Here is a 143,504-nt window from a genome sequence, read left to right on the forward strand (position 1 = left end):
ACGAAGTTACTTTTCTGTATTTACAGAAAAAAGGTTTATTGTTTTAATCTGCAGCTTTACATTAAGCATGTTATGATTGCAAAGTACGTAAAACATATTTGCAGTACAGCTTGTCAAGACAATATTGAAAACTTTGTTTTCATCAGTTTTCAATGAATTTTATGTATTTTTAAAATTTATTTCTAAAGATGAGTAACTGTGAAAGAGGAGGTAAAAGAAGGCCATTTATTTAGACACCAGATACAAGGAAAACCACAAGTCTTCCAAGGGATCTGCCTCTAGTGTAACATTTACATGAACTCCACTCAGATTTACTGATGCTATTTTTGCAGTGGTTCTCTAAAGAATCAAGACTCATAACCAAATGTTATTGGCAGAAATCTTCAAGAAAATAGTTGCCAAAATAAAATTTTAAAATATACACGTGCCAGTGTTAGCACTAGAAATGCTTCACGCCCAGGACAGCAAACGCTATTCTGCATTTACGTCAGTCAGGCGTTCTTCAGCAAAGCAGATGCTCCTTTCAGCACACATGTAACCGCTCTAAGGAATCAGGCCTCTAATCAGAAAAAAGCAAATGTTGTGGTAACAGTAACACCTGACACAACTTGCCTACCTCAGTGACGCAGCGCAGCTTGAAGTTCAAGTACGTGCAACTTCCTGTGCACCTGAAAGTCTTCCAACAACTATTCAGAGCAATAGCAGGACATCATCCACCTCTAAGGAAAATGCTAGTAACTTGCTCATCGAGAATGATATTTTTTCTAACATCCCTATCATGATTTCTTCCAAGCATTCACATGCACTTGAAAATTGATGTCTTACAATACTATCTGCTTGACAGCTACATCATCCATGGCTAAATCACTCTCATTGTGTTAGATCAGCTACAGCTAAACAGGTATTTTCCTCCTAGTTAACAAAAGATTGGCTAATAAAACCAGAATTAATTTTTGTTACGTGTACTGCTCTTTCCATACTCTCCCTTTAGCCTCTTTGCATCTTCCTCTCTCAGCTGATTCTTCCTTTTCTCAGACTTTGCAGCTTGCTCCTTCCTTTCTTGATTTTCCTGTATTCAGAGAGAATGACAAATAAAAAAATAAGTAAGAGTTACTGAAGGAAAAGCTGGTTAAGAAACTCTCACTTTGCAATGAACTGAATATGCCCTATGCACACTTAAAACTCTCAGCTGCTGGGTTTGAGGGTGAATAGCAGAACAGAGCTTCCTGGGCAATCCCTTCGGCCTCCTCCACATGATGATGCTACCAGCAAACTCTTTCATTAGCTTTAACTGCAACATTCGACTATGAAATGCATTCTTCTTAATTAGCCCTTTGTCCACAAAACAGAACATTAGTTTAACTTAATTAGCACTCTAGAGATTTATCCCATAGCAACCTTGATTTTATATTATTTGTATTCAGGGATTTCTACCAGAAATCTCAGGAACTCTTCAACTGTGTTAAACAGCAATTCCCGGTCACTCTTCAGGCACCCGTTACATTTGCCAGCTGTATTTCTGCACCAGCGTTCAGCGGCAGGGTCCAAGCTGGATGTCTCTTGGTACCGGTCACACAACTGCCAGGATGCCATAAATCCTGCTGGGATTTACGCAGACAGGCAGGACTCTGGTTTCCACAGAGCTGCTGGTCCAGGGGTGATAGGATTAACGGAGGAAGAGAAAGAAATTGAACGATTACTTCTAGGAAGGGAAGACCGTTACTCAGGGGAAGAGTATTTCTGGGGTTTGATAAGTAGCAAAATTGTAGGAGAGGGTAGTTCTGAACAACAGGGATAACTGTAGCAGAACATCAAGATGACAAAAAACATTTCTTAAAAGCTTATGCAGTCCTTGTTCCAGGGCTGCAGTCATCATCAGAACTTTGCCATCACCACCTGGAAGCTTGTCTGCTTTTGATTGCAACAATTCAGTAGCTAATCTACATGTTGTAAGTAGATCAGTTGTTACCAGGCCTGCTGTCATAGAGACTTGTGATGTTAAGAGGCGGGAGCTGCTGTGTCGCATTACAAATTTTAATTATGTCCAGGAAGATGTTGATGATTTGGTGAGACACATCTGGTCTCCTTTGCAGGCAGTTTAGCAGCACCAAAGACATTTCCCCATTCTAGTGATAGATTTGGTAGATTGCTATGGATCATCTGCCACTATTTCCGTAAGATGGGCTGAAGAAGTCCCAGGAAACATGCACGAGTTTCTTAGAGCCTTTATAGAAAGTAGAAGCCTATGATCCTTTGGTCCAAAGAAATTTCCAGACAAATAAAGAAAACTTGTGAACATTAATAAAGTTAGTCTCTTGGAAATATAGGAGCATTATAGGCTCAAGGTTATGGGGACCTTCACTGGATACCTAAAAAAAGAGAGAAAAATGGTGTGCTCTTTGCAAAGAAAGAAAAGGATGTATTTGCTCTGAATAGAGGGTGCTTCTGAAAGAATGAGTACAGGTGGTGAAGTCTTCCAGGGAGGCTAAAAGCCTTTCATCACTATATGCCTCCTGCGTGCTTGCCTGAGAAATTCCTGCTGTGTCTTAGCATTATGTCTTTGAGATATTACAGCTGTTGAGAGACTTGCAGATCTGCGGGCCCTGGGAGAATGTCTCTATGTAACGCACCACAAGAAATAAAGGAGGTGAATTCAGGGATACGTTGTCCTGCTACTTGAGCAGCACACATGCTACTAAGAACAAACCAAACCACATGAGGAATAAATTTATGGATTGAGCAAGCCTGAACTGAGTTGTTCAGAGAAATTAAAAAGAAAATATACATAACAATTTGACACAAACACGCTGTTAACAGAGTTTCTTCAACACAAGAAAGCCCACCAAGGTAAAGTGGTAGCAAGGCAGAGGAATGAATATTCACAGTCCCTTCTCCATCTCCTGGATTACTGAAGACAGCTGTATGGATGAAATTAAATGGAAGAGGGGTGTCACTTTGGATTTGGACTTTGTGGGACGTTAGATACTTGCTTGATCTTTGAATTAAAAGATGCTCCATGACAACTGTTTATCCCCACACCATCTAAAGCATATCCTGTTCCAACACCACGTGCACCCTACTGAGGAGCAGCTGCTCCAGCACGGTTATCTTAAGGGAGCACTCAGAGGAACTATCCCTGCACAGAGCCGTCTGTATAACCTCTGTCATCAACTGAGTACTTCCTAGAGCAGATTTTGTTTAACAGTTTTTCTCCTTTTCCTGAGATTAGACAGCCTCTTTGTTGGGAGCTCCCCTCTTTGAACAGCTGCAAGTGCTATGGGAAATCAATTGTTTCTCCCAATCCCCTATAATCACACAGTGTTTCTTTTCCACGCAATTTTACAACTCAATCCTCAGTGTATATCCAATTCTGTTTGGGTTTTTTTGTTTGGTTGTTTTTTTAAAAAAATCTTTGAACTTGGAAGCTATTTTCTCCTGGTCTCCTTCCTCTTGCCATCTGCTCCTTTTATTTTTTGAGAATTGGTGAAACAGTCATCAGCCCTGGGTGATGAACCAGCTCCTTTTCACTGTGTCAGTTTTGGGGATCATTTGGGTGTTTGAAAAGCTTTTTATTTTCACCTCTTCAAGTAGATGGAGAGGAAGAGGCCAGATTCTTATTATAGAAATTTAATTTGTGTAGCTCAATTTTTGTTACCTGAAGGTTAAGAGACCAAAAAGAATTCTCAGGGAATGGAGAAGGATTTTGTTTAAACAAAGAAGTAACAAACCCAAAATCTCTCTAGGTAAGCTTAGGAGCCATGAAGGATCACTGTTTATCAAAATTATTTCCCTTCTTATTTGATATGAGAATAGAAAGATAGCACTAACAATTGTGGCAGTGCTAAGAGACCTGCTTTACACAGAAGACTCATCTCAAAATAAAAGTTACACCTGAGCCTTAAAGCTTACGTCAAATGGCACTGAAAAGAGATGATGCATGTGGCTGATTCTAGTGTAAAACTCAAAATCACAGATCAAAAAGATGCTTTAAAAATTAAAACCTTCAAATTTTCAGCATGTTGCTGTTTCAAGCACAGATAGTATCTTTACCACAGTGATAGGGAGAAAGCAAGGCAAGAAGGGAGAGGAGATTACATGACAGGTCTGCAGTGGAGGTAACCGAGATGCATACAGTGTGGCTAACAGCTGCGGTACCTTTGGGGTCAGGTGCTGCTGAGAAATGGAATCAAAAATAGGATGAAAGGGAGTTTACATGTTGGGTAGATAAAAAGAAGCTTTTTTCTAGTTGCTCCAGCCTGGCTGTGAACAAGCAGCAGCCAAAAAAGTGCTTTAAATCTTCTGCAGCTGTACTAGGACACTACATAACCTTTATTGGGACCATTTCTTAAGAACTGCAATTGCTGGATTTGCCCTTCACAGCAATTTTCCAGTACAACTCTCCACAGATGCTGAGCCATTATGTTCTTGACTCTCTTAATTCTTTCCCTCCTGCCTGGAGTTTTACGAACTCTAAGGATCAGGTGTATTGCCAAAGGATCTGTGGTTTGTAGGGTTTATTTTCCAGATTGTCTCATTTTAGAGCTGTAGGACTTGCAAAATTGAAGCCCAGCGCCTCACAGAAAAAGCAGGTAATGGGAACAGTACAGAATATATTTTTCATCTTTCATCTTCCAACCCTTCCTCAGAAGCTCTTTTGTTTTCATCTGAAACAAGGATCTGCCCTAAAGCACTCCTTCAGCCTCTCTCGCCTTGACATCGCCCAGCGTAGTTGTCTGTATCCTTGCAATCCTTCTTGTAATGTGGATGATTCCTCCACAGAAGACAAATCCAGTCTGGGACTCTCCTGGAGCCAGCACAGGAGTGGGTGATTCAACAGCAATCATTGCTGTTGAAATATATAAATGTGAAGCCACTCTCACCTGGCATTAAGAAAACCCTAGAGGAAGTACATCAGTGCAGGTGTGAAGTATGTAGTAGGGGATGCAAAATCGAGGCTTACTAATTGGAAGGTGCTCTACACAGCTTTTTATGGTGAAGTTGCTCTTTTATTACTCCTTAGTGCAAGGAGTAAAGGCTTATAAATTAATAAAGTGCCAAATATAGTCTCTTGGGAGATTGGTAGTTTTGTAGGGGATGCAAAACATACTGTTTTGAACTAACTAGTACAATAAAATACCTACGTGTAAACTTATCTTCCAATTAGGCTTTGCCCATTGGAAAATTTACCTTTTGCCTGTTGGCAAAGCCTATAAAGCATGTCAGGTTGCTCATTCTTTCACACGCCACTAAGCTCCTATTGCACTGAGGCCAGATTAATAATTTTACAGTAGGAACTACAGCTTGGAGGGTTCTTAGTTCTCCATAGCAAAAAAACCCCTCAATAACCAAAACACATTTTATATTTACCCACATGCTCTTTTCTTGCTGCAGGTTGCCAGCAAGTAAACAGTTACTTTCATTTATTTCTCCAGCCAGGGTTTAGGTAGGCCAACTTGGAGTAGAAGAAAAAGAAATTCTTGCTTGCTTTAAAAAAAAAAAAAATAGTAAAAAGTTCTCATTCTATTTCTAAACAGTCACAAATGCAAACCACCTGTAAGGCCTTGAGGAAGAGCTCTCTGAAGGTTTTCATTGTGCTAAATAAATCTTCCAAAGACAATTTTTTTCGGTCTTCACAAAGATAATCAGCAAGTTTTTCCTTCTTCTTTTCAATGGTGGCAAACTCCTTCTGCAGGTCCTTTGAAGCCTCGAGACTGCCCTGAGACACAGTTTGCAACACAATTCATGCGTATTAAGAAGTAGCATATTCTGAGCTGCCCAGAAGACTCAAGCCAGTTAACACAGAACAGTCAGTCTTTAAAAAGCTGACAATTAAGATTGGTTCACAGTGTGTGATATTTTCTTCTTAATTGAACATCTGTATTTCCCTGTATTTCCCCTGGTTTCATTTAGCCCAAAGCAGCTCATTGTTACGTTGCCCCTTTCATCATACAGTGATGTGGAAATGTGGCACAACCTGGGATGACTGATCAAGGGAGATAGAGCACCAGGATTCTGCCTTTTAGCTTTAGTTAAGTGGCCCTATTTTAAGAACATGAAAAGCTAGGCAGTTTGGAAATATGTGCAAGAAAAAAAAACATCTTGCAAATCTGTTTGCTTTTTTCCCCCCAAAGAACAGTGAGACAAAACACGTTTCTGTACTGCACTGTATGCTTTTATAGTTGCATCCTACTTTTCATTTTTAGGACCTTCCTTTCATTTTCCCACATGCAGCTGACTGGTCCTCAGCTGTTTCCTTATCACGATCGCACATTACAGAAGTGGAGGAAAATCTGGGATGCTCCTTCTACCACGGTGCAGGGGGAACATAGTTACGACCCCTTTCCCATAGAGCTCATTGGCAACCTGAATTACAGTGCCTTTGAGAAGAGATTTAAAGCGTTTAGGAAGAAGGATGGGAAGTGTGTCACACCCACATTACCTACTTGAACAGATTTTCCATGCTGTGTTTTTAAATCGTCTGTCGACAAAAATAAACGCTTCTCTATTTCCAACAGTTTCTTCAAATTGGCACCTGCCTCGGCCTGCATAACGTCAAGGTGGATTCTGAAAGGTCCACAAGAAGGACAGTACATTGAAGGGGTGAGACTTTTGTTTTCATTAAGTTAAAAGATTATTATAAACAGTATCATCTCTGCAAATGAATGTAGAATTAATCATCCAACCTGGACACTGCTTTTGCAGGTAGTTCTCCTCTATGTAAATCCTGTTCTCTGTGCTCAAACCCTCACCCTAGAAAGCAGCTGTACTTTTGCCCTCACTGCCTCCCTGGACAGACTGTGGAAGAACCTCAATGTTCTAGTATTCAAAAAACTTCTCCAAAATTTCCAGCCTATTTTTATTCATAGGCAACACAGCTCATCTTCCTTGTGCCAATACTGTCCTTACTTAGCTGGTTCTTTTCCCTCCTTGCCTTTTCTTCCTAATCTATTTATAGATTTATATTTTGTATGTCTTCTCGGAGTTCATTTAGCTCATGTGGAGACCCAAACATGTGACACTGCCGAACCAACATCTTCCATGGTTCTGACCTACTCTTTGTGTCAGACAAAAAATACCGAATCAGCAAAACCTGATGGGGTGTTTCACAGTGCATCCAGATGTGAGCAGCATTAGAAGAGTCCCTTGCAGGATTTGCATTGTTAACAGTTCTCCACAGGTTGATTAGCAAATCAGTTTTGTAAGTCTGAGAGTTTGACTAAACTAGAGGGCAATAACTTTTTTTAAAAAGAGCACATTTATATCATTGCCCAGCAAGATTTAGTTTCAAATAACAGAAGCATTTCTATTATGACACAACCCAAAAAGAAATTAATGTTTCAAAACAACATCCAACTTAAATTCTGCACAGATAACTCGCAAAAGCCCTAACATTTTCTGTTCTGTTAGAATAAAAATACTTATAAAAAAATTATTTAGCAGGTACTTAACAAATGTCAATCCATCTCCAGATTTAAAAGTTATCCCTGCTTCTAGTTACAAGGAAATGTATGAATTCATTAAAAAAATGTTAATCCTGGTGCTATAAATGTGGATTCCGATCAGTGTAATTGAACCTATCTCCATGTGATTATTCTGAGCTAAAACGAAAGAGCTGGCGTTAGACTCATGAGGTTTTCAGGCACATGGGAGAAAATCTGCAGAAACAGATTTTTTCTTTCTACCCACATATATTAGAAACTTGTACCAATACTCAACTCAGGGACTCCTGAGGTCCCCTATTTCAGATAATCACCCCAGTCATTCCCTCCTTACACCAGCTCTGCGCATGTACCTCCTGATGGGCTTGCACATGGATATGGCTCAGAAGTTTTAGTGAAGATGTGTTTCTATTGCAGTATGTGGAAGAAGAATCTGGTCCTTAAAGATGAGGGAGTTCGCTATTTACACAGTTTTACTTCTAAGGTACTACTGGACCATCCGAAAGAAAAAAATCACACTGAGCTCCACATAAAAAGTCTTAACCAGGTTGATTTGTAAATCTCAACATTGTTCGGTGTTAGAAGGGAACCTCTCTCCCCCACAGCAGAGAAGTCCTGTGACCTTAGTGCACCACCATAAAATGACTCAGCTCCTTGTTGGCTTTAAAGAGCTTGGCAATTCATACATGACAAAACCAAACAATAATGTCCTACCCTGCTGCCTTGGAAACAAAGTCAAGATCTCTGGGAAGCTGCAGCAGATCTGTGTGGGTGTTTTCAACCTCCTAAAATCGAAGTGAAAAATGGTTACCTTGCACAGTCAGTCAAAGAGTAGGAAAGTTTTACAGCTGGACAACATCGGGACTGAAAAATTAACACTTCAGTTTTCATTCTTACAAGCGTAGGAGTAAAGTTAGTCTCATTCATTCTTTTTCTCATTTGGCACCCATAGGGAATTAAAAAGAAAGCGAAAGACTCTTTTAACTGCTCAGGCTTACATCCTGTGTGCTACCACAATGTGCAAGCTGACCTGAGGTTTTGTCTTCATACCACTAAAACTAATTTCATTTGACAGATGCATTTGGGAGACACGTCAACACAGGAGAGCAGTTGGAGAATAGAAGAGAAAGAAAACAGCAAGCAGACGTCTTAAGCAAACTTGAGAAAGGAAACCTAGTGTTAACTCTCTAAACATTACTGAATGTGGATTGATCCCATCTACACAGAGAGCGACGGAAAAGTTTTCATCGTATTTCAGGCACAGAGGCTCACCCTCCAGACACCTACAGTGGGGTGCTACTTGAAGTCAAAGCCCCTTAGTTTCTGGGTGATGAATATTTGAGAATAATGCATGCGGGAATAACTTCACAGTGGTGGTGTACCTCCAAAATATGGTGAAGCAGAGTAATGTGGCTTTGGTTTGCTTTTGTTTCTGTTAGCCTGAGCAAGGCACTGATTTTAAAACCTCCAGCATCTCCAGTGTGATGCCCCTAGAAGATACAGAAAAAAGTGCCTTCCTTCAGTTTCCAAGTCTTGTATTTGTATTTTCTGATATCTTTAGAAATATAGCAATTAAAGAAATCAGTTTACTTACATAGTTCAGAAAGTTTCCAACTTTAAGAATCAATTGGCAGAAAACTGGCAGTCGGTGACTGGTAAGAAGAGCTAAAGAATAAAGACAGAGACATTTTCAATAAATTAAAAGATCTGAAATAGGATTTTCCTTAGGTTTGACAGTGGGGGTAACAAAATTCTCATCCAAGAATATGTCAAGCCATTGTTATGGATTTGGAAATATACCAGTACAGAAACAAATCAGCTGAATGGAAGTGGAATGAGTAAGTTTCTATTGTGGTCTCTTCTCTACAAATAGATGGAAAACCAGTTTTCCCATCAAGTTTGGAAGATATATGTGTCATCCCTGCAGCCGCTTATGAGGGAGAACCGCATATGAGAAAGCATATAAACTTCTGAAAAGTCCACTGCCCCCATTTCCAGCACATATTATTCTAGGCTAAGAAAAGCACAGTGGCTTTTTGCCTCATTATCGTCGTTAGTGAGAGTGATAACCAGAAGCTGTGCATTTTAGCAGGAGAACCTGGGGTAAGAAGAAAGTTTTTGGCAGAACTAGAACAGAAACGTTGATCCACGCAACAGGATGAAGGAGGGACAGGGACGACTGGGTGGACTGCAGAGAGCTGTTGATTGCAACACAGTACAGAGTAACTGTAGCACTGACATCAGCCAGGTATAGCCAAGTTTTACGTGCAAACATAAAAGTTTTGCAGTTTAATTGTTCAACAGGAGGTCAATGACTCTCTAAAACTATTGAACTGAAGCTAGAATCCAAGAGCAACTTCAAGAAGGACCTGCCTTAAAACTAAAACCAAGGCTAATTTTGCGTGGAGGGGGTTCCTGAAACACTGGTGAACATCATCTGGGATATCTGTTTTGGAAGCCAAACCAGATTCTGGTATGTCACTGTGGCCTGCTTCACCGCAGAGGTAAGCTGGACTGCAACCAGTGTGCGCTAGCGGAACAACTGGAACCGACTCATTGTTATGGACAAAAATCTCCACCGTGCACAAAAATTTAACCTGTATTCAAACAGAATCTGGCATTGACATAAGGGAAATTTCCTTCTTTGCAGAACCACCGATAGGAGAGAGGCGTGTGTTATTTGTGTCAACAGAAGCTCCGCTTCAGAGCGGGACAGCACAAATTGCAATTCTGCAGAATGAACTCTCGAAGCAGGAATCTGCAGAATCATTTTGACATTCGCCAGATTCTCAGCAATTAAAAGGTTAATTTTGATTAGATTATAGCATATGCTACCACTGTTGCTATTCAAGTAGAAGAGAAGCTTCCTGTGACTGAGCCTGGACATAGGCACAGCACTGATGTACTTACTTTCACAGGCTGTCCTGATGGCTTGTGCTTTTGGCCACAGACACTCCAGCAGAATTTTTGTTTCCTCACAAATCAGCATACATTCAATCCGCAACTGGTAGCTAAAAGAGATCAGTGGAAAAAAACACCCAACAAACACCACAAAAACAAACCCCACAGGCCTCGTTAATTGACTTGTGTTCAGCAAAAGAATCACCCATTTTAGGCAAAGCGCAGTACCAGCATTGCTATGTTCTCTTTAAATCTCTGACATGAGAACTGGATTATAAATAAATCAAACACTCAGATATTTCCAAAGATGTCCTAGAAACAATTATCATCTCCTCTTTCAGAAGGCAATGCTGCACTGACATCTGGCAGTGACTTCCTAACATAATGAGCCCATAATTTTTGACAATTCCTGGGCAGCACTAGACAGGATTTTTGTTCTTCCTTTTAACTTCCCAAACAGAAATTTGAAATACTTTTGCAGTGATGTCCTTTAATGATATTTATGCTTCGCCATGGATTAATGTTGCGGAAGAGCCATGAAAACATTTTCTGAAGTACTTTTAAAGCTAGCTATAAGTTTGAGAAAATGAAAAGCCACATTTTCACCACGACATTTTCAAAAAAAAGTGTCTCTGATTGTGGCATGACAACTGATCAGATTTATGGAGGACTATTCCTATGAATTACGACATGTCACCATGTTTTTATGAACAGTATAAAGATTTCTCTGTGTGTGTCTCATCTGACTTGCTAAAAATGAGGGAGGTGGTGAAAGCATAGGCACTGCTGTGATTCACGTAGGGGTTTGTGGGCTCTCTTTGGTAGACTGGAATCTCTAAACCAGGAGTGGAATTAATCAGAATCCTGGTGGCAAAATTCAGTCTGCAACTACATGTCATACAGATAGTAGCTGTACAACAGTCAAGAGTTTTCTCGCTAACTTATTAATACCAAGGTTAATTTAACTTTGGTTTGCCAGAGGTGTCTGAAAGCCCGTTTGGCCTTTGGGAAGGAAAAGTTTCTCAAACCAGCTCTACAAATAGCAGTCAGATGATTTATCCTGAAGGCTGAATGTCAGGAACATCCCTCTAGCACAGGAAACAGAGGCCTTAATTCTTATGGACAAATCTTATAAGAGCCACACTCATGGGTTGAAGACAAGGAAAGTTTTGCTTACCTAGGAACTTCCAAGAGATGGAGATAAAACTGATCTGCATTCGCTAGTTCTGATTTTTCTTTGCAAGATTTGAGGCTGTTTATCTAATAGGGAATAAAGCAGTAAAATACTCTCACAAACATTTCTGGTTGCAAATAACTTCACTGGCTTTTCTGAACTTGCTGTGCACGCAGGCAACGGGACTGGGGCAGATGAACAATATATTGTGTATATGAACTGGTTTGCAAGGGCAAACACCTAAGTTTTGTTTTGACTGGAAGGTCATCTGCATTTAACAGTAACTTGTATGACAAATCCCTGCTCCACAGGGATTTGCATCCAAGCCTAGCAACCCTTTTACAAAGATGGGTCCTTTCTCCTCATTGAAGCCTGCTCTGAAAGGCTCTTTATTCACCTAGGTCCACAAATGCTAATGTATCATCTCATCCATCTAATTAAAATAATGGGAACGGAGAGCAGCAGTTGGTCTACACCTGTGTTGAGTCTTCCAATGTGCTGTTGCCTAACCTTTGTGGGAAGAGGCCAGACCATTACTGGGGCAGACTTCCCACCACTCTACCTTGGAAAGTCATTGACTTTCACTGAACTCCATCAGAATAACACACTTAGATACCTCATGGTCTTCAGGCAGAAGTTTAAGTAGCTGCTTCAGTATCTCAGCATCCAACTTGGATCTATCCCCTTTCTGAATCATGGCAGCAATCTCTTCATTGGAACTGTAGGAAAGAGAGAGGTGCTCTGGAGCAACGGCGTAGGGAGAAGTAACACGACAAACAGAAGAGACCACAATCTCTCAGCTAATGCTGTAGGAGTAAATGAAGTAATTCTTACTATACTTGCCTCCCATTACATTTTGGATCTTAGTCCTCAGAAGTGCAGCGGAGATACGAAAAAAGCAAAGGCTTTTTTTAAGCCTAAGGCAATATTCCTCATGCTTTCTGGGCTTTGTTCATCTTTACACAACAAACCCTGCAGTGTCTCCTTTTACTGTGCGTGTCCAGCATCCAGTGAGAAGAGATTTACTCTTGAATTTCTCCACTGCTTGCAGCAAAGCCAAGGCTAAAACTGATGGCTGTCCTCCTGCTGAGAAGCATTTATAAAGATCCCAGAAGGTTTTACCCAAAATCCTTGCCTGAAACTCTGGCAGACAACATGCCTTTGAAACGAGTCCAGACTGCTCTGGTTTGGGCTCTGGAGAGCTCGGTTCCCTGCAGCTACCGGCATGCACAGAGGCAGCACCCGGCCGGAGAGCAGCCTCATCCCTCATGAGTGCAAGCAGGGCTCAACTCTTTGGTCCCACGGTCACTAGCTGCTCTCAGGAGAGCTTAACCGCTGCCCAGGGAATCATGCAGAGAGAGGAAATAGCAACTGGATTAGGCTATGCACAGCTCTTCCCCACCGAGAAGCAGTTTGCAATGCAAAAAGAATAGAATAAAATAAAATAAATCCCTCTGATTCTGATTTATTCTTAACACAAAGGAAGTTCTAGGCTCAATTTCTTTTTGAAGCCCTCGTAACATGGGCCGTTGCACAAAGGGCAGGGAGAGAGCAGAAAATCTGTCTTCATCCTGCAGTAGTTTCAGGGAATGTAAAAGTAAAGATATTTTGCCAAAAAGTAGTACAGATGCCTTTCTTTTGCTTTTCTTCCCCCGCCCCGACTGTGAGTTGATAAATTTCCATTTCTTTAATTATAGAAACTGTTTCCTATTTATAGAAAAACTGTGAATAAAAACTATATACGATTTTGGATCTGAATGCCTGGACATGTCTCTCTAAAATTAATTAAGTAACTTGAAACTGCCAATCAGGAATCTTCACTAACAGGTGCTGCCAGCAGTTGGTATTTACATCAGTAATACCAAAGAAAAATATATTTACACATGGGTTTGCTGTTATTGATGCATATTGTCTCTTTAGGAATTAGTGGTGTTAAGTTTTAGGTTTACCGGTTTGAGACGTGATATTAATTGCCTGAAAACAGACCGCCACATTTCATTAGTTTAAAATAAATAAATAAATAATTTGACTCCTTGCTAAAGAAAGGCAGTGGTTGTAAAGTATTTCTGCTAAATTTATTTCATGTAGTGTCTGAATAAACACATACACACATCACATAAATGATTCAGATAGTACTCTCCAAATCTTACCACTTAAATTGCTTCAGAAATATACTCAGAAGGAGGCTTTTCTTTGGACCTATGAATGTGATCTGTGAAAATAGTTAAAAAAAAAGCAGTCAGCTAGAAACACATTTACCTTGAATTTAACAGACATTTTAGAGCTTTTGTTTGTTTGTTGAGCCAGATTCGTTCTTGGATGACCAAGAACATTACATTACCAACAATCTTCATTGATCAAACTTAGAGCAATTCGCAACAGCACAGATCATTAGATCTATTTTAGAAAGAGGCAAAGACATAGAGAAGGGAATTGATTTGTCTAGAACATTCCAATTTATAAGACTTAGTACTGAAATTCCCACATCCTCCCTCTCTTGGAGTAAGACCTGCCCGTCAGCAGAGTTGCTTCAACATGTTTAATTCTAAATCTCTCCTGTGCTTTTTTAAAGGCAGTGTTAGGCAATGGGTATAAAAAAAATAATCCCAACTTTCTACCTTACTATAAACGATTAACAACAATAAAGAGTGAATAAGCTTCTCACTTCCAAGAATTTTGCCAGGCCCTACAAAAAGCAAGCAGTCCAGGTACCTGTCTTGATTTCTTTGGTTTTGGCCCCATTTTCTCCTTAGGTGCAGTTGGTGGGACAGAGAAAAGTAGCTCCAAGGTTGCGTAGTCAGGCTCTACAAGCTCCTTGCAGCTGCTTGGCATCACAGCCCACATGGAGCAGCTTTCTGGAAGAGAAACAACACTTCAAGATGGACCACAGAGGTAAAGGAGCACTTCCAAGGCAGTGTGATTTGTGGAAGGGAAAACACTTTGGAGGATGAATGAAATATGATGCTCATTAGTCCTGGACAAATGTTAATTATTTAAGAGTGGCAGCTCCCACAGACAGTATCCCAAAGGTTTGAAGGCTAATTGAACCTGGTAAACTAGCACCACATTCAATTCACTGGGCTGAAGGCAGCAGATTAACTTAATGAGCTGCTCCAAATTCTTTTTGCTACTGCTGACCAGCTACACCCCTCACAGAACTGTGGTACCCAAACAGGGGATGTTGCGTCCAATTAGGTAAACGTCTCTCTTTGCAAGGACTCCCAATCCCAGTGTTATTACCAGAATCATTAGGAACCATCTGAATAACACATGGCACTCCAAAACATGGATTTATCTATGACACTGGAAACTTCAACAAATGATCTTACCTCTTTTTTTTTTTTTTCAGGAGAGATTGCAACAGTGGCACTGAAGATACTGGGGCTTAATCTGAATTTGTATCTCTGCTCAAGAAAGCAGAATGTGGCTCAAAATGGTTTTTTTACATGCGTTTTTATGTGTTTTATCATAGCAGCAAGTTCTTACCCCCTGACGTCCCCCTTTCTTGATGATAAGCACAATGGAGAACAACTGCAAGATCTGTGTTGTGTGAACTGAGTATTAAAAGCCGCAGCATAAATGGAAACAGCCTCCTTGCTGAAGGTTGAACAGGACTTGCTAACCCCTTTGGCAGACCACACGTTAACCACAGACCTTAGCGTTATTTTGTGTGTGGGGAAAAAAACCCCACACAAATCACATGGCTGTGGTCAGTATGAAATGAAGTTGGAGGCTACATCCTACCCTGAGGGTACATGTTCCTCAGCCCTATTGACAGGAGTTTTCAGCCTGAGATCTTGGCTGATGTATCTTCTAGCTGTGCAAGGAAAAAAAAGAAAAAGTAAAAGCTTCATCTGAGAAGACGCTCACCGGTGATGTGCCAGGAGCTCATTAGGAAGAACTGCAGAGCATGACTGTTCAACAGATCTTTCCATTCAACACATTTAGAGCGTTTTGCAAACCTTAATTAGTGCAGACTCACATCATCACTTTAACAAGTAACAAATAGAGACTGAGACGTTAAGATAATTTTAGCAGCCACAGAGCCTCAGTTCAGTGCTTTTCCCAAACTACTATTTCCTCCATTTATTGGCGAAGACCTGACTTTCCATATTTATTTGTGATTACTAATTTTTTGTAGGAGTGAGAGCAAGCAATAGGATCACCTGTGTGACCTGACTTATTGAGTCAAGGCCTAGACCCCCGACATGAGCATTTTTGTTTAGACACAAAGTAAATGAACCAATCAGCCCAGCGTTACAAACAAGCACGTACGTCTCACCACATCAGAGGGGAGCTTCTGCCAGTGAAACACCTTCATCTTCAACGTCGGTGTCTTCTTAGGTTGGGGCTGCCCACCATATCCACAAGTAAGATGATTGCACCGGGGATTACTGCATGGCTGGGGAGGTGGGAGCGATGGGGCATTTATGCCAGGTATGGGAAGGGGTGGAAGAGGCACCATACGCCCAGGGGGTAGGGGTGGAGGGGCTGGCAGCAATGGTAGCAGAGCTGGCATGGCAGACTGTCCTTGGGAGGATGAAGAAACACCTTGCTGGGAAGGCAACGTCTTCCCTGGAGATTGCCACGGCTTCCCAGAAAGACCAGTTGTTGAAGAAAGACTCTGGTCTGCACTGGGCTTCTCCTCTTCCAGGTCCATGTCAACTTGAGTGTATTTGTTCACCTTTTGAACTGATCTTCTGGACACTGTTTTGTGGTCATTTGGGCACCGCACGCTTGACAGCAGGTTCTCTGTGGCTTGCCCTGGTCCCATTTTCCTGCTCTACAAAACAACGAGGAGGTGCATGAGTTAGCAGAGTTCCCCACAACTGCTGGCTACTGCTAACTCCCACAGAGAAACAGAAATAACAGTGACCTTCCTATTAAGGTAAATGGCAGAAACATTTCTCTCTGCTTTACAAGTGACGTTTCATGGTGGTTTCAGCTGTGCGAGTCAGGAGCAAAGCAGCACTGCTAGCCATAAGCCTCCTTTTTGACTTCTCTTGATCCTTCTACCTTCTTGGTGTGACACATAAAGAAAGGAAGAGCAAACGCTGTAACATTTTAAATCTCTACCTGGTTGCTTTTTTTCCCTTGTTGCTCAGCCATTCTGTGGGATTTTTCTTTTATCGGGGTAAATGGATGCCTCCTATGAAAGTTGCTACAGGTGCTCTATGCAGGGGACTTCCCAGACAGCAGGGACACACTGGCTTGTTCCTGAGAAACCATGGTACCACAACTTACCTTGAGTGCAGAAGGGTGGGGATTTTGAGAGAAACTCTCAAATATCCTATTAAATTAAACAAGCTACAGCTGAGGAGGACTCAGGCTGAGTTGCTTATGGTCCTGTGACCACACAGGGAAAAGACTGGTAAGCATTAAAATGAATAAGAAAGTTTTACTTTGCCCTTTAACTAAGTTTTCATCTAGGACAAATCTTTACATTTGCCCTGAGACTATACAGTTTCTCTTGGAGCCTCTTGCAAAAGTCTACGCAGAAGTCCCCATCTTGTACATATGCCCAGTTTTAAACATGGAATCGGGCCTACCAAAGTCAGCAGAGGTACTTGCTGGCCCAGCACTTGGTTTTGTTTGCTTGACTGAGCAAACCTTTCTTTTGCAAACACTCGTGTCTCTTGTGGATGAACAGTGTCCTGGGATGCTTAATCTCAGTAGCTGTCGTTGCTTTGTGATCTCTCTCTTTACCCAACTTCCATAGCAATGTCTATCAGCAACAGTAGAAACACCACATGCTAAATGAGGAGCAATGAGCAAACTATCAATGCTCCAGAGATGACACAGTAGGGACTGCATCTAAACAGAAAAAAAGACACCCCCCCCATCCCAGCCCTTACACAAGTCTGTAACAAAACGTACATTAGTAACACCAGAGGCTTTAATGGAGTTAACGGGATGGGTACTTTCATTTCTAGGTTTAGTGCAGGATCAGACTTATTTGGTGTATATACCATGTTTATGTTCCCAAAGGACTAGATTAATACTTATGAATGACCATTTTCCTCCTGTCACAGCAATTTAAATTAATGTTTTGCACAGACATAATTCTTTAAGGGACCTGCATTAAAACCTACAATTAATATATCTCTAGTCCATAGTACACCTCTAAAGCATCTCCTGTAATTTGAAGGAGCTTGTGTTTGAAACGTAGCAGTTCATACTGATGATAGTGTCCACCTCTTACAACAGCCTCAGTAAAATTGTGAACCAGTGGATCCAAGGCAAAAGAAAGCAGTAAAACTTTTGATTTGTGTTTTTAATCTTAATTTAGTAAGAATAACTTACATTAAAAATATTAAATGTTAAATCAACCAGAAAATAACACTCGATTTACATACAAAATAGAAACAATTAAAATAGCTAAGCAAAAGGCCTGTAATAGAAAATGAGTATTAACTGTATTTGCTTTTTCCTTGAATTAATTTGTTGGTGGTTTCCATAAGCATTTTTTTTGCACAAATAAGCACTAACACTTTCCCAAAGGTAAAGCAGGCTTACATTTAATTTATGTCAACAACTTAATGTATCCCCTTTAGGACTTTACAGTCTTTGTGCTAAACTTACACAGATGCCTGTAATTACCCTAGCAGGACAAGTCAGGGATTCAGCACTATGAAAGAGCCTAATGAGAAGTAAGCCACTTTCTGCTAGAAATATTAGGAGTAAAATGAGCTGATTAAAAAAAAAATCTTATTAGAAATAATCATGTTAAAATTCTGCTGCTTGTTTATTTTAATTAAGCTGCTGGAGGAATCACTAAAAGAGTATTAATTAGGAAGCTTTTTTTTTTTTTTTAATCAGAGTGCTCTTCTAAATTGCTACAGGGTTTGTGTAAAGTCTTGTTTTTAAAAATCCTAATAAAACAGGAATCTTACACAAGAAACATCTAATATGCTTTGAATGACAAATAGCCTTATAATAATGTACCTCCAAAGATTATACTTTTGAGACTGTGTAGAGAAATCCATGCTGCTAGGAAGATTAAAGCTTTGGTATACTTCAAGGCAGCTGTTAACTTACATTGCTGATACTGTTCAAATGAGCTTGTGGGTATATTTTAAAAAACCCAAAAACCAACAACCTCTGCATGTAATTTCTTCTTAGAAAGTGCAAAAATCTACCTCTGGTAAATATATACATATATACACCCACGTCTCAATGCAACCAGACAAGGACTAGCAGACTGCAGAAAGCTCCAAAAGCTTGATAATTGGGAACAGAGATTGATTCAATGCACCAGCCCAACTCTGATGATCCAGTTGAAATCAATTAACTTGCAATTAACTGTGAAGCTGTTTCAGTGCTCTGCTACTCTACCTTTTGTTATATTGGAAAAGCTGCTGATGTTTGAGGACTGCCAGAATACAGGCTTTTGTTTTCATCTGCTTATTGACATGCTAAAAATAGGCACACTTCTCAATAGCATAGAAAGATAAATTGCATTTTGATGGCATAGGGTTTAGGTTTTTAAGTTAGATCCAAAAAACATCTTACCTCAATGTCTTGGACCATGTAAGCACTCTCATTTTTTCATTTCTAGCGTTGCTGATGGGCTGATATGGGGCTATATTATTTTGTAAAACTTGATTTTCTTTGTAGCTGGAAGTTAATTTATTGATCATTATTATGCTGGAAACAGGGATTTCAATGAATGCTTCATAAAACCTGGTATTTCCCCCTGTGTGTTATTTCTAACAGTTTTTTTTGGAGGGGGGAAGTTGTTTAAAAACTGTGCCCCATACACTTACAAGGTAACCATCAAAAGTGTAAGCACAAGAGTCAATATCTGCAATGCGTTATTTTTGAGAGGGAGAAGATGTACTGCTTACCAAATAGCTGGAAGTGAGCTACAGGATGTATAACCCAACCAGGGAGATTGTTAGTCACTTGGTTATGCAGATAGGTGGTCCCTAACAAGTAGAAAGCTATTTTTTGTTATCTCCCAATGGGCTACACTTGGTTTGGATTCAGGGACTTGCCTACATTAAGAGGCTCCCAGAGTGATATTCTTCACTGCTGATGTTTCAACAGGTGTAATTTATTCATGAAGCTTATGATTCTTACAAGGATGAAAGTAAGAAGTAGAAGATATTAGCGATCTTAATCCTTTCTTCCACAAGCAATCTTGTTGCTATAAGGGTCACCCTCTTCCTTTCAGATACATTCCTAAGGGTTTTCTGCATTCTGGGTTCAGAGGGTTTAAGAGACCAGTAATTCTTTGAAAGTTACCCTCTTCATTTTGTTTTGACTGTAATATGGCTGCAAACATGTTATGACAGAAAAGAGAAAAAGAAGTATGTTGGGATTTTTTTTTGCTTATCATTAACAGTATTTCTTTTGTGATGTTTTTCATCACCACTTGTCAAAGGATACTATTGTCCCCATTTTACAGATGGGAGAACTGAGGCGCAGAGAAATGGCTTGTGCACAGCCACTCAGGAAGACAGTGGCAGAAAATGGGTGATCCCAGTAACCGAATTCCCTGGCACTTCATTTCAGTGTTCCAGCAGTCAAAAACCTGTTTAGTCTTTGCAATGCAGCAAGTTACCCACCTTTCCCTTATTAAGATCCAGCTACTGCTGTGCCTCCATTTTCTCCTATCAAAAAGCTGGAAGCAGTAAAAGTGTTCGCTTTTCATTCTTACTGCCTCTGCTGCTGGCTGGAGCGTGGCTGTGAAGTCTATGTCCTTAATGCCTGCAGGCTGGATCCTAGCGATGGAGTTAATGAAAAAGCCCTCTAAGGGAACTGGCTGCTGGTGGGAAGGCAGTAGCCTTGGGATCTGCTGCAGATGGAGCCTGGACCAGCAGCTGTGCGTGGCAGATGTTGGGGGAGACTGCTGCTAAGACCCTTTTGCTGGTCTTTGTGCCCTGTGGCAGAACTGTGAGGCAGTTCGACCAAGGAACCATGTGAAGATGTATGTAGAGTCTGGAGATGGAGTGTGAAAGGTAGGAGGCTGGGAGAATGGAGGGTCGTAGGACTGAGGGCTTTGTAAAGAGCAGGGATGAACTCTTCAAAATAGAAAGGAATTTTGGTACTTTAATTGGGGCTTGTATAGCTGAAGGGATTACTGGCAGTGTATAATAGCTTTAATCTTTGGATGTTTGCTAGGTTTGAGATAGGTCAGGGTTTGGAAGAGATTATCATGTTGTCTGTCGACATGCAGTTATGCTGTGGTCTGCACCCAGACCTCTGTAGGCAGTGGTATGTGTCACAGAACTTGCCTTGTGGAGGTCAAGGTCTCTCCCCTGTCCTGTAGACCTCTGCAGGTGAAGTAGAGCAGTGGAATGTACCTTGAGGGAGAAAAATCCTTCTGTCCTCCTGTTCTCCCTGGGGTCTCGCCAATTAAGGAGGTACTTTAGAGAAGGAAACTATTTGTCTGTGATTCAGGATGGGTTTGTAGACTGCTACTATGGTGAATGTAGTCACTACTCCTGGGGCATATTCTTCTGATTGTATGATACCGGTTTACCAAAGAAGATTAATGTATAGACCTGAAAGAGTTTCTGGACTCCTACTGCTCCTGTATTTTCGGAACTGTTCTGTTTCTCTTCTGTCTGGTTCTTGCTGAACAGCGAATCATAGAAATGTTGGTGGGGAGGGACCCCACAAACAGTCTTGTCCAAGCTCCCCTACAGAGGACTGTCACCACCGCTATAGATCAGATCAGCTATGGTTTTGTCTAATCGAGCTGTGAAAACCTTAAAGAATGGAGACTGCAAAACATGGCAAATTGTGTAGAAAAAGTCTGGTGGCCTCAAAGGATCACTCCTGGAAATTGTGTGCTATTGGGGCTTTCATTTAGATTACAAAGTCAAGTTGTGGGTTTTGAAGGATCATATCAGCAGACATCGTAGATCTGTTACATGTTTTGCATGTGCTAGCTCTTCTTTGGGCAAACCCTATCTCTCTGTGGTACCTCTGACTTTCTCCATCTATTCTGACTGAAGGATTCAGTAATTACTTGCCACCAATTCACAACTAAGCTCAATGCAGATTATGTTGTATGAAGCTGCTTAAGTACTAAAGAAACACATCAGGTTCTGCATGCCCAGAGCAGGGCAAACCAACCGTAGCCGTAATGTAGGTGTCATCAGCGAAGAGCATTGATCCTAGAAAAAGCCTGCTTTGACAGGCTGGGAGAGTATCTAAACTGACTTGATAGGAGCTGACTGTCACAGAGTGATTCTTCTGACGTTAGGTAATGTGAGCTGAGTCTGCTTAAAGCGTCCACTGGGGAAAAGTAGAACTCTTGCTAATTCCTACCAACACCTGGTTCTGTAGGAATTGTCACACACACTTGTTGCAAGAGCTGTTCATGCCACAGCAAAGAGAGTGTTAAAGAGTCCCTAATGTGAATTAAGTGCTAACACAGCATGGATGAAGGAGTAAGTTATACTCACAGAGCTGAATATGCTGATTAACTTGCAGTGGCCAAATTCTCTACTGGTATTTAAGGTGTGGTACCTGCTCTACAGTAATGAGTTGGAAACCTTTTTCTTTACAATGGACCTGCATTGCCATTGCAAATCCTGCAAACAACACGGTTATTCTGCAAGATTGTCACTGTGTAGTAATTGCAATCACCCAGCAAGGTCCCTTCACTGTCACTACTCCATTTTTAACCCTCTGTAGTGACGCTTCTAGACATGGCAAAGCTGTTTTCATATCCTGCCACCAGCTTGATTCTGAGGTGACAAAAAAAAAAAAAAAAAGTGGTTCATGATGGAGTTGGTTCATGATTGTATTTCCTTTCAGATGCATTAGGACATGACTAACATGTTCCTCCATATTTCATGGCTACGGCTATTACCACATAGATGATAGAGTAAGCTAGGATTGGTAGGTACAGTGCTGACTTGTGGTATTGGTAAACTTGTAGGTTGTACTCAGTTGACTACTGTGTGCAGAAGGCCAGAAATATAAAGCCATAGATCCAGGCTTTATGTTTAGACAGAATGAAAACTGGTTAATTCTGCTGGAATGGGCTCATGCATTTTTCTCTTATTTCAATTTGTCCTCTCTCTAACCAGAACAGAAGATACTTCTCAGCCCCCTCTGCCCTACGGAATGTAGGAGAGGACCAAACAGTATGTTCAACCTGAAAAGTGCTGGCATAAATTTGGATGCAGAGATTTCGGCCATGCTCTAAGTCGAGTGCAATGCTGTGGTGGTGCTCATATACTAGATGTAGCTTCATTTGCACATCTCTGTTTCGAGAGAAAAAAATGGATGATTATTCCTAAGCATATACAACAATGATATGCTTAGATGCTTTATAAACTATGTGGAAAATATAGGACTTAGATGGATATATTCTGGTGAATCATAGGCCTTCCCCATCCCCACAAGAGAAAGGAAACTTGTCAAGTACTCATTTTATTCTAAACTTGGAAATACTTTCGGTATTGAAATTAAAAAACAAAACCAAACAAAAACAAAAAAAAACACCCAAACCCTGAAAATCCATCCCATTAAACATATCTGAATTCTGATGTGAAATACTTGGAAAAGACTTCTGCTGATTTCTTCATAGCTTCATTTTATCATATAGCCAATGCTTAATTAAGGAATATGCAGTTATTTGGCAGTGAGAAACTTGTGGTGTTCACAGGCTGGCTTACATACTGGGCTCCATGTGCAGTCACTGTAATATACCACAAGAATTCTTTTTTGAGGTCCAAACTCACTGTTGGCTTAAAAGACCACAGACCTGCTAAGTAGCTGCAAGCGATGGTGTTTTTGCCAGCAATTAAATTGGCTTTGCAACCACCAAAGAATCTTCAGGATCATGAGCTTTATTTCAAGGTCACAAATGGAGCAAAACTGCACATCCCAGTTGAGCACTTTTCTTTGACCTGCTCTGATTCTGTCCCCCTTGTTCTTAAATAATCACTGTCATGGAAGCAGAGCTGCTCTGAAGTAATAAATTATAAATGCTCTGCTTCAGCCTGCTTATTGGGATGTGATTGTATAGATAATTTAATGTAGTTTTCACAGATGACTATGGAACAAAGAACAGGCTGTGGGTCAGAATAACCCATTTCTCCGTAAACTCTTGAGCACAATGGAAAGATAATGCCAAACGCCCTCTCTTTGAAAGCCAAGGTAAGAACGCAGAGCAATAAAACCTCTGGCTGTGTGAAAAGAGCTGCTCTCCAGGTGGAAATGGGGGTAGCTGAAAGACCCAGATGGAGAAGTGGGCATCTGCTGCAGCATCTGAAGAGAACAGTCTGCGGGGCACCGGCAGGTCAGGTTCCCGAGGTATCACCCAGAAAGCCTGTTTGTTCCCGAGTCCTGAATCTCAAAATGATGTTCTTATTGATACAACAGCAGGGTGGGGAGGAGGAGATTGGCTGCTGGAAGGAAGGCTTTTGCTGGAAACATGGAGGTTACAAAGCTGCTGGGAAAATGTGTTTGACACACAGATTTTTGTAGCCTGGGGTCTAATCTGAGAGCAGAGAAGCTGGATTAATGGGAGCAAAAGGACTGATGCTTTGCGTGATGCGCTCTGAAATGGGAAAAGAGGAAGAAAAAGGGGAAACCTGTACGTGTGATAGAGATGGTGCTGCAAGTCAAACCTGGGGCGGGTTACGTGGTTCTGCAGGGGATGGTGGGGCTCTGCCTGCTTCTGCCAGCCGGGAGTGGGATTTCAGCTGCAACGAGGCTGTGCCACTCTGCGGGGTCTCCTGAACTGAAGCTGCCCACGCGTCTGCTCTCCGCTGATCTCTGCTTTTGTTAACCGATTCTCAATATGCTCATAGCAGTGCTTTGGTTAAAATAAACCAGTGATTTAATTTTTGGTTTAACTTCTAACTTAGTCCAGCAAAGTCTTCAGTGTTACAAGGACATTACAAGTCCCATTAAGCAAAGCAAAATAAGCTTGAGCCTGAACATTAGTCTAGCCACGGTGAGTTACCATATAAAGGCATAATTCTTAAAAGCACCCAGCTCTTCCACTTGATTCATGTTTCAGCACAGTATCACACCATAGATTCAACAAACATAGATCATTTTAAATGGACAGCTATGTACAAAACTATGATACAATGTTATTACAAAACTTGAGAAATAAAGCTCTGAATTTTGAAAACACAATACTGCACATTCCCTGCTTTAAAGCAAAAGTAACATGAACCTACACCTTCTGCAGCTTGAACACTAAGACTTTTGAGTGCAAGCAGCTGACAATGGCATTCAAACCTAGAGATTTACTACGGGATAAGCTGAAAATGTGTCCAGTAGAGCACTCTGGAAAACCTCTTTCTGGTGCTTTAATAACAGGAACTGGGGTCCTGGTTCTCCAAAAGTTGGTGGACGCATCTGTGCTTGTGAGAAGACTACTGCAAGACTACTGACGTGCTTCAGCTTAATTGCACATAAGTGTCGTGTAGGAACCAGACACTGTTTATATAGCCATATGCTTACTAAAATCCATACTTTTTTTTTTTTACTTCTTTTTCCCCCCCTGTAACCGATTTCCCTTGCTTTAAATGATTGAGAGTAAAAATACATTTGTCTAATCTGGGTCTTGGTCCTGGTCCAATATAAATCATCTGGGCAATGAGAAGAGGGAGTAACACGCCTCCACCGGTGATGGTACAGCCACTGCTTAATTTATGCCCTTAATTTAGTTGAGGCACTGCTATTTTTAAAATTTCTCTGAGGGCTAAACACCGCGGTCCTTTCTTGGGCCACACTCAGCTTTCGCTTCAAGAGGAGTTTGGCCTAAGAGCAGGTTGAAAGGCTTGGCTTTGAGGACAGCGGGCGAGAGTTCTGACCCTTTCACACCGCCATGCACAGAACCGGCCCCCGTCCCTGCGAGCGCCTGGCGTAAGGCACGGGCCCAGGGTGCCAAAGTCTCCGGGGAGGCTCTTTGGGTCTTGGGGAGGGGACTGAAAGGCTGCGGGAGGAGAAGCGGTGTGTCCTGATGGGGCAGAGGTGACCACGGTGGTGGTTTGGCGATGCAGAACCCGGCTTCTGAGAAGCTGGCAGCGCTTCGGGGATGTGTGAATGGTTCACTGGGTCTCTGTTACTTCTTCTGCCTTGCCGTGACACCTGTAAGAGGAGGGGGAAATGCAAATTATTTGCAGCTATAAAACAAAGCGGTGTGTTTTTGCATGCGTGTGTGTCTAATGGTTGGGGTGCTACTAGGGAAACCAGTTTCAGATAACCTAAAAACAGGCAGAGCTAAATCTCTATATATTTAATAAAAAATCAAATTTTCCAGAACTGATCCTAATGTTCAAGAATTCGGGCAATTTTGCTCTTGAGCTGGGCACTAGTTCAGTCCAACAACAATGTCTTGTGTTTTCCAAGCAGAATATTGGAATATGCCTCTAGACGTTAAATTGCTGAAGTTACTAAATCTAGAGGATTTGGCAGGACTGTCAGAAGGATGGGGTGGCACACTGTCATTTTTAAGAGCCTGTCTCACTCCATAACCAAAGCAAATACCATTTCTAATGACAGACAGGAAGGCAAAGGCCAGATAGAAAGAGGAGCATTGGCTTGATTCTCGTGGTCCATTAGAAAACTGCCCACAGACAATACTGAGTCTGCAGAAGGGAAGGTTCTCTAGAATTAAAGGAATGGGGGGGGGAAAAAAAAAAAAGAAGGAAAAGCTTGACTCTCAAACCCTGTTTGCAGAGGGAGGCTGATGTCGCACTGTGTCACGTATGTGTCACAGCTGCTGGCAGGCAGCGCTGCGTCCCTCTCCTGCCCTTCCTTCCCTCCTCACCAGGCTGTGGTCTTGCAGCACTAGCCTGTGCTCCCCGCTTAGTTTGTTCTTTTATTTTCCAGGGAATAAATCAAGTAGATTTGTGAGCAGGGAAATTGCCAAAACCCGGTTGCTTATGGACTTGTGCTTTCAAGACGTTTGTTTCCCCTAACCTTTCTAAGTGACATAAAGATGGCAGGAGAGGAAAAAGGGAGTTACACGAGCAAACATGAACATTTGTCTGTAGTGATTCTCTAGGGTTTAAGACAAGGGAACTCAAACAGCATCTCCCCTGAGTCCGGTCCTCCTCTGACTGACAGCTTTTGTTAAGTGATCCTTCAAGCTCTTTTCAGATTTGGCTGGAAATGAGTTCAGATGTTACCAGCACACAAATGAACACAGTGTGACCCCCAGTGCCTTGATTCCATGCAAAAACAGGCTTAATCATTTCTTTCAGGGACATGGAGATAATGTGGGATACCACTCTTCAGGTGTAAAAGCTGACATTTAAAGAACATTAATACAAAATTGCTGCATAATAAGATATAGTCAAGGTGAGGCAAGAGCTCAGCAGCTGATTACAACAGTCTTTTACTGCTTTGAAACATTATTTCATAGAGTCACAGGCAGTTCCTGCCCTTATTCTGCTGCTGTTAGAGAAGCTCTAAAACTGGTAAGGGGATCGAGTCTTGATCCCTGCAGCTGGATCTGGACAAGAAGGAAGAAAACTTCTGTGGCTTCACTGAGACCCATCAACTTCCATAACAAGCAAATCCACCAGAGAAATGTCCTGTACCAAAAGAGAATTGGTGCTGTGACCTGAACAGACTGTGTGCTCTTGGGACAATAAATAAAAGGGGGGGAAAAAAAAAAAAAGAGGTGGAACACCCTAGGAAAAAATATTGATGGGAAGCACTCTAGGCTTGCTGAGTCTGTCCTATCAAGAGGGATGGACTTGAGCTGCTTTTGGGTGAGGAAGCACTGTGGCTGGACACAAAGAGAAGCAAATAGATGTTTGTTTCCGCTAACCTTTCCAAGTGACATAAAGATGGGAGCAGAGGAAAAAGGGAATTGCAGGTTTCAAGGTGCAGCTCCCAGCACCGAAGTACAGCTGGTGGTGCCAGTGAGATATGGCACTGCACTTCAAGGATGTGCTGAGATTCCCACCTGACTGGGTCACTTCAAAAAGGTACTGTTTGTCCATACATTCCTCTGCGTCTTCTAAGGGGAATTCAAAGCTGGCTGTGTCTCTATTTTTTTTCAAATATGACTTTTTTAAGCGTGCATGCTGGAATCCCCATGCTTAAAACATACATAATCTGAGTTACACTTAAGTCACGGTTTCAGCTGCCCTCCCTGCACAGCATGACCACTGGTCCTGACATATTTCTTACCTGTGCCTCGCTGCAACTATTTTCTGCTCTTGCTGCATATCTTCCTTAGGATTTTTAAACCAACAGAGCTACTTCCCTTTTCCACTTGATGTAATCCTGTAGTACGGCACGGGAAGGGCCAAGAGGAAGGCAGGAGTAGTCAGGACTGTAACTACCCAATTTATATCTCCTTTTCTCTTGCTAGCAATGATGCTTCACGTGCAGGAACAAAAGCTACCCTGTGTGAAAATCCCACAGAGATTTTTCTGTTCTACCACCCCAAGGGCCGGGAAGGGGCTGGGGCTGCCAGGCTGCACGGGAGCAGGGCTCCGGGCCGGGCTCCCAGCTCTGGGCACTGGGGATGCTGGAGAATAAACACATTCCGTTCAGGAAATGAGATGGTGAGAGACTTGACATTATTGATTCAGTTCATAAGAGATAATCATCAGCATGGAAAGGACAACATGTAACTATGCAATTTCAGTACAGCGGGTGTTTTGATTGTTTCTTTTTCTTGCTTTTCTTTCTACTTGCTGTAAAAACAGGCAAAGTTTTGCAAATGAAAGTCACACCCTGAAACTTTTCTTTTGAGGCACAACTGTATGTTGCCAGCATCAATGAAGGATGCAGGAAACCTGGTACGCAGTTTCACTAGAAATTGGGTTTACCTATATTTTTTTAGGGGGAGGATAAAAGCCAAATTACACCCCCCCTGCCCCCATCCCAGAAAGCTGCATGAATGCACATAAGAAGTATGCACGGTCTGTTTGCTCCAACAGACTACTTTGTGTGCTACTCTGGAATTGAATTTGGCTTTGAGTTGGAGCTGGTATCTTGCCCCAACTAGTATTTCTCCCCAGGTCCAGTGTTTTATTCCCTTTTCCAGATACTTGTATTTAAACAGTGCTGTAGGAAGTGGCTACTCACAAGCAAAGCAAACATTCTTCTTTGCAGGAGATGATAGGTACTGAAATTGCATTTGTACAGTTTTTTAGAAAATAATGGGATCAAAGCAAGGACTTTGTTTATCACATGAAGCTGGATTCACTTGGTTAGAATAAGGACTTTTAATTATCTGCAGGGAAAGGAGGTTTGGCTGCTGCTGACACAGAGGACAGACATATGGGCTGTGACCCTGTGTCGGGGGGAGATCAGCACTGACTCCACTCAACGCAAGATCAACACCCTGGAGAGTAAAAATCGGAGTAACAAATTTATTTTACATGTATTTATGATTAGACACAAAGACAAAAAGCTTAGCTGATATGCTGAACACTGATTAGGTCTGTAAAGTCCCAATGCTGTGGTTAGTTCACATAGAAACACCTTTGTAAGTTTACATACCTCATTGTACCACACAACCTTTTTTTGTTTTATTATCTCCAGTATCAGTCTCAACCTCTGCTTTTAAACAAAAGAGAGACACTAAATATAGCTGATCATCGCAAGGCAAATATAACAAAAGGGAACTTTTTACAATGAAAACATTGTCTAGTAGCAGAGAGGTTCCTAAGATGCCGTCTCTGGATGCTCAGGGAGCCCCGTGGCTCTTGGGGAGGTCAGTTCCTTAAGCCAGAAAGGCTAATTTCAGATGTCAGGAAAGCATCGCCATGGCTGGGAGCGTGGGGTGCTCCCTTGCTGCAGCTCCTCCTGCTGCGTCCTGGGAAACAAGTTTGGGAACTACTGCTCCGAAAGCAGCATGTTTAGAAATGTAAATAACTACAGCCCCATAGTATGCTGGCATTATAGGAGTAAGTAAGTCCCTCTGTGGTAGATGCTCAACCCATGCTGTCTTTCTCAGCAGTGAGAGAACCCTCCGTTCTTTTCTCTTCCACCTTCCTTGGAAGGAAAATCATTAAACATTGATAAAAAGAGACTTCCACCATTTTCCTGCTCGTTTGTTTGGCTCCAGGATCTTGCAGAGAACAGGCTTTGGACAGTATATTGCATCTTTCTAAAGGCTGACAGACCCATGTATCATCTTCCCTATGGAGGCACCTCTAATTTGGGATTAAAATACCCAGCCAAGGGTGGCTTCAGCTTGGTAGAGTCTGAGGGACTCAGATGCACTTCCCAGGTTTGGCTGTGGATGCTCGGCATCAGGCGGAGACCTAGGTAGCTCCACAACTCCGGCAGCTGAGCTCTCTCCTGGCACCAGCAGTGCGACAGCCTAGTGCGAGGGACTGATTTGGCCAGCCAAATACAATCCTTCGCAGAAGCGTCATCAAGATGCTCTTTTTTAATTGTTGACTTTTTCCCCTCACGCTGCAGTGATGGCTTGAGGGTCTGCTGTTCAGGAGCCACCTAACGTACCCCTGGGGCAGGCTGTCAAGCCACTGCAGGCAGAGTGCTCTCGCAACGAGAGGGAGAGGAAAAACCAAAGAACCCCACGGCAGCACCGATGTTGCTGCATTTATGTGTTTGTAAGTAGATGAGAGGAGGTGATCGCTGATTAAGTACCCAGTATTAACTGCTCTTAATCACTGCTCTGGAGTCTAATGGAGCTCTTGTTTGCACATAACCGTGCCCTGTAGCTGCCTATAGCACACTTGACAGATGTGCTTATTGCCATCTTTACTGTGTACGTGTAATGGGCTTTTTAATTATTGATTCATCATTACCCCTTTATAAACTGCTTATAAATGTCAAGAGCATGAACTATGCTTGTGTTTTTCTTTTTAAATCTCTTTCAGGTTTAAAAAAATAACAGGTCCATGAAACAGCATGGCTCTAGGGGCAGGGGGCACTGGACCTTGAAGTGGGGAGGAACAGATATGTACAAATATATGAGGAAACCTCCCCAGTTTAACTCAGTCCCCAAGGGCTATATAAGAAATAGGCTACCTGAGTAGCTTTTGCTGTGCCTCTTCTTCTTCCTCCGTTTCCCAGATGGCCTCTGCTTTTCCCTGTCGGTGTGAGTTTGCCCTGGGGGGAGCGTTGCTGAACAAGAGGAGTCAGTGGCTGGCTCCTCTGAGAAGGACTTCTCTTGAGAGGTGTCCAACAGCGAGTCTGTACCAGGGTCTTCATTTTCCTTCGCCACCTCTTTCAACTCTGCCTGATGAGCCTCATCGCAGGGAGCGAACTGAGCACTACCAGGGTCAACTCCGGTCTCACTTGGCTGGGATTCTGGCTCCTGCGCCAGCCTATAGCTCTCCAAGCCATCAGCTGGACATTCCTTGTCCTGGCCTTCCGAGATGGACCCGTTGAGCTCATCTCTCAGAGCAGTGCCCGAACTGCTGCTTGCAAACCTTATCCCTGTGCCTATGCTAGCAACAGAGAAGGCAATGGAGCCGCTCTTCGTGCTCGGCTGGAGGCTTGCCCAGCTGCCTGCCTGCTCAATCCCGGTGCCTGGCATGGGCTGACCGGCCCCATCAGCTTCCACCAAGCTTACTGAGGGGCTTTCCGTCCAGGACTCTGGTGGCAAATTTCCTCCAGCATTGTTTTTAGATAATGCCTGGTTTGAAGCTGAGGCATTTGTAACATCTTCACCCATCTCCATCAGGGCAGTGGTTGAGGGAGTGCTTTCTGAGGGATGAACATTGTTGTTTTGCTTGGTCTTATCATCAATCTGCTTTTCTGCTGCTTGTGGATCCTTAATGCTCTTTCCTTTAAACAAAAAACATGCAATCAGCCACAGCTGCAGAGTCGCACCTGGATCAACCAAGGTGTTTCTGCCACTGGGACAGGTTACAAGCTAGCAGCTGCCTGTGGAGGGTGCCCTGACCCTAAAGCAGCTATGCAGAGGCAGCACCACTTTATCCTCCCTATACCTCCCCTCCTTATACCCCATCTGGTCACCCCAGTTGGACTGCAAGCCTCCAGCTCAGTTAAGCCCCTGCTCTCTTTTCAGCAGGTGTTTACATGTCTGTCTTTGCTGCCAACCAGATGATTTCTATGGAAGCCCCGAGATTCCCAAGGGTGCCTGAAAGCCTATGGCAGGAAGAGGGAACCTGCCTGCAAGGTCCTGAACCCGGTGGGACTGTTTGCTTGGCTGCATGAGGACTTCAAAACTGCCCGTCAGCCAGCCTAATCCTGTCCTTGCAGAGCAGGTTAAGGAGAGCCACGCTGCACAAGTCAGGCTCTATGGCAGGCCAATGTCCTTGGACTTATCTAACATGCACTGACACAAAGGTCAAGAGACCAAAGGAAAGCAAAACCCATGGGCTATCTCCTAACAAGCACCTAAAGGACTTGGGTCCTTCTGCAAATAGGGTTTTCTAATCTTTTTTTAAGGGCTTCTTTAGATTCCCAAATGTAGACTAAGGGTGCGGCGGTCTCCAAGGCAGTGACGAGCTGTGCTACCGAGATTTGATAGCACAGAGGGGACTCATGTGGGGATGACACCATGGTTCTGTGGCTGACCTGTGGGCCATGCCTCTCAGAGGGTTTATCAGCATGGGTGCAAGGCCGTGCTGCTCCAACGTGCTGCTAATTCTGGGGCAGACCTGGCTGGCAACAGCTCAGGGCTCTCTGCTCCCCTTCTTCACGGCACTGGCTGCAAAGCCTCCTTAAATAAAGTGCCCCAAACGCGAATGCTTCTTGCTTCTGCGCTTGGCTCAGGCTCAGAGGCAGGTGGGAATGAATAGCTGCAGGGACAGTCGGGTCTGTGCCCTTACCAGCCTGGGTCTCCTCCGGGCTCTCCGCAGGCAAGGTTTTAGGAACTGCATCCGACTCGTGTCTGTTCTTTGTCTTTCTCAGCGTGAACCCTTTCCTTATGTCGGCCAGCAGCGCATCGATGACACACACCTCCTCCTGCTTCACCACCCCCTTCTTAACTGGGATAAAGAGAGATGGGTGTTAAGTCTGCCCATGAGATGGGGCAGAAGGAGACTTTGCAGCGATGCTGCTGCTTGGGGTGGGTCCCGCTGTCCCAGTACAAGCAACCACTGGGGAAAAGCGAGGCACGGATGCCAGGCCTGGGAGCAGCCCATGCTCCATGCCCCACAGCAGCGTGTCCTGGCTGAAGTCAAAGGGTTTACCCCAGAGTCTGGGTGCTGCAGGCTGCCACCAGTGGCACCAGCTCTGCCCAGACTTGTGCCTGGTGGTACCATGATCTTGAAATGCCTCCTGTTTGCTATCCTTGTTGGTGGGGACCTTTTTTTTTGGGGGGAGGGGGGGAGGGATGGAGGGAAAATAATCTTGATTTTTCTTTCCCCTCAGCTTCTTCCAATTGTACTTTTCAATTATGCCTTTTGTTTTAATCCAAAGAAAGGCAGAATTAAGTTATCTGTAAGATTTTTGGGATGTCAGTAGTCTGTAGTAAAGAGAGCCTCTTCAAGTGTATATGGGGATTTGGGGGGGGAAGTCAAAGTTTTCTTGTTAGATTTGAGATTCAAAAGTTATGTTTAGAAACTGAAAAAGTTAACTGAAATGTTTCAATCTGATTTTTTTTTTCTCTGCTGTTCAGTCAGCAAACCTAAAATTAACTTCTCCGCCCAGCTGCAACTGTGAAAAGTCAATTCATAGCTATGGCTGCAAGGCACCTAAAAGCCTTTAGTCAGCCGGGACCTGGAAACCCACAAACTAAATTACCACTACTGGCCCATTACAGCAGGCCCAGCAAAGAGCTCCTGTCAGCTCCATCTCTCTTTTTCTGAAGCCCTTTCAGATACTCACTGACTTTTCCATTTTCTCCTTTCTGTCTCTTCCCCTCCTCCTCTTCCAGCTGTTTCTTCCTCTTCTCTGCTTTGGCAGCTTGCTCCTTTCTGTCCTTGTTTTCCTGCAGTGAGGTAACAGGAGCATGAGAAGGATGGCTAAACGTCTGCTAGAAAAGCCGATGAAGAGAAAGAAGATCTACAGATGGTTGCAAAGGAGGAAGAGAAATTCTGGCTTTATGCTGTGCAATAAATAAAATGGGTATGGCGCATAAGGGCTGTCTTGCCAAGAGGGTGAGAGGGAGACCACTGGCTTTGCCAGGACTCGGCCACGTCCCAGTAGGAGGTGGCAGTGGTGATCTGCCCAACACAGCTACCTACCAGTGTGCAGATCTTCCTGCCTGACCTTTAGCTGAGGCAAAAGTGGATGGCACTGACTCCACCATTTCCTCCAAACCGGTGGCTTTTTTACTACACATCCCCTTTCTGAGTCTGTTTGTTCAGGTTGGCATGAAGAGTTAAGTTTTATAAGCCCCTTTCTCTAAAAGTTACACACTTGACCCTAAAACATCTTTGTGACTCTGCAGCTAAAGTTGCACTAAAATCACAAATCGCCAGGGTCTGGGCCAGGCCAGGAGCACCAGCACTGCATGAGGATGCAGTGGAGTAGGGATCAGACACCTCTTCACTGGGTCACCTCATGCCAAGTGCCGAAAGCAGGAGATCATAATCAGCATCTTTGCCCCACTGGATTTGGGTGCCCATCCACCCGTCTGTCGGAGCAGAGGCATGCACCAATACTAGGGATGCTCAGTATCACATGTGCAGACGCCAACCTTCAGGGCTCGGGTGAAGAGATCTCTGAAAGTCTTCATGGTGCTAAATATGTCCTCTAAGGACAACTTGCTTGGATCTTCACAGAGATAATTTGCAAGTTCCTCTCTCTTCCTTTCGATGCTTTCAAATTCTTCTTCCAGCTTTCTGGAGGCATCAATGCTGTCCTGAAATGCATTTAATACATACAGTAAAACACCATCCAGAGGACAATGAGTGAAGTGTACTTAAAGAAAAAAGGATGTCACCATAAGAGCTCGGAGCAGGACTCTGGGCCCTGACTTTTAACTACAGCAGAGCTTACAAAGTGGGAAGAAATTTAAGATTTGCAGATGATCTTTGCTCCTGGTGACAGTACTGTGTCAGTTTACAGGGGTGGCTTGAGCGAGACATGGAAAGCTCAATGCAAAGCTTAATCCCAAGAGAAGGGCTTTACTCTGGTGATCCACACAGAGGGTAAACATCTTCACTCAAAGCAAAGAGTCACACAACAGAGTTGGGGCAGGGGCCTTAAGAAATGGCCTCACCAAAGGTATCTAGGTTTGGGGTGGAGGTGGCAAATAGACATTGATGGGTTGTGTGGCATTGCAGCCTATTTCCAAATCTGAGACCATGTCTTATGGCAGAATTTTCCACCCTCAGCCTCCTCAGCTGCATATGTACCGCACGCTGCCTCTGTGTGTGTAATGGGGGAGATATAAGGGAGCTCCATTACTGACCTGGATAGGTTTCTCATACTGCTGTTTCACATTGTCATTTGATGATAAGACTTTTCGCTGAAGCTCCAGCAGCTTCTTTAGATTGGTACTGGACTCGGTGCGTATAATATCAAGATTAATTCTGAAATCACACAGAACGCCCCCATTAGTTGACATTCCAGCATCTTGCGCTGACCAAAGAGTGGACACGTCTGAGCTGGCGGTTTGGTGGTCCCTCTGCTTCCCACCACTTCACTGAACTGAAACCTAAGCTCTGAACTCTTTATACAGTCCGAGCTCATGGAAAACAGCTTCCCTCCACAGTGCTTTGCAAAGGCTGCCAGGTCTACCTACAACTTTGTGGACTAAGTAGAATAATGCCAAAAAAAGTCAACCCACTCAAAGGGCTGTTCTCCGCCCTCAGAGCTCGGCATTAGCTCACTTTCACTTCTGGTTGAAGGCACTTCAGAAATGCTTCTGGGTAGCTGGCCTTCACAAGCCTCTGCTACCACAAAGGCAGTGCAGATTTTGGAAGGGCCTGGGAGGCAGCATTAACTGAATGCTCTGCAAATTTCAGCCCTAAGTGTTGCCAGCTGTAGTAGAACTATTATATATTAAAGGGGTTTCAACACTCATCAACCAAATCTTTCGGTTAAAACTAAATAAGATGCTATCTTGTTAATGTGCTATACCAGCTGCGTGTGTCCTAATTTCTGATACATTGTTGATGTGTATAGGATTTATTTTCATTTTTTAATTCGAAGGAAGTGACACACAATTTTACCCTGCTGCTTTTGAAACATATTCAAGATCCTTTGGCAGTTCCAGTAGGTCCGTGTGGCTGTTTTCTACTTCCTGAAGCGGAAGAGAGAAAGAAGTGTTATTTGCTGTGTGGCAGGAGCTGCGAGAAGAAGCTGGGGGGCAAGAGACACGGGCAGAAGTGCCCAGGAAGGACAACCGCGCCACGTCCCGCTGCTGCCTCCCCTCCGCAGTGTGCTTTGCCTCTCAGAGCCAAGCCGCATTCAAAACAGGATGGCACGTTCAGAGAGGAAAGGCATTGCTCCTGGGCTATAAAAACACACAAGAGGGCTGAATGTTGAGAAATACTCATAGTTCAAAGCAAAGCTGACCTGCCGCTGAGCTTCTACCCTCTTCTGAGATACCTACCCTTGACCATGGGAAGAGGAAGGATTGTGGTTTGAGGCAGTCTGACACTTCCTATGGTCCCAGAAGGGTATCAAAAGGGCTTTAATCTTATTTGCATAATTTACTTTCATGGCTGTGCTTGCTGAAGCTACTGCCAGCTAAAGGAGAGCTTGAACATGCATAACTGGAATGGGGGGACATTGATGAATGATGGTGGCAGAGCAGAGCACGGAGAAAAAAAGGAAAAAAAAGCATTGCAGGGAATAAGAAAGCCATGGGGACTTGGAGAGGGGCATGAAAAGCTCGAGCATAGTCTGCTGGAAAAGGGAGAGGCCGTGGAAAAGCAGAAGGGCTGAACGGGTACAGACCAGCCAGGATAGCTTTGGTAGCCACGTGCTCTGTGGTTTGCAGCTGATGATATGAAGATTGCACAAATATGAAAAAGGAAGTTCCAGCTGTTGCATGGAAAGATGCTGGAGGAAAGCAGAACAAGCCTTAAATTAAGGAGCTTCCTCAGTAGTGCCCATGAGCACTGATTCAAATGCTCCCTACTTGTGACACTCTGAGGCTAGCCAGGGAGGATGTGAATATGAGCACGTGGCATTAACTGAAACTAGAGTAGGAGAAATGGTTCATCCGTGATAAAATCTTCCCCCTTCCCTATCACCCAGGACTTGGCAGTGGTACCTCCAGAATATGGTGGAGCAGCGTAATACGGGTTTGGTTTGCTTTGGTTTCTGTTAGTTTGAGTAAAGTGCTGATTTTAAACCCATCGGCATCGCCCGTGTGACTTCCCTAAAAGACAGAAAGAAAGCAGATGTAACTTCTGTGTCCACCCAAATCACAACCCGAAAGGAGATCATCCACATACTGTAATGGGGAAAGGACAAGAGAAAAGAAGTCCTTACATAGTTCAGAAAGTTTCCAACTTTGAGAATCAGTTGACAAAAGAGCGGCAGGCGATGACTGTTCAGAAGATCTGAAAAACATAAAGGACTTATAAACAAAAGCCTCTGTTACACCAGAACGTTTCCTAAACTGCACTGAAATTGGGATTCTGAATTTCACCAAACCAAATCTGCTATTTCAGATTTGCAGCCCAATGGCCCAACCTGCAGAGAAACTGGTTCTATATAGATTCAATTCCACGAGTTGGGCTTAATAAAAGTTTTTGTGACTTATGTTTCTTTCTTTCTTTCTTTACATCTGGTCTCTAATTCCTAGTGGAAAATATCCTGGAGTTGGACCCTCCTCACTAACAGCCATCAACTCACTGCCTTCCTTGGAAGTGCCCTGATTTACCCTGGTGTGGGCGAGGGCAACTGGGCTGTAATTTTAATCTTGCAGACTCCGTTCAGCTGTGCAGTGAAGCCACTTCTGCCAGCCCTGTGATTATCTGGCAGCTGCTAAAATCAGACAAGCTCGCCCTGTTCTTGGTCTCGCATGGTGGAGGTGGTTATCAGGGCATGAAGGGTATAGTCCCTGTCCTTGCTCTTACATCGGGGTGCTGCAGGGGTGTGCTTTCTGAAGCACTCAGCTTTGAGGCAGGAACAGCTCCAAAAGGACAACTGCGTTGCTGGGAAGGCACTTTTCGGGGGAAGCTTCAATTTATCCCAGCAGGCATCTGTAATGCCAGCTGGAGAAACCCCTGGCAGAAGTTGGGGTAACTGGCTCTGTAGGACAGGCGGCACTTAACAATGCCAAGAAGAGCATTCTTCTCTCAGTGGAGTGGGACTTGAGGTTTCCATCACAGGAAGCCAAAACCTATGGCATAATCTCTCCAGGTACTCACAAAATTGGACCATCAGCAATTTATAGCCCAGAATAACAAACTTTTTCTTCTGGTTCCATTTGTAGGCAGGGAAAAACCAAAGCATCACTACTTTCTGGGGGAAGTTTGGGGTGTGCTTTTCTGGCAGCAGAGAAAATTGCAGCGTGAAGGTCTTAACGTGACAAATAATGCTGGATGAATTATCTGCAACGGGGCCAGCACTGCTGTCTAAATTCAACTCCTTTGAAAGGGCTGATGATTTTCCAACGCTTCACCATTGAAAGTGTTTCAGAGGAACACATCTGCTGCAGAAAAAGAGGGCCAAGGGTGAGGGAAAATGACCTCTGGTCCTATTAAGGGCTTTGACCGTCAGTGGAGATACCTAAAGCTGCATCCCGTATTCTGCAGCGAACCAGTGAATGGACGGCAGGGGAGTTTTTGGGGGGCTGGGTAGTACCATTGCAGAGGTCCAGGGTAGTTTTGGGGGTTTTAAAGCTTCCTGCCATAAATAAGATCCAGAAATAAGGTCAGGCCATTTACCTTCACAGGCTCTCCGGACAGCTTCAGCTTTCGGCTGAATCATGTCCAGCACAACAGTGGTCTCCTCACAGATCAGCATACATTCAATGCGCAGCTGGTAGCTAAGGACGGAGATTGATTCAAAGCTTAAAGGCATTGTGATCGTGGCCAGCACAGCAGCCCTCTTCCCACATCACTGCTAAGCCTGGCAACCCCACAATGCGGCTGTCAACCGCATCCACATCAAACCAGTGTCTGTGGCTTGTGGAGGGAGGCGTGGGGCTGCCACTTGCCTTGGGGACCAGTGGGGAAGTAGTTTCTGCCGACACACCGTTGTCAGCAAAGACAAGACTGACCACCGTGTGAGATATGGGTTCCCCCTTCTTGTCATTGCATTTGGCACTGCCTTTCAGTAAGTTACGTGGCACCCTTGGGCAGGTCTGACCCTGGGTCTGGGCCAGCTTCTGCTACTTCAGAGAGAGAGGAGGTGCTGGAGCAGCAACAGCCCTTCATCTAAGGGTAACGGGGAAAGGGATGGCTCTAAGGTGGAAGGGGGAATCCACCAGCTATATCCATCCATCAGTGTCTGTGTGAGCCTCATATAAAGAAATTTAAACTTCCCAGAGTTTAAAGATGGGAAGAAAAAGAAAAAGATGGGGCTGAAGTTCCTGACCAACACCCTTACCTGGGAATTTGAAGGAGGAGAAGATAAAACTGATCTGCATTTGCAAGCTTTGTTTTCTCTTCTTTGAAGGCTTTCAGGTTTTCTATCTGATGAGAAATAAAGAATCAAGACTGCAGGACTGCACTGTGTGTTCAGCTCTGTGAACTAAGGGTACCATTTTTCCTCCTGACCTCATGCTTTTCAGGCAGCAGCTTCAGCAACTGCTTCAGAACCTCTACGTCAAATTTGGTCCGGTCCCCGTTCTGGACCATGGCAGCCACCTCTTCGTTGGAGCTGCAGGGAGAAGGAGCAGAGTCAGCCATCACCCAAAGACCCCTCATCCACAATCACATGCTACTGAGACATGTATCTGTGCAAATGCTCTGTGCTTTGCCTAGTGAAAGCCACAAAAATCCAAAAGGAAAGCTATGTCCCCATGATTAACCCAGAATCGGGACCTGGATCCCTGCTATGCCCCAGATTTTGTTTCTGTCCCTGGTCAAATGATGCAAGGCCAGAGATTAGTCCTGCAAGTCAGATGACTGTCTCTGGGCATTTGATTAACTTAAAAAAAAATTTATTTCTTAATTTCTCCATTGGCCCTGTTTTGAGGTGCAGTTCAACCTCCAGAGGTGTCTCACAGCCCAAGTCACCTTAAGAGTTTGTGCCACAACTTTATCTGTAACATGGAGATGTAACACCTTTTTACAACTTACAGGGATGTTGTAGGTAAAGATGCAATTAAACCCCTAAACCCAGTATTTTAAAGACAGTATAGGACAAACTGGGAAATCTTCAGATGTTTCAGTAACACAGACCACCAAAGCACATTGACTAGAATAGATTTCACAAAGACCTTTCAGATACTATGCAAAACCTGCTCAAAGTTTTGTCAACTGTCATGAAAATAGGCCATATCTTACCATTTAAATTGCTTCAAAAATATGTTCAAATTGAGACTTTTCTTGGAGTCCAAAAATGTGATCTTCATTAAAGAAAAAGAAGATATCTTGTATTAGATGAGCTGTCTGCAGTGATCTTTATTTGAAAGAACAAGAGTGTCCTCCTCACCTCCTTCGGTTCTGCCTTCACCGGTGCGGCCGTTTTCTCCTTGGGGGTTGGTTGTGGAAAGCAGAACAGCTGCTCTATGCTTGTGTAATTGGGCTCTATAGTCTCCTCGCTGCTGCTGCTTACTGAAGCCCACATTGAGTGACTTTCTGGAAAAAGAAAAGGTGTTCAGACTGGCTACGGGAGCTGAAAGCTCCTGGCTTTTGAGGCAATGTGAATTGCTGGAAGGGACACTTCTCAGAAGATGAATGAAGTAAGAAAGATATACAAGTCCTGGACAAGTGCTAATTATTGAGGAGGAGCAAGTCCCACAGGCAGGATCCAAAGGGTCTGAAGGGCAGTTAAACCTGGTGCTTCACCCCAAGATGTGCTGGTAAGGAGATGCAGCGCCCATCACACAGAGGCCATACAGCCCCATCCTTCCCTATACAACTGCATTCTCCTCCTCAGTAGGGAGACTGGATCAGCATGAAAAGGACCTCAGCTATTTCTTTTCTAGTCCCATGGCTGATGTTATTTTTGCTTCCTTGCATGCAAGCTGAGGGATTGGCCACAACGTGGAAAATTTCTGACTGTGACCTTCCTACATTTTTAATTTTATAATCAAGCCTCCTTGTATAATGCTGACTACAGGACTGCTTGAATTAATTCCCACTGCACTTTCTTAAACATCTTTTTTTTTTTTTAAATAACCCCAAACATCATCCAAACATGCCTGTAGAAGTCGCCACTGAAATAATCCCCAAGATTAACTACTCTTGTGATTGAAAACATGCCAGATTTAGACTTTACCTATGCAAACTTCCATGCAGTGGATGCTTTGCTTTTCTAGGACAAAAATGACCTTGCCTGTCCTGGCTTCTTCTCACATTTCATCCTCTTTGGATCCACTAGGAGAGGGAAATGTGACCCAAAAATCAAAAGACAAGACAATGATTCTCACAGGTCTCTAATTCTTTCAATGTCCTTTTTGAAGTGTAATGTGATCCTTACCTGCACTCTTTACTCATGACTTTAATATAACTAGATGCAAGTATAGATGACCTGGGGAATGAAAGTCTGGGGAACACAGATCAGAGCCTGTTGAAAACTCAAGCCTAAAGTATGTCATGGTGGATTAGGGAAATCTTCCCATCCCTCCCCCTTATTTTTCTTTCAAAGAATTCTAGTTATAAACAAGCTATTCCAAACTACTGATTGAGTTGGAATGCTTATTATATTATATTACATTATATTATATTAGTAGTTTCAAGTTATTTTTATTTATTTCAGCTCTGCAGGTCAGATGTAATGGAAATCAGGGAAGTTCTATATCTAAATGGAGTCAACCACATATGACAAATTCAGAGATTTTTTTTTTTTCCAGAGGGAAAAAAAAAAGCATATATAAAGCAGTGACTTTATGCCAGAAGCACCCACCTCTCACCACATTGGAGGGAAGCTTCTGCCAGTTCAGCTTCTTCATCCTCAACGTTGGCGTCTTCACCGTCTTGTGGGGAGGCCTGCTCGAGCCAAGAGGGCAGCTGAATTGGGAGGCCACCATGACTTCTATATGATCTCCTGCCATGCCAGGCAGGAGTGGTGGAGGGGGAGGGATGCCACCCATGCCAGGCAATGGGGGTGGAGGGGGAGGGATGCCACCCATGCCAGGCAATGGGGGTGGCGGTGGAGGGATACCACCCATGCCAGGCAATGGGGGTGGAGGCGGGGGGATGCCACCCATGCCAGGCAATGGAGGTGCGGGTGGAGGGATGCCACCCATGCCAGGCAATGGAGGTGCGGGTGGAGGGATGCCCCCCATACTGGGCAATGGGGGCGGAGGGGGGGGGATGCCCCCCATGCCGGGCAATAGGGGTGGGGGTGGAGGGATGCCAGGGAGCAGAGGGGCTGGAGGTGCATTCATCACAGGGGATGTGGGGGTCACAGCTGCTGTGCCAGAGGGTGGGGGTGGAGGTGGTGGGGGTGGAGGTGGTGGGGCAGGAGCAGTGTTAGGTGGAGGGTTAGATTTCTCTGGTGAAGCAGAGCAGACTGTGAGCTGGGAGCACGAGATCTTCTTTTCGTTGGCAGATGGCCCTGAGGGAGGTGCTGGTGCCTTGGAGGGGTTTGATGATCCTGCTGCGCTCTGAGCTGCATGTGCACATGGCTCTAGCTCAGCCTGGACACCTCCATTCGCACTCCCAGACAGCCGGTTTTCAGCTCGCTTTTGCTTGTTTGGATGTTTCTTGATAGATAACAACCTCTCGATGACTTCTTCAACTGTGTTCCCTTGGACTAGAGAAATGGGTCAGGGTCAGAGAAGAATGGGGCCCAAAGGTTGGTTCATGCTATTCAACCCTCACCAAGCAGCAGATCTGGAGCCACAGAGCCCACTCCCTGGTTTCACTTTACACAACTGCACTTTTAGCTTCCAGGCAATTTCCTTCCCATGGTCCCGGCCCATTAACACTGTTTTGAGCATGCCTGCCTGCAAGGCTAGCCAGCACCAGTGGTAGGATGCCAACAAGGACAGATTCCCATTGACTCCCATGACTCAAAGCTCTGGGCTTGACCATCAGAGCAAGATCATGAATCCCAAGCCCACTGCTAACTGGCATCTGCATGGCCGGGGCTTCATATCACGACCTGACCCTATGCAGCAGGTGTAGCTTTGTCCCAGCTTCTGTTCAGCTCTTAGCAAGTCCCATAGACTATTTCTTGTGCATTTGGGAAGGACTTTGTGGGCAATGGGTGGGACAAGGGAAAACAAAAGGAGAGTGCAAGGCTGGACAGATACGTCATTCTTACTGTCATTTGCGAGCAAAAGGGCTCTGTTCACTACGGCGTCCAAGGACTCCCACAGCAAGAGGCTGGAGTGATGAGATGGTTCCAAGTGCAGCAGGCTCTGGAGGATGGACAGCAGCTGGATGGAGACCGGAGAGCGGCTCACCTGGAAGGCAGGGCAGCTTTCAGTCACAACAAGGCTGGTTCCAAGCAAAGTGTGTTAACTTTGCCATTACATGACTTTGTGCCCCATGTGAGGGCCTACTTACTTTATTGAAGAGAGATGAAAAGACCTCATGATGATCATTCATGTTTATCCCATCACATATCTTTAGTAATTCCTCATCATCTTCTATCTTGAACTCCTCAAATGTATCACACTGGATAAGCAGATCCTCCTCCTCTATGTCTCTGCAATATTACAGCATTCATTTTCACTGGAGAGCTCTTCACTGATTTTCAGATGATCGCTTTTGTTTAAATGGCTTTTATCTCTTTGCCTCTCAGACTCAGCCAGTTGGTGCTGAAAGTACCCAACTATACCTTATTTATAAAGGATCAAATGCCATCAGTGCATCCTTTCTTGAACTGAATGTACCTCCTTCCACAGTCAACACATATAAATGAATGGGACTTTTCATGGCGTAACCTGGCCCAGTGTATGCTTTGTATGGACTTCTCCTTGGAGCTGTAACAACAGAGTGGCATTTCTACCTTTTTGAAACTGAGCCACCTTCTTTTTTTTTTTTTTAAAGTCAAGACAAAGTGAAAATATTCTAGTGATGTTTCTGTTTTAAAAACTTCCTTCTCTATTACTCAAAATTTGATTAAAAAACCCCCAAACTCTCTAAAGCCAACTTTTTCAGCACTCTTGAGACCACTCAGTGCAGGAACTCTACCCTTGCTAGTAGTCTGTATCAAAAGATCATCTCTTCCTTAATTTTTATGGGGTTGAATGGAGCAATTCCAGTTACATGGATAACTGCAACTCACATATAATGCATTCTAGTATTTACCATGAGTGTTTCTGACAGAACATCACTTTCAAATTAAGAAACTGCAAAGACAGGTATGTCCAGATATGCATTAGTAAAGCCTTAGCTGGATGCTCCTGGGACCACCACCAGCAGTGAAGGGGTTTGGATACAGCAAGCTCCTCAGTGAGCCCACAGCATGGCTTCAGGTTCAGTCTGAAATGCAGCCTCAACGAGCACGTCGCTGAGCCTCGCTCCATCTACGCCCAGAGCTTCTGTCAATGTGTCAAAGCCATCTGCACCAATGGCTGTCCCCGTGATGCTGTGGTTGGCGAAAGCGTCTTAACGCTGGCCTAATGCCTGTGGTCCCCGGGTAATGGGTGCAACTAGTGTGGTCCTCTCTACCCAGGTACACTTCACACAACTGAAGGCTGGTAAGTATTCAGTTTCCACAGCTATGTTACTCTGAATCTCATTTATAGAAGAAAATGTAAACAGTGATCCTTACCTTAGCTTGTCTAAAATATCCAACAGCTGAAGCCCTGGGAGAACAAAAAAAGAGATATATTGGCATTATGACCTACTTGGCACTGATCTATTATGTTTTTTATATAGTGTTATGGTCATAAACACTTTTTGCTGAGAGAAAATGCGAAAATACCTTCTGATGGATCTGTCAAAGTGGGTAGGGTCATCTGGTAAATGAAGAGACCCACGGTACACTTGTCTACAGCTGCGTGAACCACTGCAGCATCCCCCTGGAGCTACTGAGGGACACAGGCACTTCTGGGACTGAGTCACCTCATTCCGAGTTAGACATCTAAAATCAGTCAGACGAACGGTGTGGTCAAATGTCCCTTGCTCTCCACAGAAAGAAACGGAGCTCAGGTCACCAGCTCAGGTACGTGAGGTGCGTGCGTTACGTGAGGTGAATCCTAACAATGGTACCTAGGATCCTGGTATTCAAGCAGTTGGAAAGTACTTCTGAATCACAGGGCAGCTTCTGTGGCTCAACTGAATAGACACAGGGCAAAGAAACCTTATCTACTCTTATGAGGAGTTGCAACATATGGAAATGTGGCTACATAAGATGGTTGGTTATCGAAATGTATTAAAGAAGCTCAAGTGATACAGTGCTGATGGGATTCCAGAAAGTATTAAAGCTATGGGAAAGCGGCAAAGTTAAAAAAAAAAATCTAAAAATCTGGTTACAGAAAGGTTGTTGTAGAGAATAGAGACCAAAAAAAAACCCAAAAACAAGAGCCTGCCTTTAATATTTGCAGGTTTGCTCCCCAGCCCTCTTTAGTCACTTTATGGATACATCTGAAAATAAAACTGCTTGGCAAATGATTTTCCCCAAAGAAAGTTAGGTGCAACAAACATCCTTACCTATAAACTCGTTTCTGATTTGTGTCCTTGTTCTTAGCTCTTCTTTCCCCAGTATGATGGCATTGATAGCACTCAGCAGTGTCACCATGTACGGCACATTATCTGTGTTGGAGAGCTCGTTCATTATGACGCTGAATCGATACTGCTGGTTCTTCACACTCTGTTAATAACACAAGTGATATTTCTGTTCAGACTGTTCAGAAACGTCTACCATTTTGGTGCAGGCTCTCAGATGGAATTAGCATCTTAAAACCTCTCAGTATATCCCACTGTGCACAAGACAGGAAGATACAGGTAAAAGCAGCACTCCTCCATCACCGAACAGGGTCTGGTCAGCAGAGAAAGTCAGTGAAACTCCTCCTGGATCCCTTTATGCTTTCTGATAACTGATGCACCTACCTGGGCGTGTGGCCAGTGAAACCCATGGATGTGGCACCATCTATTTTGCTAAACTGGTAGTGCTTTTCCTGCCAGAAGGGACCTTGTGGTTGGTAGTCATCTGTCCAGCCAAGTTAGAGAGCAGCATCGTGGACTTCTACTGACCAGGCCAAAATTCCTATAGATTTTGCATTTTAAATCCCCGCCTCTCTTATCAAAATGATGCCAAATGACCTTCATTCTCAACCCTTTTCTGTGGTACATGGATCTACCTGCATGGATCAGAGCAGAGCAGTACCTCCTGCTGCAGCCCAACACTTGCCTTGTAATGGTCCAGGGCATCCAAAGCCAAAGCGTGGCCATCTGATGAGTAAATGCATAGTGCAGCCAGGAGCTCAAATACTTGCTTTTTGACCATGACATTAGTTGTGTCAAGTGCTGGAGGAAAAACAAAACAAAACAAAACAAAAAAGTATTTATAATGACACATTGATGGTCTGAATCTCAGTGTTTTCTGCTACATAGCTTATGACCAGTGGTAGAAAGAAGATTGCAGGAGTGGAGCCACTACATGGAAGATGGAAGAGAAAATATCTTAATTCATAGATATCCCATCTCAATAGCAATATCTGGTAGTAACTTCTAGTGGGAAGAGTATATGCTAGTTCAGGTACCCTGCTGGCATTTTGGTGCTGCTTGTATGTGTTCATCTCTTCCATGTACCAGCGGTGTGCTGCAACAGCAGCCAAGATCTCAGCACTCACAATCACATATTTTATTTCTCATTTTCACATATGGGCATTTTCTAGAACAGCAGATGAACCATTTTCCTCAATTAATGAGTCTTATTTTTAGTGCAGAAGCACCCAATATGCATATCAAGTAGGCCAATTGTTCAAACCAGTCCCCATGTATTCCCTTTTTTCCCCACTATTCTTTCTCTGTGAGCCCTGGGAGCTGGGAGGGAGACTATTAGACCATCTTATTTTTCCTTTATTAGTGCACAAAGAAGCTTGACTGCTGAAAAGCCCAGGGTGCCCCCCTGTTTTTCACAGCACAAAAATGCTGCCCTATGTTTCACACTGGTTAAGAAAATGCAGGGTGGAGAGGAAGGAAGAAGACTTCAAAACTGAAGAGGGGAGCAAGCCAGCGTTCAGACTAAATGCGTTTTAAAGAGCTATTAATAAGGGTTTCTGGGCACAGCTGTGATCTCAGCTCTGTGGAGCAACACAGAAGCTATGCTCCCAGCACCACCATCATTAAGTGCTGTACAATAAGTCCTAGGAGATGCCCTGACTAGTTTCATACCTGATGATGAGCCAAGCAAATGGCAGGAGAAAGTGAGTGGTATTACCTAGCATCTTCTAGAAGGAACAGACTGAGCAGTGCAGAGAATGGGCTCTCGCATCTAAACCATGCCACCTTCACTCTTCTTTACAGGCTACAAGTCTCCAAGCCCTTTGAATTCCTCTCTCTATCCTTGGGGCTCAGAAAGACTAAACAGCAAATGTCTGCTGACAGCTGAAGGGTTGAGGACTTCTCATGCCTGTGTACAGCTAAAGCTGGGTTTATCCCTGGCTTCTCTGTGAACTATGAAGACATTTGTGTGGAAACAAGCCCATCTAAATACCACTGGGTGGCAAAGGCAATGCCATTTCCAAGCAATATTATTTTAAAGAGGAAAACAATCTCTTTCATTAATCAGTTGCTATCAACAACTTGCAAGAAGCCTGGTGCAGGGCAGGAGGATAAGCAACAGAAAAGTCCCCCCCATGCTGCATGTGATGGGTGAAGCAGGAAGATGCCTTCTTACCTTGGAAGAGTTTTCTGACGTAGCCCTCGTTGCTCACGATGTATTCGATGCCTTTGTGGGAGTTCATGACTGCTCGCACACAGTTAATGCAGGTGAGCTGAAGCAAGGCATCAGAAATCCTGGCCACTCCTCGCCCGGACAGCCTGTCCAGGGCCTCCAGAAGGAGGTCCAGCCCACACAGCTCCAGGAACTGGACCATCCAGGCATCGTCGCTGTTCTCCAGCCGCTTCTTCAGCCCAGAGTAGTTCACCACCGATGGCATTTGCAGGAGACGGATGCACAGCTCCGGCTCTGCATTTTCCAGGTTGGCCTCAGACTGGTCGGTCTCCTGGGGTCCGAGTTTCTCCTTCAGGGCAGCCCACTTCTTGTGGGCACCTTCCTTTTTGAGTGACATCGTGGACGGTTTGTCCTGAAAGGAAAGGAAAAGAAAAGACAAAGTGAGAAGTTTGTCTGGACTGACCAACAACCCTCTGGCAGCCCTGTTTTTTCTCCTAGTGATCGGGACGTACAGCTCAACTGCAGCAGGTCCCCAGCTCTCCAGCACGCAGTGTGTGGTTCACACACTGGAACCAGTCCTCTGCTGAAGAAACTCAATATATTCCCTCCTTAATCACACACATTACATTCAGGCCCTGAAAACTCTGTAAAGAGACTCTTAGCACATATAAGCCAGCAAATACAGCTTTAAAAGTAGCCAATTTACACCAGTCAATAGCCACTACCTATTTTCATGCAGCGAAAGGATGAGGTTGGAAGTGGCATTATCAGCTCTGAACTCCTTATGCCCATTAAACCACTTTAAAATCTCACTGCGCTGGAGAGGCTGTGCAGTTTCTAAGCATTTGTAATGGGATGGAGAAGTAATTTTGAACATATCCTGTTCATAAGAGCATTCAATTACCCTGTTACTTTTTGCTTTTGTTTCTTTTGACTGATGCGGAGGTTAGTATTAAAGCGCTCACTTAATCTCTTCCTGTCTGCTGCAATAGCAAATACGTTTGCAAACGGCGGTGCTTGCGCGTGATAATGTGAGAGCCCGACAGGTTGCAGCGGGAGGCTGTGAAAATAGCAGTGCGTCTTTTCAGAGGTGGGGAGCATCTTTTCAAGGCCCATCTCCCCGGAGGACATGGCCTGTCTCAGCCATGCTGTTAGCAGCAAGGAGGGTGAGGAGCTGATTCAGCACAGAGAAACAGCAAAACCAAGTCTAACTAACCCTTGGTGCCAAATGTTTCGTTTTTAGGCAGGACCCTTATTTTTCAGATCCGCAGTGACTGAGTTATACAATGCAAGTCCTTTTCAAAGCGGAACGCAATCATTTTAAAGCTGAATTGCTCCCAGAGAGGACAGTTTGTCCCACAGAAAGGGGGTAAACCTGCTGGACCCCAAAGCCAGCTGATAACGCTACCCCCTTTCCCTGCCGTGCCACCGGGACCTCTGCTTCCCTGGCTGGTGAGCCTGCCCCAAGCTCCAAATAACCTGGGGGCCAGCTGGCCCCCAAAACCCAGCACTTGGGGGATCGAAGGGGTTATAGGAGAATCTCGCTTTCCCTTACCAGCTCCAGCACAAGGGTTTCTAGCCCTGCAGTGTATAGGGAAAAGGCTTAAAAAACCTAAACTGAAAAATCTCGGAAAGGTTTTATTTGCCAGAAAGCCAAGATAAAGGACAGACTGTTTGCCACGGTTGGAAATAATCTCGTTATTTTAAAGCCTTCCTTTTGATTTTTTCCTGGGGACTGCACTGTTGAGAGAGGTCCTGGCTGCCTCGCTCAGCCACACGCCCCGTGCCACTGGCTTCTTCTTTACCTGAAAGTCTCATTTTGGCAGTCACACCTTGGGGAATACACGTTTAGGGCATGTTATTACAGGCCTAAATGTACCTCTTGGAAAGATGGAAAGATGGAAAGTGCGGTGGGATGGGATATTTGGGAGAGGTCGAACAACTCCCCTAGGGCAAGGTGATGGTGGGACTCGCTGGCAGGGGCATTCAGCTCACAGCATAAAGGCTGTGTTGAGTAAGGATCAGAGGGATGGTGGAGTTGGTGGGATACAGTCACGAAAATCCTTTCAGAGAGCTCTGAGGAAGCCCTCTTGCAGAGTTTCCCTTTGCTTCAAAGGCTAAAGAACTGGCCAAGCACCTAGTTGTTGACTGTTCTGTTATCTGAAAAAATGATGGTCACGATCAAAAAATGTGAAGTTGCAAATATACCATCTGAGAACACACTGTACAGCTGAAAAGTAATAAAAAGGACCACACAAAAGAAAAAAACCCCAACAAAACCCAAACAACAAACCCTCCTGCCAAAGTACAGGCTTCGGTTTCTAAGATTTGTCATCGCTCTCTGCAGCCCAGAGCCCTTACTCACTCTTGGTAAAATTTTTGTTGGAGTTAGTCACCCCCAGTCGCTCCTCTGCCCCCAAGCCCAGGAATTTGGGTTAGGCTCAATGCGAAGGAGAAGAGAAATCCTCCCTCCCCGGAGGGAAAGAAGCGAAAGTATCCTGTCCCAGGGTCACAGCCCTGGCGATGGGGCAGCGTCCTACACCTCTCCCCCACAGTCACAGGGCTGGAGAGGTGCTCCCAAGGAGCTGCAACCAAATCCTGCCCCATGCTGTGCATCGAGCCCAGGGGTCCTCTTCCAGTGCCTGCGGGTGAAGACCTTCAGTGCGGGGCAGTGCTGAGGACCACCCGACCAGGGGGGAGCATGGCTCATCCTACCCAGCCCTGTTCTTTGGTGGCTTCGCCAAAGACCCAAGATCGCTCAGCCTCCTGGGAATTGACTGGGTAACTGGGAATTGACTGTCCTGGAATTTTTACTTCTGCACAGGGGATGGGCACAAACCCAAAGCCTGGCAGCGGGGCCAAGCCCTGGCTCACTGGGTGGGACTCATCCCTCCTCTTGGCTCTGCTGGTAACCCAGACTCTTTCCTCTCCCAAATCCAAAGTGGGCACCAGGCAGAGAATCAGTTTTTGGGCCCCGTGTGTGCACGGAAGAGCCCTGTGCTCCCACCGGGTGAGAAAGCCTGCAGGAGCGGCTGTTGGAGGCGGGTGGTCCTCCCGGCTGGTGCCCAGGCTCTGCCCTGCCTGGAGCTGTGCTGGCGGCTCGTGCCGTTCAGCCGCGGGGCTGCTCTCTCAGCGGGACTTCTTTTTATACTCAGCAAATCACCTTTTTTATTTGCATATGACTAAATGTTTCTCAGCGAACCAGATAACAAAGCGGGTTGGCTTTTTGCTCCCAGTTGTACAGATACTTCATTATATATCATATCAGCTACAGAAAGTCAGAGCGATTATAATAGTATTATTGACCTTAGGCTTGGCTGATTTCTGAAAATTAAGCTCGACCAGTGCAACAGGAGATAGGAAATACCAACAGAGCACCCTGTTTACTGGCAAGATTTGTTCTGAATTACACTTTCCTCCCCACATGCTCCACATAGATATGAAGACATGAGAAACAAACCCAGGCAGGTACCTCTCCAAGCAGTACCGGCTTGTGTTTTTATGCACTAAGCTGAACAACTTGGATTCATTAAACATTCTCTCCCACAGAGAGCGCACTCTTTTTGTGGGGAAGAAAAAAGACAGCTAATGTAACTAATTGTAAAAAAGGGAATAAAATAAATAGGAGCTGTATTATATAAATGGAAAGGAAATAAATATGGAGGAGACCGCAGTACGATTCTGCAGATGGTGTGATAAATCTGTTTACAAACACAGATATGAGTGATATATTATGAATGCAACATCATTCCATATTTTCCATGAAGCACAGTGTTGCAAAGCCACTCAGATACATCCTTAAAGAGATAGTAGTTTCGCCTTTTATCTCTGACCACAGGAGCTTATTAGCAGGTAAATGATCTCAGCAGAGTAAGACAGATAAGGGACTAAAATGGAACGTATCTATCTGGCTGCCTCAAAGAGGCCATTTAGACTATGTTGGCTGAGGGACGGAAAGTCCCCTGACAAAAAGAGACAAGGCGTTAGACTTACAAGGGTGAATACATCTCACCTCCTGCCAGCAGAAGGGCGTGGGGAGCTTTACTTTATTCTGCCCAGGCCATAGAGAAGGATGCGAGGGTGGAAGAAATGTCCCCAGCCTCTGTGTCTGACTGTGCCTGCAGCACCCATGGTCTGCCCTCCCCAGGAACACGCTCAGCATCGGTGCATCTGTGCTTGCTGCCGTGGGGACACCCACAGCCCACAGCATTCACCGTGATAAATGCAACCCTCTCCTCATCTTGCTTCTCGCCCTCAGAGGCTGGTTAGGTCTGACGGGGAATGACAACTAAAGAAGCATGAATGCAAAAATACCCTGAATTTGAAGGGATTCTCTTGGGAAACATAAAGGGATCATAAAGGCTTGTCCTCCTGTACCTGGCCACAGCAACATTGCGGTTCATGGTGCTTTTTGGACCATTGCGTTGGCAAAGCTGTGATGTTCCCTGCATTCATTGAACCCAGTTCATAAAATTTCCTCCTCCTTTCTTTTTGAATCAGGTGCTTCCCAGATTCAGTTTTTTGTGCCCCTCTGTCCTTCAAGTCAGCTCCTAGGGAGATGACATCTGTGGGAGATAAATCAGGGCACGTCAATACTTTCTCCATCCTGTGAAGCTGTGGAGAACAGAGCTGCACAGCACAGCCTTCAGTCTAAATTATTACATGCCTCCAGGATGACACTGATCACAGCAAGGACCTGGGAGGACATGTAAAAATGGATTTCTCAGGGCAGCTAACTATAATTGGATGAAAATGAAAGGGAGAAAAATTACAGGCCAAAACGATTCTGATTTTTTGGGACCAGACCCGCTACCCATGCTGCAGGATGGGGGAGCATGAGGGGGAACGGCAGCTCCTTGCTGCCCTTTGAAGAAGCCTGAGCACATCCCGACCTCACACGCTGCCCTCACAGCCTTCCGCAAGGCTGCTGGGACACACCGCCGGCCCTTAAGGAAAGCTCTTTTTTGCTGCTCAGCCCCTCCTCCCTTCCGTGCCCGTTCCTGGCACTCAGGAGCCTGTTCTGCCTGGCTGACTGCTAATGATAGGTTTCGCTTCTGGGTAGTTCCAGTTTTCATTCTGCTGCTGGGAATATGCCGAGCCTTTGTATTTTGCAACATGTCAGACTACTCAGTCACTAAAAAGAAACAACATCCTGGCTTTGTGCTTTCCAAAACCACTTCAAGCAGCGTGATGGGTTTGTTCCTCCTCTCCTCTTCCTTTCATTTATACTATTGTGTTTTCCCATGCAGCGTCTGAACAGCTTGCATACATACAGGCTAATGAAATCATCCTCCCGTGGACTGAAAGAAGGGAGGGGGCCCACAAATCTCTACTTTAGAAACCAGCCTGACCCCTTGGTGTGGGCACATTAGCATCGGTAGGTACCGGCAGCATACTCAGTCTCCCAGGGGAGCTGTCGGTATGGGTGCGGTGGGAAATGGAAGTGTGCAAACAAAAGGTGTGGTTTGCCCCACAGACTACAGCAAAATTAGCTGTGACCCAGGTCCAGCACTGCTTTGTCCTTTTTCTGCCATAGCCAGTAGCTTCAGTCAGCTTCAGATCTAGTTATTCTTGGTCATCAGCTTTATCAGAGGCTTCTTCTGGCAGCAAACTCCCTGAAAAGGACTTCAGTGCATAGACAAAAAGGACCATGGCCATACTTACATAGATGTGTATCTATTATGCCAGTATAGCTTATTCTTTTACAAAGAATGGAAAACCATGTTGTCCTGAGGATGCTGTGTGCCAGCACAGCTTCCCTCTCCCGGGCAAATATAAGCTATGATACTGAGTGATGTCTTACACAAGTGGTAAATGTGTCCACTCAATATGTATTGGTAGTGATGGGGGTACACCAGGATTAACTACTCCAGTAAAAATAATCACCAGTGCTTTCTTCGTCAGTAAATAAACAAGTAAATAAATCATCAGGCAGCTACAGGTACCACACACAAATCAAGCTCAAGTGCGATGCTCAAGGATGTTTATGTTAGGATCTTCAGTGGCATCTAAAGCCTTATTTATATTTAAAGGCTGTACTAGCTTAGCTTTAAATGGGTTTAAAACCACTCTTTGTTAGAAGAGTAACACTGTCTGAAGTCGCTCAATAGCCAATTTACCTTAACCCAGTAAGCCAGGTTTAAATCAGGCCGGTGCAGCTCTCAGACCTCTGCTGCAGAAACAGCCACTGCCACCGGAGAGACCTAGCCAGAAGCAAGGCGCCAGCCTTCCCTATCTGAGTGCCAAGTCAGCCACGACAATTTAAAAAGCTTTCCACGGTAGAGATGAGCCCTGCAGCAACCTCGCGTGCTACCCCAGGCCTTTGGAGGCACGGCGGATTTGGGGTTGGAGGGGTGCCAGCACTCGCCCCATGCAGAGGGTGCCGGCTCCCAGCTGAGCTGCAGCAAACGGGGCTGCAAACGCTTCACCCTGGTCTCACCAGGGCGTCCGCCCTGCTGTCGTTAGCAGACCCATGGAAGCCAGAGAGGTGTACTGACCCCAGCCAGAAAGGAACAGGACTTGAGTCTGGATCCCACAAAAATCCTGAGGGGTCTAAGGCGGGACTGGGGGCCGCCCCCGCTCCCTGCTCCAGCGCCCACATGCTTGGGCAGAGGCAGCGCCTCCATCCACCCCGCAACAGCGATTCAGGCATCATTCAGCATTTTGGGATGCAATTTATTATTATGATTTGGGGGTCATGTGAGAAGCTTGAACTGTTACCCAGCAACACGGATAGTGGGGTGGTAACTTTCCAACACTCTCACGGTTCCTGCTCAGTGGGAAGCTGTTGCACAAACAGATATGATGACAGCCAAAAACTTTTATTGCTTTTTATTTGTTTGTTTTTAACCACCTCCACAGGATGCCACAAGGACAGAGAAAATGGACACAGGAAAGAATTCCTACCTCGGAGCTGAAGCCAAATTATTCTCTTGTCTCTCTCGCGTGAAGGATCCTTCTTGACCGGCTGTGTGAGCCTTCACTTCCCCAGCCAGCTCATTTACTCCTTCTCTGCCAAGCAACCTTCAGTCAATAAAGCCTAAATCCCCAAACGAGTGTGTCTGAAACCGCATGCTCTAAGAAAGTTCAACAGGATGTCGGTGTCTAATAGTATGTAAATACCAGTCTTCGGAAAGGTGCAAGCAAGTGACTTTTCTGTAGCCGCCAGGGAAGGTATTTGCATGTCATTTGTCACCCCCCTCATTGACTCTGCGCTGGCTGCTGGGAGGGTGACACTTCCCCATGGGCTGGGAAGGAGGGAGGCTTGCACCGCGCATCCATCTGGCAGCACGGCTTTAGTCCTGGCACGGGGTGACTCAGAGCAGGGAAGTGATCAAAGCAGGGAAATGATCTGGCAAAGGAAAGGAAAAAGAAAAAAAAAAAAAAAAAGAAAAAAAAGAGGAAGGACAGCTGGGGTGGGTGGGACGGAGAGCATGGGGGTGGTGGGCGGTGGGGACAGGCCCTTGCACCTTGCATCAGCTGCACGGGGTTTTCCGGCTGTGTGGCACAGGGGCTTTAAACACTGCGAAATCTCAGAGGTCTGAAATGCTGGGAGGGCCAGGACAGCTTAAAATAAGGAGGATGTCTGACCCGAGGCTGCTCACCCCGGGAGAGGGGTGGCACAGCAAAGGCTGGCAGCTCCGGCAGCGTCCCCCGGGGCAAGGGCTCCAGGACGGGAACCCTGCTCTCACCGGGGCACCCCTACGGTCCCATCGAGCTTCGGTCCAGCCCGGCTTTTATGGCTGAGCAGGCTCCGAAGACTTTAAAAGCTCTTTTTAACAGAAAACATTGCTGTGCCTTTGTGGTCAAGATTTCACATGGAAACTAGTTTGTGAGCCACAGCTGTAAAATGCATCCATCCAGCCTCTCGGGAAGTGTTAACCAAAAGCCAGTTATTATTAAACTGTGAATATTTCAAGATGGTCCATTTTAGCAGAGGCCTCCTGCCTGGCTCAGGGTAGCAGTTAGACTTCAAATACTGTTTTTTTCTTACTCTGTAAGGCCTCTACCCTGAATTGAACCCCCTAGATCAAAAGTTGGAGCCTGCAGCAAGAGTTTTCCTGCCTTAGTAGAGAAACTCAACCCTTGTGTACACCAGCACAGCTCCACCAATATTAGAAATACACTGATCTCTCTGCCCTTTGGTTCAAATTCAGCTAGCCTTTAAGCGATGATCTTGCCCATGTGCTTTCTAATTAAGGCAGTTTCACCACAACAATTCAACATGCAGGGAAATGACCCTGCGCAGTTCCCCATCCTGCTGTAGGAAGCGCTCTGAGAGCCTATTTATACAATGCAAGACAAAGATTAATTCATGATGGGTTTTACCACAGCAAATGCACTTCCCTTTACGTTATGTGCACTCCTGAAGGGTAGTCCCCAAGTCCTCAGAAGATTAGTTGCTAATCTGGTTCTTGGGAGCAGAATGGGGCTCACAGCAGGTTTTTGGGGAAAAAAAAAAAAAATAAGAGAAAAAAATTCCTGCAAAGAAAGGATTGTTGATGTTGCCAATTCCTGTCCTCACAACCACGGAAGAAATTTAAAGGGCTATCAGCTCCCATCAGGTTTCATCTGAAGCCTGGACCTGTGAGATATGCCAGAAATATTTATGTTCTTAGAAAGGCTGTGTCGTTTCCCATGTGAAAAAATAAGCAGAACCTGAGAAATCAGGCTAAAAAGCAGAAAAAGCAGCTCTAGAGCTGCAGTGTCCCTCTGCAAGCCCCATGGCACATGAACAGCAGTGGCAATGGGCAGTAGCTGAGAAAACCGAGGGGGTTTGGATCCCACCTCCTGCTCCCAGCTCGTGCATCACTTGTGCTGCTTCCAGGTGTTTGCAGCCCTGCCTGCCTGCTGCAGGCAGCTGCCTGTGCCCTCGCCACGCTCTGATGCCAGGCTGTGTGGGGGCAGCTCGCAGACAGACGGATGCTGCTACACCCTGCTGAGCTCAGCCCCCAGCCAAGGTCTGTCGGCCCATGTATCTGCAACTACAGGCATTTGCTTTTCACGGCACGACCAGAAAAAAGTCCATGCACGGGGTTGCATCTCTGCCTGAAGGCTTTGGGCATCACCTGGGGAGCAAGTGTTTCCTCGACACTCATGGCCTCCTCTTCCTCTGGAGGAAGCAGCACCAGCCCCACGCTGATGTACCTGGAGATGATACTGGTGGGGATCCGAAGGCTTATCTCCCAGGAGAGCTGAGTGCTGCCCTGGGGAGCAAAGATTTGCACCCAAACCACAAGGATATGTAGGATGTTAAGGGCATTAAATAGTTTTAGGGATCCATCCCTTCACATCTGAGCTTCTGTCCCAGCAACTTTGCTTTCAGGTTGCTCAGAAAGGGCTAATAGTTTCACCTCAGCAAACCAGCCCAATTTTACCCCGATTTTCTAGCAGACCATTCCATGGCCATCTGAACAGTAATTATATGACAGTCAGACAGATTAAATCAAGAACTGAAAGTTTAGTCCCACATTAGGCAAAGAAGAGCTGAGACCCTCTACAGCTCCAGCATCGCTCTGCTGCCTCTGGATCGCAGCGCAGTGGCTCCCCCGCCCACATGGTGGGTCCACGAAATGCAGGAATCCACTTAAACATAACTAAATATACCCCGTTTGCCCACAGGGATTAGATTATTCCTAATCACAGCAATCGGTGTCTTCTTGCTGCTCTACATTTATGTGACAAATCAGCTCCCGTGCCAGTGGCTTTTCTTCTAAGTTCTGTCAAGGATTTTGGGAAGGAGACACCCAGCTCGTTTTTGAGCTGGCAGGGAGAGGTGCTGCGATAGCTCTTTTTAGGCAATCCTGCCTAAAATGCCTAGTATCGCCTGCTACTAAATTACTAAACATCAGCACAGCCAGTACTCAAGAATTACAGGTGTAATATTCGCCTCCGCATCTCTGGGACCGGCTCGTTGGGTACTGTGGCTCCCATGGAGCCAGCGAAGACAACCACATGTTTATAGGGGGAAAATCAGGGGACCAGAAGAAAATCTGGATAATTCAACAACACTCCTTTGTTCAACTGAGAACTGAACTCTGTGTTAAGCAACCAGAAGGACCAGCGTCAAAGCAAGTGCTGACAGGGCACTGAACGGGGGTTTGGTCAGGTGAAGACATTGAAATTTAGGGGGGGACCACATTCCCCCCCTCTGCCCACATGGAAGGGAAAGTGTCTGGCCTTTGCAGCATGACCCTGTGCCACGGGGACAGCTGGAGACGCCCAAAGAGCTGCTGGGGAGCAGATGGGGTGGGCCAGCAATGACCTTCCCAGGCACTGGGAGAGCACAGTGACAGCAGCTGGTTTGCTCCCTCCCTGGGCAGCAGACACATCCGAGCATCCTCAGGGAGTCACGCGAGGAAGATGGGGAGTTGCAAAGCTGACTGGTTGCTTTTAGAATCATAGGATCGTTTTGGTTAGAAAAGACCCTTAAGATCATCAAGTCCAACCATTACCCTAGCACTGCCAAGTGCGTCACTAAACCATGTCCCTAAGCGCCACATCTATGCGTCTTCTAAATACCTCCAGGGATGGTGACTCAAACCACTTCCCAGGGCAGCCTGTTCCAATGACTGACAACCCTCTCAGTGAAGAAATTTTTCCTAACATCCAATCTAAAATCTTCAATCTTTTGCTTCCTGAATTTCCCTACCCTCCTCGGAGACTGATGCCCCTCCAGCCCTCTTGTCACAGACCAGCTCTCTGACTGCCTTTCTGCTGAATACTTTCACTTTAGATGATGCTATAAGGAGGGGAAAAAAAAAAAAAAGCCTTCTGAAGCAGTCTTTATCTGATGGATACTTCAGCTAATGAAAATAAAGGACTCTGCTACTGCCAGCACATGCATATTTCCGGGAACTTTGTATTTAATGGGGTCGATCTGCTTTAAACATCCAAAACACAGAGCTCCACAGCTCTTTTGGTAGGAAGCTTCTGCCACAAAAAAACATCCTGTTTTGGGGAGGGTGCTTCCAGCTGGGGAGATTAAACCATTAACCATGGAGAACTCAGTGCTTTTTTTGGACAGGTGACGACAAAATTTCCTGTCAAAACTCCAAACTGCACCAGCAATTCTACCCAGAGCAAAGGGCGCAGACCCATGCATGGGTTTCTAAAGGAGCTATGTGCTCAGCTATCAGGCTGAGTAAAGAGCCTGATATTTATTCAGTTTATTTATCCTGCATACATATATTACACCCATAATAAGGCTACTGGGGAACCGCTTAGGAATTGCTAGGATGAAGGCTGCCGAGGCGGCTGAACTCTGCTCCCTCGCACACACACTGATGCTGCAGTAGTGAGCAGATGTAATTACAGAAAAAAGACCTTTTGAGCCCTGCCCCGGAGGGAGAGAGGCAGGCAGGTTCCGCGCAGGTTTTAGCTGTGCTTTTCTGGCACAGGCACAAACCCTCCTCACTTGTACAAGGATGAAGATCTTCAGGCAGCGAATAGCTCTTCCCTAAAAACCAGTCCACAGGGGAAAGGGTTGTAGGCACCACTAAGCCAAAGAACTACCTGGATCCATATTAATGTTTACGGAAGTCCCTGCTGAAAAAAAGCTACCGAGACACCAGAATGATACATAAGGAAGCAGCATTTTTCCAGCTGTTCTCCAAACAGGCTGCGAACGCAACTCCCTCGTACAGAGCTCAGCTTTTCCGTTCAACAGCTGATGAATCACAGTGGCTGGTATCTCACCTGCTGAACAGCCCACGAGCAAACATCCTGAACATTTTTGTTCAGATAAGGCTGACCACAGCCAGGATTCCTAATGGCACGGGCAAAGTACATATTGCACACCTTAAAGAGAACAGACCCAGATACTGCCAGGTATTTTACTGCGAGCTTGTCTGACTATGAACGTTACTAAGAGTAACCAGAGGATATGCTCAGCTGCTAATTCAAGAAGTTAAGCACTTGAGCCGTTTAAAATAAATTCTTGCAGAAGAGTGGCTTAGCATGATTTCAAAACTAATCCACTCCAAAGATGCCTTCAGACTATTTTCTGTACTGCTGGGTGAAAGAGTTTGAATTTTATAACGCAGCAATCCTAGAACATTGCCTGGCTTAATCCTTCACTTTCCTACAGTACTTGGTCCAACTGTTTCAAGAGGACCTAAAGTTGTCCTGCTAGATATTATCTTACCAATTCTAACTCAGTCTCGGAATTAATGTGAAGGGATTTTAATACGGCCCAAACAGCTGGAGGTTTATGATAGGAAATTCTCATGCTGGGCCAAAATGACCTTACTATACACAGGGCTAGCTTACATGCAGGGTATCTTATACCAACACTTTGATCTGTTTTAGTTCTTCCTGTGTAATAATTTAAATCACTTCAGAAACAATTAGTTGATAGTGTTTTTTTCTTTGCAAAGAAATCAGCTCTTCAGTCATATCCTCAGGTTTGCATAGTCCAAAGAGCTGCAGTGCTTTACACCAGCTGAGTATGTGGCTGTCATTGATCTTCAAGAGAAAAATCACTATATTTATCTGATAAATAAATATACAACTAATATTAGGAAATTTTATAAGTGATTCATTTCTACACATATGGCTTGCTCCAACACTTGCTTACAAGTGTTATCAGAACAGGGGTTTGGGAATTACAGGGTTGTAAATCAATTTAGCTTTGGGATAGTCCTTTCCCCTACCTTTCTTCTAGACAGAGAGAGGCCATATTTAGGGCTTGGTAGTGGTTGTGGAGGTTCAGTCCATTTCCAGTAATGGAAACAACAAACCCCAGAATTTATCCCCAGGCTTATAAAAGAAGCCTCAGGACTGGGTAAATAGAAAATAACTCATGAATATTGGACAGCTTGTTCTGAAATGTGGAACTACAGCCCATCAGTGCATAAACAAGTGAGCAGAGCCAAGCAGGCTGGAAAGCAGCCTTCCGAGGAAGAAATGGAGCAGCTCAGCCAGGCTTTGGATGCAAGCTACTCATGGAGCCGGGTGTCACATCAGCATGATGTAAACCAGAAGGGAAACAAGTAATAAAATGTATCAGGGAATAAAAATATTTGTTCCCCAGTTCACCTTCCTGGTGGGCTCAGATTTGCACCATTTGTCATGTAAGTCAAGAACAAGACATGTTCACGAATATTTCCTACATTGCAGAGCCCACTGCCAGGTAAATATCGCAACCCACAGTTTCTTTTTCCATGCAAAGTTTTTTGCTCTGGCTCAGAGCACATTTGCTTTACTGCATTGTACATGCAGCTGAAAGTTAAGCCGACCAACTCTAAAGTATTTATATTTTTTTTTTTTTTTCAAATAGCAGAAGTAATTAATCTGCTTCAGAGAATGAATCAGCCTTTTCTGAGCTAGAAACACACAAAGGAGGAGATTGTGGCTGTTTCTGGGGCGGGAGGGAGGCTTACTCACACAACCAACGCAGTGGAGGCAGCTGCCCGGGGTCCACAGCTGTGGGCAGCGAAAGGGGCAAAACCCCAAAGCCGGACCCCAGAACCCCCCAGTGCCACCCCGTGCACCTGAGGGACCCGCTGCACCGGAGGGAATGAGCTCGGCGCTGGGCAGCAGCCCTGCAGTGCGGCCGGAAGAGACGGGCCAGTGCAAAACTAATGGTACGGGGAGAGCTGTGCGGCTTTGCCTCTCCTCCCGCAGCCCCCTGGGCTGCACACCCAGCCTGCTCCTCAGAGTAAACTCTTCGGCAGCAGGGACCGTCCTTATATTTAGGTGAAGTACCTTGGTCTGGGCCAGGCGGTGGAAAGAGCTGATTTGCCACAGCTTGGTTTCTTGGCAAGCTGCGGGAAGAAAACCATCGCTCACAAAAAGCTGCTACCTTGTACTACGGGAACTTCCCTTTCCACCTGGGGCCTCTGTCAGAACACAACACTAACGCTTAGCTCACTGCTTTCAGCGAATGCCGTGCAATGACTTAACAAAAACCAGGATGGACAAGGAATAGACAGTTCCCAGATAGGGGAAACCAGCACAACAGAAGCAGCACGGAGATAGCTGCCTTATTAAAAATAATGCAATTTAACTGACAGAGCAGAGGGTAAAACAAAGTTATTCCTTAGCTACACCGACACAAACAGACCTGCTCACGAAAGTTATCAATAAATAAACAGAAATTATGCCATTCTCATTCACCGACTTGGAGAGAGGAAGGGGGCTCTGCTGCAGCCCGGGGCTGCTGCCGCTTCCCTCCCTTCATCCCCTCCGCCTGCCCGGGCAAGTTGGAAAGGGGCTGTGTGTCTCCAGCAAGGGACAAGCTCGGGGCCAGCACATGTCCCCGTGTGGCATCAGCCCTGCCAGGGGACGAGGGGAGGCAGGCGGCCCTGACTCCCCGTGGAGAGGCTCGCTGCAGAGCAGACGGGAGCTGCGCAAACCTGCAGGTCTCCAAATTCATCTGACCTCCGCAAGGGCAAAATCACCAACATTTTCCATTTTAAATTACAACTAAATTTAGAGGTTTTATGGTTGCAGAGTGCCTCCTTTCCCACACTTTCCTGGAGTGATCTCCAAATTCCTTCCCTGTTCTCGCTCATTAAAACGTGACTCAGCTGTCCCAGCTGGAAAAGTGGAGACCAATGCAGTCCCAAGGTGGCCTGCTGCCATTAGTGATGTCCACATCGGCATTAACCACCAGCTTGGGGGCATCAGAGGCAACAGAAGGCTTTGCAAGTCGCATCTGGGGAGAAATCAGTGTTACTGAACGTGTGGGTACTCTATGCAACCTATCACCTGGAGTTTCTCTCATGTCCCTTTTGGGAAAGTCCTCCCAGCGCCAAGGATTGACTGAGGACGTCCACACAACAGACTCTAATGGAGCAGCAATGCAAAGAGCAAATTCCTCCTCGGCCCTTAAACACTCCCCCAAATGAATACCATATACACCCCAGCCAAGGCAAAATAATGGTCATGGTAAGAAAAACAAATAGGAAGTCAATGTGAATTAGCACCACCTGGTGATACCTACTATAACCATGCCAAGTTCAACATTGTGCTCTACCAACTACAAAATTTGGCAGCTCTTCATTTGCCTTTACTTCTTTTTACTGGACACAGTGCTGGAGCAATGTCCATTCTGAAGTGAGCTGTTACTTTTACGGTATTTAAACATTTTGGAATCAGCGGAGTGACTCCAATGCTGGGATGAGGACATCATCCACTGGCTCTCAGTCTTCCTCCTGGTTTTGCCCAGTCTCCTTTATCAGCTCAGTAGGTTTCTCAGAGCACCTTGAAATACAGCATCAAATGTTACAGAGCTTTTTGCAAACACTATTGCATGCTTAAGGTTTTCATTGATCTGTGGCTTCAGCATTCCCAGCACTTTGAAATGTCAGCTCAGGTATCAAAATAGTAGAAACAGCTGAATCTGTGAACAATACTTGTTCATTACATTAAATAGAAAAACCATCACACTGTTAGAACCTCTCCTGAAGCTTTCTGCTGATGTGAAAGTCTAGGTTGACTAAATGTTCTCCTGCCGCACCATACAACCACTTCCTTTTAACTGCAACTACTCTTGTAGGTGCTCGGCTATGACTCAGGGGCTCATGAACCCCACACACCCTGTTCTTCTTTGTTTCCACATTCAGTTCCATAAAATTGGTTCCTCATCTATCACTGACGACATCTGGTAGCTATCATAAGGCTTGGCCATTTTTTCCTAAGAAAATGGAACCAGATGATACTTGCTCTTGATAAGGATCCTAAGTGCCACTGAGAAGTCGTATAAACATAGCGTCCCCTTTTTTGAAGCATTCCCATCTTGCGTTTCATTCCAGTTTGCACAGCACGCCTGCAGAACTGGAACAACTGGAATGCCGTGACAAACCCCACGCCTAAGCTCAGAGCAGACCTACCAGCACGATGCTGCCCACCGTTAGAAGGAGAAAGCCAAAGCCCAAAATTTGACGTAACTTTTTTCCTTCTCCCAATTTGGTCTTAGCACCTCAGCTGACAGCACAGGACCCAAGAGCTCTCTATAATTAAAATACAGATCGTTTGCCCGCTCTGCTGCAGCACTTGGCGCTCTCAGTGCTTTTCCTGGCCACTGGGAGATGAAGGCAGCCTCTGCAGCACGACACTCACAAGCACTGTATGATAAACTGCTGCACATGCAACGCTGAGAAACACTGGAATAAACTTGGGTTTGGAGGGTAATACCAAAGGGATTATAATATATTAGGTCAGAAGCGTGTAGTCATTCTTGAGCCTCCCTCCTGCACTGAACACCAGGGGTATCACGCTGCAGGGCTGTATCTAGCTTCTGCAAAATATTTAGCTATTTTTCACCTAGTTAAATAAAAAGCAATGTACAATGTTAACAAATGGAACAGGGATAACTCCTTGTGATGTGTTTGTTTGCACCTACTGACTACGGTATTTTGCACCAAGCAGAGCTGGATTTGTTCAAGTGCTACTGTGTGATCCTATGAGTTGACTTTGTTGATTCAGTGGGTGGTATTTCCTCTGAATCATTATTGGTAGACTTTATTGCAAATATTAAGAGCAAGGATATTCAACTGAGAGATAAATCTGAGCTCAGATATGAGCACGGAGTTTGTTTGAAGTTCCCCCAACTGTTTCAGCTCTATGAATATTGTTCACTGCCTAATCTACGGCATTGTGTAGCTACCCACTGCCGAATTACTCCCATCTTTTCTACTCATGGCTGGTTACGGTACAATGGTGGGATTAAAAATCCCTCATCAACAGAATAATCATTGCAGAAAAAATAATAATAATTGAAGACATGGAAGCAAATGGGGGGGGAAAGAGGGACAAAATGCAACTTAGTTTGCTTTGATAAGAACAATTTTCTACGCAGTTGCTCTGGGAAACCTATTCGGCATACCTGGCACACAAGGAATGGGTAGAGTTTGGCTTCCAACATTGGAAGTGCAGCCATTTGCTACACAGCTCGGTGAAACTGGGAGTTAAGCCACGAAAGATGAAAATTTGTAATAAATAGGGTACAGACCTAAAAGGACTGGACAGCCAGTCCCACAGAAGGGGTCAATCTGAGTTTGGCAGGAGTCACTACGAAGAGCAAGGGAGACCCCCTCCTACTTAGCATCTCCCTTCATGACAGAGCGAGTGGGAGAAAGCTGGGAGAATACTGCACCAGCACGGAGAATGGGGATATACGCTGAAAACAGGATTAATAAGAGGGCTGGAATAAGATCTGACCCGACAGCAGAAAACAAAAGTCAGATGGACACCTGGGGATGAAAATCCCAATTTCTCACTCTCATCACAGGACAGAAGGAGCCTGAGGAGGAGGTTAATTGCAATACCTACTGGGTGAGGTATTTATTTGTAGATGAGGTGTCAAAGCACAAGAGGCACTGGATGGATGTCTGAGCTTTGCAGCTCTGCTCGTCCATGGGGAAGCCAGAGAGCGAGAAGCCCAGTGCAGGACTGCTGGCGACCAGCAGAAGCAGAGCCTGCTTCACAAAAGCAGATGGCAAGTTCTATCTTGTTTGGCATTGCACAGAGAAGAGAAAAGCATGCAACTGTTACTTCTACACTGATAAGAGAGAAAAAGACTGGAAGAACTAAGCAATCATAGTGCAAATACAAAGTAAGAGAAAGCCATATACTGGGGGAAAAGATATAATACCAGTTCGGTAAAATTCTGAAACTTCCCCTTCCCGGGAGACTGGGAACAAATGAATTACAGTGGTGTGCAATAAGGCGTAATATCATTCAGTGCTTAGATGTGCTGACCTGCCAGGTCCCTTCCTGTCCTACATTTAGATTATCTTTTGCACAATGGGTCTTGTACACTGCTTGCATTTTTGAAGGAAAATTCTTGGACAACAGCCTAGAATGGGATTATTAACTTGTAACAGGACAAACAAATAATTACATATGCTCATAGGTTCCTGCAATCCCCTCCCTGCCTGCAATTTTGGCAGCTACTACTCCTGTGTGTAGTGGAAAAACAAGCTTAAGTGGATGGAAGAGAAATGAGATTAATGGCCAGACAGCCCAAATTCTGAGCAAGTTCAGTAGGACGATTGCAACCTTACTGTAACTCTGCTGATTCCAACTTTTCTTTTTAACTGACTTCTTAGGCCAGAAGTTTCCTCGCAGTCTACCAGGGAGCCTGACGTGTTTCGCAGCCTGCAGTCTTAGGAATCCAAGAAAAATGATGTACAGTTCACAATGCTGGTCTGGTATGGGGAGGGAGGACCATGAACACCGTTTTGGGGTATTTCTCCTAAGACCAGTGTGTCCAAGCACTCCTTCCCCGCCCCCAAACTCTGGAATTCAGCTCCGGGTGCTGATGTTGCAAGAAGCCACTTCATCATTTCAGAGCTATTGAGCAAAAGGGAGGATGAGGCACAAGAGAAGTATGTAAGTAAGTAAAGCTGGGCAGGACTTGGGAGACCTTGTCCAAAAACCACTGGAAAACAGAATCTTTCAAAATAAAAGCCTAAAACTGACTCAGCCCCGGGAGCAGACACAACAGCTGTACGCTGTATGCTAGCAGACACACTGTCACACCCAGGCACAGCAGGACCGCATCCCGCCTGCACATTACACTGTCACACCTGCAATCTGGACCATGTTGCACCTACACATCAACTGCAACTGCAATCAGGACCATGTCACACCTATGCACTGCGCAGTTGCACCTGCGATCCGAATCACATCCAGCCTGTACACGGTCTCTTCCCAACTGCAATCCAGCCCAACTCCCACCTGTACGCTGCATCGTCGCACTTGCGATCTGAACCTCGTCCCACCTATACATTGCACTGTTGCATCTGCAATCCGGACGGACTCCCACCTATCCGGTGTACTGTCAAACCGGCAGTCGGGACCACGTCACAGCGATGCGATGTACTGTCACACCTGCAGCCCAGACCAGGTGCCACCTACGCCTCCCTACCGTCGCACCGGCAATCCCCGCTGCCGCTCAGCCAGCACCTCTCTGCAGCGCCGAGCAACATCTCCGAGCAGCTTGCGGAGCTGCGGGCTGCAGTCTGGCCGGGGTCCTTCCTCCCTTCACACCCACCCCGTCTCATCGGCCGGGACCGGGGGAGAGCCGGGGGGGGGGGGTGGGGGTAGGATGCCCTGCATCCCCGGGAGTGGGAGGGGGGGATTCAGCCCAACTTCTCCCGACCAAGAACCCCGCTCCCGCGATCGCCCCCGGCGGGGCTCGGCCTTACCGCGGCGGGCCTCCTGCGGGCGGGGGGCGGCGAGGCGCAGCGCGGCGGGCACGGACCCTCCGCCGGCGCCCGCAGCCGCCGGGCTCTGCCCGCCCGCGGGAGCCGCGCCCGGTTCCGGGGCGGAGCGCGGGCGGTGCGGCGGGGCGGGGGGTCCGGACCGGCTCCGCCGGGGAAGTTTCTCGCCGCCCGGCGAGGGGTCCTGCGGCACCGCCCCCGCGCCCTGCCCGGGTATCCCCGACGGCAGCCCCGGCCCCCTTCCCCGGGCTCGCCCTGGCAGAGATTCGGGCAGAGCCGCCCCGGAGGAAGGGCCCTCTCCGGAGCCAACGTGCTGAGTCCCCCTCGCCGCAGAGGGATCCTGACCCCCCCCCCTCCACCACCACCCCCCCCCCCCCCCCGGAGGGATCCCCCTTCCTCCTGTCGCCCGTGGGCATCCTGGAGGCAAGAGCTGCCTCCCGCCCCGGCAAGAGGCGTCTTACAGCCCGAGCTGCTCATGGCCCCGGCGTGTGCACCCCGAGCCCGGCGTGGGGTCTCTGACCCGGGAGGGGGATTGAATCCGCGGGCCGGTGCTGGGGTGTGAGTGCGGAATCACGGCGAGGCAACCCAGGTGGTCAGGGACCCAAAGCAACTGCGCCCTCCTCTAGGGACCCTGTGCCCTGGTCTCTTTCATTTAAGTGCTTCACTTTCTGCATCTATGTAAGTGAGGGGGAGGATGGCTTTACCTTTAGCAAAATGCTTCAGCTCTACAGACGAGCAGTGAAACAGTGAAGGCAAACCTAAATATTATCAGCCAAGTGGGCAAAGTTTGGTGGAAAAGTTTGTTTCCTTTCGTGGGCCAGGAGTGCTGTCTGTTATAGGCATTAGGGGCCAGATGCCCGTCAGGCAGAGCCACTCAGCGATCCTGCTGGAGAGAAAACCTGGCAGGGAAAATCATGAGTGAGAGGGAGGGGGATAGCTGATGTAAAAATCATGATAAAATGTTTTGCGAAGGACTGCTGCAAGCTGGTGAGAGCCGAGCTTAGACCCCTGAGTGTGATTACAGAAGACTGGAGGATAGTTACAGGTAAGAACACAGTGCTGAGCATCTCTGAGACTTCAAATTGGAAAATGAGACCTGAGATTTTATTGTTTGCTCGTAAAACACTCCTCTGGTTTTAGTTGAAGAAGTGAGAAACGGAAGAAGATTGATTTTGAAAGAGCTATTTGTTATTTAGGAAATAGCAATTGTCTTTTGCTGCTGGTGGTTTTGCTTTAGACTTTTCCCCTTCTCTGCATTTTTTTTTGCTTCTTTTGTGTGTGAAGAGGAACAAGGAACCCAAATCTTTCCTACTTGAGTCTCTTTTTCTTCTCCTTTGCCTTTGTCTGTTCCCTTTTCATCTTGGGGCAGCCCTAACACGTGAGCGGGGTTGGTTTATGGAAGATAAATTATAACTGCTGGGCTATGAAGGCTCTCACCATTATGTAGGAGTGAGGAGCAAAGCTCAGCAAAGACAAGGCAAGGAGAGAAAATGAAATTATGTGGAAATGCCCCTCGTTTTCACCAAAATCCCATTTGACCGAAGCAGATATGAGTGCGGGAGTGAACAGCGAGCACAAAATGCTCCTTTGTTGGGATAAAGCCACATTGTACATGTGTGTCCAGAGCTGGAGACACATGTGATGTGGCTGAGGGGATGCAGGAGCTGATTTGCTTCCCCGGACCTGTATCCGTGGTGTGCTTTGCACCTTGAAACCTCGCATCCTCAAAAAGCATGCTGAACTCTCCCTGGGCTCTTCGTCTGCCTGCCTGGAAGGGGCTGTGGTCACTGATGGTGCTGTTCAATGTCTATTTGAATTGCCATTTCTGTTTGGTGCTATCACTGCCACTTACAACAGCTGTGTAAATACAAGTCCACCATACACACCAAATTCTCCTTTGGATGTACCATGACCCACTTTTTCTCTTCTAATCCACAGCTGGCCACTTTTTTATGCTTTAGTTCAGGCAAAAGAGCTGATGGCAAGTCTGTTTTTGTTCAACCGCATGCTCATGCTGGTCCTCGGTTGCTCAGTGCCACAATTAAAGGGATGGAAAGAAACACCACTGCAGCTGGAAGATGAGGCTTTGAAGCTCAGTGGATTGTTACCTAGGCTGGATTGAGCTTTTAAAAAGCAACTTTTTCAGTGGAACAAGGTACTTCCAAATCACTCTTAGCTTGTATTGCTCTGTGTTCTCACTACCTACACTAGTATTTGGATCAAAGTTTTTTTCTTCTGATCTCTTTTTTTCTTGCTGTCCTGGGATCCAAGTCAGATTCCTCATATTTTACCTATGGTTGTGCCCTGCCCCTCAGGAGGACTGAAACATTTATTTGGGGCTTATGACATGAAGACAGGGCTGCAGTAGAGCTCAGGAATGAGAATGTGTCTGAGAAACACAAATGTTTGTGCAGACATTCCTCTTCCTACCAATTAGCTGGGTTTTAGAGATCTGCCATGCCGAGAATGTCATCACTGCACAGCTGCAGGAATTGTTGTCCCAAGGTCTGATGACAAGAGCTGGTTTTGTGTTTGTCCCTGCTCCGATTAAAGCGGGACTCGTTTCCCGCGGTGGTGGAGGTTAAGAGCATGTACTGCACAGAAGGATTCCTGATCTTTTGTTTCTTTGCTTCAGCCGTTTGCAATGCTTACAGCGAAGGTCAGAACACAGAAGAAAAGCACTTTCGGGTTCTGAGTTGCAAAGTGGTAGCAGCAGTTGAATTTTCCAGAGGGAGGGGCCCCGGGAGAGTTAAGAGCCTCAAAGACAAAGATATTATCTGTAATATCAAGCGAATGATAATCTTTGTGTTTTAGTGTTCCCTGAACCACAGGAGATTAAGTAAGAACACTGGGGAGCAATCTAGTCTTTGTAAGTCAGTAATGGTGCATACATACACGAGGATTTAGACACACATTTTCAGTTGTTGTAATGGGAAGAAGATGAAAAAAAAAATTTATGAAGCCTTGAGACACAGAATGGGTGAAATGCCTCAGATGGTGTAATTTAGATAAAGACTCGCTGATGTCCTATTATATAATGTAGCTAAGCACAGTCAATTTTTCTAAGATGTTTTCAGTCATTCTGCTTCATATTTTGTTTTTTTAGAGACGACACTTGGAGAGCGAGAGAGTTCTTTGTTTCATAAGGGTTCATCTGCTCCTCTTGCCTGCTCCCCACTCAAGAGCTTTTTTTTCCTTCATGTGCCATCATGTTTATTGCCCCAGCAACAGCGATTGCATCTCAAACATCATTTCAAAGAGGTTAAAAGCTTCCAGAACAAACGTCCAGTGCAGTTGAAAAAAGAAGCTAAAGTCTCCATCCCCTCATGCCCAAATTTCTACCTAATACACAAGATCGCAATTTGGGATTAATGGCTGTGTTTCCCGTGTAATGGATTTTTAAAGCGCTGTAGTTCTGGTGCTGATGTATTCAGGCATACTCAAAGCATGGACTAATGGCACATAATTTTGTACTGATACAGTGCTCAAGCCTTCCTATAAATCTCTTACTCCTTGGTCTGCCTGGTACTCTTCCAGGTACACAGCAAAGCCACGTTTGCTGTCATTTGCCATGGATAAGGGAATCGGTTACAAACTCAAGAGAGAATATTCATCCAGGTATCCCGCTCGCTGGTGGGACACACATCTGTCAGCCAAACCACGGGTACACCGATGTGTGGCTCCCTGCCCCTATCTCGTATCCAGACGGCATAAAGATTTCTCAGTCTGCCAGAGCTTGGAAATGTTTCCAGCTCTGGCAGGAAAACCTTCTGCTTTTATGTCGGGCTTGCTCGAGTTCAGGTCCCCACTGCTAATAACTCAGCTAGGAGCATCCTTTGAAATGCTGTGTGTAATTCTCAATAATTCCCGGAATGGTGAATTTAAAGTGAAACAGATGCTGAGAAGGGGAACGTTAGTAGTGGCTTACAGCATGAGATTAAAAGACTTATATAGCGTAAAAGAGTGATATAGCGTAACAAAATGAGGGTTCAGAGGGGATGTGATCATCTCTAAGTATTTCAGGAAAGGTGTCAGTGCCAAGCAGGAGCAAAATCCCCCCAGCTATTTAAGTGTGTGAACTATACTGGCACAAGAACAAATGGGTGTTAATGAGAAATGAGCACATTTATACTGGCGATGGGAACAGGGTTTTTAACGGTCAGAAAAGCGGTATCTCTGTCAGGAGATGAAAGGCCAAAAATCCTAGGCTGAGTTAAAAGGGACCTTCATTGCTTTATGAAAAGTGCTTGAGAAGGGATTTGTCTGCAATAGCAGAAGCCAGTTTCAGTGACTGCAAAGGGGTTTGGTCCTAAATTCTCCTTTCCTTTCACTTAAAAATCTTTCTGTAGCCCAAAGCAATGAAGAAAGGCTGTGATATACAGTTTTGCCTTCCCATTTTGGGTAGTGATCGGGGATGGCCTCTCTCGCAACATGGGGTGGGGGGCTTTTGATAGGTCACCTCTCCTTTGATTCCCTCCTCGTTCCTCAGATACTCACGTGAGGCTCAGCCTACATCTCATGCCTTGGTTGTGGATCACTGGTGGCTCCCTTACTCCCTTTGCATCCTGTATGCCCGGTGCATTTCATACATTTTGAAACAGAAGGTAAATGTTGTTGGGCTGTGTAGGTTTGACTGTTTCTTGTAATGGAAACTCCTTCCATCAACTTTTGGATGATCCACAGCCACAGGAAGAAAGACCAGCCAGCTTAAGATGTGTGTTACAGAGACTAGTTATAGCCAAATTGCTACATTAATTACATAGTCCCTACTTTTTTGGCCTCTCCAGAATAATGGAGGTGCAGATATGGCAAAAATAATTTTAGGTTTCTGGGAAAGGATTTTTTCAAAGGCTTGGGACCTACAAGTTGTTGGGCGTTGTGGTTGGATCCAGCAAAACAGAATACAGTTATTTAGTGTCTTTTCCAGCAAAAGAGTAAAGAAACTTGGAAAAAAATAGTAGAAGAAGGGTTCATGGCAAATAACAAGAGGTGATTCCTCACACAATGTGATATTAAGCTGGGAAACTCCCTGCTGCAGGATGCTGTGGATGTTAAAAATCATTGAAGACCAATTCATGGAAGAAAAATAGACTGAGGGCTATTAAGATAATAATTCTGGCTCTTGAAGTCCCTGAGCTGCAAAATGCTGGAGGCTGAGGAGCTGTTATGGGTGGGTATCATTTATGCTGTACCTGAACAGAACTAGCAACTGCGAGGCATCTGATTTGGCCACTTACAGAGATTAAACGTGGGGCTAGTTGGATGGAGACTTTGGTGTGGTGCAGTACAGCCAGTCTTATGTTTTTGAGCTTTCTTCCAGGTTGCTTCTCATAGGTGGAGGTAGCCCTCCACCATCTGCAGAGGCTGGTTCACTATCCATTCTTTGAGACAATGTCTGCAAAAGTCTTAGCTAAGCGACTTAGCAAAAGACTGATTAAAAAGAGATGATGTCTGCAAAAGTCTGTCTCACTTCTTTCTCAGAAGGTCTGTCTTCTGGTTTTGATCAAGGCATGGGATTTTATGTTTCCAGAGACAGCTTGGTGCTAAGCTAGCACTGACTTGCCAGGTTGCTTGAGCTGGTGAAAGGATGGAAGTACCCCAGCAGGGCAAGGCACGGTGTCTTCTCCTTTAGGATCATCGCTATTCCCACCATCCTAGCTTGCCGAGAAGCAGCATGTTCTGCATGTTAAGTATCAACATGGCAACAAATTTCATGCGCAGTTTTGATAAATAAAATCTGTGTTCTCGGCAAAGGCATCCAGACAGAGCCCCTTTGTGAGAGTAAGACTTAGACCCAGTGTGTGTCTTTGGGAGAAATGCAGAATTCATTTGGGGAGGGAAACTGATACAAACAGCAGGCCATTTTCCTTTACAAAGGCTCTCTTTCAAAGCTGGTGCATGCAGCAGAACAAAGGCTGACCCCATAATCTGTGCTCAACAATAGCTTGGAATATTTGATAATTTGGCTATTGTACATGAATACATCATGCTTGGCCGTAAATAAATAGGGCCATGGTTGGATCCACTGTGAGGACATAGTCAGCCTGTTTCCCATTACCATTCTGGTTTCAAGGAAATGCTTATTTTGTGCCTCTGCCTTCTCCTGGCCAAACTAAGTCCATCTTGCCACTGAGGCCAAAGGGTCTCAATTTCAAGCCCAATAACAAAGACACAAAAGATTTTGCCACCTTTTAGAGAAAAATTCTTTATTGATGCCAAACTGGTTCATCACTTCTCTCTCCTAACTGTGCTGTGGTTTAACCTGGCAGGCAGCTAAAACCACCACTCAGCTGTTCGTTTGCTCCTCCTCGCCCAGTGGGGTGGAGGAGAGAATCGAAAAAAAGTAAAACTCATGGGTTGAGATAAAAACAGTTTAATAGGACAGAAAGGGATAATAATAATAATATACACAAAACAAGTGATGCACAGCACAATTGCTCACGACCACTGACCGATGCCCAGCTAGTTCCCAAGATGCACCCCTCCCTGGGCAACTCCTCCCCAGCTTATATACTGAGCATGCCGTCATATGGTATGGAATATCCCTTGGGCCAGTTTGCGTCAGCTGTCCTGGCTGTGCCTCCTCCCAGCTTCTTGTGCACCTCCTGTGGAAGGCTCATGCCTTCTCGTTGGCAGCGCCTGGGAAGCTGATAAGTCTTTGACTTAATTGTAAACACTGCTTAGCAACAACTAAAACATCAGTGTGTTATCAACATCATTTTCATGCTAAATCCAAAACACAGCACTACACCAGCTACTAGGAAGAAAATTAACCCTATCCTAGCTGAAACCAGGACACTCTGTAACTTCTGTTTCTTCTAAGGACTTTTTCTTGGCTGAATTCCTGACCAGCAAACAAGCAGCCCAAGAAGAGCTTGGGTCTTGCAGGTAACTTGAGGTCCATGCTATGGTAAATGTATAGACTAACTCTCTGCACTTCTGTTCCTCATGTGTAAAAGGAGAAAGATAGAACTTCAAGCCTATCCTTAGATGCCTGAGATACTCCAACACTAGAATAGCAACATTTGCTCAAGCACGTAAAGCAGTAGTAGTCTGCAGATTAATGACAGGTTTTTATAAGTTGTCCACAAAGTTCTGTGGGGGTGTAGCATATTTGGTCGGTTCATTTTGTGGTTATGGTCATAGTGCAGGGAAAATTTGGGTTGCTGCACTGGGAACATAGAAAACCACTGGCTTAAAACACAGTGTGTTTGCAAGGTAAACATTTGAGTCTTTGTTAATATAATTGGCTATAACTGGAGAACAAAGCAACCAGAGGGAGACCCTCGCAAAACCATCAGTTGTTTTACTGGGTGAAACAATTTTTACTAGGACATTTTGATCACATTCAGTTCATTCATTGATTAGCATTAGGCAAGAGTTTTTGCAGTGGCAGTTGTCAGAGCCTGGCATGAATGACTTGTCTCTTATGTACATCATATGGCATAACAACACATAAACATTTTCTAATAACGTCAGAATCTTTGTGTGTGTTTCAGTATTCAGGCCAAGAACAGAGATCTGTTCCAGCAGTAGAGCTGATGACATATATGACTCAGTACATGGCATTGCCTATAAATACATAAACACTTGACTACCATCAGCATTTACTCTGATGCTTTGTGATATTCCTATAAATTGATTTTTTTTCTTTTTTAGTATTTAGTATTTTAATTCCTCAAATATTGTGAAGACACTTGGTGATGAAGGGTCAGATTTTCTGGAGAACTCAACTGCCAGGTCCCTTAAGATGGGGGTCTAGAAAAGTATAGGAAAAATATATATGGGAAACTTCACACTGTCCTTGGAAAATTGGTAGAAAATAATAACAGAGGGTTAAATTAGTGGTCAAAGGGGTAAATATAAAAGGAACAATCAATCAACATATAAAAGGAAGCCACTTCCATGGATTAATGGCTGGTTAAAGCATATGAAGCAAAAAGTTTTCACAACTGAGAAGGAATGGACTAACAGACTGCCAAAGTGATATATCTTGGCTTGCTTTTCTGTGTATTCATAAGCGATCTGGAAGAGGAGTGAATGACAGCAGTTCCTGATGATACAGAGTTTACTGAGAATAATAAAAATTAAAACTGACGGTAAAGATTAACAGAAGGATCTCGTAATGGTTATTGGCTGAATGGTAGAATAGCAGATGCAATTCATGTACTTAAGGAAAACAAAACCTAACCATGCACAGTGGTGAGCGCTAAAATTAGCTATTGCCACTCAGAAAGAATTGCTTAAACTCATCATGTATAACCCTACAAAAATGTCAACTCAATGTTCAGCAGAGAGAAAATGGCAAATCAGATGTTAGGTATTGTTCAAACAGGAAAAGAGCACAAAAGAGAAAACATAACAAGCTACGCAAGAAATGGTTTGCACTCATGGCTGTGATGCTGCACACCCAGAGCAGCGCATGCAGTTCTTAACTCCCTTGCTGAAAAAAAAAAACCCAACTTGAAAAAGCTAAAGTAGAAAGGATGTGGAGAAAGGCAACAAGAATGGTAAAAGGAATAGGATCACTTCTCATGAGAAGACTTTAACTGACTAGAAAGAGGGTCTGTGGCTGAGGCTGCAATGTCATAAGTGCAATGGAGAAGGTGAATAGAGAACATAATTATTCTTTTTTTTTTTTTTTTTTCCCCAAATGAGAACCAGGGGTCCTAAAATGAATTCATTTATTCAGTAATGCAGTTTTTAAACAAGCAAAAGAAGGTACTTCTGTACACAGCCTGGCATTAAACTGTAGAGCTCACTGTTCCGATGTCAATGCTGAAGAATAAAGGGCTTCAAAAAGTGATTAGAGAAATTCAAGGGAGAAAAGTCCATTGAGGCTATTAATCATAAAGATCCAATACCAACTGTGGATCAGAAGGCCCACAGGTTGCACATGGATTAGAAAAGTATTGGGATTAGCATGCCATGTCCTTATTTCCTAAGTGGTCACTGCTATCCAAGACAGGATGTGGTCCCATACTGTATGGGGGGCATGCGTGGTCCACCGTAAGTGCTCTTGCCTTTTTCCCCTGAGCTGTAAAGAGCTCAGTAAGCTGGGTGCCAAGCTGCTTTTAAAAACTGACCTTCAGATTGGTGCTAGACCTTGAAACTCTGACTTTTCCGAGGTTACAGAGGAAGACAGCAACACAGTCTGCAAGAGCACTCAGATCTCCTGTGTCCCCAGGGGATTACGTACTGCGGGACGAGGCAAAACAGTCCACCTCCCTGTGTGCAGTTCTGCTTCTGTTCTTTGCAATTAAGGTACCATTTAATCATTTGGTAACATCTTCAAAACATTTATTCCCTGCCAGTGACAGGTTTTGAGCTAATTGTGATACAGAGAATCTGCCTTTTCGGAAGCATCTGAAGACGGCAGTTACAAAGCTGATGTGACGGGGAATTTCCATAGCTTGCTTTCGCTGCACAAAGGTTCACTTCTTATGACTCAGCCACTGATGCGACTAGGTTACTCATCAGAAAACTACTTGAAGAAAAGACTAATTTTGAGCTGTAATTTGATTAAGGTCTGAACGGTGGAGCAGGGGCAGAGGCTCAGAGCTGAGGTTAGTGGTAGGATGGGGTAAGGAGAACCGACAGCTTTCCGTATCTCACTGGTGCAAGCTTCTGCTTTCATAATAAACCCTTCCCTCCTTCCAGCCGCACAACAGCTGCACTGGGCCCCAGGGGTTTGCGTTCACCTCAGAAAGCAGCGTATTTAGCCCTGGAGCCTCCTCGAGGGACCTGCCTGTCTGTGTTCTCGGCTGCATAGGGACTGAGGTGTCCCCTCCTGCAGCGAGGTAGGCTGTGTGGGAAATATGCCACATCCCCACCCTGTGTTTATGGGACCAGGCAGCCAAGCCAGCAGAAGAAAGGCTGTTATTTAACATTGCCGTGGGCCAGCAGTAAATGCTTCTTTCGGTTGGACGAGGAAACCAGAAAGGGAGTGGTGATTCACGGTGAACCTCTGAGTCATAAGGCTTGCAAGGGTTATATTAGGGTAGGGCAGGATATACCCTACCCCATAGTTGATGGCAAGCCTTCGAGACGCTGTCTAGCTCTCATTTCTCTGCTATTAGCAGTCTGTGCTGCTTTGTGCTTGTTTCATTCATAATGTATTGTCTTGTCCTTCTCTTAGCTGTTTTGATAAAGAGTGAAAATCATGTTCGTGGCCTTGGTGCTGTGCAGTGAATTGCTTCAGGCTGGACAAATCAGTCCTCTCCGCACAAGGCCAGGCTCAGAATGAAGGATAGGTCGTTGCAGGGGGCTTTTGCCAGCAGCTGCAAAGCCAAAGCAGTGCTGGTGCTTGTGTACCCAGAGAAACTCATCGCAGATGCAATGAAGATTTGTGGGTCTGGCCCTCCTGATCCCTTCTTCATAAAATTTTAAGTCCTTCCTGTCTCCTGAGTGTCAACCAGACAGGGACCAGAGGGGACCTGAAGCTGGTGAAAACTGGTGGGAGAAGTGCGGCTGCAGAGGTTGGGGGAGCTTTTCCCCTTGGCTCGCCGGCAGCAGAAGGTTTCAGAGGAATCACACGTGCTGAAGGATCATAGGTGGGCTGGCAGTGCCCAGGCCTGCTTTCCCCAACAGGGAGTCTTGGTGTGGCTGGAATAAACACTAAAGGTGGCTCATTTCAGGCTGCCAAATATTAAGGATGAGCAGTCCGTGTCATGGCTCCTGGTTGCACAGCACGGATCCTACAAACCACAGCAGTACTGGCTGTTCTTGGCTTCAGACCCATAACTCTTCCCCAGAGCAGAGGTAGACCTGAATCCCAAAGACCATCCTGTAGGAAGTCAGACCAGATCCTGCCCATGCTGCTGAAAGCTGCCGTGGACTCCCTGAATATTCACGTAGCCAAGTATTGCCGTAACTGTGATGCTCTAAAGATGTAAGCAGTGTGAGACATGCAGGTAGAGACATCTTTTGTTATATTCACTTCAGTTGTCTTTTATTTATTAAGAAATCTGCGCAGGGCTTAGGAAAACTGGTCTCTGAATCTGTCATCAGCTTTGAAAAGATGAGCCCAAAAGGTTCAGCTTGGCATTATCTGACAAATTTGTAAGACAAAAGCTGGGGAGATGTGTAGGTGCTGAGCTCTATTTTCCAACTCCATGAATGGAGCTGTAAATGAATGGGGAACAAGTAGCTCACTTCTACCTGCATCAACAGCTCTGCCATAAAAGGGCCTGTTTCTTCACTGAGCTCACCCTACTAGACGTAGTTATGCTGGTGTAAGACACTACCACATCAGAACAGCAGATTTGTCCAATTTCACATGCTGGGCACATGATTTACTCAATTGACTTCTTTCCATTCTTTCCCTGCAGCTGCAGCATGTTCATGGGCAGTATCGTACCGTGGTAGTTCTTCTGCGTTGGGATCACATGTGTCTGGTGCAGCTGCTCCGATGGTCTGTGACTTCCCCATCAAATGTGTAGAGCAGATCCCAGATGGGAGGATGGAGGCAGGGTCCCTCACAAACAACACTTTGCACTCATTTTCACCCCAGAAAGTCCAGATGAGTAAACATCAGTCTTGAAGCGGTTTCTTATAGAAACAGCATGTTGTTTACCCTGAAAATGAAGAGCCTTTTCTCATTTCCAGAAGCAGTGTGATAAATATTTTCATTTCAGTATGGGTTTTTTGTTGGAAATCACTTTCATTTAGCTTTTTATCACAGTCACTTGGGGGCTAAGAATAACTAGAGTCTAGCAGCTCCTAGCTGGTGAGACATGTATTTTGAGAACTGAGTTCAAACTTGCATTATTCATAAGTAAAGAAGCAAAAGCTGCTCCTGCACTAGCACAGCTTCCTGTGGGCTTGAGAGAAAGAAGAGAACGATCAGTTTTCTTTTACCTCATCAAAATTAAAACTATTAGCAACACACAGCTACTCCAGTCTCTGTGCACTGAAGGAGCTTGATAACAAGGACAGCGATAGCTGCCTTCAGGTTTCTCGCTGCAAATAGCTGATATTTCCCAGATAGCCACTGCTGGAGATACCTATGCAAAGCTTATTAGTGGGGTACTGGCTTTTGTTCTGAAGGTTTGCAAAGATGGTCTGTGCACAAACCTCTACATGTTCAATGAGCCAGCAGTGTGCCTCCCCCTCTACTCTGCCCTAGTGACACCACATCAGGAGTTCTGTGTCCAGTTCTGGGCTCCCCAGGTCAAGAAAGACAGGGAACTACTGGAGAGAGTCCAGCAGAAGGCTATGAGGGTGATGAGGGGACTGGAGCATCTCTCGTATGAGGAAAGGCTGAGAGAGCTGGGTCTGTTTAGCCTGGAGAAGAGAAGACTGAGAGGGGATCTGATCAATGCTTATAAATATCTAAAGGGTGGGTGTCAAGAGGAAGGGGCTAGACTCAGTGGTGCCCAGCGACAGGACAAGGGGCAACAGGCACAAACTGGAACACAGGAATTTCCATCCGAACATGAGGAAAAACTTCTTCACTCTGAGGGTGACCGAGCACTGGAACAGGCTGCCCAGAGAGGTTGTGGAGTCTCCTTCTCTGGAGATATTCAAAACCCGCCTGGACATGATTCTGTGCAACCTGCTCTGGGTGATCCTGCTTTAGCAGGGGTTGGACTAGATGATCTCCGGAGGTCCCTTCCAACCCGTACCAATCTGTGATTCTGTGATTCTGTGAGTGCAGAGGAGCCCTTTGCAGCTGGCAGGTTTGCAGTTCACTGGGGGCATGGCCTGATCCACTGTTCAAGCGAGGCAGCTGGAGCCTTCCCCCTGCAAAGGAGCTGCCTTGGACCCTTGGAGAGCCACCATGCACCAACGCAACAGTGTGCTACTGTACCTGTCTATACTGGCCAGCTTTTGTCATCTAGCAATGGTCAAGTGAGCTGTGAAGACACAGCGGGGCACTGTCCACAGAACACAAGCCAGATGAAGTGTATGATCAGGTGGCTTGGCTGTGGGGTAAGCTGCTTCCTCAGATAGCTGGGTTAAAGCTGGTGCAGGTCCCTGGGTTGATGTCTCGCCTCCGTTTTACAAAGATGATCTCCAAATTGGTATACTTGATCAGCCTTGGAGGTATTTTTGGGCAATCTTCTGATGGTCAGAGGAAGGAGAAGGGAGATAAGGGAAACGCTTTTCAATTAGAGGAGCTCAGCAGTGCTCTGTGTGCTCTGGCTGCTCTGAACACCCAGCGTGGGGACAACGGGCTTTCAACCGGGCAGCGTTATGAGTGACCTGGAGCTCCACAGCTCAGAGAGTTGCAAAGCCTCAGGACCAGAGGCGGAGGCTGTGCTTTCTGAAGGGGAAAGGAGAGTCTTGCCTTTCCCCTGGGAGCAGACGAGGACAGTGCAGAAAGGTCTGGGTTGCCTGTAATGTGGGAGGTGAGCAGAAATGCCGGAGGAGTCAGGCAGTTGGAATGGGAGGGGGCAGATAAAGCCCGCGGGACTGCCCGGGAGGAGCAGGAGGCAATGTGGGAGGCTTTGCTGCCATGGCAGGGGCAGGGGAATTGTGGAGGGCTCCAGTTTTCAGCTTGGAGGTGGGATTGTGAACCTCAATCCTTTTTGCCTTCTTCAGGCCAAAAAAAGTTTCTTTTTAATCTCTTTTTTAACAAAACCCACATTTTAGTGTGAACAGGACATAGAAAAGAGATTAATTTGTATCAAATGAAAAAAAAAAAAAGAAGCAGAAGCAAAGATGGATTCTGAAGTGTCTGAGAGATGTTATGAAATGAACAGCCAGTTGCTGGAGTTACAGCTGGGTAAAGGCAGTGTGATTGCACTGAGGTTGATGAGGTTTATTAAATTTCTCTTCTGTGGATGAGATTACACCCCCAAGAAGCCAAAAAGGAAGCTGTGAATCTTGGCCACTTTTAGAATCACAAATCGGGGGGGGAGGAGGGGGGAGAGGAGGAGAAAATTTGGGCTCTGATTAAGCATAGAAAATCTCAGAGCATCTGGGAGTGAGGACTCATGCAAAGCAGCACGCAGCTACACAACGCGCTGGTGACCTGGAGGGTATGACAGGATGCGTTTGAAATGGGAGAACTGCCAGCAAGCTGTGGTGCTCTTCAAGAGGGTACAGGAAGATGCTGATAGTGATCAAAAGCAGAGAAGTCTAAGAAAGTTTTCAAGGTTTTAATCTTGTGTGGAGGAAGTGCTATCACACTCCCTCCTGTAGTAGGTATTAGTGTGGTGCAGCCACTGGGAAAATGACAGGGGCAACCAGAGAGCCAACATCTGGCCATTCTTCTGCACCTGGATGGTGGTGTGACTCTGGTTTCAGAGCCCATTAGGTGCCTGAAGGCCTTTGGAGATATGTGTCTTTGTCCCAATGTCCTTCCGTTAAACAGAGAAATCCTATTTGCCTGTGTTAAGTGCTTTGAGATCTGCTGGGCTGTTAAGCTGTGGGTTATGATCCCGGCCAGCTTCTCTGTGGGATGGGAAAGGAGCTTGTTCACAGACTGTGCGATCGCTCTGCTCAAGCCATCACGGGCCCCGGGAGGATCTGGGAGGAGCTGGGCATCCATACCTGGCAAAGCAGGCACCAGGCACTGATGTAAAGATCACAGAGGGTGATGCACTTTGTCTGGACGAATGACTGACTGTTGTTTCCAGGAAGATATAAAAGGGTTGCTAGTAGTTACAAAATAAACAGCTATGAGTTGTGTTATCAAGAAGGCTGAGAGCACAATTTTTCTCTTTTTTTTTTTTTTCATGTTTAGTAAATACTTGCTAGGGAGAGCTTAAGAAACACCTTCAGCCTCTGCACTGTACAGGTCAGATATGGGCTCGGTGGAATCAGCAGAGACTCCACTAAATTTCCCTCTTAGGACCAGTCTGAAAGCAGCAGTAACTCCAGCTGTGCTGGTTAGCCACAGGCCAGGTGGGAATTTCTTGCCACAGGTGGAAGAGTGAGCTTGGGAAGAGCTGGGCCATCCTTTCTAGCCAAGATGCAAGCACATGTGCTTATTGTGCCTGTAACTGGATGTGAACTCCTTGATTTCATGCTGATTTAGAGCAAAAAAGCCCTTTTTCCAGCTGTCCTCCATAAACAAGATGAAAACATGCCCTGCCGGCTGATGGAGCTCTTGCATGAGGTTGGAGCTGAGCATGCAGCTGTGTCCTCGCTGCTTCCAGGTCTCGCTGCTCTGCAAAGCCCTGCAAGTACCACGGGCAGCTGGGGAGCCAGGGGAACCGCAGGGCAGCCCCAGGGGTTGGGGAGCAGAGCCCAGAGCCGTGCCCGCAGGAGAGGCAGGCAGGAGGAAAATGAATAGCACTAAAATTGGGAGAGGACAGATTGTGCCAGGCTTGTCAGGAGAGCGGTGTGACTGACTGCCAGGCTCCTTCCTTCTTGTCGTGGTCACGATGCAGGAGCTAGTAATGCTGCAAATGGACACTGAAGCGGCAAGACCTGGTCTGCGGTGAGTGTGTCCAGGTGTGCAAGAAACAGGTATGGTCAAACCCTGCAGGACATTGCTGTGCCAGAGCAAAGAGGTTAAAGGAGAGACCTGAGGATCAGTAACCTGCCTCAGCTACTGAGTCATGCTGTGAAGCCAAGTAGCTCCTGTCCACGTGCACATGCATCCAGTGATGGCAAAGGCAGAACACCTTTCCTTTGAAGCATGCTATTCATGCACAGGCTTTGCTGGAAGGGGCCATGGCTGGGTGGTTCACACCAAACTGTGCCTGTCTTGGGGGTGCTCACGCTTCAGGGTTATACCTTTCCTGAGGCTGGATCCAGTGTGTGTGGGGCTGAGCTGGAGTTGAGGTCCCCGCAATGCGTGTGTAGGCTGGCATGGCACACTTGGGGCTCTTGTCCAGCACAGGTAAACCCAGATCAGGGCCTGGAAACCTCCAGGCAGAGACGTGCAGGTGCTCATTCCCCACTCTTTCACCCATCTGCGCTGTAGTAACCACACACGGAGCACGTTCTACTTTCCATTTGTGCAGCTGTGGTTTGATTTCTCATGCAGGGCTGACCTTGCTGGGGGCTGTGGCCACCCTGACAAGATCCAGCTGCCATTTAGGAAGGGCACCTGGACCAAGAGCTGCAGGAGGAGGCCGTGCTTATGGCGAGAAGGGGTTTGAGCCCTGTCTCTCACTGTTGGGTGAAAGCTCTTCCTCCCCTGAGGATGGGGTATCTTAGGACTGAATGGGAATGACTGAGCACCTGCCTGTGATGCTGGCAGTGTGACAGCCCCTTCTCCTTGGTCTGGGTAGAGCTGCGCATCGGCTTTATCATCAAAATTACATTGCATGGGGCAATTAACCTGCATGGAGAGGGAGAGGCTTAGACATTCAACTGGGTAAGAGGAAAGCCTGGGACTTCGCGACCCTCGATGTTGCTCTGTGCTCTGGGTCAGCACTGTCACCCCAGAGCAATATGAGACGAACCAGCCACAGCCCTATGTCATTTCTGCATTATCTGAGAAAGGACCGAGTGAGGTCCTTAACCCTGGGGCAACAGCCAAAAAAGCATTCCTTTTCTCTGCCTCTGGCCCACCAGGGCAGCTCTCTGCAGGGCAGGCTGGGTTTCGGTTTGACCATCTTCCCCAATGTCCGTAGCGATGCACAGGTGTGAGGAGACTGGGGCAGTGCCCAGAGGAACGAGACCCCCGACCTCCCTCACCGGCAAGCTGCCCAAGTGCCTGCACCGAGGGAGAGGAGGATGGCAGCAGTGGTCAGGATGAACGCTGGACTAAAGGGGTCATAAAATCACTGTCTAAATCCCCCCATTTGCATCCTAGGGCTCCATGAGGAAGCTGGGGCCAGGACATGGTGTGCTGCACAGAGAGACATGGCACTCGGGGGCTTTCAGGATTGTACCTTCAGCTGATTTTCTGACACCAAGAAACAGCCCCACTTCCAAAATATTCATCCAGATCCTGCAAATCGTCTAAGTCCCCTTGGGGCTCCCAAGTCAGTAAAACACATTGGCCTCAGCTTAACTTCCACCTCATGGCTAGTTGACGTACCTGTGAGTTGGAGTGGTTTGCTGAAGGTAAGCGGCAACCAGTTAAGCCTTTTGAAATATGCCAGTTTGGCACAAATTGTGACCTCTGGGAAAATCCCTTCCAGGGACTTGACTTAGTAGAGTTGTCACGTGAGGACCTGCCTATATTAAGTGTGCCTCGCTTGTCCATCTCTTCTCTGTGTCAACAGGTGAGTGCCCACAACATTTTCCATACCGCCAGTGTCCCCACTGATGCAGCTCTCTGGGTACCACACTGGAGTACATCATCCACTCTCTCTCATTTGTAAAGGAGTTATTTATTGCCCCCAGACTGCAAGATGGTGATGTGGCTTGGGGCAGCCATGTAAAATGGCTTACAGATCATTGATTGCCACAGATGAGAAGACAGCAATTACACTATTTACACCACAGTTGTTTTGTTTTACAGCCTAATTTGCATTCATTCCCCTGTAAAAAACTCACAAAGAAAAAGCACCCGTTCATTGGTGTTACTCATCTGTGTAATTAAACAGTAAGTGCCTGATCCGGCAAATAGATAGAGCCTCATTCAGGTTTTGCTTTCAATGTGTTTGCTCAGTGGAAGGGTGGAGCCCCTCAGTATTGGCACAGCTCCATTGAAATCAGCTCTGTTAAAATGATAAATGAAGGTCTAGTTACTCAGGCTGCTCTTACAATGGGCAAGAGTGCTGATTTCAGACATCTAAGGGGCTTGCTTATGTTTTTGGACTGTATTAGCATGCCAAAGCTTCCCAGGTTGAGTGGGCTGAGCATTCAAACCACTTCAGGAAAAAAAAAAAAAAAGAACCAAGTGTGTTCCCAATCTCCAAACCCTCTACCTTTCCCAGGGTACTGGAGAGCACGTGGGGGTGACCTCTTCACTTCTTAAATCATAACCTGACAGCTTCAAAATGGGGATATCTTGTAACAGCTGTTTACCATCAATATCCTTTGCACTTGGATTGTGCACAGGGAGTGAATGACACTGATCACACCAGATGGCACTGCTATTTGATTTTCTGGTTTATAATAGACTTGCATTTCCTAGTTTCCATGTGCTCTTTGCTCCTTACAGGGAAACAACACAGTGGAGCCATGAGGGCATAGCTCTGTCCCAGATCACACTGTCTGTGAAACAACCCCGTGGCAGACTGCATCGTCCTGCTCTGACTACGTTTCTGTGGCTTCATTCAAATCCCAAGGAGATGTAGCTATGAGGCTCTACCCTTTGCTAGCCTGCCTTGCAGGGGCTGGTTTATTAGTGTTGGGCAAGTTTTGCCTGCCTATGTTGCATTCCTTTAAGTGGTCTGCAAGACTCAGTGTCTGCATCCCTAACTGAGACTGAAATCCATTTTAAGCAAGGCTTGTAACTCTTTTTCTGCCTCTTCTCAGGTCATTTGGGTGCCAATGCATTCACCACAACCATGCAAGATCAGATAAACTCCTTACAATGACCAGAACCGTGCTCCTCTACACTACTTTGTCCAACCACTGCTGTCTGTACCTACCTTTTCTGCACTTCATCCTGTTGCTGGATTTCACCAGACCGAATCCCCTGAAGGGACTCAAATCAGGCTACACTGAATAAAGTTTGCACTTGCACAAGACCAAGCTTTCAGTGGAGGATGCTTCGTACGAACCTTTCAAAGGAGGCTTGCGGAACAGGCAATGTCTATCAGATGCAAAGGATGTGCCTTTTGCAGACAACCAGAGCAGGAGCTCTGAGTACTGCATTTGTCATTTTGTGTTTATTCAGAAATACTAAGTGAATATGCACTGAATGTATGGGCCTTTGGAAATAAGGTTTCCCTCCTAGAATATGAAGACAAGTATATTCCAGGTTTTCCCAAAGAGTCCTCACTTCTTGCAGCTCGAGCTTCAGACTTTTTTATGTTTAGGCATTGACAGTGCAAATGCCCTTGACATGGGTGAAGGAGAAGACTGTAGATCTCTGCCGAGTTCTGCTCTGGGACCTGTGTGAGTGGGTCTGGTGGTCAGCCTTCGCTGTGAGTTGGCGTGGTGACAATGTGCCACCTTCCTACTGCATGGTACTGGCTCCATGGGTTTAGATTTTTTTAATTTTTTCAATTTTTTTTTTTGAATCGTGTATCTAGTTCTATGTTCTTCTATAATTTTTAGAGAAGTGATACCTTCAGATTGAATGCTTTTCCTGTGCAGGCAGCACTGGGTGCAATGGGTAGTGACTTGAAATAGGTATGAATCAGATCTGCTCTGCACTCCTGTGAACTTAGAAAGAGGAAGTAACGCCATCTGAGATGGATCAGTCCTCCCTCTGTTACCCACACACATCCGCCAAACTTCTGGCACCTCGGCATATGCTGCTTACCATGGGTACTGCTGGTGAGTCAGGCAGAGAAATGCAGTGCTCTCCACCATTTAGGTGCATGTACCCTTAGTGCAACAAATTATGTACTTCAGTAAGGAGGTATTTTACATGTATATATCTCTTTATGTTTTTATCATTTCTACCAGAAAGAGTGGCAGCAACAAGGCATGCACTCAGCTTTTAGATTCCTAATAAAACATTGGCACAGGTGCCCAGCTTGGGAAAACTAGGCTTTCAGTTGCTTGGGAAGATATTTTTCTGCTCAGAAATGAGAATTAGTTGGGTAAATAAACTGTATTTTGCTGAAGGGAGAAAAGAAAAAAATCTGGTAGCTCACTGTTCTTGCGAATGGCCCCCACTTTGTAAACTTCCCTGCCTCTCTGCTTCTTTGGCACCCCAAACCTCCCAGAGCTGCTTTACGTGGGGGTGACAGCTCACCATGAGTGCTTGGGCAAGTAATTCAGATTCTCCCCTCTGCCTGCAGTAATAGCAGTTCCCCAGCTTTCTGCCGTGTCTCCTCTTTGAACAGAAATACCTCCTAAATGTATGGCGATTGCAGAAGTTTCAGGTCTTGAATCTCCTTTCTTCCAGATGCCCACTGAGCCTCCTTCCAATTTACATCTTTTTTTGCCAGGAACTTAGGTTTCATCCAACCAGCAGTGTCTGCAGCTTCAATTAGGGTTTAAGAAGCTCTAAGGGTAAGCAAAGAATGGTGCTGGGATAAGGCCAGTGACCTTGAGGCTTTCCCCAGGGAAGCAAGAAACCTGTTGAGAGACAGGGCGAGAATTCACTGGCATTGCACTGCAAGGTCAGCCGGCCGTTCCTTTTCTTGCCGATTTTCCTTTAATAACCTAGGCCACTCCATGGTCAACTTGTGAGTATGGCAGCTTAATTTAGGCTGAAATTTCCTCTGTCCTGCAGTTTCTTTGTCTCTCTTCAAGCAGCAGCAAAGTCAGGGGTAACTTGTGAACTGGCTAATCTGGACAGGTTTTCACGGGCCTGGGAAAGCCCATGTTCATGACCCAGAGGTTACCTCAGTGCTTAGTTCCACATCATTATCTCTAAACCACATGAGAAAGGAAATTTTGAGATTTGCATGAGCAAAGCAACGTTTCCCCCACCTTAGCCTTGTTGTTGGAAAGAGATAAATTCCCTTCTGTCATGTTTCTGAAATCCAGACTAACTCCCTGGATATTCAGCCTGAAATGTGTACACAGTGGATAAAACTTCAGCCCAAACAACAGGCATTTGAAAAATTATAGGGAAGAAAACCAATGTAAGCATAACCTTCCTTGAACGAGTCCTACCAAGCTGATCAGTACATAGCAAAGTGTTGTTCAATGTTCTTCTGTCTGGTGTTCTTATGGGTAGGCATCATCCACTTACGTGATTAGATAGTCTATATCTGCAAATCCTACTAAGCACGCATTGAACCAGCAGGTATCTTAAGAGGAGGAGGTTTATCTCAGTTCTCACCAATCTCTTTCTTCGGGTTCTTGTACCCTTTGATTTAAGATGTGACAGCAGGAAAATAAGCCACCAGAGCTCTTAAATTTAAATGTTAAGTATCACTTCTCTGCTGTGATTCTTGAGTAAAGGAAACCTGAAAAGATGGGTATGTCCCTAAGAAAACACCTTCTTAAAAACTAAAACTAAGGAAGTAGAAATTAGGATCTTCATTAAATAGACCATCTCTCTGATGATGTCAGTGTTTCTATTGTTGACAAAGTTTACTGAAGTTGACTCAGTTCCCACTGACATCTCCAAAAAGATTTCTGTTGACCTGAGCAAGATTTGGTCCAGGCCCCGCACATCAAAAAAAATAGCCCAAGAGTCAGGCTGCCTCACGCAGTATTCTTTGTCTCACCCTCTGAGAGGTGTCTAAGGCTGCACGTACTCCGAGTGTTTCATTGCTCCAGGGTCTCAGGCCACTTGTCCACACTTGCCCCCTCTCTTGCAGCTTGTTCTGTCCTACGCACTGGCATATTTTTCTTGTGGAAGCAGAGCATGTTGGTAAAGGGAGGGAAGGGCACACGTCCACATCCAGCTCTGATAGCAAACTGGGAAGTGGCTGCAATCTGGGAGCTCCCAGGTACCTCAGATTTATCACAAAAGTACATATACAAGTCAGTTTGGGGACCAGACTATTGCTCCTGCCCGGGAAGTAAGCTAACGCAGCCATGCTGATTTTTATGCTTTAAAAACCAGAGAAAGCAAACAGAAAACTCAACCAGAAACCTGCCTTGCAGTAGCTCTGGGAAGGGGCAGGTTATTACACTTGGTACTGCCAAACAGAAGATCTTGGAGCTGTGACAGATTGACCATCCCTTGCACTCCTTAAACCATAGGAAGAACACGCTGCTACAGCTCAGACAGCAGCGACAGATATTTTAAGGCGATGTTATCTGTAACAGTCCAGAAGTTTATATGAATAACTAAGTTGTCTTTTCTGAAGGAACTTGAGGCAGGTGTGATGTTGTTCAGACTATTCCCAAAGTGCATTTTGCAGGCACACCTGAGCAAAAGGGCTTTTTGGTGACCACATCCTTTCCCGTGACCATGCCTCAACCAAGACCCAAGCCTGGCTGTGTCACAGTGTCCGGGAGTGCCCCGTCCCGAGGAGCTAATACAAAGGGGACAGAGACTGTCAGGGGAACGTGGCGGGGGATGCCCTGCCAGAAGCAGCAGAGCAGTGCTCTGCTTTTGTGTCTCCACTTGCTGTGTCCTCCCAAGTGGACATACCTCTTGGCTTCTCCAGCAGAGAAGTGTTTCAGGGCAGGGAGCTGGTCTGGACCAGCGTGACAGCCAGGTCGCGCCGGCAATAAGGTGTGAGGAGGAGATTCACTTTTCTTCCTTAGCTGCGTGCTGTGAGTGCTAGGCTGCTGTAAAAAACTCTCCTTTGTGGCCACTCTCCAGCAGCTGTGCCCACAGGCTCGGAAGATAGGTGCCCTGCCTGGCTGGGCACACAAGCCAACGGCTCTGCTGCTCCGCCTGCTCTCGCAGAGCTGAGTGAAACGCTGGGTTGCTCAATCCTGGCAAGTCCGGGCACTGAGGCTGAGTGTTGGTGTCTTAGAAGTGCCGAAGAAGAAAGTTTGGGTGTTTCTGTGGTCAGGTAATAGCTGAACGAAGACTTTTTTGAGCTGCGACATTGGCATAGCACCAAAATTTAGCTTCAAACCTTTGTTGCATCAGTTCCTCGTTCTTGTTCACATTTCAGTTCCCTGTCCATGCTACATGTTAGTATTTTCATGCTTCTTAGAAGTGCATTATTTTTTCTTCATTATTTATCTAGTCTGACTAATTGCCTGGGCATAATTTCCGTTCCTTGTTTGGGACCTCCCCCTCTTGTCTTCTCCTATTATAGTGTGATGACAGCATGAATACTTCTGGCATGAATGTTTCTGTGAATACGAATTCTCACCAGCTTTTGCAACAGTTCATGTGTGCCAACATCCAGGGAAAGTGTAAAGCTGAGGTAGCAAATGCTGCCACACCGTCTTCCTTTGAAAGATATCTCATGAGGAAGTTTGTGGGAGATGCCTGTATCTGTCTCTATTTTATGCAAACATCTGCTAGGAGAATGCGACTCTCCAAAAGCAGACACGGTTATTAATGAAACTCAGGATTTGTATGTGTTAGCTGAATTTCACACCTCCCTCCATTGGTGGGCAAAAATATTTAGGCCCGATAATAAGTAATTAATCCTGATGTTTTTGAGAAGATGAATGCATAGCCACAGGTTGGAAATCAATCCCCCCTTTTTTTAACAAAGCATTTTAAAGAAGGGTACAAACTATTTCAGTAGTTTAGGACTACCGATCCTAAGATGCTGTCTGAAATTCCAGTTCATCTGTGCTCCAGCAAGGCTCTTGATTGGAGGAAGCAAGAAGCAGCATCCAATGTTTGTTTTTTCTCTGACCTACTGCTGAGTAATTGAATCATCCCAAGCACCAAGCTAATGTTTTTCCTCCCTAGGAGAACATAATGTTACCAGGAAAAGGAGAGGAGGAAAAAAAAAAATAAAAAAGGCAACTGCAGATGTTTACTCCAAATGCCCTACAGTGTGTATCTGAGACCAGCAAAGAGCATTTTTGTAGCTCAAGAAAATATTTAAAAAGCCAAAAGAGTACGATGCTGGGTGGTGCTGAGCCCCTGCCACCAGTGGGATCTAGGAGGGTACAGCAGACCTGGCTGATGGCATGTAAATGCAGATAGGCAAAGACAAAAATGTAGGACCTGACTTCTGGCATATTTTTCAACACTCCCAAGGTAGATATCTGAATTATAGATGCTCAGAGCTGTGGGAGCACCAGCTCAACAGACTATTTCCTTACAGCAAACAAGATGCTGAGAGAGGACAATCTGGGCTCATTTTGACTCTTAGTGAGCACCCAAACAAGTATCCATCTCCCAGTGCTTTGGGTGGGCTACTACTTTAGGCCAGGACCTGTTGTTGGTAAGTTTTTAACTCACTGTCCTGTGGGCAGGCAGAGAGATTGGGCAGAGACTCCTGCTCCACTGTTCTGGACAGAGGCTGGCAAACTCATAACAGCTATTGCTGCTATCACCTACTAGATGCCAAGGTATCAAAAAAGCATTTCTTTGTCATTCTGTGTTTTGGCCTGCCTGCCCTCAGAAGGATATGGGCACTTACTGAAAGGAAATGATTTTTTCCTAGTAGTGTTGTCACAGAAGAGGAGTAACTCTGGGGAGAAGGATGGAGAGGAAGCTGCCAAACTATGCTGGGCTGCATCAGCAAGAGCAGAGGCAGCACGGTTCCCCTTGTGCATGAGGTCCAAAGGTTTTACTGTTACACACAGACTTCAGTTGTCCAGAAGATGCTACAGTGTAGAGAGACAACACTAACAGACAGGAAGCCTGGTGACTTGCAATTCACAGATAAGGCACGTCTGTGGCTTTTGGAATCTATCACAAGCACATTCTCCCTTGGAGAATATAAAAGGAAGAGGAAATAAATGAAATTATTTAAATAAAGCAAGTGTTTCCTGCATGTCTGCTGTTTGCTGGTTCCATGGACAAGGTGCTGGGGCTGCCTGAAAACTTCCAGCATTTTTTATTTTGCAAAGAACAACTGCATTTTGCACAAAATAGGTGTTTTTTGAATGTCTGGTTTCTGTAAAAACATTCAATTCTGGTTTTTTTGGTTGATGAAATGTGTCCATGGGGTTTTATTGAAGTGCTGCCTTTAGTTTTCCTTTTTTTTTCCTCTACAAAAGCTGCTTTTTCCAGTAGAAAAAGAAATTTTATCTGCATTCAACCTGCTCTCCAGAGCACTAAGCCAGGCAGATCAATGGCTGCATTTCACCCGTCGCAATCTGTGTCTCTTTTATCAGTGGTCACATCAGTGGTGGCTGCAATATGTCCCTGTTCAAAGCCTCATCCAGGAGGAGCCACCCCAGCGGATGCTGGCTGCCAGCGGTGCCATGCTCCGGGAGGTCCCATGGCACTCAGCTCCTCCACCCCGAGCAGTGTTCGGAGGTGATCTGGGTGGGCGTGTGTTTGCCCTGCTCTGCTGTACCTGCTTCCCAAAGGGAGGATTTCAGCTCTCAGATGTATCATTTCTGCCTCGTTCGTGAGCACTCAGCGCAGCTAAAAATATTAGTGTCATCTCAGAAGTTGTATCACTGTGGCCACCTGTGATTTCAGCTCAGCTGCAGCATCCCAAGAAAGCAGACTTGTCTGGGTTTCCAATCATATTAGAGCATCAGCATAGAGTGCATATGGTAGCTGTGATGGGGGGGGCGGAGATTATTGTCTCCATTACGTGGGTGTGGAGCAGAAGCAGCTCAGCTGAGGCTGGTGCAATTATACACACACATCTTGGATCAGAATCCAACCCTTGACATTAAACAGCCCTCAATGATTTTTTTTTTTTTCCCCAAAACCCAAGATATATTTTAGAATAATGAGATCATCACTCTAAATAAGGAGTTTTAATGGAAAAACATTTTGAACGTGCAATTTCCTGCTACCAGTTTTGCAGTGCAGATACAGTTCAGAAGCATTTCTGCTTTATGGGGGTCCAGCTGTAATTTGTCCATAGAATCACAGAATGGTTTGGGTTGCAAGGGACCATAAAGGTCATCTAGTTCCAACCCCCCTGCCATGGGCAGGGACACCCTCCAGTAGACCAGGTTGCCCAAAGCCCCATCCAACCTGGCCTTGAACACTTCCAGGGATGGGGCATCCACAACTGCTCAGGGCAACCTGTTCCAGTGCCTCACCACCCTCACAGGAAAGAATTTCTGTCTAACATCTAATCTAAATCTCCCCTTCTTCAGTTTAAAGCCATTACCCCTTGTCCTGTCACTCCATGCCCTTGTAAACAGTCCCTCTCCATCTTTCCTATAGGCCCCTTCAGGTACTGGAAGGCTGCTATAAGCTCTCCCCAGAGCCTTCTCTTCTCCAGGCTGAACAACCCCAACTCTCTCAGCCTGTCCTCATAGGAGAGGTGCTCCATCCCTCTGATCATCTTCATGGCCTCCTCTGGACTCACTCCAACAGGTCCATGTCCTTCTTATGTTGGGGACCCCAGAGCTGGATGCAGTACTGCAGGTGGGGTCTCATGAGAGTGGAGTAGAGGGGGAGAATCCCCTCCCTCGACCTGCTGGCTATGCTGGTTTTGATGCAGCCCAGGACACGCTTGGCTTTCTGGGCTGCAAACGACATTGCCGGGTCACATTGTCACTGGGTTGACAACCTACAAGGGTTCCTGGCGGGCAGATGGGGACTTCCCAGTTCTTCAGACCTCTTGTATACTGTGATTTGATGATACAGTAAATCCAGCTTTAGGATTGCCGGTACCAGAACAAAAATACCAGAATCCTATGCCACAAAATGCTGATGTTGCATAAACTCCCTCTGCCCGTCCAAGCGTGCCCTGAAGGCTCTGCTGGTGTAGTGCCATACGGACAAGCTTTATGCCACATCGGCTGTCACCTGCCTTCCTGCAGCTGAAGAAACACCAGCCCAGACTCTGACTTGTGCTTTCTAGCTAGCTGGAGAGATCAGATGCCTCTGCTTGATGCAGATCCGATTGACACTGCTGAGTGCTGGGACGCAGCCCGGCTGCCTGGGGAGCTGCAGGCGGAGCTGCAAAGCTGGCCTTGGCTGTCACTTGCCTGGAAACAGGCAGCGCAGCTCCACTCTGTGGGGAAGGAGGGGAAGCAGCCGGGGAGCTGCGCGGGGGATTTCTCCGCTCACTGGCACCTCATCTTCTGCTGGGATGCTGAGGGCGAGCCCCCCAGCCCCAGGTCTCCCCTTGTCCCTTCTGCGGTGCGGGGCTGGGAGCCCCTCCCTTCCTCAGCCTGCTTTGGAAATCTTTCCTGGGGCTCCTACCACTTAACATCTTTTTTTCCGCTTACAGGCTGGGAAAACAACAGCAGGTGACTGAGGGAGGAGATTGGACACGGGACCAACAAAGCCCTGTGGAAGACTTTGCTTTCCATCTTCAAAGTTGTGATCCTGTCCACAGGGGATGTCCGTGGCAAAATTCCCTGTGCCTCCATGGGGAGTGGCCCTGAGAAGGGCTTAATCTTCAGATCTTCGCTGCTGCTAAAGCCACCTCTTCCAGGTGACCAGCCCAGCCTTTACAAGAGGGTGCCCCCTTGCCCATGTGGCGCATAGAAATCTCCAGCACCATGCTGCTGGGGCTGGCTCTCCACTGATTAGAACTCATTTGGGTGTTGATAAGGTCCTGAGCATCCCTGGTCCTGAGCATCGCCAGCCTTGGCAGAGGGTCAGCTGAGTGGGGAGTGAACCCTTAGGTGATGGCAAGGCTGGTCCATGGTGCAGCAAGAAAGGCTAGTGATGAAACCAGACTGCCTCTGTCAGGGCTGCCAGCTCCCCGTTATGGGGATGAGAGGGCTGAGTACTGCCAAAAGACCTGTCTGGTCTAATATTCCTGCTGAGCTGGGGAGCGCGGCACAGGCACACTTGTTGTGGGATCAGTAAGACTTGGCTCCAGCAGGGATAACTCGCATGGCTGATCCAAACAAGTCACTGCTCCATGTGCCCCCTCGAGTAGCAAGTGCTGAGGGTGTTTTGGGGCATCTGGCAATGGTTAGTCAATGACCATTAGCAGCTGATTTCTCCCTGAGTAGTTTTGCCCTGGGGTGAACTTCTCCCAGGCTGCATTTGGAAGATCAGCAAGTGAATAGTGCAGCAACGTACAGTTTCAGCTTGGTATTATCGAACGGGTCCAATTGCTTCCCTGTTATTTTGGCTGACAAAGCCAGTAGTACCCTTTAACTGTCACAGCTTCCAGCAAGTTGTCTGCTCATCTCTACCCCTAAATGTCATCAGCAGTGACATGGATCCCTGAGAGTCTTGTTAGTGTGTCTTGCTGGCGGCATCTCTACTTTTGATCCCAAATGACAGTCTCAGCCATCTGTACTTTGATCCTGGAGCTCAAAACAAGGTGAGGAGGCTGCTTTCCTCGCCTAGTAGCTCATGCCAATCTTCAGCATTGGCATCCAACACTGGGGACATCTTTTTCTCTTTTGCCAAGTCAGGTAAGGTTTCTTTGGTGGCAGGCACTTGGATGGAGGTATGTTCAGTGCACTATTTCGCTTGCTTGGATCTATTCAAATGCACAGCTTGTTTGCTGCCTTGATAACTCTGCCGTGGCTGGAGACTCTGCATTGAGCTACCTTTTTCGTTGTGCTGCTCTCATTATATTTTCTCTTAACACGCTGTGTAGTCAGGGAGGTACCTGCTGCCTGTTCATGTGCTTGAACACTAGAGTCTTTTAACAAAGTTTTTTAGCAGCTTGTATGTGAGGAGATTGGGAATGTCGTCTGCTTCAGTTGCATGTTTTTATTCTGCTCATGTTTTTACAATATGAATATTTCATCCCAGGTTTGGCCTCACTTGGATTAAAAAATTACACAGTTTTATTGAAGCTGCTGTATCCAACACCAATGGCAGCTCTTTTGCTTCTTCCTCCCTTCTCAGTCTTGTCATGGCCCAAACCTGGGACGTGGTCATTCAGCTTCTGCTCGGTGCCGTGTGGCGGCTGTCTCTCAGGCAGCTCTACAGCATGTTGTGACACCTCTCCAGGCTCCTCTCACCCATGGTGATATATCCAGTTGTCTCACGTGCTGCCAAAGAAGGTACTTGAGTGTCTGAACATATTGCGTGTAATTTAGAATCTCCTCAGGGGTGTTTGGATCCTGCCAAGCTTTCATTTTGCTTTGTTTAATTGCAGATTCGGTTTCTTTTCTGTGTGATACTGAGAAATGCCTGGGAACCCAACTTGCTTACCATTGGTCCCTTTGCCGGTTTACCTTCTGCTTTCTCCTTAATCTGTATCACTTCAAATCACTTCTACTTTTTTCTTCCTCTTTCCTGAAGCTTTGACATAATGCTTTCTCTTGCAGTAATTGCTGTTGATGACCTTGTGTGGCATTTGCTGATACACCCTGCCCTTCACCGCTCAGAAGTAAAGCACTTACAGTGCATTTTTGCACCAGATTTTCCTCCTCTGCTTTGCCCTTTGTCCTCCTCTGCATTTCCTTGTAAATAGCTTCTGGTGCTGTTTTTCCATGTGTTTCTGGACTTTTCCAGGTCTGCTTCACTCAGGCTGCCTTTGGAGAGGCTCTTAATTACGTCTGTTCACATCTCCAGCTCTTGGGTGGCAAATGGAGTTTCTTTGAGCATTTCTGAGCGCTGTCCTGGCATTTCAGTATTGTCTTTGCTGCCTGTGAAGGACAGGCTCTTTGCCCTCTGCTGTGAGCCCACAGACCCTCTAAGTCTCTCTGAAACCAGTGACTGAACTTGTCCTGGCTGTGGCTTGTGCCCCTGCCGTACCCAGGAGGTCCTGGGAGCATGTTTTCATGGTGCTCTTGTGCAGGTGCTGGTTGTGTGTGTGCAGCAGAGGAGCTGCAGCGTGTCCCTCTGCACGTAGCCATGCACAGCTGGCGGCTGCCCCCCCTTCTCCTAGACGTGACTCCAAGCAGAGGCTTTGGTCACTGGCCTCAGGAGAGAACAGGGCTGGCTGGATAGGGGCATGAAGCTCTTCAGAGCACCAGGATGCTGTTGGGATCAGGCGTTGCAGTGCTGAAAAGTGACCATGATGAACACGATGGTGGCTGCAGTGATCCTGAGATGTACAGATCAGAGTTATGGGTGAACTAGACCCAAATGCGACCATTTGATGGAAGGCTGCGTTATGTTGCAGGCAGAACGGTGTGATAGGACTTGGGCTCAGCTCTGCTCCCACCTTGCTGAGTGCTCTTAGTCTTGTCACTCTGCTCTCCAGACCAGGATTCCTCTGTCTGTTACACAGGGCTTTTGTGGCTTTGTGGTATATTTTAAGATATCCAAAAGATAAGCTTTTTTCTTGTATCAACATGTTTCCTTCAGCAGGGCTGACCCTGAGCTAACCGCTGATCCAGATGCTCTTTGGACTCAACTGGGGTTTTATACATCAGTTCCTTGCTGACATGGCGTCACGTCTAAATTGTGATTTATGATGCTAATGCTCTCTCAACACCTTTCTAATTTTTTAATATACTTTTGTGAAGTATTGCTCTTCAGGCCCAGCCTTATTAATACGTTTAAGCTATAAACAGTAATTGGTGGAGCAACAACTTAATTCAGTTTAATAGACTGGCAAAGCTGAGAAAGAAAACCTGCCTCCTCTGCAGCTGTCCCCAGGTGGGGGAGTCAGGAAGGCAGAACAGCAGATTAGTAACTGCTCCGCTGATGTCTTCTTACTACATCAACATTATATTGGCAAGGAAATTGCGGGCTTCCCACTTTGACATAGTTATGGTGATAAATTAGGTATACAGAAGAGCTAATGATGAAATTAAATGGAGTTATGAATATATATTAGATATCTTTCCCAAGGTCAACTCTGGATGACACAGCAAAGATATTGTAATAACAGGTAAGCCTCAGTCAGTGATGTGCAGCATGTTGCTGAAACCTGGATGCTAACATTTGTTAAGGGTGTACAAAGAGAAGGAAGACGATAGGAGCTTTCAAGTTCATGGTATCTCCCTCTGCTCTCGGTGGACCCCTGTCTTTAATAGGCAATTTTGCCTGTTTGTTACCCTGATATTAACTAACCCCAGCACCCCTTACACTAATGTGCTTAATTAGGAAGCCGCGCAGGTGCCAGACTCAAGAGCTGAGCTCTGTGTGCCAGGTGCTGCAGACCACATCCTGTGGGACATCCAGTGTCTCAAAGGATGGAGCCTTGGGCTTTTCAGATGCTGCTCAGCAATCAGGAGGCAGTTCAGTTTACTTGGCCCCATCCCAGTCTCCCCGGTATAACCCAAGGCAAGTCATTTGGGTTGACATTTCAACAGTGAATGGTGATTTTTTACTCTTTTTTTAAGCACCTTCATGTTTGATTGTTTAGCTTGGGGCAACTAAACTGGATTCAAGCCAAAGCTGCCAGCCTCACCTCTGCAGGTAGGGTTCTCTCAAGTAGTGTATCCCAAATACGGGACTTAGAATTGCCAGTTGCTTCTGAAAAGCCTCTCCTTACATCCTCTGTCCCCCAGTTCCCTGTGGTGCACGCAGAAATAACAGCGCTTCTTTTGCCTCCAGGAATGCTGAGGGCATGGATGCAGCAATAGCAGAAGGGCACTCTCAGACTCAGGGGGATCAAAAAAGTGTCTTAAATAGATTTTTTATTTTTTTATTTTTTTAGATTTGATTCCATTTCCAAAGTCTTTGCAATTACTACCACATAGAAGTCACGCAGCTCTGCAGGCTTTGCCCCAGTAGCGGCTGCTACGTCATTCCAGAGGAGCTGCACACCCTGCAGGGAAAAGCTTTGTGAAACAGCTCTTGAGAGACGTCCCTGTGCTTTCTAAGTGATATGAGAAGTTTTATTCGCATTTCACCAAGTGACCTTGCCCAGAGCTGCCGCTCTGAAGTAAAATCTCTACAACTCTGCAAGTTGTGTATATGCAGCAAATTTTTCTCTCTACTGTTTTTCAGGTGGGGATGTCCTTTTCTAAGGTGAGAGTATTAAACTGATCAGTTGTCATTCCACTTTTGTTTGCAGTTTGTAGAATAGATTGAAATGAACTGGATTTGCTTTTAAGTGGTGAGCAAGTGTGTCTGGCTTCCACTTCAACAGCAAAGAGAGGGGTTGTATTCTCCCAGGGGAGTGCCTGGGCTGTCCCAGACTGAACTAGCTCTGCAGGAGCTGGGAGCTGCTGCTTCTCAGGAAGGAAACGTATTACAAGCCAGTGCCATCTCCTGTCAGGGCGCCGAGGTCCGGCCTTGTGGGAGTCAGGGGTGGGGAGTGCTGGCAGGGGTGCAGGACAGGCCTGGGTGCGTGTCCTTGCAGACGAGTTCTGCTTCTCCGGGCTGAGACCGAGCTGGCACAACACTGTGGGCACGCGTGAGTGGGTCATGCAGCCACCCAGCAACCTGGGTGGGACGGGGACATCGCAGGTCCAGGTGCTGGACCGGACACTGACCCCTATTTTTCTCCTCCTCATCCTCCCGAGTACTTTCTGGCAAATAATCTAATGTATAGGGGTTTTATTCCCCTTAATTTCCAGCCCTTGGAAAGCCCTTCCCGGTGGGGATGCGGCTTTCCCCGTCCCCCCAGGTGCCTGAGGCTTCGTGTGCCGAAAACCTCCCGTCCCCTGGCACTAACCCCACTTGCGGCAGTAGCCGGCTTGTGACAGCAGAGGGAGACGGCAGCCCGGCGACGGGCCGGCACGGCGGGGCCGGCGCTCCGTGCCCTGCGCTCCCGGCGGCTGCGGGACCTGCTGCTGCCCGGGGGAGCCGCTCGGCAGCTCCTGCTCCAGCCCTGGCTCGGGGAAACGGTTAGGCCTGGGCATGGCAATGGTGCAGGGGTCCCCGGCTCGCCTTTGGGGAAGCTGAGGCACCGAGCGGCTGGGATTGCCCAGGGCATAGGGCAGGGCAGGTTTAGTGTCCCGCTGGGGCTTTCATGACTCGATCAGGGTGGTCTTCACTCCTTCCTGGGATACTCAGCTCTCCCAACAGCATATCACAGTTCTGGGACTCGTCTCAGGTTGTGTGAGCCCTCTTCTAGGTGCTGGCTCTACACGGGCACGGTGCATACCTGCTCAGTTCCCTATCATCTCCACTGGCCAGTCCTAGGTGGAGGTGGTCCCCAGCACTAAACTCAAGCATCGAAGTATTCACTTGTTAGGGTAGCACGTGTTGCCCTAAGAGTAATTTCTGTATTCTATCAAGCACTGGTGATGAGCCAGAGAAATAATCTGCCAGGTCAAATCTGACCCACAAACCGTCAGCTGGATGAAGTAGGGAGATGTATAAAGATGTACCTAATTTTTCAGACATGAACTGCCTTCAAGTTGTCTAGTGCCAAGCATCGTTTACCTGGAAATTTATCAGGAAGGGAAATATATTGTTTACAATATTACATACAGTATTGAAATTGCTAGCCCAGTGGGAGCCAAATTCTGAGGCAGCGCAGATTTCCAGCCTGTTGTTTCCAGGAGGCAGCACCCCCCCCCAAAATAAAAAAATAAAAAAGAAGTAGGAGCAAGAACCCAGTAGCTGCTGATTAAGGATCACACACTGAGATCCTTACTGAGAAAGGATCAGCCTTGTAGGGATGGCTTTGAACTCCAGAAGGGACGAGGCGCCTTGGTGCTCGCTGCATACTCTCCCATCCCCTAGAAAGAGTTTTGTAGTCCCTCCAAAACTCCAGCTAGTGGGTGCATGCTGCTGCCGCCGGCTGGTGCATTCACATCCATTGCCTTTGGAGCACACTGCTCGCGGGAGGTGGAGTGAAGCTAGAACCGTTGTCAGCCCACACGAAATCCCAGATGAATGTGCGCTCTCTGCAGTAATGGGGGATATTACTTTAAATGGCTCAATAATGCTACAGCTTTGCTGTCTCCTGCTCTGTAATACATAAACTCTTTTGCAGACCTAGATGGAATTTCTTTGACATCTTCTCGAATTGCATTGTTTTAAGGTACTTTTGCATTTTTATTGGCAACCCAGTTGTAATAGAGGGAATCCATATAGCATCAATGCTGCTTTCTAGGAGATGCCTGGTAGCTGTGAAATATAAACCAATAAGGTCTTGGACTATAGCTTAATCTTATCAGCAGAATTCAGGTAATGTGAGGCAGAAATTGTGCTGCTAACAAGGGTTTCCAGCCATCACTGCCTTGATGAAATGGGATGGAAAAATCAGAAAATAGAGCTGTGTTTGGATCCACACAGCTCCTGTATACAGCAGCACAGAGAGAGGATCTGGCTGTGCCAGGCAGCAGCCTCGTGATTAAAATAAACAGTTCTGCGCTCCTCATACGCTGTAATGCTAACTTTACTCTGGTGAGCCTCCCAAGGCAGGAGACATCAATCCTCTTCAACTACAGAGACAAAAGGCAAGTGATCATAAGAAAATGTGGATAGTTTGCTGATATTTCTAGGGACTCTTCTCCTTCCAGGTTAAGAAAGAAGTGAGGGCTGTCGGTGCCTTGGGGATTGCTGTGTGTGTAAGCCAGCACCTCATTTTATTTCCATTCCCTTAGGAGCAGACATATAGGTGAGGCATCATTTTAGCAGCTGGGATTTTGATCTCTGCAGGCTTTTTGAATGGCTGACTGTGGGTTCTAATATCCACTTCAGAAGATGTGCAAAATCCACCCTGAAAGCTTGCCAATACCATCTCTTAATGCCCCCCATCTCTTCTGTCTAATGTCCTACCCTGTGGTGCTGTGTAATTATTAGGCAGCTTACACAGCATAGTTTAAACTGGAAGAATCTCTGTTTCTTAACAATTTATAGCCCCCAATTATTGGGGTCTTAAGGTCACACAAACCTGTGTTCATAAGGTAGCTCTACTCAGAAATTACTGCGTTTAGCTCAGAAATTTAGCTCAGAAAGAACAGCAGAGAGATGTTTAAAGGAGCCAGTGCTTGGAGTGGGACAGCTGGAGAAATTTAGGATGTGTGTAGCCTCTTTGCTTCCTGTGATCTTGAAAGGGCTGAGACATATTCACTCCCCTTCTCTGGCTGCAAAGGGCATGGTCCATGGCCAGATATCCATCCTAAGGGAAGCCAAATCTGCTGGCTTTCAGTACCCACAGGGTTTCTCCTTCCTGCCTGACCTTGGTGCATCTCAGACCCTAAAGGCTTCCTCACATTCCAGCCCTGCAGAGCCAGGCTGCAGCAATCCTTTGACCCCAAATCCAACCAGGAGGCAGACAATGCACACACACGTGCAAACAGACTCATGGTCTTTCAGGTATCTGACCCCAGACCTCTTGTCCAAGGCTTTTTGTGCTGCATCGCTGTGAAGCAGACATCCCTGCCGTCCAGATGTACGTGCCATAGCACTGCTCCTCTCCTCCTCTGCTCCTCACATGGTCCTGGAGCTCTGAGATGATCCCTACAGTGTCACTGGGGCACCTGTACATCCCTTGCACTGCTATTTGTTCCCAAGGATTGTTCTCTAACTGTTTAATTAGTCTCTGCAGTAATTAACCATGTACCATTTATTGTTCCCTTTCAGTTGATATTTACCCTGTGGGAATCGGGGGCTCCTGAGAGCTATCACACATCAGAGCATTACGGGGATCCCAGGGGAGAGCAATCACGTGTGACTTGGGCTTTGGTAATGGCCCATGCAAGAGGGGAGGAAGAAACCAGACCCAAACCCCTGCTTTTAAATGCTGAGCTAGGGAGACTGGAGCTGGTCTATAATGGTGCTTTTTAGCCTGCGCTCCTCTCTCTCAAGGGACCTGTGCACGCACCTCCCCTCAGCCATCCCAGTTGCAGGGAGTAAGGCAAAGCGTATCAAATGTTGTGTACCAAAACGTGTCTACCCAGAGATGGTAGGATGATGCAGAGGTAGTTCCCAGGGCCCCTCAACCAGCAGCAATCCTTCCCTGCGCGCGGTGGCCCAGGCTGGGCTGCCAGCGCACGTGTGGCAGTCGGGATGGCGTGCGTAGCCAGACCATCTGCACGGCCAAGGTGATGCTGTGCTCTCGCCAGCCTGAATTTCCCAGTCAGGTGTTTCCACTATGAGAAGCCCTGGGATTTTTTGATGGCATGCTAAAAATTAATAGCCGAATAACATCCTTAAAGGTGTTCCTTTAACATTTTCATTGCTCATAATTCAGAGTCTTGCTGCAGCCTCAGTCCCTGATTTTTCCTCTAACCCATACATTGGAGCAGGTGAAGCACCCGCTGACCTTGGTGTGAGTTCAGATGCAGGGACTCCTTCACTGGCCAAAAGCACGATATCAAAGGTGGCCTTTCTGCTCAGGTGCTGCGTGTTGCTCTCCAACTTGTACCATCATATACCTAAAGATACGCCAGTTCTTGCAGACTGATGGATTTGAACATGTCAGCACTGCTAAACACTGTGTTTAGAATTTTTAAACGTTTAATTTGTAGTGATAGAGACTAAATTGAGAATTAAAACCATGCACATCAGTCCCAAGGGAGTTCCCCCCTTCCCTCCCACTCCATCTGGAATGAAGAGGAGTTGGAATTATACATGAATTAATGAATAAGTAATAGAGAGTCACACAAATAAATTTCAGATGCAAGGGTTTTTTTTTTTTGAATCATCCACAAGTTAATATTTATTTATGTAACTTGCAGAATTTCAGCCAATGGCTGCATAAATATTAATTACTAATTAAACTTTAATAGCAAAGCAAAACCCTTGCATTCTGTAAATGTATGTATTAAAGCCATCATTATTTGTTTGGAGAATTGGGTTTGCTTGGGACTTTGGTCAAACAGTGACAAGAATACAATTTTAGAGCAAGAGACAACCTCGGTTAATCTTGCTTTTTGCTTTGATTGCAATTGTTCAATGAGAGGATGAATTAATTTCTTTTTTTTTTTTTTTTCTCCCATGAGGAGACAATAACAAATTTAAAAAGAGCCCTCGGCAAAACCGGGGCATTGCTGTACTCCCAGTTGTGCGTCACCGCTACATTTTTGACTGATTTCCAATACAAAGAGGAGGATGAGGATGAGGATGGCTTCAGCACAGCCAGCTGATTATCTGGCCCATGGTGGCAGTTTTGCATTTACGTGCCTTTTGGCAGCCTGAAGGCTCTACCTGCAATTGCCGTTTTTGCAGGCTACCGTGAGTCCTTTTATATTAATGTCTTGGGTCCGTAAGTCCATAAAGTCCCTGTTTATCACTTTGTGGTGTGTGCCGCTAAACCCACCTGGGAAGGAGGTTTACGGAGGTGAGCTTTCCTCCTCTGCAAAGAAAGTGAGGGTGAAAAGCTGGTGAATCCCCGCAGAGCCGCGGCTCAGCGCCGTCTTCCCTGCGGCGCCTCGCACCGCTTCACTGGCTGCTCCGGTCGCTGCCGTTTTCGCTGTGTGTCATCTCACTGCTCTGGGGCATTTGTGAGGGTTTCCCAATGCCGTGGTTAAACCAGGCATCGTACCCTTTTGATCCAGGCTGGCTGCTGCTCTCCTGGTTCCCAAGCAGCTCTTGCTGGAGCCTTGCCATGACTTGGGGCCCCTGGGCTGCGGTTTCCTTGGGCTCAGGGGAGGGAAGCAGGCGAAGCAGCCCTCACCATCAGGGATCTGTGGCTATAGGACACGGCTGGTGGTACAGCTGGGAAAGGGGTAATTTTGCTGAGTTGTAGCTTCAGCAGCACTCGAGCTCAGGTGGAATATCGTGAGGTGAAATTGCCAAGTGGTGTAGCAAACATCTAATAGACCTAAGATGCTCTAAGAACTGAATGCACCTTTGGGTAGAATGTGGTTTAGAGATATCGATGAGCTTTTAAAGGAGGGGAAAGAGTCAGGGTCTGCCTCCTGGTACAGTCCCGCTACGATCCCCCGACCTTATGGTCTATTCTAACTACAGTCTTGAAGTCAATGAGATGAGTCCCAGTGCTCACCGGGATGTCTGTGTAAGCTTTTGAGGGCTCAGGGCTTTAATAAGGATGAGGATCAGATAAAACATTTATTGCAGTGCTCTTATCTTGGGCTTCATTTAATTACAGGGACACTACTGGTTAAAGAATTTAATAAGCAATTTTCTTACCCATTTTGAGATTGATGGAGCATACAAAGACATGAGTTGATTAAAATGAGCCAGGCTTTACCCAAAATTCAGAGATTAGTAATCTGTAAGGTCTGAAAAGACAAGTACATGACTTAGGCTTCTATGCAATAGCCCCAGATACCTCCCCAATGAACTCCCCTGGATGATGTGCGCTCTTTGGTTTAATAACAGGATGGCCTTTGAGCGTGTCCATTTTAACTAGAAGGAAGAAACAGAGACAGAAAATAAATTAAGATGGTTACAAACACAATAAAATGAAGTGCACAAATTTAAATGTAAAACATTGAAAATGTACCAGAAGTAATAAAGACAAACCAGTGATAGGACTCTGAGTGGGAGCCCTGGCTAATTCTGTACTGCAAAGATATAAAAGAAAATCAATATTAAAAAAAATAGGACCTTTAGCAAAGAACCTTGTTAAATGGCGTATGCGACAATTTAAAAGAAATAACTGGGAAGTTAGAAGTGCAGCATAGAAATATCTGAATAATTGACATTTAAAGAATTAACATAAAATTATTCCAAGATAGCAATGAAAGTAGTCAAGCACTCTTCTAATGTCCATGTAAAATCAGGCAGCTTTTACAGTGCACCCTCGACCTTGAATGCATCTACTTAACGACTAGCACTGTGTCCCAGCTCTCTACAGGCAATGTAAGCACTCAGTAATGTGTGGACCAGCCTGTTTACATGAGATTTTTTTTTTCCTTGTCCTTGGCCTCACTGTTAGGTGATGAAATGGCAGGCCAACATGGGGCTCGCTCTATCTCTCCTCCTGATATCATGGGCAAAGCTCTGGATGGACAGAGAATTAAATCAGCATCCCCTGAGTAAGCCACTGCTCTTTTGGAGAATGGCTTTCTCTGGCAGTGGTTGACATAAACAGAAAATGCTACGGTATTGCCATGCACCCCTCATCGATCCAAATCTCTATTTCAGTACAGTGCTCTCATTTTAATGTCATGTCACAGATCTTAATTAAACAAATACTCATTAATCAAGCAAAAGCAAAGTTAAAATCTGTCTTTAATTTCTTTTCCATTAATTCTTCCCTCTGCATCTACAGCAGGCAAAAATCAGGAGAAAATACCAATGCTGGTGTGCAAAATTAAAAAGACTTTCCGTGTTTTAATGACTGTGCAGTGATCTTGAGTTGGTTTTTTGGACTCCCCAGAAGGTTTTGGACTGGCACAGCCCAACACCAGACTAAGTGGCAAGGACCTTTAGATATGCAATAAAGTGAATGTACTCTAGTGCAATGAGACACTAATTCCCAAACTGATGCCTGTGCAGCCAGGCCAGCTGTGAGGTGGTGTTCCCAGAACCAAGCCCTCCATCCTTCAGGTGATGGGATTCAGGCTCTCTCTTTACTGTGTGACTCCCAAGGCTCAGAGCCACTGCACTTCCAGCTTCTGCTGTCTCCTTTCCTGCGTACACAAGGGGCAGTTGGCTCTGGCTGATGCCCACGGTCCAGGGAGCAGAGGATGGGAACATCTTTTAATTGCTTTGATCAGTGCAGAAGAGGTTTTGTCCCTCACTCAGAGATTCCCAAGTGGCTGAGGCTTAGCATCCACCAGATCTTCTCTCTCTTTAATAAAATGTGCACCGCACACCTAAATCCTGTCCAGTAACTGCTGAGCTGGCTTTTTACTGTATAGCGATGCAGGCAGCGTAACTTCTGAGCAAGGAGGATACCAAAGGACCCCTTCCTGATGTTTGGGATTCAGGCTACTTGCAAACTCTGGCATGCCTCAAGGACTCCTTTGCACAGGCTTCACATTCCCAGGGTTATCTTCAGGACTAGTGGGATGTTACTAACCAGGAGATTTTTTTTTTTTTTTTTTTTTTGATTACAGATCTGTGGAACAAGGCTGACAGCTGGTGCACTTGATACCTTATATGAGCCCAGCGCCAAGTCATGCCTAAACCAGAGTCCCTCTCTCACATGGACTATTCGACTTCTCTGTAGGCTCAGACTTCAGCCTTTGCATTTAGGACACATCACCCCTCCTGCCTTTGCTTGACCTCTTATTTTTCATGACACTTGCAGGAACTTGCATATTTTTCAGATCTTACCACTCTATGAAATGTAGACTTGGCCCCTGGGTTTAAAGGTTAACAGAAGACCTATATGCAGTGGTAGCATTGCAGCCTTCTTGTTTCTGTGAGAAAACAGCCTATAAAGGAGGTTTATATCAATATTTGTGTCTGCTTCCATTTTCCTTTTTTCCTTTTGCAACTACTGTACACATTCAGGGCTATTTTTTACCAGGCATGAGATTTTCCTCCCTTTTTTTTTTTCCCTTTTCATAATCACAACCTTTTTATCTTTCAAAAAATAAAATGGATTTCTCCAAGTCTTAAGTTTTAGTCTATATTACTTGAAGTTTTGTGAGTGCTAGCTCTCCATTTCACAGTTTAGCTGACTTGGGGGCTGGATTGTGTTAATTATTCAAAGATTTAAATGAAATATCAAAGGAGTTTTAATTGATTTGCATATAAAAGTTATGAAACCCAATATATGGCACAACAGACAAATTAGTAGGCCATAAAAAGCATGAGTGAATTACTGTTTTATTAAAGCTTTAAGATAACATGCTGTAGTATCTGAAAATAAAGGTCAAAAGGAAAAAAAAAAGGAAAATTTAAATGTGTGCACATTAATGGACTGGGGAATGTGGCTTTACTAATAACTTCTGTGCATAAAAATTTATATTTTTCAACACAGCAATCATTTCTTTTACCCTGTTGGGTATTTTAAATGTGCTCCTGTGTATATAATATTAATTTAGTCATAAAATAAAAGGCAGTAATTCAGACAGTAGCCCATGTGAGCTATTAAATTCAAAGTACCGTGTGAAGTATTTGTGGTTATGGTTCCTCGCAGTTCTGGATAAGACGCAAACAAACCACTCCTGACAAGATGAAAGTGTTTGCTTTCAGAGTACCTGCCCGTGCTCAGCTCTGGGTTTCTGCAGCCCCGCATTTGCTTCTCCGGAGCCAACACTATCTCTGATTAGGTTGTTTGGTTATAAATTATGAGAATGTCCTTTGAAAAAAAAAAGCATGAAATGAGGATTTCTGCAATAGGCAGGCTTTTAAAAGGGGATTGTATGTTCTCCGAGACTATCTAAATGAGCCAATGTTATAGTTCACTTATTTCTGTGCTAGATCAGTGAGTTTTGCTGCCTTAGGAAGTGAAAAGATGTTTTCGCTTGTCCTGTTCATTCACTAACGCGGGGCTGAGAGTTAACCAACAGCAAACGGGCTTGACTGCGAGCCCAGTCAGCTGTGTAAAACATTTTCATGTTGTCTCTCTGAAAAGCTTGAGGCAAACATACCATCCACTGCAGCAGCAAATTTATACACAGCAATTAATCAAAATTCTTCTCACTTGCTTTCTCTGTGCATGTACGCCTGCATTAAGGCTTGGAGTGCCTGGTTGTTCTCCTGTTAAATACGTCTATGCTAGGACTCAACACAGACACTTCTCAGCAAGAAGAAATTAAGCCTGGACTCAGGCTGAATCCTTCGGAGACTTGGCTCAGCGCCTGCAGCTCAGCTAATACATATCTGTCAGTGTCCAGCCCTTAATGGTACCAGTGCAAAGACTCAGAGACTCCTGGTAAAACCTCTACAGATTCTCTCTATATTAGGATATATCATCACGTAGCATTTCAGAGCCATCTCTCACCTTTTAATATGAGTGCCTTGGAGGGAGACCTCCTTCTTCCCCCTTCCCTCTACCATCTGTACAGAGAATCCAGGCTCAAATCTGCTGCTGGGAATAGTCCCTGGTATTGGGGAGGCTGCAAGGAAAAAAGGATTTCCATGGGTTCTCCTTCCTGCAACACACCCAGCTCAGTGGCCACACAGCGGAGTTTCCACTAAAGCCATGTCCAGACAGAGTGCACTTGTGTGGGGCAGAGGATGTGCATTTGCTGTAGCTGAGTGGTTACTTACACAGCTCCTCACTTCCATAGTTCCCCAAAATAACTGCAGCACAAATCAAAGACAGCCAGTAACGCAGTAAAAATGATCTCTTTCCTCCAATGCTTCCTCTTGTTAGCTAGGGGCAGTTTAAAAGCAGTTGGTGAGTTCAGTGCATGCTTTGCATGCTTGATCCTTGGTCAGGGCACAGCTGCAGCAAGAAGTTGACTTGTTTGCTTGCTGCTGCCTCTGCTGGCTGTAAAAAGAGGGGATGAGTGGGTTCCTGCAGGTGTCACAACAGGATGGATACTCATGACCCTTCTGGCGGACCTCAGCAAAACCCCAGCCATGTGTGCAACTCGGTCTTTCGCAGTCATACAGCAGGGATGGTGGCTTGGCCGAGGCTCCTTCCAGCGGTGCCAGCCCAGCTTCTCCGCAAAGCCCCAGGCTCAGCCTGGGAGCCTCTGCTCCACACTGCCTGGTGTCCTTGTGGTCAGAGCTGCTTGCACCAGCCTGCATCTGTCATCGTAGCTGTCTTCAGTGTCCCCTGCACCTCATCATCACCTTCCAGGACACCAAACGGTCTTGCAGGATATGACAAATGTCTCCAACCAAATTCAGCCCTCCTGTCAACCAGGGAAGGGAAGGATGGATGGATGTCCATGCCAGTACTCCAGGGACTCCTCAGCCAGCAGTCTTCCCAGGCAACTGGTCCTGTTTGCGCTGAGACTCCCATCCCACAGAGAAACATGGGTGAGCCATTGCCAGCATGTTTGAGCTGGTCTGAGGGCAGGTGGTTTTGGTATTTATTGGCTTCGGTGAGTAAGAGATCACAGCTTGGCTGGGGAAATCAGTGCAGGCCACCCCCATACCTAAAATGAAGGGTTAATTCGCCACCAGGAGAGAAGAGCTGTGTGTGGGCAGGCACAGCATCCCCACATCTGTGGTGAGTCAGACACCCCAGAGATTCAGCCGGCAGACGATGAAAGGGAGAAGTAGGTCAGAGCAGACAAAGACACCGAGGGATCCATCTGCCGGATCAGACAAACCGGGAGACGGCAGCGGAGGGGATATCTGACCTCCTGCATGGCTGATATGCAGAGCAGTTGGGAGAGCATTCATCATCCTGCAGCCTGGTAGAGGGGTGACGTTTAATGACTGGCAGCTGGAAAAGCAGGTAGCAGGCTGAGAGGAAGGTGCATGATAGGGCTCCACCTGGCCAAATAGCCCGATAAGATTGCAAAGCGATGGGGAGTCCTTTAATTATGTGCTTGCTGCATCAATTAGTAAAGGCAAAAGCACTGGCCTGTCTAGTTTAATTGGCAGAGCCAGTGAGGAGGGCATCTGACATGGGCACCCTCAGCCTCCCTGGGGGCAAGGCAAGCCCAAATGACTCTGAAGTTGCAGGTGAGGAGCTGCGCCACAGCCTGCCGCCTTCACGCCGATGCGTTACTGAAATTAAAAGCAGCTCCCGTGGTGGGAGCAGCTGAGCTCCACGCAGTCCTTGGCCAGGAGGTCTGGAAAGGCTCAGTTGAAGCTGGTGAATATGCACAGGGTGAGATATGTGTTTTAGTAATGAAGGCTCCAGAAGAGAAAGGTCAGCCTTTGAAAAGGAAGGCATTTCCCTTTCCCTAGCAATGCTAACGCAAGGTGTGAGTTGTTGTATCACTGATTTCTTTACTTTCTTTGCCTCCTCGGTGGGCTTGGGGTATTCCAAGCATCGAAGGGAAGCAGGTGCTTCTCTGTGGAGGATGCAGCCTCCAGGGTCTGTCAGCGCTCGGGGAAGTGAAGATGAATCAGGTCTGAAACAGGCGCACAGCATTTCAGGCCAGTTGAATTCCTGCAGGGATGTTCTCAGACAGGCTTCAAGTGACATAGTTTCTTGCCACTTCATTGTTTCAAGAGACATAGTTTCTTGCCACTTCATTTTCTTTACAGGATTAAAGTCATTCCTGCTGACGATTTGTCTTGATTCTTCTGGCTGTCCCCAGAGCCATTGTCTTAAGCTGCAGGAGGAAGGTCTGGTTGCTCTAGACGTGCCTAAGCTTGTGCCTTCACCAAGCCCCCAGACAGCATAGGAGTGATGGATGATTATATCCTCCTCTCTCTGGTAGCAAAAAACCAGCACATCATTTGAAGATGGTCCCAACAGTGGGGCAGGTGGGAGTTTGGTGCAGGAGTCGGGGGGGCTGGAAGAGCCAAGGGGGAAAGCAGGGGCTGGGTGAGGGACTGCTCATCAGAGCTGTGGACACGGCAGTGCGGTCAAGTGGGAAGCCTGGCATCAAGGTGTAAATACAGGTCAGGACACTGTACCAGAAAAGTGACAACTAGGGGAATATGTCTTTCAGGAGCCCATGTCTACATGGAACGGGAATTAAATCAGTGAGCAAGAACAGCTTACTAGCCATGCCTTGTGTCCATTGGGGATGGGGAGATTTACATGAGCTTGGGAGGTAAGGAAGGAGACTGAGGTATGTACTTCATCCCAGGATCATGAGATCTACTGAGAAGAAGTCCTTCTGAAACGTGTTGCAGAGTTCAAGTCCACCGGTGATTTCTACCTCTGCTGTGAAACTCTCACTCTGCCACTTTGGATAAATAACCATCAAAAGATTATGTCAGTAGAAATTTTCAGCCTATGTAGAAATGCTCACTGGTGAAAAGTAGTGAGAAAACTGCTTGGCTGTATTGATCAGTGTGCACCTAAAATTATGCAGAACCTTAAAGGATCTGTGCAGCCATGATCTCATCTGAGAGTGGGGTTTTGGCAATAATAACAGTTTGTCTTGACTCGGGGACTTTATTCTCAGCTCCTTTGCATATGTTATGTTTGATAGTACCAGAGGAAAAGGAGTGTAAAGCGCAGCTTTTTCCACTTGAGAAGGGCTAGTTGCCTATTTCATGTAGATTTAAAATGATGGTGTATGATGCAGCACAGTGGAGGATGCTCTGAAAAGCCATCACCCCAAGAAGTGGATCTCTTTAAGCAAGAGAGTGAAAATAAAAGTGTGTTTTCTAAGTACTGAGACTTCTCAGGAGAGGAAACAGTAGGAGCAGTGGATGGGAGGCTGCTCACTTCAGTGGGAGCGGAGCGAGGCTGGTGCTAGCTGCTCTGAAAAATCCTGACCAAAGAAAATGGGAACCTCAACATACCCCCTGCAGCAGGAGCCAGGGTTTCTCCTGTGTAGATGCTCCTGCAAAATAGAGAAAAGAACAGGTTTGATGAGGGGTGCTGTATTTACAGCTCCAGAAGGGGATGTTCATGTGCTTGGGGCTGGATTGTTATGACCCTGCATTCAGCCTGTCCACTCTGTATGCGCCAGTGCAGGATGTGATGCCAGCACAGCGGCACCGACTGGGGCTAAGGGAAGCCGTGGGGACTTCTCAGTATCTCCATGCACAAAAAAGAGGAACGCTGTTTCGCAGAGTGCCACAGAAACCTGGTAGATGAAATGTCCATTTCCTATCCTTCCCCTAGGTACTGAGCTTGCTGGTTCATGTACAAAAAAAAAAAAAAAAAAAAAAGGCAAAATTTGCCAATGGTTTTGTTTGCATAAACTTTCTAGCTCTGCCTGGAGCCAACTCAGTCGGACCTATTGCGTTGTGTGGCTTTTCCTGAGGGTGCTCAGCTACTGGGGTGACAAATGTCCTTTCTGGGGTAGGCTGGAGACGGCGGGGAGGGCAGCTGTGGGCTGCGAGCAGCAGAGAGGCCATCACGCAGCTTGCAGCTCTTAGGTAACCACATCACACAGTCCCCATCTCGCATCTGCATAATCCATCACTTTTAAAGACATTTCCTTATATCGGTTAATATAAAATGTTGTTCATTGTGTCAGCCAGCAGGAGGTTTCATAGGTCCTTTAGGCAACTTAAACAGTGATTAATCAAAGAAAGCCTCCACCTTCTTCGTGCTGTTAATGCTGTTGTTAGGTTGCAGGCAGCATAATTTATGGCATTTCCTGATCCTGTTAGCTAGGATGTCTGATTAATTTTGGCTCTGGGATTAAGTCAGCAAAAGAAATTTGACTTCCACAAGCAAGTGATATATATCATCCACCCGAGTACAGGAGGGACAGAACACTATCTTTCTGCCAATGTTTTTATTGCGTCCTCGACTATAGCCAGAAGGTGGCATTATGTACTCATTTTACTACTGCTGCTGAGGACCGAACTGATTTCAAAGCACAGGACACGGTCAGCTTCTTGATCTTGACATGGAAGGGAGAGCACTAGCATATGATGCTGGAGGCCCTGCCCCTGTTTCCCAACACGGACCACAGTGTGCAAGTTGGCATATTTCTCATTCTTTTTCCTCCCAGATAATTCAGAAAGTGACGTATTAATGACTTAATTATTAGCCAGGATTTTGGTTTTTACACGTTTTTCATTCTTGGTACTTGGTTGACTTTTTAATAGTGCTGTTTCATTTTGTCCTGCTGCTTGTGTCTTGTCTGTGCTTCTTGGGGCTAGAGAGCAAAGTTTGGGGCTAATACAGATTTTTTTTCAGTTCTTCCCTGCCTTTCCTTCTGATAGAGAGATCTTCTTTCTTTCTCTCTCTCTCCCCCCCCCCCCCCCCCCCCCCTTTTTTTTCTTTCTTTTTTCTTTTTTTCCTTACTCTGGAACCTTTTATCAAGCAAGCGAAGGATCCTTTAGTAGCTCAGGGAATTTGTCAGCTGACAAAACAATCTTGTCTAAGTGGGTTCCTATGAGGTAGTTTGAGCCGCTCTCAAGTACGCAGATACAACATGAGTGTCTTCATCTAGTAGCATTGCATTTGGTGTTGTTTTGTGGAATCCTTGCTCTGGGAGGGCTGGCAATGCCTGTGCTTCTCTCCATGGGTGCAAACAAGACATGGCCGTGCAAAACACCATACTCTTTTCCCTCTCTGTGCCCATCACCTCCATTCTTTCATTTTGGCTAGCTTTGGGCAGTTTACAGGCTGTTCCATGTCTGCAGGGTGATAGGAAAGGGGGAAAATCATGCAGACCTCAGACTGCTGCAACACTCAGCCTTTTGGTGGAAAGTTCAAGAAGAAATCTCTGTCCCATCTTGGCCCTGCAGGCCATAAGGAAAGGCATTTCCACACTGCAGCTGGAGATGTGACTGCAGCCTGGACAAACTGTCAGGAAGATGCTATCGAGAGGTGACTGTAACTCTAAGATGCTGCAGTTTATATTCTTGCTCCATTAACTCTGACAACAGACTTCTGAGACCAGAGTTTTCTAAACCTGGCTTATAAATCATGCTGGTAAAAATGCACTGGGATTTACTTGTGCATAGCACAGAGCTCTGCAAATAAAATTAACCCTTTGTGCAAGGACTGCAGCCAGTGTGAAGCAGATGCTGGACAGTTAGTGTTAGTCTGCTCAAATTTTGGGCTGGGTTTGTGGAAACCTGACAGCTGGAGCCGCACACCTTGAGCTTTGGTTATTCAGCTTCTCCCCAGCTGGACCCAGACAGATGAGAGGTCAGAGCTGGTGGGATGAGACCAACCCCAGCCTGGAAGCTGTTATAGACATATCAGTGCTGAACTATGACTGAACCATCCACTTTGCTTCCCAGCAGGTAATGATCATAGAATCATAGAATGGTTTGGGTCGGAAGGGACCTCAAAGATCACCTAGTTCCAACCCCCCTGCTGCGGGCAGGGACACCCTCCACTAGACCACGTTGCCCAAAGCCTCATCCAACCTGGCCTTGAACACTTCCAGGGATGGGGCATCCACAACCTCTTTGGGCAACTTGTTCCAGTGCCTCACCACTCTAACAGTAAAGAATTTCTTTCTAATATCTAATCTAAATCGACCCTCCTTCAGCTTAAACAGCTTCCAGCCTTGAGCTGGGCTTACAGCTGCCTGCTTAGCATGGTGGAGCTTAGTAGTGTTTGTACCCAAAGGTTTACTCTGCCCTTGAAAAGATCTGTTTTACAGAAGGTACCAAATACTCTTTAGTCCTTTGTGAAAATATGAGCCTTTAAAAATAGCTCAGCTGGTCACACAGAAAGAGACCTGCTTGAAATCATGAATTATTTTTCAAAACCTTGACCTTAACCTCTGAAAGCATGCTGCCTTCTGCATAACTCAGGCAATCCTACCAGACATGTGTAACTTGAAGCCATGCCTGTGCAGGTCTCTGATGCGTACAAGGTTTTTGTAGCACCTGCGTGGCAGAGCCTTGGTGGCTCTGCAAGAGAGAACCAGGTCACCTCCCGCCTTGTGCATCAGCAGCAAAATTGGGAGCTCAGTTCTGGTGGCAGGACCTTTATAAGCGGTGATGAATGGCAGAAGGGATTTTCATCTCTTTGATTAATTTTTCAGGGCTGACAGCTAGAAAGATCACTTCTTGACTCCCGCACCTGGAGGTTTGAGTAAGGGAGTCCTTGGGAGGTCTGGGTGAAGTAACTTTACTTCTGCAATGCTCAAACCTTGAGGTCTCACAGCTCCTGCATGCCCGAGGGTTGAAAGTGGTCATGCAGTTAAGCTGGCAGGCTTGGGGAAACCACACTTGTGCTGTCAGGCTGGGAAGAGAAACACCTATGGATCTGAAGTCGTTGCCTTTGTAAAGGAAATACTGAGGCAGGAACAGACCATTTTGCTCACAGGAAGAATCTCCTTTCCTTCTGTGGGATGTTTGGAAAAAAATAAAGGAAGTATGAATTTGACCTCTCTTTTGCTAGGTATTTACTGGTTTGAGAGATGGAGATTTGCAACCCAGGGGCTGCTGCACCTGTGTCGTGGCTGGGGAGCAGGGAGGCAGACTGCAGCAGCTGGAGGGTACCACACGTACTGCAGGGCACATGAGCCTGGCATGAAGTGGAGGAATGGCTGGACAAAGCCACAGGGTGAGAGTTTTAAGCAGACATGAGCTTTTCCTTTGGTCCTGACCTCATCCTTGCTGCTGTGGTTCACCCATTCTCCCTGCCTTTCCTCCAACACTTGCTCCTGAGCATCTCTGTCCTTAGTGACCCAGGCTGCCTATATAAGGGATTTTCTTGAATTTCCTTCTGCCAAAACTAGTTATTCCTTACTCAGCTCATTCCTCTTTCACCCTTATGCTTTTCTCTACAGCCACAATAAGGAACTGGCTTTCTCCTCTTGAGATATCTCCCTATGGTCTGTGTCTGAACATTTTTATTAGGGCAATGCAAATTGAATGTTGCTCCACTGCTCAAGAGAAAGTAGTTCCTGCCTCCCCTAAGGGCACTGTGATCTTCTTCCTTGTGCTCCAAGGGCATAATATGTGAATAATATGTGATATTTCAGTTGGGACCATAAACTCAACAGATGAAGGAGCCTCCAGTACTTCCACAAACAGAATATTTTTCTCCCCTTTATGGCAAAAAAATTATAATCTTAATTAGATTACAAACAGTGTAGCATGATGAGCAAAAAGAAGGAATATGCCAACTTTTACCCAGTGCCATGGGATGCTGTTGGCTCCCTGTGGAACTTGAGACCCTGAGTGATCTTGCACTTCATTTCTTGTTAGACAGGGGAGCCCCAGGCACAAATCCTAAAGAGGGCAGCAGAATCAAACCCAGACCTCTTGCTTATGGCCAGTCACAGCAATCCTGGTGCTACTAATTGAATGTGCTTTATGTACGAGTGCAGTTCAGTACATACATCCAGAACATGCTGCGTATCGTTTGGTGATATACAAACCTACTGGGACAATTTACAATGGTGATTTTTCCACTGACGGGTAAATTAATGCTCTCTATTATAGGCATTTAATCAATGCCAGCTCCCTAAGTCTCTAAACAGGCCACCAAGATAGAAGATTGATTGGTCTGAATGCATCATATATAAACCAGGAATACTTCATAAGAACATAAATGATGCGTTTGTTTCCCAAAGCCACAAAGACAGCTCTGTGGTAAGGACAAGTGTTGACAGCCTCCTACTGACACACAGCAAAGGGACAAGACTTGGGTTTGTTGTGAGGTTTTTGTCTTGGGTTTTGTTTGTGGGGTTTTTTTTAAGGCATGAAGGCTGAAATGACCTAAGGATGGAGAGGAAGATCCTGCTAGCTCAGCACATGGGCATGGTTACTTGTCTAAAGGAGATCCTGGAGATCCTTGAGCTGTCTGTGTGGCTTATGGAGATGCTGCTCTCACACTATGCATCGTGGCAAAACTAGCAGATCATCATAGAGCTCTGAAATATGGATTTATAGTTACACAGGTGGCCAAAACTCCAAAGATGCCAATCCCCCCACCCCATCCCCTTTATTAATGTTATTTCTCTTTTTATTTGGAACAATATAATGATTTGCTGCTTGGATCAGCCAGGAGGCTAAGCCTCATTTCCAAGCCGTGGTTTGGGCACCCAGGGGCTGTTGGTGGAAAGGATTTGCTGGGGCCATGGGAAGCCAGGGTCTCCGTGAGTGTATGTGTGTGTGCTCTTAACTGGGACAATGCAAAGTAAAACGCACTAACACAAGTACCCCTGAAAGAGGTATAAACTGGTTCATTTTATCTCATGTGAGCAATGGGGAACATATAAAGTGATGGTCACTCTGTCAGGATCCTCAGCCCAAAGTGTCTGTGAAAGCCAATGAGGCCAGTGAGGCTCAGGCACTTAAACCTTAATCATGCTAAAAACGGGATTTAGGCGTCCATGTGCCTCACAAGTTTATTTCCTTTGGCTTCTCTCAGGTCTGTGAGATTGTGATTAGGAAATCAGGCTAACTTCACTGCAAAGATTGTCACTGTATTCCTCCCAACTGGATGGCCCAGAGCTACTCTTGGTTTCTGCTAATAGAAAGCCACAGAGCTCAAGAAATAAGACCTGGTGTCTTGAAACTTCATTACCTTACGCTCACAGAGTATCCTGTGTATGCCACTGAAATTAAGGTGGAAACAGGAGTTTGTGGTAGTGTTTCTGGGGTAGCAGGGAAGTAGTAGCATCCTTTTAATATATTCTGACTTTGTTCCTGCACTGCTCCTGAGTTCAGCCCAGGGATCAGCACAGGTTTTTAATCCTTAGTCCTGAAATCTTCTGCTTTGTAAGCTGGTTTGTCTTCTCAATAAGGCACACGAGGGTATCATTTACAGCCCAGTAAATTCATACCTTGCGCATTCGATGGCACTTGGCCTTCGGGCTTCTGGTTAACAACACACAAGCGTGACTCACTGCACTGTAACTCACACTCTGTCACAGCTCCTGGCTTAATTACAAAGTACTAAAAATGTGAAATAACAAAAATAATTACTGTAATAAACTAATGAAATAAAATGTGTTTTGCTGAAATTAAAAAAAAAGTCTCTATCTGGGCTAAAAGGTCCAAACATTAACCTGTGTGTAGGGACTAATTACAGTCTGAGGTATGTGATGGTAATGATGGCTTCTGTTGGACTCCTCTGCTTCCAAGATCAGATCTTCATTGTATGGGGAATATGCCCTTATGTTGGCATAACACTTCCGACAGATTTATTTGTCACTGTGAAAAACTGAAACGTACCCCCCAGTTCCACACTTCTGTGGGATATTTGCCCAGTTTACAGTGAGCTAGACCTGGGAAAGAGCAGAGACTACGTGCAAACTCTCTTGCTGTGTGCGTATCACCGCTCCAGTGCCTTCAGGGCTGTTGTCTTGTCAAAACCAGCTGTGTGATGAGATCTTTGGAGCTGAGTCCTGTGGTGCTGGTGACCATGGAACACTGTATGGAACTGATTCTCCAAGTCACTTGTAGCACATGTGGTCACTGTCCCTGTAAGACCATAGGAAGAGGTCTGTGTCACCTTGCAGTAAGGACCTTCTCTTGTAGCATCCATGCACAACTTGTGGGTTGGTCTGTGCTGCCATTGCTATAGTATGAACATGAATAGGAGATATTCAGGTGTGCTTGGGGACAGAAATCATTTCACATCAATGCTGATGGTGAATTCCCTTCTGTTTTTTAGTTCCTTGCTTTTTGAAGGAGAGTCCTATGCAAGTTGCTTTGTTCCACATCCCATCCCACCCCCAGACGCTGGAGAACTGGCAAAAGGTGGGAGTGAGGAATGTGCCTATGGATGCAAAGATAACATGGACACCCAGGCACCTGAAACAGGCAACATTTTAAGTCACTTGCATTTTTTTGGCTTTGAAATGCAGGCTTTAGGACATCAGCCACATGCATTTGATGTCTAAAATCAGCATTTGGACTTCTGATATTGGCATCTGGTTTTTTTTACACTGGAGGAACCAAATATGAGGTTCGGTGCCTCTTTTGCATCAATTTGATGTATTTTAAACATCATGAAGACAGCAGTTTTCATTGACAATGCAGTTGGGCAGGGCCAAATTTGCCTTGTTGACTGGAGCTAAGATGTTTGGGGAAACAAAGCCACCAGCTGTCGGGGCACTGGCAGTCTCCATCCAAGAGATGTGTCATGAAGAAACATAGATTGGGTCTGTAACTTGCAAATTGTGTCTTTAAAACCAAACTTAGAAGTGACTGAAGCATCAACCTGTTTGCTAAAGTTGCATTTGGAGCAATATCCCCATGACTCACCAGCGGCAAATCCAGAGTCTAAAGCAGTGTGGGAACAGGCAGCACCACAGAACTGTGCCCTTACCCGGCAAAACACCAAGAACAGAAATATTTTTGTTGTCTGCTCATCTGACCTGCTACAATAGTGCTTGGTAATTTTTAATGCTGCTTTTCGCAGAGATTAAATCTTTTTTCTTTAGGATTTTTGTGTTTTAAAGGGTTACACATGATCCCAATTGTCAGATAGGCCCCAGTTCACCCATCACAGCAGGAACTTCTGTGTTATCTGGCCTTGAAACAGCATCTGGACATAGCAGCTACTCACTAACCTGTGAAACCAAGAATGAGAATTGTGTTTAATGGGCCTCTTAAGTAATGCATGTACTCAGGATTTCACACGTTTCTGGCATTACCACTGATTGTGGGCTGCCATGCAGATAACTGCGATTTGCAAAAACGCACAATTGTTATTAGGATTGACTCTTGCTGTTATCTGTGTTTGTGTGTCATTTACAGTGAGAGCAGGTTTTAAAAGGTAATTAAGTGAAAAGCTTCACAGTTTTGGCCTGCTCTCGTTCTTAACTACTGAAGTTAAAATAAGTTACAGCCACCAAATGTTATACCCAGGTCTCAGCACAGGGCTGGGCTCATTAGAAAGCGAGTGCTTGACAGCACTTCTGCCCTGGCAAACTCCATCGGTGTATCTCTGCTAAACCTAAACTGGGGGCGGCAGAATTCAGTCTCCTTCACGCAGCCCTGTGCCTTGTTTCCATCCTCCGAGTGCCTGCAATAGTGGGTCTGCATTGCAAAATAAACCCAGCTGTAGGTTTGTGCTAAACACCATGGTTCCTTACGGGCCAAGTGGACACTGGCTCATTAAACAGAGAGCACGGGAGAGCAGTGGTTCATTTTCCGTCCAGGTTAACTAGGACCCAGTGAAGGGAAAGTTTTTATACTTTTTCCACAGTCTTTAGAGCTTTTATGGAGTCTTCACACCAGTCATGAATCCTTCCTGGTTTCACTCTGGCAGAGGTGTTCACTCTGTGAACCCTTCCTGGGTTCACTCCAGCAGATAGAATTAAACCATGGAGGATGAAAAGCAACTCTTGGGGATCAAAAGTGTCTCCACTCGTATCACCTTGTGGGAGGAAGCCCCGGTGCAGATGTGTCCAGCTATGTGTTCTCAGAGCAGGTGCTGAAGAAAATGTCCAGGTGTAGCTGGCAGCATTTACTCAAAGCTGTGGATGGTCCTTTAGGATCATATTAGAGACTAGCACTTGCCTTTGCACAGATAACAAGAAATTTCATGTTTAGGATTATCAGATTTTCCAGCTACTCTGCAGAAACAGCTGTCAGCAAATCTGTGACAACAGATGTTGGGATGTTATTCAGTGTGTTGTGTGCTAATCTGCTGCTCTGCCCTCCCCAATTAGACAGTCATTTCTGCTATCACAAAAGGAAGCTTGGACAAATACCGTTATAAGAATGTGCAGCAAAGTAGTCTGGGTCCTTCCAGGGTAAGGAGCCTTGGGCAGGTGCTCACTTTTCCAGTCAATTGACCTTATTTATAGAGTCCTGTCAAGACAATCATTTTGTGCTTTGCTTTCCTGCCACTCTGTGGGCATTGTCAGGGTGGATTGTCTCAAAAGAGCAGGGAAGAAACCTGTGGGGACAGGGGACTGTTTGGAGGTGACAGCAAAAGCAACACACTGCCTGAGCTGCACTGCGGCAATCTCCAGCTACCTGGAGGGCCTGATCCAGCCCCAAGGAGATTGGTGTAAATTGTGGCATACCTTGCAAATGCCCATTCCTTTGTATGTGAGATGTCCTTTGGTTGTATGTGAAAGGATCCACCAGCCAATCCACAGGGCTAGCTGCTACTGAAATCCAGACTCGTGCTGTCCTTTGACATCCCAGCTGGAGCCTTGGAGACAGCATTTTCTAGTGCTCAGCCACTCAAACTCAAACTCAGAAGAAGCATTTAATGTAGTCCAGTTTCATACGTGTCTTTCTCAGCAGCAGTGCTGGTTTGAGCAGATGTCCCAACTCAGGCTTTGAAGCTTAAAAGGTCTGAAGTTCTCACCTGGAACAGTATCTTCCCTCTTCATGAGCTGGAAACATGCAGAGACAGTCTTGCTAAGAGAAGCTTGCTGGCTGAACTCTTTCTGGTGATCTTTGGGGCTATGTCATGGTGTCCCATTGTTTCTGTGTTAGATGAGCGTTATTCATACATGGACAAATCCAATACATCATATCTATATGCTTATCTGTAAGCACGTCATTGGACAGTCTGAATTTCAAAGCATCATAGAGTTTGTACAGTCTGGCAAACCTCCTTAGAAATCTCAGATTACTTTTTATCTCTGCAATTTTTAAATAAAATCCCAAATTAGCAGAAAGAAAAATAATTATGTATTTTTACCCAAATTAATGTCCTGTATTATGGGAAACCCAACCATTGCAGAACTGAGATTACAGATACAAAATTAGAAGCAAAACTGAGGCTGGTTTCCTGGATTTTCTCTGTCCAATAAAGACTTATGGAAAAAGCTGCCTACCACCTGGCTTGTAATGGGTATGTCTACCTCAGAGCTGGTCATGCAAGGCCCCTGCTACAGTGAATGGAAAGAAGGTATTTAAGGCCATGGTTGATCTCATCTATTTTAGAATGAGATGAATGATGCCTTGGAAGTGCTTCTGTGCCTGTAGACAGAGTCAAGGTGACTTGCTTAGATATAAAAGTCATATTACTGAGTTTTTTTGGTGAGAAAAATCCTGCCTGTAGTGATGATGTTAGAAAACTGGGTTTAGAAAAATACTGTAGAAAAACACAGAACAGAGAAGGAAAGGCTGTATTTATATTGCACTGCATTTTGTACGCAGTTATTATTAAAGGCAAATGCAATTTTTAAAAGCAACCCAGGTCTCAATAGAATCATCTGTGTGAGCTGACAGGAAAGGTCTACAAAGCAGTATTTCATAACGTCTGGTGAGGATGCTGTGCAAACTCATTGTTTGCCTTGATCTGGAAAGAACTGCCCCTGGAGAGGAAGAGGAAGAAGCAAGATACAATAACTATGGTTTCTGAGAAACTTTGCAAGGAAATGAAGCAGTAACAGAGTAGAAGATCAACAATTCCAGGTAAACAACATACCAATATGCTGATTTTACATGTATAGGAATTTTCATCCTTATATAATTAAATTCCCATGGCTAATACTGTGATTAGTGTTCTCCTTCCAAAGCATGTTAAAGATTAGCTGCAGTGTCTTCGGAAGGAATTAATAAGAATTCTCACATTATGTAAAAAAAAATAAATATTCCCATAGTGACACTCTGGATAGAAATTTCACTTCTTTTCAATTTCCTTATGAAAATATACCAACACACCTTTTTTGTTTCAGTAACACCTGCGATAAGTCTATATCATAGAGCAAACCATTGGTATCCCAAAATGAACTCCTTTGCATATGCCTGTCGTGGTAACTACTGCTCTTCTGCTGACTCTTGCAGCTTTATCCTACATTCACATTTGCAATGATTCAAAAAGCTTTCAACTCCAGTGGGGAAAAAAAAAATAATCTAGTTTCAGCTTCCATCCCCTTCTTTCCTTGTGATCATTGTGACCAAACTGGTGATTTCCCACTTGGTTTCTACCCTGGTAGAATTTAGGTTTAAAATAATAGTTTTGCTCAGGCCATAAACAGATGTTGTTATGCCAGAGCACAGCTGCTCACTGTTTATGGTCCTGACAACCTCCTATTTCAGAGATGGTCATTGAGGCGTAATCCCATCTCCCTTTAACATAAGCTGTGAGCCTACAACAAATGACAATCACAACTCCTAAATGCATGGAGAGCTCATAAAATCACAGCTGGAATTCTTAAATTGGCCATAGGTGGTCCCCAAACTGTCGCAATGTGCTGGTCTGTCTGCCTTCATGGATGCGCTCCCTAACCCTCTCTCTGCCTTGGCCAAATGCTGCCCAGACAATCACTTCTTTTAGGATCCACAAAGCAGTACTTGTTTTAGCAGATTTGTTTTATTTCATTCTGGTAAGCTCACTTGCTGCTCTTTCTTGCACAGAATACACGATTACCCTGAAGAATAAAATAAAGGAATTAATTGACATTTTAATTAATTACAACTTTTAATTAATATTCACCAGGGTGACAAGTGTTCTGGAATGCAAAACAGGAGTAATTCCTGAGGAAAAAAAGGGAAAGGCCCTGCAGTTTGTGTTCAGGTCAAATGAAGACCTTGTAGCTGAATATATGATTAGATCAGGTATCTGCTGACTGTTCAATGCCTGAAGCTTTGCTCATTTTGAAATAGCATGGGAAGATCTTTAGTAACAATACCAGGGGCTGTGAGCAGGGCTCAGAGGCAGAGTACACTGGCTGAATAGAAAGCACGGTCCATAACCTATATAACTCAATGTCTAAAAACCTTGGTTGAACTCAGGCCATGTACCACAGAGAGAAAGGCAGTGAACACACAAGGGATGGATGGGACAGGTGCCATCTCCTTCTCCTGCTGTTTGCAGCCTGCCTTCTCCCATGCACTGAAGAAACCCATGTAGGAGGCCACAGGAGACCTGCAGCCTGTTGGTGGCTCTGCAGGAGCTGAAGGACTCCCCATGGCCACCCACCACCCAACCTCACTATGAAATACTGAACAAGATTGTCATGAAGTGTTGCATGGATGCTCTGTATTTTATTTGCATAGTGGGGATCCCTTCCCTGAATTGCTATAAAAACTGTCCCATAATTTTCTCCCAGGCATGAACCATAGCTCTTTGACATGCCTATGAAAGATGGGCTCCTTTTACTCACTGGTGGTAAAGAGGGGGAAGGCGAAATTCTCCCTGTATATAATTTAGCATTCACTTTATAATGCAGTTTATATATTAGTAATACTTCACTGATTGCAAGGAATAGTTGGTGCTTACAGGCTGTGATCCTGAAGGATGGGGCAAGGCTGTACTACAGGTGGGATCAGGTGTTTGGCAAAAGAAAGAAACCATTGTTTTTTTCTCAGCTTAAACAACTGCAGCTGTTTGTAGAAAGAGATGAACTAAGAGCAGTGGAAAGTTCTCTGTCCTGCCTTTCCAACATGAATATCTGTATCTTCTGTAGAGACCACTACTGAAATGGAGTAGTGCCAAAAATTATCTTACTGCCCAGAAAAGGTTCTTAGCTCATTTGAGTTTGCAGTAGATTTGAAAGGATGAAGGTGGAAGAGACTTTGCATCCCTTGGTCATCCTCTGAAACACAGAAATTTCCCTTCACCAATGGAGGGCATGATCACACAACACAGTCAAGCTGACCCAATGATTGATTTTCACTGAAAAAAAGAGCTGTCCCTTCTTCCTCTCTCTTCCTTTCCTCCTCACCCTCACCTACACTCCAGCAGCAGCTCTGTCCTGATCCTTGCATGAGCTGACTCAACTTTTTTGCTGGGTTAGTTTTCTGCCAGGTTAATGAGTTCAATCAGTTCAGCAAGGACCAGGAAAACCACCCCAGTCACAAAGAGAGAAGCAGAAACACACAGCTGGGAGCAGGGGAAAAAGAAAGCAGGGAGACAGGAGAGACGAGGACTGCCTTCTCTTACCAGCAGTGACCATTAGACTGGCTCAACTATGTGATCCAAAGGTCTTGGAGAATGTTTTGCTTCTCAGATAACTTTCTGATAGCACAACATTTGGGATAATCCTTTACCAGTTCAGAGAAAGTATTATCATCTTGGGTAGTGTTTTCATCTGTTGGGGTGCCACAGAAAAGTTAGACTGTGATCCTGTAATCCTTTCTCAGGCAGAACTCCCCCAGGCTGCAAATGAACTATTGCAACACCAAAGCAGTCCATGGGAGAGGCTGAACATGCTCCTTTGGAGATCTTAGTTCGGTTATGCTCTTTTATTGATGCTGGTGATAGTTTCCAAGCTGCCTTAGATGTCAGCCCATGACTTGTCCCAGTCCTTTGGTGACCTCCAGGTGGTAAGAACCCTTTTTGAAGAGAGTTAGGTCTATACTCATGAGCTTTGGAAGTGGTTTCTTGGGCTGATATTGGTTGTGTGATGTTACCACAGTGGAGGAGGAATAGATGGAGTTGGACTTACCTGTCCATTTGGCAGCTAAAATGTAGGTTATGCTCTGAGGCACAGAAGACTTGTTTACTCCTGCACCAGGAAGAAAAGATGAAGCTGAAATCACTGAGGAAGTGAAAAGGGAAAACAGTCACCAGGCCTGGTCTTGTGGCCACACCAGCACTCAAGAAGCCAAGAAAGCCAGCTGACTTCAGGATGAAAATACAGACCTTTCTGTGCATCAGAATCGGACCCTAAATAGCAAAGGAATTTACTGCAATTCCATCTTTGCCAATTAAGTGTCTCCTGCTTCTAAATCGAAGAAAACTTCAATGTTAATTTTAAAATATTGCTGGCATTTATCACAGTAATTACTTCAGCCATGTAAAACTCCAGACACCATAAATAGTGTTGATACTATAGATTAAATGCTCCCAAGATACGTATTACTGATGCTACAAAACACAAATGCAGACGAGGATATTCTTCTCCAAGCTCAGCGTTTGTTTGCTTCATGCAAAACCGGTTAAGCACAGTTGCCTCATCAGATTTCTGAAAATGACTGATGTTCTTTGTCAAAGCCATCCCTCTTTATCAGTGACTATATTTTGGAGGAGCAAAAGAAGTATACCTGGGCAAACACACTCAGAAGCTGTAATATGAAAACATGCTTCACTGCAATTATGTTTTTCAATTAGTAGCTTTTAGAGGTGGGAAAGGTTTACCTCAGGGACTTTGAATTTCTATGGTCTTCAGTTTCCAGATTCTCAGTCTCTGAAAATAAGATGTCTTTGATCTTTTAAAGATATTGTGGATGTATAACCCATCAATGAATCATTCTGAATTACTAGACATCTTAGAAAATGTTCATCTTAATCTAGCACTGTGCACCTCTCCACCCGAAAGCAATGAAAGGTGTCTGTGTAGACAGGAAAAAACAGAGTCTTTATCAGACACCCTGCCCTAGTATGGACAGGCTTGTGCAGGCAGGTATGGAAAGGTGGATAGAGCAAACATTTAGAGACATCATAAATGAGCTAGAAACTGATAAGGTAGCAAACTGGAGGTACCTGAAACCAGAAATTACACATTGGCCAAGTTTACACATGTAAAGTGTGTCAATATTATCTATAATACTACTGATTATAGGCACACATGACTGGGAAATACATGCTACACTTCTGTAACATTAGTAAAGGATAATGTCTCCAAAGAAGGTAAAGAGATTTCTGTTTAGATTTGGCTCTGGTCACTCTCTGCAGACAGCCTGCCCCATCACCTGCCTGATGGTGCTGATGAAAGGCTCCCAGGGCTTATGCTTTCTGTAGGTTTGCCTTTTTACAGGAGGAGACTGTATAGATCCTGCATGCAGCAGGAGGTGGCTGCACCGTTGGAAGCAGCAATATACATATATAGTGATGTGTATTGCGTAAAATACACATTTATCACTCCATTGCTCTTTATTAATAGGAGGAAAGATACTAAAAAATAACTCAACCCCAAGACACAGAATGGAGATAAAGATGTTTTATAGCATCTGAAAGCATGTGGAAAAATTGTTGCATAGCTGGAACTTATTTGGCACTAGGGAAACTATTTGTTGAGCTGCCAGTAAAACTGTAGAAGAGGAAATACTTACAAGAAGACATCCAAACAAGCACTGAGCTTCCTTCCCATGAAACTCGGGGTCAAATAGCACACTTGAAATCATTAGGAACACGTGAAAAATGAGCTGATATTGTCACTGGGAATGACTCAGGCAATGGTTGGAAATACAATGTAAGGACCCAACAGCTTCCTACCACTTGGGGAACTGCTCAGAATTTATTTCTTGAGCATACCGAGTGGCATAGCTTGGGCAGAGCTCTCAAACTTCAGCTTGTGTGGCCTGAAGGGTGCGCTCTGGCTGTAATACCATCACTCTTGCTCACGTTTAACCTGAGGGGAGATTTCATTGCTCATTAACTTCCATCCAGGAGATGTGGCTGCATGCTCTGGCATAAACCTGGTCAGCTTCTGCAATGCAGTGCTTCAAAAAGCTGTATGGCTAATCTGAATTCTTAAAAGGATGTATATTTTGCTGTGGAAAACAACATCCAATTTGCTTTCATGTGGAAGCATTGGCTTAATGTTAATATTTTGTGTCCTATGGCCACAGTGGCATTGTCCTAAATATATGTACAAGTATTGTTGCTTATAATCTTTCTATAGAAAATATTCATTGGCAGTAAGAAATCACAGGCAGCTAGCTCACTAGTAAGTTTATTGTTGTAGGCTTTTTTTTAATTTTCATTGAAGCTACACTGTCCTTGGAAACAGAAATAAACCTCTATATTTTTACATTATTTAAAACCTTCTTTTACTTTACATTGCATTTCATACAAGAGGAAAGAAGGGTAGTTTTTCTGTTTCCAAAGTGAAATATATCAATATAGATTTGGCTCTGTTTCTGTTCGCTGTAACTAAGAGTCTTCTGTGATCATCTTTTGCAGCCAGTATGTTGCTGGTTGTTTAAGAACTTGTGGTCATTATGGAAGATAAATGACAGTCCTTGGAGCCCATGGCTGAAGCACACATTAGTCACTAGTAAATGATGTATAAAAAATATTCAGCTTGCAAAAAAGATAATGGTGGTTCCTATTTGAAAATGCAGAAAAATGCACATATCTGGAGCACAAAAGTGTCTCATCAATATCTCTGTGGGTAGAAAACTAACCTGTCAAGAAGAAAATGTTGAAGAGATGGAGATATTTATGGACTCACAGCACTGATCATAATGATGTAAAGGACTATTAAAACAAACTTAAAATATTAGATACTGCAAGTATACCACTTAATTATTTTTTCCTTGCAACCTAGGAATGCTCTAAAAAAATTCAGTAAGGAATTGCTCATTCCACATCTTTGACCTCCAGTGATCCTGCCTTTCCCCATTCCATTGTCATCCATAAATTTAATAGTCATTCCCAGTTTGACCTTTTACTAATGGCAAGGTCCTTCATCCCCTCCAGTGCTGGAGCTGAGGACTGGGACTTGCAGGGAGGGAAGCCCAGAGGACAGAAGTCTGTCTTGGTGATTCTGGCATCGCCAGGGCTGTAGCAGCATCTGCAATGGGTGGATGTGGTGCCCTCATGGCTGCACTCTGGCCCTCTTCTCCCGGGTGATGACTCTCGGATGAGATGTCACTCCTGCATTACACAGAAAATCTCATTGCCCTCCCAAAAGAGGGCAATTCTGCCATTTCCTTGGTGTGGAAATGGGGTGCAATTATCCCATTTCAGGACTCCAGCTCCCAGGCTCTAGTTAGCACCAGACTTTGCTGAGTGAGCCGCATCACAGGACCAGGCTGTTGGCGTGCGATGGGTGAAGACCTGCAGTGGACAAGGCAGCTACCTGTCAAGAGAGGGCATCTGTTTCTAGCCAGTGGCGTAGGTCATTATGGACTTCTTTTCTTGGCCTTTCACTCCTGGCTCCCTTCGCCTACCTAATGAAGGACCTTTTCTGTGTGGGTTGTCAGTAGGGCTGAACTGACTCGCTGCTGCTGCTGGTAGAGCCAGTGCTACTCCACTTCCCCTACCCCCAGGCTTAGTGCTGTGCCTTCTGCTAGATCTAGTGCTTCTCTGACTCTTCACTGAGCCAATTTGACTCACTCATCTGGAAGAAAACAAATATAAAGATTTTTTTTATATATATATATATATAAAAATATATAAACTGGCTTTTTAACCACCTTAGTTTTCTGCCAGTTGTGTGAGATCAGCAAGAGGTCCTCTGAGGAACCAGGGCAAGTGAAGGGAAACAGCAGGAGAATGGAAAGGAGAATGGGGGAAAAGAAGTGATGGGGTGGAGAGAGCAGGACCACCCCTTCCCAAGGCAGTGAACCATTAAAGTGGCCCAGCTGTGCCTTTGAACAGCCATTCGAGTATACAGGCACAACACAGGGAAACTTAACATGAAGCTGGGAGAGCCAGCAGGAGAGCAGACAGCAGTTTGCTGTTGCTGTAATGGGCAATTCAGTACCCACCTGGAGGGCTGGTACTTGGACCTAGAAGGCAAAATCAATTAATCAGGCTAATTTTAATTTTCTTTTTCATTAGTAACTACAAATTCTGCTGGAAAGCGAAAAGCAGCAGTGACACCTGTTGAATGTTACACCTGCCAGAGAAAGCTACTTGTACTTATTCCCTACCAACACATAGAGGCAACACAAACTCCTTCATGGGAGGCCTTTCTGCACGTGCAATGCTCTCTGTCACTGTGCAGCTACTGAATGATGTCATAGATAAATATTCACCTTTAGTTCCTTCCTGGCACTCTTTGCTTTGGAGGGGGATGTATGACACCGCAACCTGAAGGGTTATATACTTCTTTTACAGGAAAAGCCTGTAAGATGTAAAAGGAAAAATTGTTCTGTAGATCTGGACATCAGTAAATGATGGATGTTGGTCAGTCAGATGCTGCCCAGCTGCTTGAAAGAGGACCTGGGGTCCTGCTGCTCTCAGCTACACTTGAACTGTTTGTTGAAGCTGTACTGGTGTAGCAGAGATAACTTTGGCTCTTCTTAATCCTGTAAAGATGCAAAGGCTCTTAGGGTTTTGAAATTTTGATGTTCAGTCCTTGCTCCAGCTTCTATAACCCATGAAAATAGAGAGATGTTTTGCAGAAAGGGAAGCCTGGATGATTCACCTGCCTTCTACTAAACCTTGCCCGTGTGGTTGGCAAGGTTTAGTAGAAGGTTAGTTTGACTCCCTCCACATAACAGAAGGCTGTTTGGCACTCAGACACTGAACCAACAAATTGAACCTGCCCACCCTCTGACCTGTGCAGCTCTTGTATAATGAAAAGCAGTCAAATTCAGCATGTTGCAAGTTTGTTATCAGAAAAGAGAGAGAAATCTCTTTAGCAATACTTGATTTACTTGAGAAGTAACCTTGAGTTGTCAGCTGGAGAGGAATACGTTCCCTCTCTGTATCTACTTCACATTTCCTTTGCTTCCAAGGTTCAAATTCGAGGCAGTTTCTGCTGCTGCGGGAGGAACAATAGTGTGTCACTGAGTGCCTGGTTAAGATATTTATAGGTGCACATTTAGAGCCAAAAACTGCACTGTAGCATTATGCTTTCTAGACACGAAGAACAGTTACATGTTTTCAGCTAAAATGGATTTTATTTGAAATGAAGACACTCAGCACCATAAAAAGTACAAAATCAAACTCAGCCAGAGGCAGCCTGCTGAGCATTTCTTATATGAACTCTGCAGCAGGAACAATGAGAGCAAAATTGCTGCTTTTCCAGGAGTACGAGAAAGGACTTTAGGAAGTCAATCCCCCACCAGCAAAGGTAGTTACCTCACAGCTGCTTATTAGAGCAGGTTGGGAAAGGGTACTCGCTCTCCTTCGCAATCTTTCTATTCTGAAACAGTGTGTAACCAAAGTGTCCGAGGTTTTCATTGAAAATAGGGAAGGTGAGGGAGATTCTGGAAAGGTAAAGCTCTTGTTCATGTCTTCCCTTCCTCTGTCTCCTGGCCAGGAGCTTTTATTGCCATGCTGTTGGGGAATCCGGGGTGGAAACCAGCTTTGAGGCTCTCCTGCCTTGCATGAAAGCTTTTTATATCTGTGCTCCTAGGGAGCAAGGAAGATAGATTTAAAAAAAAAAAAAAAAAAGTGAACATTTAAATAGACTGGAAATCTTTAGCATGGAAAACAGCTGAACAGCTGACTGATTAATGTCTACTTACCTTGATTACCTTATATAAAACAAACAAACCATCAGATACCCCAGATGTGTCAATAGGAAGATATTTTTAATTGAATACATCATTGTGATTTGAGTAATGTGGTCTTTTCCACAAGCAGTTGACTACAGAGATTAAAAAACTTAGTCAACATAAAGCCCAGCCAACAGAAATAATCACTGAAATTGTTTTAAATGTTCTATATGTGGGGGTGAAATGCAGCTATGTACTGTTATGGGGAAAATAAAAACACACAGCCAGGCAGAATGCTAAGAGAAAGAGAAGTCCAGTAAGTTTTTAAAGTTTCTGTCTATGGCCAATATGATTTTATAAGCCAAATTATCTATTGCACATCTCTACGAGTTGGCCCTTAGCCATCGAGAGTCTTTTAGCTTATGTATTTTGCCCTTGCACTTTCTTCTCCTCTAAGGGAGAGAAAAAGTGACCTCTGAAAGTTTGGTTGAGGAGACAGCACCCAGGATGCTGGAAGACAGCCCTGTGGTGGAGCTGATTTGATGGCCAAGGAAGCACTTCGGGAAGAGATGCTCTACTGAGGTTTTTGGCCCTTGCCAGTCATAGTCAAGCTCTTGTGGAGGTGCTTGGAAGAGAAGAACAAACTTTCTTCTAAAGGAACAATATGAGACCCTGCCCAAGCTTCACTAAATACACTGGGAAAAAGGCAAAATATATGAACTTTGGCAAATGGTTTAGCCTATGATCATTGGCTAAAAATTAAACTTAAAAGGTTACAAGAGAGATAGTGGCTTTTGGAAAATGATGTCCTGTACAATGTTTGAAGTTAAGGCTAATTAAAGCTACATCTTCCTTTGGAAATGCGTCATTTGTATGTTTGCTCTAGGATTAAAACCAAGGCTAACGTCGCCTTTTGGCGAATGTTTGCGAACAGTGATGAATAGCTTGTATATTTGTTTTAAAACATCTCCAGACTACAGTTTAGAAATGAAAACGGAGAAAAGAGGCAGACTTTACTGGAATAAATAAATAAAACCCTGCAGTCTAATTTGTCATTTAAATAAATTATATTAATTACACAATGTCTTCGAATTTTGTGTGCTGGGTTTTGACAGGGTTGGCCTCCAAATTATATCTTACACTGGAGAAGTTATCACTGGATTGAAGACCCTGAGCACATCAGCAAAGCAGCACTGCTCGCAACACATTTTTGTGAATAACTTCTGTTGCAAAGTCAAACAAAGCAATACAGTTGCAGCCTGACAGGGGAAAGAAAGGCAATGCAAACAGCCTCTGTAGTACTCACGCTACCCATTAAGCACAAACCCGATCAGGGAGACAGGAGGTTTTTACCATGCCAGGTAATTCTTCTGCCAGTGGTCAGGAATTAGCATAACATCAACGAAATGCAGGGCGTTTTCTTTTCTTTCATTCAGACAGCTTCTCACTCAAGCTCTCAGCTTTCAGGAATCCCATTCCTCCCTGCTTAATTATCCCCCAGCATTGAGCAATGGCTCTTCTGTCAAGTAGGTAATCCCACTGCTGTCTGACACCTCCCTTGCAATGCCTGGGTCACTAGCGGACTGCTTTTTTATAACTAGTTCCTTCTCTTGATTTCTTTTAAAAAAATAATTCGATAACCTGAAAACCTGAATGACTTTTACAAAACAAGAAAGAACGTAAGGACGCTTCGGTTTGAAGTTGCTCTTCTGGTGCGCCGGAGGGAGCAGCTGGCAATTAATGCGAGGGAGAGCACCCTTGCCAAGGTAGCCCTCAGAGAGCAAAGGGAGAGTGAATTAGGGAATCCAAATTGGGAAGCACCATCAAATATCCCCTGGGGTGGACCTGTTTTATGCTCCCCCATCTCTGAGACCTTTCCTGTCTCCATAGCGGAGGTTTGCAGCAGCGAGGTGATGATGCTGAGAGCTGGTATATGCTGGGAGACTGACAGCCAGCTCTGTGAGCAGAGCTGGCAGCATCCCCCCTGCTCCGGGGTGATGAGAGCGGAGGCCTTGTCATGGGATAATAAAATATTCATGTGTTTGGGAAACATGTATTTCCCTCTCACTTGGGCACTGTGGGTCAGAGCTTGTTCTCAGTGACGGCGGTGCAAATCCCAAATAGCTGCTTTGACATGGGGATGTCTGTGTATGTGTGTGTGAGACGGTTTTTGCACCAGTGTGAGAGGTATTAGGGAACCTGACGCCTTCTACCAAAACTATTTGGAAGCTGTTGGTTCAGGAGGAGACTGGCATTAGCAGGTTCTAGGGATAGCTATTTATACATATATTTTAAACTGCAGTTGTACTCAGAAAATCCACTTCAAAAATAGCAATACGCCTTTGTATTTCCCTGGTTGCCACATGAGATGCCGTGCGTTCCCAAGGATATGTTTGGGTTTTTTCCTCCCTAACTGCCAGCACTAGAAATTCAATCTGAGAGCAAACAACATCCTTGTCTTCTCACATATCATCACCAGTAATAAAAACCTGAAGATCAAAGTGTGCCCTTGGTGACACCTCTCCAACCACTTTATCTGCCCTCCATCTTCGACCAGCCCTCGGTAGCAATCCTGCAGCACTTCCGTCCTGGGTGCCTGAGAACGGGCTGAACCCTGATTGCTGTTTGTGTTGTGTCTTCCTCGACAGCGAAAGAAAACCAAGAGTAAAACAATTACTTTCAAAATGGAAGGGATGAGGATGTGATTACATGTAGTATTACCTCATTGTTACTAGATGTAATATTGCATCAATGTTACTCACCTGTTCAGAAGGTGTTGATTTTGCCTTTGCAGACAAGATGTGCACTTCAAAGCACCTGGACTGACAAATGTCAAAATCTGATGCTGCTGTTACTGTCCCTGACAAGTTGCTTTTAGGCTTGGGGAGTAGAGGAAACTAACTCTGAAGCCTCTAAGCCATGGCTTTAAACTCGAGGACTTTAAACTCCAGTGACTCTCCCTCAGGCTGCAACTCATTCTCTGCTTCTCACACCGCTTTCCCGGCCCAAAGAGGACAATGCCCACGCAGAAAGCAGGCTAAACCACCCTGTTTATACAGAGTGCTTAAGCAGCTGATGAGTGTCTGATGTGTGACATGCTCAAATTTAAGGATTTATTGAAACAGGTCCTACGGGCAGACAGAACTGTGCTTGCTGCACCAGGGCTTGCAGACCAGGCTCGTGGTGCCCTGCGGCTCCGATGCGCACTCTGAGAGCCGTGCAGCTCCAAGGCACACGCATGCTGTGCTGGCTGCGGGTCCCAGCACTCATCTTGTTGGCACCAAAGCTGTGCCCAGGCTTGGATGCAAATTTAATCTTGTTGGGAGCTAATGGAGTGAGGAATTTGACACACCTTTTCCCTCTCTCTAGATGGGAGCCATATGGCTCCCGACTCTCACAACGTTCCTTGAGCTGAAGATGAATGAGCATTAACATATGTTCTCTGGAGTAATTAAAAATGTGATCATAAACATAGTCTGATTCACTGAAGGTAGAATGTGTTACAAGGGGACCCACCTCCAGCAGCGGGGCAGGATCTTTGAAGAAAGTTAAGGAAATGGGAGCTGGAAAACTCTTTGGGGGTTGCCAAGCCTATTCCAAGTGTCTGCAGCATTTTACCTTTTTTTTTTTTTCATATTCATGCAAGACAGGTTTGATGAGATGCAGGGAAGTCTGTTTATACTTTGTCACTACAAAGAACCTGTGTGGATTGGTTTTGCTGGAAGCAGCTACCAGAAATTGTCAAGCCAGCACTAAAGAGGCAAGCATCTACCTGTGGTCCCAAATGCAGATCAAATTGCAGCAGTTTGCATTCAGCATTGGAAAGGAGGGCACTGGAAAGAAGAAAGGAAACTTGTTTTGTGTAACTCACATTAGCTTCAAGTTCTCTCAAGAAAGTTTGAATTAAAAAATTTTAGGGTGTTTGAATCAAGACATTTTACAGTGTGGACAGAAGCAGCTGCTGCAGCTCAACTAGGGTGAGGTAACTCAGTGAGCCAGAGGAACTCAGGTATGATTAAGAGCCCTGAGAAATTCTGATTGCCTAACTAGAGCTAAATTTGAGGTATGTTTGAGAATTTCCCTGGAAAGTGCCTGAGGACTGGATAGCCCTGGAGACAGAGAAGCAATCTCTGAGGTTGGAGGAAGAGGTTTTATGCATCTCTTACAAGAGCTTATTTCAGACTCCCTCTAACAGCAATATAGACAAAGACACAGTATTTCCTTAGGGAAGTTCAAGTAACCCATCCTGGAAAGCTGTGTGAAAAAGGAAGGAGATTGCTGCTTCCCATCTCCCCTGAGAGAAAGAAGTGACTGGGTGTGAAAACACTCAGAGAGGGAGAGCTTTTCAAAGCGAGAAACCTTCAGAGATGCTCCAAAATGAAAAGCTGAGAGCCCCACTACTTACACTGGGCTGTGTTCTCTCTGTCTCAAATTTTTTTCCTAAAATTAAAAGCAGACTGAAGGCTGCCTTTAGAGTTTTGCACTGTTTTTTTCTGTTTCTTTTTTTTTCTTCTGGGGTTATGATGTGCCTGGGGAAGGCAGCTCACCCTCTTCCAGAGAGCAATAAAAGTTAATTCCTACCATTTGTGAGAGTCCTGGCCAGCTCGTCCAGGCATATTTGTTGTCTTTCTCCAGCAATATTTATTTTAAAATTGCATTGTGTCCGAGTCCTCAGTGGTATGGTGGAGTGCCCCATCCATTCAACCTGAAAAGAAGTAAAACCAACCCCTTCCACTGAATGTTTGTCTTCTGAATTTTGGGAGCAAGTTGCCAGCAGGGTTTGAAACCTTGAGATCTCAAAGTTCTAGTAGCCAACAAAAAACACTATAAAATTAAAAAAGACATGTTTCATATCAGAGAATAAATTTTAGTAAATGAAAATATGAAAGGCTAATCTGAACGCCACTGAAGTTGGTGGGAAAACTAATAATATCAAGTGTAGAAGGATTCACCTCAGGAAATACAATATTGATAAGTATACAAGGAATTTTCGAGGTTTCAAGATGAAAATTTCCAGTCAATGTTCACAAATGTTGCCAAACAGATATTCTTTAAATGATTAAAGGCTCTTCTTGCTTAAGACTGGGAAATTCTAGAAAAAGTGTGTTGGTTTCTCTGAAATTAATGATACATTAATGGGGAAAAAAAAAAAAAAAGGAGCAAACTCTTAAAACTAGGTTAACATCAGTAAAAACCCCCCATTGTCCAAACATATCGATTTGAATTCAATGTTTAGTCTGATGGTGTCTGCTACTTTAAGTTATTTTCTGGATATTTTGGAGAGCAGAGCTTTTTTAAAAATAGCTTTTCTAGAGAATTTCTCAACATATCGTAGGTCAAAAGGGAAACAGGATAAAAGGCGAATTTGATATAAATAATTTATTGCAAATACTTTGCTTAGTGAATGATGAACCAGAATAACAGAACAGATTTAGATCTTCTGCCCTTCTAGGTCATGATATATTACTGTCTCTAGGTCCTTTCCCATTCTTCACCCATTCATGTCTCCATAAAATGTCTTGAAAAGAAAGTGAGTAATAGCCCAAGTCCTGATGTCCAGGCACTGTCAAATGGATGGGGAAAAAACGCGACAAATGTAAATGTAAACTCCACACTGCTATGCAATAGTAGGGCATAATTTGCATAAATATTGTTTGCAAAGAGCAATTAGCACTTCATTTACATTCAGTGAAGTAGCAATTTGCACATTTTCAGGAAACAATTTCTTTACCCATATGTGCAATTTTTGTGCACTGCAATTGACATGCTAATAAAAAGATGTTAATAGACCAATTTTTTTTTACTTTATATCACAGCGTACTGAAATATTGATTCACTCTCCTGAAATATTGATTTGGTGGGCTATTTGTAAAACCAGAAAAATGCAGATTTGAATTTTTAAAACTTGCTTTTTAAAAAAAAAATCAGAATTAATTTCAGATGTCTGCAGTCTTCATGCTCTTTAAGTGGTATTTTAATGGGTATTTTTGTCAGAGAAATATAATAAACATTATTAAAAAGCATTAGCAAATTCAGTTTCCTAATCTGCAATAACAATGAGTATATTTGCATATTGCAGTATAAAAACAATACAGTCCATTTTCTAGTGTCAATATAGCACTCAATTCTCCATTAAATGTTAATAAAAATATTTCACATTTATATAGCATTTTTTTCAGAATGTAGAAACTTCCTAATTAAGAGACAAATTTTATACTTATTGGGATACAGAGCATTTTCTTAAACAACAAGAATTTACATGGGAGCTGGTCAGGAAAAGAAGAGTCCGGTGAGTTCAGCCAGCTATTGTCAGTGGACATTTCTGGCCTTTGCAGCAGGAGATATTGATGTTAAGTGAATTTTTTAGACCTCCTTCAGCACCGTCACAAATGGTTGTTCTGTTCGTTGTGTTTCCTTCACTATTTTGTCATTTCCACCATGACATGTGCATTTGGGGATAGGTAGGGAGCGGAGATCCCACAGAAGTCAGGTTGCACTGTGATTAGTAGCTACTGAAGGAGTGGAGATTTGGACAAGATTATTGATTTTTGGAGTGTTGCATTTTTCCATTCTCAATCTGAGTTTCCTCGAAGGGGTTATTTTTGGAGATTGTTCAGTTGCCTATTCTGAAGAGGGGTACGCATTAGGATATAGCAGCAGAGAAGGATGCAGACAAGAATTCCCCTGCCAAGCAGTCTGGACACAGTCTGCTTCAGGTCTGCAAGCCATGTAACAACGTGTCCTGGCTATGGGGTCCTGCATCTCTTAGCAGGAGAGTCTCAAATTAATATATTAGCTAAATTTGTCCTAGTTGGGGCAAGTTCAGAGTACAGACAGAGTGGAATGCATCTGTCTTTACCGCCTGTGTAGAGACAGTGTTAGTGGGATGTCCGAACAGCACAAAGCATCTCTGAAAATCTTGCTTATACTGTGCATTGTAGTAAAAAGCATTATTTTTCAATTGTTGATCAATCACAAGGAAAATGAATACCAAATATGACGAGAAACAGCAAAACCCCCACCAAATCCCCGTCTTACATACTTATTAAAGTAATTATTACAATAATGAGCTCGTATTCCTTGTCTTTTCATCTCTGCCACAAGATAAGATATCACTATGGTTGCACCCAGGAGTGTGACATTCACATCTATTTTGATGTCCCATTATTGCTGTTGTTGTCTTTTTACTTTGCAAATCACAGATCTGTATTTCATCTCCTATGTCAAGCATTCAAAGCTCTGCTTTGATCAATGTAAAATGCATGTGCCTCTGACACAAGGTGGGACCTCTGTTTGAACCTACAAAATAGTTAATTTTGAGCTCACGTGAATCTCTGGTTTGCTAATCATTATTTTACTCTATCTTTATATACTTTTTTTTTTTTTTTTTAGCATCCTACAGAATCTTTGAGGCCCTTGGCAACAATGATGCATAATACAGCCGTATCTCAGCTACGTAGGAACTTCTGGGGACCTCAGGATTTACTCAAGCAGTGGGTGTTATCCTCCCTGTACATTAGACTTTAAATACAAAGTCCACCACATCATTTTATAACTGATCCTTGTACATTACAAACAAATAATAGTCTAATGAGAAGGGGAATAAATTGTTGAACCTTTAATGTTTCTAAAGCCTCAGCGGGACTACATTTAGCGAATTCCTCATAACATTACAAGAGAGGTTAATGATAAGAGACAAATAATAACACGAGACATTTGGGAGTCCTCTGACCTTCAGAAAGCCCATGGGTTTATTGCTTTCAAAACCAAATAGATCTATCCAATTTTCTGTTGATTACCAATAACTAAATCCAGTGACAGCAACTGATGCACACCTGACATCTGTGGATGGGATAAGCTGGGGCCAGCCAGTGTGGGTTAGCTGGCAGGTATTTTTGGCTTGGACTGAAATATGGAAACGGAGCTCTGCAAAACCACCTGGTTTATGTGGTGTGTACTCATCTCCTGAGTTGAAAACTGCACCAATCCAGGAATATGATGATCTGGGACTCTTTTTTTTTTTTTTTTTAATTTATTTCCGCTTCTCTTTCAGTAGCCTCGAGAGATGATGTACCAGGTTAGACCTCCTGCTGGCTGTAATTAGGTTAGTACCAGTGCCTTCAGCTGAGGAGCTGAGCTGGGGAACATTTGTCTCTATCTCACATATGAGCAATGTGACTAATGAGGCCACAATGCACTCAGGAGCTATTTGAGGGCTGTAGTCACCTAATTTCCCTCTAAGTCCTTCTTTCTTGTGTTTTGCTGGGGCCACGTCTCAACTTTTACAGCTACCTGCCCAATGTACATTTTGGTGGTGGGACTTTACCAAAGTTGGCAGTCTTTAGGATGCTGAGTGCAGTCTGCAACAGGATTGTGTGGTAGAAAAGCCACAAGACCCTTGTACTTCACCCTTAATCTATGGCTCGAGAATCAGTTTAAGTCCACTTTCCCCCATTACAGCTGCATTGTCCCATCCACAGGCAGTAGCAAAGACTCATCTTAATGTTTCGGGTTCTTTTATCCTCACTGCCTCATCGGAGGTAAACAGTCACTGTGAAGTTCCTGCTATCTCCGGGAATTAAGGATGTGCCTCTCTGTCCTGATTTATTCACTTTTGAGACAGAGTTTAATTTTGCAAATAGGCTCTTTCCTCAGTCTTTGCATTTATTTTTGGTGGGAGCAGTTGCCTGCGGCACAAACACTGAAGACTATCTCAGTGTTAATAGTTGTCAGGGAAAATGAAGAGGCTATTTCTCACATTAGACTTTCACCCTGCGTGACAAATGCTAGTTTAAAAATCAATGCATGGTACAATATGTCATACATAAAGCAACTACGTGCTATTAATTGGCATGGTACCTTTAGCTGTTCTTAGTATATATGTCTGTGTGAGTGGAACAGAAACCGGTGAAGACAGGTGAGTCAGAACCTCTTTTGGTGTAAGGTAGTGCAGCAGCATTTGGAACTAATTGAGACACGCTGATTTGCAGCACCCAGTTACTTGCACAATGGTTTGAGATGCTGCTTTTTTTTTTTCCTAAAATGTGATTCAACTTGTGTTTAATTGGAATGAACAGCAGAGATACTCTGTGATACGTCTCCCCCTGCAACCTGAAATCTTTTTAATCACAAAGATAACTCATTTAAAAGCATGATGTGGTTTACAGAGAAATTTTTTTTTGTTCTTTTCAGCTGTCTTTGTGGTGGATCGTTAATTACTGACCTTGAGAATTTCCCATGGAAATGACTCAATCTTAAGATACAAATTAGTTAGTGGCTGCACATAAAAATGATTTTACCCCCCCCCCAAAAAAAAAAAAAAGCGCAAATGCTGAAGTTCTTTTTCAAAGCCATATTAGGGCTGGGAGACATTCGAGTGATCTTCAGGAAACCCCCCTGAGCATGACTTTCAGAAGTGAAGGAACAGCAGCGTCGCGAGTGCTGGGCACCCCCTCCACCAGGCTCTGGGCACCAGACTCACTTCGGCAAAACCTCAGTCACCAATAAAGGCAGTTTTGTCCTGAGGATAAAACAGTTCAGAGGTCTTCCCCAAAATTGCTGCTAGATTTCTGCATGCCTTGAAGACACACCTTCCTGCAAGAGGTAGAAACAGAGACGGGGACGTGGACACACAAGGGACTTTGCTGCTACGTGGCTGGCGAGACCAAACCTTGCCTGCCAGTTCTGCTTGGTGCCTCTCATGCCACAGAGCTGGCAGGGGCATTAGAAAGAGGCACAGGATAGCCATGTTACCAAGGGAAATAGTGTCTCCCAGTAACTGTCCAGGTAGGAAAAAACAGTTGAAATAGAGCAGGACACTGCAACAAACTTTGTTACATGCACGCGGGGCTCTTGGATGCTGAATGTAAGTACAGAAAGCACAGGCTCTGAAGTGCAGAGTTTTGAGCAGATCCAGCGCTGTTCAGATGCCCAAGACCTCAGTGACTGCTTGACTTCTGGGTCTGGTGATATTGCAGTCTTTGGCAGTCACAGGTTAAGCTGCAGATGTAAGATATTGATGTCATATGTAATGACCCCATTTAATCTAAAGCAGGGCAGAGTTACATTTACCCTCAGGCTGGGTTTTGATTGCTCGGACTCGGTGAGTTCCTGATTTGCTATCTCTCTTCTGTCATCTTCCCCCCACCCCCCCCCTTTCATTCCTTTTATTCTTTTAAACAGTCTCCAACTCTCCCATGCTTTTCTAACATCTTTTTGGTGCCAGACGAAAATATAAATTCACCACTGAAGCTTGTTTTGTCGATGCACTCCTCACCTGTACAAAACCTGGGATCAGAGCCTTGCTAGAGTTTGTCCAACCCCTGTCATTACCTCTGTCCCCTTAAGAGAAGCCAGGAGAGGCAGGTGAGCAAATAATGTCCCATTTGGGGACTGTGTCCCTGCTAGCTGTTACAGCTCTCACGGGCTGTAAGGTGCTGGGTGGAGTCTGACATGCACTATTCGGAGCTGAGGGTCAATTATGCTCTGAAAAGCTCAAGCTTTTTTTTTTTTTTTTTTTTTAAATTTATATTTTAGGCACAGCCTGGCCTTGTTCAGTTCAGAATATGAATAGATTTCAATATGTTTGTTTTTCTTTGGGTATCAAAATATAGCGGTTATTGTATCTGGACACATTAATGACATTCAGTTGCTTCCTGGTAACTGCTCTATTAATGTCTGTCAGCATGGCACCTTCTCTGCCCATAACCTCCTTGCAGACAAGACAGCTTTCCTAGCAGAATGGAGACACTTAAAGAAAAATTGCTTGTACAAAAAAAATGAAAAAAGCAAAATGTCAGGATGTTCCCAGATGAGATGCCCTGAGAGATTCATGACGCAGTTGTAGCTGTGAAGAAATGCAGATGTGACAGGTGGCTGACAGTTAGGTACTTTGTCTATAATCCCTCTGAACTAGTGGCAGGCACCTTCTTGAAGACAGTGATTACCATGAGAAGCCTCTCCCAAAAAGTGGTACTTGCAGTAACTACCATAAGATGATATGCAGGATGCCTGAATCCTATTAGTTTCAGAGGACACAAACCTTAGGTCAAGACTTATGGAATGATAATAATAATAACAACAACAACAATAACAACAACAATAATAATGGATTAATATAATAATAAAATACACCAGAGAGTCTGAATAAAATAGATTCCAGAGCCTGGAGCTGGTTTGCTGCATTAAGTGGGCAAACTGCATTTGCTAAACCATTTGGTAAAATGGGCTGAGGCAGCCATTTGAGCTCAAGTAAATCAGGGAGAAGTTGCCTTTGGGTGACTGAAGAGCTGGCTCGAAAGCAGCCATTTGGTTTTCTCTGCCTAGAATACAGATATATTACTCCCTGGGCATCTTTCTGCAGAGAAACTGCTGTGACTCTGTGCCTCCTCTCCAGAAATAAACAGCACGTTACTGGTATCAAGATGGTAGCCACCTTCTAGACATGTAGCCATTATTTTTCTAGGATCGCAGAAATGATATATCCGAGGTAAAATAAATATATAAAGTTGTTCGCAAAAATGTTTTTGCCTGAATAATTAATTCCTCAGCAAATTTTCCCATAATAAAACATGTCCTAATGAGCTATCAGAAGGAGAGAAAATTCATCACTTACCTCACAAATATCAACTTGAGAGCACTGCTCATGTCAGATGGCATAATTAATGACTTGAGAGGGAGCACGGAGCAGCACAGCCAAAACCACAGTCCCCATCAGTCATTCCACATCAGTCCAACTCACACAGTGTTACCTGATCTACAGAGGATTAGCCAGGTGACTAGAAGGAGATATGGGGCTGAAGGGAATACAGGCAAATACGGTATATCTGATCTTGATTTATTCAGGCTGGGTTTCTACTTATCACTGAGGTGGCAATGGCAGTTGCTCCTGCAGCCTGCTTTTCTTTTTTTGTGAGTTTTTTTTCCAAACAACTAGAATTTACAAACTTTGGACTTCACCCTCCCTGATGCTGAGCATGTCATCTTCAATTCCATGTCAGCACACAGTCCTCTTGGGGTTTCTTCCCTACAGAAGATGGGAGTTCAATTCCTGTGCAGAAAGCCCAGGTGGGTGCCCTGGAGCTGGGCAAGCCCCCTCTGAGCTGCAGGCAGGAGGTCTGGGATGTTGTGTTCAAGATGCTGTTGGTCATGGTGGGGCTGCAGTAGGAAGACATCTGTACTGTGCTCCTTGTGCTGGCACCACCAGAGCTGGGGGAACGTGCAGGCTCCTCTCATCACTTGTCCACTTCTCTCTGTCCTGGGCAATTGCAAGCACTACCCCACTGGCTTCCTCCACAGTGCAAAAGGGACCAAATGCTGGCTACATGTCTGTTCCAGTGGTAACCCCCTCCTAAAGATGTTTACAGAAGCCAATGTATGGGGGGATGCTGTGGAGGAACAGCTCTCCCTGCTTGGATAGCAAAGCTGAGACAGCAGGCTAGCAATGTCAGCTGCTGTAACGAGAACCTGCAATGGCCATAGTGGGTCAGACAATGGACCATCTTGCCTGGGAACCCATCTCCAAGGATGGTGGCACCACCACATAGCAGATACTTGGTTTAGGGAAGAATGGACGATTCTGGAACGTGCAGAGTGATCAGTTTGTGGCTCTACTTTCTCAGCAACCTGCTGCTCAGGGACTTCCTGAGCTGAAGGTTACTTCCCCAGCTGCATGTTTAGCAGCCCTTGATGGGATTTTTTCCATTAGTTTCTCTAATCTGTTTTTGAACCGGGGTTTATTTTTGGCCTCTGCAGTGTCCTGTGACGAGTGCCACAGAATAATTACGTGCTGTGTGAAATATGTGCGTCTTTTCCTCTGTTTTTAAATTTCTGCCTGACCTGTATATTTGATGTCCTCCATTCCCTGTGATATGAGAAAGAATGAATAATCATTCACCTTGCCTTGTGTCTTTCTCCTCCAGTTTCACCATTTTAAGGAAACTAAGCCTATTTAAGTTGTCTTTGTAAAACACCATCAAATTTACTCCACTAAAACAGCTGTATATTTCAGAGACCATGTTCCAGCCCAGAGTAATATTTTTTTTTTTTTTTTTTTTTTTTTAGATTTACATGAGAGAAGAGTATGAGAAATCCAGGCAGCTGCAAAAGGTGAGATGGCTGACAGGTTTGACTTCTACCTCTTTGCTCACTCCAGCGTGTGGTCGCTCCATCTGACCAAGGACTGTGCTTCAGCAGCTGTCAGCCTCCTACGTGCAGCTGTTTTACATGTCTGTTAACATTTGCAATTGCCTGCCTGTATTTTCTGAAACTCTCCAATAAATGCTCACTTGAGTTTGTTCATCAGGAGAGACAACTTGATATGCACTACAAGTGACCCTCATGTTTCACCTCCACAATAACCCTCCTGCAACAGAGCCCTGTGGTTGCTGGTGGTAAGATCTGAGCATTGGGCTTGCCTGAGGCAAAGCGCCCTTGGCATCTGCTGGCCCCTTCTGTGGGCCCCAGTGTAAGCAATAATTGAGCTTTTATGTTGGTGTTGACCTCCCAAGTTAACTTCAGAAAACATTATCTGGCAAATCTGATGTGCCAAGTTTCAAAGAAAATAGTTTTCCAGCTCA

The 143,504-nt window shown here is 45.2% G+C and overlaps 2 protein-coding genes across 14 annotated transcripts; both read right to left on the reverse strand.

Annotated features, from left to right (window-relative positions):
* Positions 1-5,193: 5,193 nt before the first annotated feature.
* Positions 5,194-12,211, reverse strand: LOC142601869 (inverted formin-2-like). The gene is made up of 8 exons (XM_075753006.1): positions 12,131-12,211; positions 11,518-11,600; positions 10,350-10,450; positions 9,034-9,104; positions 8,822-8,929; positions 8,154-8,224; positions 6,444-6,564; positions 5,194-5,716 (listed from the first exon to the last, which is right to left on the reverse strand). The coding sequence occupies exons 1-8, from the start codon at positions 12,209-12,211 to the stop codon at positions 5,516-5,518; spliced, it is 837 nt and encodes a 278-aa protein (XP_075609121.1). The 3' UTR covers positions 5,194-5,515.
* Positions 12,212-22,889: 10,678 nt separating this feature from the next.
* Positions 22,890-66,488, reverse strand: LOC104637566 (inverted formin-2). 13 transcript variants are annotated; one of them, XR_012835549.1, is made up of 25 exons: positions 65,238-65,258; positions 47,230-47,638; positions 45,739-45,854; positions 45,039-45,198; positions 44,158-44,191; positions 42,945-43,086; positions 42,700-42,841; positions 41,335-42,186; positions 39,919-40,064; positions 39,771-39,832; positions 39,039-39,141; positions 38,869-38,954; positions 38,205-38,305; positions 36,802-36,872; positions 36,581-36,688; positions 35,532-35,602; positions 34,769-34,889; positions 34,052-34,216; positions 33,238-33,340; positions 32,238-32,396; positions 30,466-31,227; positions 28,966-29,025; positions 27,643-27,738; positions 27,278-27,550; positions 22,890-25,587 (listed from the first exon to the last, which is right to left on the reverse strand). XR_012835549.1 is itself a non-coding variant. In XM_075753427.1 (23 exons), the coding sequence occupies exons 2-22, from the start codon at positions 47,621-47,623 to the stop codon at positions 28,967-28,969; spliced, it is 3,954 nt and encodes a 1,317-aa protein (XP_075609542.1). In that variant the 5' UTR covers positions 47,624-47,638; positions 66,384-66,488; the 3' UTR covers positions 22,890-25,587; position 28,966. The 13 variants fall into 13 exon arrangements, 7 of the variants coding, with proteins under 7 accessions (XP_075609542.1, XP_075609536.1, XP_075609537.1 ...); XR_012835552.1 differs by lacking the exon at positions 65,238-65,258 and adding an exon at positions 66,384-66,488 and having other exon boundaries at positions 27,278-27,738; XR_012835553.1 differs by lacking the exon at positions 65,238-65,258 and adding an exon at positions 65,914-66,054 and having other exon boundaries at positions 27,278-27,738.
* Positions 66,489-143,504: the final 77,016 nt, after the last annotated feature.

This window comes from Balearica regulorum, chromosome 5 (genome assembly GCF_011004875.1).
Source record: "Balearica regulorum gibbericeps isolate bBalReg1 chromosome 5, bBalReg1.pri, whole genome shotgun sequence".
Taxonomy (NCBI): domain Eukaryota; kingdom Metazoa; phylum Chordata; class Aves; order Gruiformes; family Gruidae; genus Balearica; species Balearica regulorum.

Bases quoted from the DNA above. Each gene is read 5' to 3' on its own strand.
- LOC142601869 (XM_075753006.1), bottom strand. From the start codon at position 12,211: ATGATTCAGAAAGGGGATAGATCCAAGTTGGATGCTGAGATACTGAAG. The intron at 10,451-11,517 runs GTAAGCAAAACT...GATCTCTTTTAG, and splicing joins CATCTCTTGGAAGTTCCTAG to CTACCAGTTGCGGATTGAAT. The intron at 8,225-8,821 runs GTACACCACCAC...CTTCGATTTTAG, and splicing joins TGCTTCACCATATTTTGGAG to GAGGTTGAAAACACCCACAC.
- LOC104637566 (XM_075753421.1), bottom strand. From the start codon at position 47,623: ATGTCACTCAAAAAGGAAGGTGCCCACAAGAAGTGGGCTGCCCTGAAG. The intron at 38,306-38,868 runs GTAAGGGTGTTG...CTCCGTCCTTAG, and splicing joins CTCCTCCTTCAAATTCCCAG to CTACCAGCTGCGCATTGAAT. The intron at 31,228-32,237 runs GTAAGGGCACAG...TTTTGTTTAAAG, and splicing joins CCCGGAGGAGACCCAGGCTG to GAAAGAGCATTAAGGATCCA.